Genomic DNA, 125000 nt, shown 5'->3' with positions numbered 1-125000 from the left:
TAATGATAAAAATGAAAAAGGTTCTTTGCGCACTGGAGATACGTTCACGCACTTTCGCATTGCAACGAAGTGGGCAGAAGAAGGTAGATGCTGGGTGAGCTGAGCTCTCACAGCGCCAGGCGTCGGTATTAGCGGCGGAAAGCAGTTATACTCGGAAAAAGGCGCGCAATACAAAATTGAACTTACGAACATTTTTCGACATAAACGCAATTTGCAGACATATTCGTATGTACCGTTGTTCGTAACTCGAATGTTCGTAAGTAGGGGAGCGTCTGTACTTAATGACCTATTAATTATTAAGCTAAAGAAAAGCTCCAAATTTCCCGTACTTTTATTGTGTTTTGTTGGAGAACTTGTTAAGACCCTGGCTGACGTCCCTTTCTAAGGGGACAACTCATGTACATACAAACCTTATACACTCACACGTCTGCTCAGTGAAACTGCCCAGGGCTATTGTTGGCTTTGATTGATGCGTAGACCGTGTTGTTTTACCTTGTTTTGTCACCGGACGTTTGGTCGCCGGACGTTTGGTCGCCGGTTGTTTGGGTCCGGGCGACCAAACGTCCGGCGACCAAACGCCCGGTCACGGTTCCTTAGACTTAGGAGATCAAACAGGCTGAACAGGCTTGTAGGGGTTATTTTCTAAAACTCTACAGTACCAACTAGTGGCAACAAAACCTCACTCTTTTGACTTAGGCATGTCCAGATCATTGCACGTTTCCCCCCCTGATTTTGAATCAGTGTGGTCACAAGAACTTTGTCATACTATATTTTGAAGCCCATGTCCACAGGTTGTGTTTGTTGCCATGGCGACCAAGTCTTCACTGTGAACAGGAAGTCGTTTTTTCTGGCTGGTAGGAAGCACGTACAGCCACAAAATTTTGCACAGTGACACAAATAGAATATTGTTTTGGGCTTGGTAGGTGGGCCTGGCCGCAGGGCTCACGGATGCCCCCTTCAATTTCATTCACAAGCTTCTATTTGCTGCGTCGGTTCGGACTTGCGCGGGACCATTCAGTACTGCTTACAGTCCTTTTTTTATTTTTATCTTATTCTTTTTCCATCTTTTTCTTTGTTTCAGGAGGAATGTTGATGACTTCACTGGACCCAGAGAGCGCAGTGATCTTGCTTTCATCAAATTCAACCTCTCAGCTGATATCCTTTTCCAATACCTTTATATGGAAATATTTTTCACCGACTTAATAAGTCAACACAAATGGCAGAATAATTTTCCTCAAAGTCCTCAGCAATTAGTGTAATTAGAATATTTCCCAACAAGCCTCTTAGCCACAACGGTATGTTTTAAAAAAATGAAATATTTCAAATGCAGCATTTTATTTAACAGACATCAGTCTCAAGATGTTTAATTAATCACAAAATAAATATGATCACCGATTAAACTTGGGTTATTAGGCAATTGTTGTAATTAACCTGTGAACTCCGGCCTAAGATTGACTACCTTATGAAAACAAAATGAGGCACACCATTTGTTTGTTCAATTTTGTTGGTTGTTTACAGGCAATGTTGGCAGACATATCCAGAATTCAGCCCGTGAGCCTCTTATTTTATTCAATGTATTATTTCAGTTTGTAATACTAAAAGTTAACAAAATGATAGATGGGTTTTCAACGTTTGAAAATTGATAAGACTCAGGGTGTGTATTGTATCTAAGTGTCTCACAAAAGTGAGCACATCCCTCTCATTTCTGCAATTTTCTTAAATTATATATTATTTCATGAAACAACACTGAAAAAATTACAGCATATAGTAGATTACTGGAATATGTCCTGTGGTCTGATGAAACCAAAGTACAGTAATACCTTGACATACGAGTGCCCTGTATTACGAGGAATTTGAGATACGAGTAAAATTCCGAGCAAATATTTACCTTGAGATACGAGACAAATTTTGAGATACGAGCATTTGAGACAGCCAGTTGGCCAGGCCGCGAGAGGCTCCTTATGATTTCGCCACACTGTTTCTCTTGCCGCATCTCACTCGTGCAAAGACCTCTACAACCTAACCTAATACAAAATTGAACTTACGAACATTTTTCGACATAAACGCAATTTGCAGACATGTTCGTATGTACCGTTGTTCATAAGTCGAATGTTCGTAAGTAGGGGAGCGTCTGTATTGTGAAGAAAAGGCGTATGATGACAATCAGGAAGTTCGCCCCGGAAGCCACGGTGGAATACATTAACCTCTTTGCCTTGGTTATTTCCCAAGAAACTTTAAATTTAGCGTAATTTAAGATTAACACTTTTGAGTGTGTATAGGAATCCAAGTTCATTTAAGTTAAATTAAAGTTTGTTACTCGATTAGTCTGTATCTCGAATTGCTCGTATGTGGGGCCACTCGTATGTCGAGGTGCCACTGTATATGTATGTATACAGTTGTGGTCAAAAGTTTACATACACTTGTGAAGAACATGTCATGGCTCTCTTGAGTTTCCAGTTATTTCTACAACTCTGATTTTTCTCTGATAGAGGGATTGGAACAGATACTTCTTTGTCACAAAAAACATTCATGAAGTTTGGTTCTTTTATGACTTTATTATGGGTGAACTGAAACAAGTGATCAAATCTGCTGAGTCAAAAATATACATACAGCAGCGCTAATATTTACATGTAACATGTCCCTTGGCCATTTTCACTTCAATTGGGCGCTTTTGGTAGCCATCCACAAGCTTCTGGCAAGCTTCTGGTTGAATCTTTGACCACTCCTCTTGACAGAATTGGTGCAGTTCAGTTAAATTTGATGGCTCTCTGACATGGACTTGTTTCTTCAGCATTGTCCACAAGTTCTCAATGGGGTTTAAGTCAGGACTTTGGGAAGGCCATTCGAAAACCTTAATTCTAGCCTGATTTAGCCATTCTATTACCACTTTTGATGTGTGTTTGGGGTCATTGTCCTGTTGGAAGACACAACTGTGCCAAAAGACCCAATCTTTGGGCTGATGACTTTAGGTCATCTTGAAGAATTTGAAGGTGCCACTGTATATGTATGTATACAGTTGTGGTCAAAAGTTTACATACACTTGTGAAGAACATGTCATGGCTCTCTTGAGTCTCCTTCATTATACCATTTACTCTCTGTAAAGCACCAGTTCCATTGGTAGCAAAACAGCCCCACAGCATAATACTACCACCACCGTGCTTGACAGTAGGTATGGTGTACTTGGGGTTAAAGGCCTCATCTTTTCTCCTCCAAACATATTGCTGGGCATTGTAGCCAAACAGCTCGATTTTTGTTTTGTCTGACCACAGAACTTTCCTCCAGAAGGTCTTATCTTGGTCCATGTGATCAGCAGCAAACTTCATTCGAGCCTTAAGGTGCCGCTTTTGGAGCAAGGGCTTCCTTCTTGCACGGCAGCCTCTCAGTCCATGGAGATGCAAAACACGCTTGACTGTGGACACTGACACCTGTGTTCCAGCAGCACACCTGTGTTCCAGCAGCTTCTAATTCTTGGTAGATCTGTTTTTTGGTGATTCTCGGTTGAATCTTCACCCTCCTGACCAATTTTCTCTCAGCAGCAGGTGATAGCTTGCGTTTTCTTCCTGATTGTGGCAATGACAAAACAGTGCCATGCACTTTATACTTACAAACAATTGTTTGCACTGTTGCTCTTGGGACCTGCAGCTGCTTTGAAATGGCTCCAAGTGACTTTCCTGACTTGTTCAAGTCAAGGACTCGCTTTTTCAGATCCATGCTGAGCTCCTTTGACTTTCCCCATTTTAGCGTTTGTGGGCGTTTGCATCCAATGAGCCCTATTTAAATGGCCTCAGAGAAGTCACCAGCTGTAGTCACTCATAATCACTCACAATAAGTTAAGAGGCCATGCTATGTAACTCATTTCACTGACACAACTTTCTAAGTCACCAAAATTGCTAATTCGTGTTGCTGTATGTATATTTTTGACCCAGCAGCTTTGATCACTTTTTCTGTTAACCCATAATAAAGTCATAAAAGAACCAAACTTCATGAATGTTTTTTGTGACAAAGAAGTATCTGTTCAAATCATTATCAGAGAAAAATCAGAGTTGTAGAAATAACTGGGAACTCAAGAGAGCCATGACATTATGTTCTTCACAAGTGTATGTAAACCAGGGGTCCCCAAACTTTTTCCTGTGAGGGCCACATAACCTTTCCCTTCTCTGATGGGGGGCCGGTGTCAGTTTGTATAAGAAAAAGTGTGACCATCGTAGTGGAGCTTAATTTTTTTTATTGTTTTCCAGAAAGCCACACATGACCAAATAACCCTTTCCAGGTTCTTTACAGAAAAAAAGTCAGGAAACAAATAATAACACTATTAATGAAATAAATAATAACTAAATAACCCTCTCTGAGTTTTTCACAGAAAAAACAGGAAATAAATAACACTATTTATGAAATAAATAATAACTAAATAACTCTCTGGGTTCTTCATAGAAAAAAAAGCCATGGAACATTAACTTTCTGTTGTGCCATGCACAATCTTAACAGATAAAAGTTCAGCTCAGTTGTTAGAGCAGAATCTCTCTCACGTCAACACTTTGCTGCACAGTGCTTGCTGGTCTGCTCGTAGCGGGGCGGTGAGACCCCTTTTTTCCAACTCCCGGTTCATGCGTCCCATTAGACCACGAGTTTCGCCCACCATGCTAGGAGCCCCGTCAGTCGTGATGCTAGCTAGCTTTGACCAGTCCAGGTCCAACTTCTCCATGGTTTGGCACACTTTGTCAAAAATATCCTCTCCCGTTGTAGTCCCTTTGAGACTTTGGAGGGCTGCCAGATCCTCGCATATCTCAAAGTTTGCGCTAACTCCACAAATAAAAATGTGCAGTTGCGCTGTGTGTTGCACGTCCGTGCTTTCATCCAGTGCTAATGAAAAAAAGTCAAATTCTTTCGTCTTCTGCTGCAGCTGGGCATATACATTACTCCCGATTTTTTTCAACGCGTCTGGTGATTGTACTTGCCGACAGACTTAAGGCATTAAATGCATCTTTCTTCTCGGGACACACCTCCTCCGCGACAGCATCCATATATTTCTTAACAAACTCTCCGTCAGTGAAAGGCTTACCGCTGCTTGCTATCAGTTTAGCAACTCGAAAGCTGGCCCGAACGGATGCCTGGTTCAGCTGAGCTTGGCGTACAAATGTATTCTGCTGAGATAGTAGTTCACTTTTTCGCTTTGAGTTTGTCTGCTCGTATTTGGCCTTGCAAGCTATCGTACTTGTCTTTGTGACGGGATTCATAGTGTCGGCGAAGATTGTATTCTTTGAATACCGCCACCGTCTCTTGACAGATGAGACAAACAGCCTTTTCTTTGCATTGAACAAAAAAATAATCGTTTGTCCACTCCAGGTTAAATACCCTGCATTCTGAATCAATTTTTCTCTTACCTAACTTTTTCGCCATTATTCCCTTCTCTCTTTGACAGGGCGGGGCCTAGGATTTTTTTGGGGGGGGGGGGGGGAAATTCTGGAATTTTTTTTTCCAAATAGGAAATAAATCCGATAGCATCTCTGGTATTGTTCAGAGGGCCGGGCCAAATGTGCTGACGGGCCGTAGTTTGGTGACCCCTGATGTAAACTTTTGACCACAACTGTACATATACATGTGTACATATACAGACGCTCCCCTACTTACGAACATTCAACTTACGAACAACGGTACATACGAACATGTCTGCAAATTGCGTTTATGTCGAAAAATGTTCGTAAGTTCGATTTTGTATTTTTTTCCGAGCAGTGCTTCTTTCCGCCGCTAATACCGACGCCTGGCGCTGTGAGGGCTCAGCTCACCCAGCATCTACCTTCTTCTTCGTTGCAATGCGGAAGTGCGTGAACGTATCTCCAGTGCCAAAGAACCTTTTTCATTTGTATCATTAAATATCTCGTGCATCCATTATTGAATATGGTTGGTAAAAAGCGAAATGCTTCTATTGAGGGAGTTGCAAGGAAGAGGCAAGCCATTTCATTTGAAACGAGTGGCAATAATAACGAAGCTTGATGCGCGTGAGAGTGGTGAGCGTTTCACGGGCATTGAATCGTTCGACCGTCAGTACCGTTTATAAACCGAAAGATCGAGCAGCAGGACCCAAATATTGAACGTTGCACAAAGTTTGCAAATCAATTGAATGATGCCATACAGTGCTACCGCATCATTTATGATGAAAAAAAGAAGAAAACTGTGCAATCGTCGTTAGATCGCTTCTTTCGGCCACTTTCTAATACATAAATCTCTCTCTCTATACAGTACTGTACATATTCTCTCCATTTTATTAAATGTTTTTTTCAGTACAAACCAATGCGTGTTACTTATACAAGCCTTAAACATACAAATGCACTTATATAAACCTTCAATATACTTATATAGGCCTTAAACATAAATTATAATACAAAATATAGCACTGAATCAACTTACAAACTAATTCAACTTATGAACAAGCGCTCGAACCTAACTCGTTCGTAAGTAGGGGAGCGTCTGTACATGTGTACATCTACATGTGGACATCTACATGTGTAGATGTATACATGTAGATGTACATGTGTACACGTGTACATGTACATAACTAGGATTGGTCTGGACTGGACTGGTAGATCGCGATCGACGTATTGAGCACAGGTATAGACCTAAAATATCTGAGGGAAGGAGATGAAAGAGGTTGTGATGAGCCTATATCTCCAAACCAATGTGAACACCTTTGTATTGTGCCTATCACTGTTGCAACGCAATATATTATTGTTTTACAGTCAAATGCAATTGTAGTATTTTCGACTGTATTATATTGGCTACCACTTTCCTATTCCTAACGTCTAGTTCTTATGGTAGAAGTAATCTCAATTCTGTAGGTGTCAAATTATTTTTCCAAAATTCTGTAGTTCTAAACTTTCTTTTTCCCTTGACTCGTATACATTTGCATCATATATTTGACTGGAATGTTAAACAGCTTTTTCTCTACTTGTCGGCTGAATACACAACAAAAAACAACGTAAGTTGCAAAAGCACATGCCCTTTTTAACTACTGGTTTGTCTTTAATATGATGAGGTTAATGCATGTACTATGTTCAAGAGGGCCATATGTAAGATTTGTGACTGAAAATGAAAGTCCACTCGGCATCAAAATAATTAGGAATACAACCTTTTAGCTGCCAGATAAGCGCTTCCCAATGGAGAATCAAGCTGCGTTATCATACACTATAATTCGCTCACAATAATAGTAGTCCAATCAGTCCAAAACGATTAAGCGTCGTTTTTAGGATATATTTGATTGCACATGTCAAACGGATTATATATAGTTCTCAGGAAAGCAACAAGACCCAACATTCATGATATACATACTCTTCAGACTGTGCAAGTAGGCAATTACCGTATTTTCACACCTATAGGGCGCACTTAAAATCTAAAATTTTCTCTAAAATGGTCGGTGCGTCTCGTCTGCGCACCAAATTCAATTTTTGTATGGCCCTGACTGCTTGAGTGACTGGTTTTATTTCTTGCCGGCACGCTACTTATTGTGATCAACCCAGCAGATGTTCACCCTAAAAATAGCCTCCCCACGCATTCCAAGCATTACGGTAAATCCATGCAAAACATCCCAGGGGAGTGGCAAGGCATTTGACTTCCGTGTGCTTGTGGCGCTATTAACCCACAAAAACACTCAATACTCAAAGAAACAGCATATTAGAGCTATACAGAGGAAATGCCTGACGTGAATGACAACACAATGCGGGTGTGAACGCTTGGAAAATGGACTTAAGCCATGGATCGAACACAATTTAACAGCTTTGCTAACAGATGGCCAACATTGTAGTTCGGGCAGGCAGTGTCGCACGAGTTACGTGCCGTTTTGGAATGAATTGTCGATGCCGATATAATAGCGACGAGAATTAAAGACTTGGGAGTACTGCATGTCGCGAGTTACAATGGATTGTGGATGACTGGGCTCAAGTGTCGGCCAGCACTTCGAGCTCTCACCAAAGCTGGAATCAAGTTCCCGGAAGACACATCTCTGACTGACAGTGGAGCCTAGCATGTTAAACGCTGAACTCTTTGTATCAGCATGTACGTTTTACCTCAATAAAGCATTATCGAACTTAGTTTTGCTTGTGCTGTCTTTAAAAAAACACGCTAGCATCTAGCATAACATATGCTAGCGCCTTATCGGATGAAGCGTCCAATGTATTGACAAAAAACAGAAAATATACCCGCAAATGAGACTGCGCCCTATCACACGGTGCGTTTTGTAGGTGTGAAAATACGGTAGTTAAAAAGGGTGTGTTTAAAAAAAAAAGAGGATGTTTTGTTTCTAGGACTTACCAAACTTTTGATTCATTCAGTCATTCATTTTCTGCACGACTTATCCTCCCTCACAAGGGTCACGGGGTGGTCCCTCCAAAGGTTTTCTATTGAGTTTAGTTCTGAGGACTGGCTAGTCTACGCTTTTTACTGAGCCACTTCTTGTTTTTCCTGGCTGTGTGGTTCAGGTCATTTTCATGTTGGAAGACCCAGTCACATCCCATCTTCAATGCTCTGACTGAGGGATGGAGGTTGTTCTCCAAAATCCCACAATACATGGTCCCGCTCATCCTTTCCTTAATACAGTGCAGCAGACCTGTCTCGTGCAGAAAAACACTGCCAAAGCATGATGCTATCTCCCCCATGCTTCGTAGTAGGGATGGCATACTTGAAATGATACTGATCATTCTTCTTACTCCAAACACGGTTAATGAAATTATGACCAAAATGTTCTATTTTGGTCTCATTTGACCACAAAACTTTTTTTTCTAAATAAATGAAAATCAAGTCTGCATTCCCCGTCTTTGCCTGTTTTCCTGCAATTGGGTCCTACCATGCTTCACGCTCCGAAAACTTCACAGTCCCCGCTCTTTTCAAGTCATTGACAAAGTCCTCTCGTGTAGTTCTAGGTTGATTCCCTCAACTCATCTGGCTCAACGCTCAACAAACCCAACACTCTCCATCCGGAGGAGCAGCGGCTCTACTCCAAGCCCCTCCCGGATGACCGAGCTTCTCACATTATCTCTGAGTGTCCGGACATCCTGCCGAGGAAACTGATTTGAGCTGCTTCTTGTTCTTTCGGTCACAACCTACAACTCGTGACCATAGATGAGGGTGGGAACGTAGATCGAATGGAAAGTAGAGAGCCTGCCTTTTGGCAGAGTCTGGAACACTGCTGACGCTCCACCGATCCGCCTGTCGATCTCCCATTCTATTCTCAACTCACTCGTGAACAAACCTCAAGATACTTAAATTCCTCCGTCAGGAATCAGGTCCTTCCCCAGGTGTTTCTAATTGTGTGAGGGCATGCCACCCTTTTCCAACTGAGGACCATGGTCTCAGATTTGAGTTGCTGATACTCATCCCAACCGCTTCACACTCGGTTGCGAATCGTTCCAGTCAGAGTTGGAGATCACGGCTTGATTAAGCTAACAGAACCACATCACCTGCAAAAACCGGAACTCTCAACGCCACGGCTGTGCCTAGATATTCTGTCCATAAAAGTGATGAATAATAATAATAATCGGACATAGGCCCTGTCGTCATTATCAACAACAAAAAGCCTACTTGTCATCACACCCAGAAACTGCGTATGACGAAATTGGTGGTGCTTCTCCATAAGCTGCGTTTACTCGGCAAAAGACCTAAATAAGTGATAGTTACGGACTTGTAATTTGGCATTCTACTGTTATGGATACAGGTCACTTACCTCTCACTGTCTTTCACTTACCTTCAGTCAGCTAGTAGGAGGCAGATCGCCACCCAAACATATTTTCATATTACCTCAGAAGGGAGTGTGTGTTGTGTTACCGCCAATTTAGAGTTCTGATGGATGTGGGGAAAAACTGTCCTTACAGACATAGGGCAGCCCTGGCAGAGTCCAACCCCCACTGGAAACGGATCCGACTTACTGCCGGCTACGTGGACCCCGCTTAACAGAGGTTCCGGAACCCCATACTCCCGAAGTACCCCCCACAAGACTCCCCGGTCTGCCAGTTCAAAGGCACTGTCCCCGATGTCCACGCGATGTGGCAGAGGCGTGTCAACCAAGACAGCCCCACAACATCCAGAGCCTTTAGAAACTCCGGGCAGATCTCATCCATCCCGGGGCCTTGCCACCGAGTAGCTTTTCAACCACCTCGATGACTTCAAACCCAGATATAATAGTCTAACCCAGAGTCCCCCGGGTTTCCTTCTTCATTGGAAGGCATGTCGGTGGAGTTGATGAGGTCTTCAAAGTATTCAGCCCACCGATTCACAACATCTTGAGTCGAGGTCAGCAGCGCCCCATCCCCATTATACACTGTGTTGATGGTGCACTGCTTCCCCCTCCTGAGACGTCGTATGGTGGACCAAAATTTTCTTGAAGCCACCTGGAAGTCCTTCTCCATGGCCTCACCAAACTCCTACCATGTCCGGGTTTTTGCCTCGGAGACGACCAGGGCCGTGTGGTGCTTGCCACCCAGTACCCGTCAGCTGCCTCCGGAGTCCCATGGGCCAAAAATTCCCGATAGGACTCACTTTTCAGCCTGACGGCATCCCTTACTGACGGTGTCCACCAGCGGGTTTTGGGGTTGCCGCCACGACAGGCACTGACCACATTGCGGCCGCAGTTCCGGTCTCCAGAAGGAGCGTGAAACATGGACTCAACGGACTGAATGTCCACCGCCTCATCCCGGACATGAGAGAAACTCTGTCGGAGGTGGGAATTGAAACTCCGCCTGGCGTTCCCAGCAGACCCTCACAAAACATTTGGGTCTTCCGCACGGGCATCTGTCCCCACCGTCGGAGCCAACTCACCACCAGGTGGTGATCGGTTGACAGCTCAGCCGCCCTCTCTTTATCTGAGTCTCCAAGACATGCGGCACCAGGTCCGATGACACGACCACAAAGTCGGTCATTAAACTGCGGTCTCCTGGTGCCAAATGCACATATGGACACCTTATGCTTGAACATGGTGTTCATTATTGTCAATCCACGACGAGCGCATAAATCTAACAATAGAACACTATTCATGTTCCAATCAGGGGCGCCGTTCTCGTTCTCTACCCTCTCGTCCACTGGGGTAAACCCCAACATACAGGCACCAAGCCTGGGGGCAAGAAGTACAGTGGTACCTCGAGATACGATCTTAATCCGTTCCGGGACTGAGCTCGTATGACAAGATTCTCGTAACTCGAGCGGAAGTTTCCCATTGAAATGAATGGGAAACAAATTAATTCGTTCCAACTCTCTGAAAAAAACACCAAAAACAGGATACGTATTGGATTGAAAAAAATGTTTTATTTCTTATAATTCGCCATATATTGACAAAGTAATAAATAACGAGTGGTTTGATAGTAATAATGTGTTTAATAGGAGTAAAATTAGACACATTTCGCGGAGGGTAGACACAGCGGCATACACGGAGACGGGGGGGGGCCTCCACGGCAACAATGCACTCGTAAACGAACAAACAAATTTAAATTAACTTGGATAACTATATACAGACACTCAACGTTTAATGTAACTTCAAACAAAACTAAATTCTAAATTTGTGTGTGTGTGTGTAAATGTGTGTGTGTGTGTAAATGTGTGTGTGTGTGTAAATGTGTGTGTGTGTGTAAATGTGTGTGTGTGTGTGTAAATGTGTGTGTGTGTGTGTGTAAATGTGTGTGTGTAAAGGTGTAAATGTGTGTGTGTAAATGTGTGTAAATGTGTGTGTGTGTGTGTAAATGTGTGTGTGTGTGTGTAAATGTGTGTGTGTAAATGTGTGTGTGTAAATGTGTGTGTGTGTGTGTATGTATATGCATCCATACGGTAGGTCTTAACACACAGCCATTTTATTGTTAAAGAGTCTGACAGCTGATGGGAGGAACGATCTGCGGAAGCGCTCCTTCCTGCAATGAGGGTGCAGCAGTCTATAGCTGAAAGAGCTTCAGAGAGACTCCACAGACTCATGCAGGGGGTGGGAGGTGCTGTCCATGATGGACATCCTCCTGGTCAGCATCCTCCGCTCTCCCACTTCCTCCACAGAGTCCAAAGGACAGCCCAGAACAGAGCTGGCCCTCCTGACCAGCTTATTCAGCCTGTTCCTGTCCCTCTCCGTGCTCCCGCATCCCCAACAGAGCACTGCATAAAACACTGTAGATGCCACCACAGTGTCGTAGAAAGTCCTCCACAGTGTCGTAGAAAGTCCTCCACAGTGTCCTGCGCACTCCAAAGAACTGTAGACTCCTCAGTAGGTATAGGTGGCTCTGGCCCCTTTTGTACAGGGCATCTATGTTTGTGGACCAGTCTAGTTTGTTGTTGAGGTGAACACCCAGGTACTTCAAATTCTCCACGATTTCAATGTCTGTACCCTGGATGTTCACCTGAGGGGTCTGTTGAGGATTCCTCCGAAAGTCGATGACCATTTCCTTTGTCTTACTGGTGTTGATGTAGAGGTGGTTTTGCCTACACCAGTCAACAAAGATCATCGACTTCCTCACTGACAGACCACAATATGTGAGACTCCAGGACTGTATGTCTGATGTGGTAGCTTGCAGCACGGGGGCCCCACAAGGCACAGTGCTCTCCCCACTCCTCTTCTCCCTCTACACATCGGATTTCCAACATAATACAGACACCTGCCACCTCCAGAAGTTCTCTGACGACACCGCTATTATTGGACGAGTGACGGACGGGAACGACCTGGAGTACAGGGGAGTCATCACAGCCTTTGTTGACTAGTGTAGGCAAAACCACCTCTACATCAACACCAGTAAGACAAAGGAAATGGTCATCGATTTTCGGAGGAATCCTCAACAGACAACTCAGGTGAACATCCAGGGTACAGACATTGAAATCGTGGAGAATTTTAAGTACCTGGGTGTTCACCTCAACAACAAACTAGACTGGTCCACAAACATAGATGCCCTGTACAAAAGGGGCCAGAGCCGCCTCTACCTACTGAGGAGTCTACGGTCCTTTGGAGTGTGCAGGACACTGCTGAGGACTTTCTACGACACTGTGGTGGCATCTACAGTGTTTTATGCAGTGCTCTATTGGGGATGCGGGAGCACGGAGAGGGACAGGAACAGGCTGAATAAGCTGGTCAGGAGGGGTAGCTCTGTTCTGGGCTGTCCTCTGGACTCTGTGGAGGAAGTGGGAGAGCGGAGAATGCTGACCAGGATGATGTCCATCATGGACAGCACCTCCCACCCCCTGCCTGAGTCTGTGGAGTCCCTCCGAAGCTCCTTTAGCAATAGACTGCGGCACCCTCATTGCAGGAAGGATGGCTTCCGCAGATCCTTCCTCCCATCAGCTGTCAGGCTCTTTAACAAAAAATGGCTGAGTGTTGAGACCTACCGTATGCATGCATGTATATTTATGTGTATGTATGTATATATGTGCTAAGCAACACGCTTATTTATTTATATATTTATTCATTAACTTACTTATTACCTATCTATTTATGTCTAAAATGCCTTTCCTATTCCTGCATCCTCACCCTCTTGCCACTATGACAACAAAATTTCCCGAATATGGGATGAATAAAGTTATCCAATCCAATCCAAAGGCTGTGATGACTCCCCTGTACTCTAGGTCGTTCCCGTCAGTCACTCGTCCAACAATAGCGGTGTCGTCAGAGAACTTCTGGAGGTGGCAGGTGTCTGTATTATGTTTGAAGTCTGATGTGTAGAGGGAGAAAAGGAGTGGGGAGAGCACTGTGCCCTGTGGGGCCCCCGTGCTGCAAGCTACCACATCAGACGTACAGTCTTGGAGTCTCACATATTGTGGTCTGTTAGTGAGGAAGTCGATGATCCATGCGGCTAGGTGGTTCCTTATTCCAGCCTCTTCCAGTTTCCCTCTCAGTGGAACCGGCTGAATGGTGTTGAACGTACTGGAGAGGTCAAAAAACATCATTCTCAGCGTGCTTCCTGTGTTCTCCAGGTGTGAAAAAGACCTGTGGATCAGGTAGGTGGTAGCATCTTCCACACCAATGCCTGGACGATAGGCGAACTGCAGAGGGTCCAGCTCTGCATTCATCATGGGGCTGAGGTGATTGAGGATGATCCTCTCCAATGTCTTGATCAGGTGAGAGGTTAATGCTACTGGCCTGAAGTGGTTTGGCTCCCTGGGGTTCGCAGTCTTTGGAACTAGGACAACACAGGAAGTTTTCCACAAAGTGGGGACCTTCTGCAGACTGAGGCTGAGGTTGAAAATATGCAGAATCACTTTGCCAAGCTGATCTGCACACTCTCAGTAGTCTGGAGCTGAGGCCGTCTGGACCAGTAGCCTTCCTTGCCTCGATTTTCTTTAGCTGTTTTATCACCTGATCGACAGTAATGCAGAGACCGGTGGAAGAGGAGGAGAACGAGAGGGGGAGTTGCTTCTGGTCTGGGGGGTCAGGGGAGTGGGGGCAGGTCTGAATCTGTTAAAGAACTGATTCAGTTCATTGGCCCACTCCCTGTCTCTGGACTCCGGGTCTCTCTCACTGTTGCCTCCATGGGCCGAAATTGTTCTCAAGCTCCTCCAGACCTCTTTGGTGTTGCCTCTCTGGAGTTGGTTCTCCAGCTTCCTCCTGTAGATGGTCTTTCTCTCCTTATCTCTTTCTTCAGCTCCTTCTGGACCATTTTCAGACTCTCTTTCTCCCCAGACCTAAAAGCCCTCTTGTTCTTGTTCAGGAGGGCCCTTAGATCCGTGGTGACCCATGGCTTATTGTTGGAGAAACAACGGACCTTCTTGGAGGGTACAATGTTCTCAACACAGAAGTTAATATAAGCTGTGATGCAGTGGGTCAAGCTGTCAATGTCTCTCCCATGTGAATTGCACAGCACTTCCCAGTCAGTGGTCTCAAAACAGTCCCTCAGTACCATGCTGGTCTCCTCGGTCCCTCTTTGTATGATCCTCGTGGTAGGTTTTATTTTCCTCACCATAGGGATGTAGGTGGGGATCAAATGAACCAGGTTGTGTTGATAAAATGGGCGCACGTACGGTGAATGTTCGCACCACAGGAAAGGAAATCATCCTTTACTGTATTTCTCGCCTGCCTGGCTAATGGCCAGAAACTTCCACCCACGGTTATTTTCAAGAGAAAGACTTTGCCAAAAGAAAACTTTCCAGCCGGCGTCGTCATCAAAGCTAACTCGAAGGGATGGATGGATGAAGAAAAGTGAGTGGTTGAGAGAAATGTATGTGAAGAGACCGGGTGGCTTTTTTCACACATTCCCTATTGATTTACGACTCCATGCCCTCACATATCACCGATGATGTCAAAAACAAGTGAAGCATACTAATTCAGTGCTCGCCGTCATTCCGGGTGGATTGACAAAAGAACTCCAGCCGCTAGATATTGGTGTCAACAGAGCTTTCAAAGCTCGACTGCGAACTGCGTGGGGGCAGTGGATGAACAGAAGGCGAGCATACGTTCGCCAAGACTGGCTGTACATCTTATTTCTTGCACCTCTTTCTAAGGTTTCTCCTCTTCAATCAACATTTTAATCAAAGTATTCTTCTGAACGATGTGTTGAAATACCCATTTCCTTCAGGCTTTTCCGGATAAATTCATGTTCAACAGTCCCTGGCTACCTCCCTAAAATTATTTTATAAATTTGAGGCTAATGAATAATTTAAGGGGACTGTAAATTGTCATAAAAACTAAATAATGAAAACTGGGAAAGAAATTATAAACCTCTCAGTGGTTATATCAACTTTGTCTATTACTGTTTCGCAATGAAAATGTAACTTTACTGGATCCATTTAAAAAATGATTGTGCTGGTGTGTTATACAATTCTCCAATTACTAATCATAATTTTTGTGTGCATGTGGTATGTCAGGCTTTAAACCAGGTAGTGCTCTGGGATAAGATTGTCCTTCGAGGTGAAAACAACAAACTGAACCTCAGAGAGACAAAATCAAAATACTTCTTCTTCGATGATGGGAACGGTCTCAGGTACGGTTGACAAAGTAATCTCTTTGTGGACATTTCACTGATCTCTGTAGGTCTCTCACAATAGTAAATTTTAGTGGGCAATTTATTGTGTGAAAATGATTGCGGATGTGGTATTGTAAAAATATATCTAAACCAATTTAACCACTAATGTGACAGGTTATTCTCACAAACCACCCATTCAAATGCAAATAAATAAAATGCACAAACTATATTTAAAATAATGAAAAAATAGTCTTTAAAAAAATCAATCCAACACATTAAAAATCTAGTTTAGCGTTAAATATGGAACAGGTGAAAACCCTAATATCATTTTTGTTCTGTGCTTATTAGAGCCCATCAAAAGTATCATACGATCCAAAATGACTGTCATCTTGTCCTGACAATTATGCATGGTACCAAGTTTGAAGCCAAATTAGTCTTTTTTCTTAAATGGCGATCACTTGAAAGCTATCTACGTGTAGAATCCGAAATAAGTGTGAGTAAGTGCAGACATCCGCATTTCTGATGAACATAATGTGATCTTATTTTGAAATGTCCAACTGTAATGTGCGCTCGCCAATAACTGTGAGCTGTGCAGCCGGTTCATAAAGTGGACTATTGTCGAATATTGAGGCGCCTGTTAGTCTAGATAACACCTACTGTGGCAGATAGCAACGTGTTCGTGAGCCAGGGTAAGGCTGGCCTTAAAGACATTGCCGAAACGATGACGTTAGGTTCACCAATAGATACGCTTTAAGATAAGGAAGACATCGGAGGCATATTCTGCTTTATCTTGCAAGAGAGAATCGATCCTGAGTCGCCTTCGTCCCAGATCATTCTAAAGAATCGAATCCTCTCCTGCCCATTTTATTGCATTAGAGTCAAAACAATTAAGGTCATCTATTCAAAACAATTAAGGTCAGAAATCAAAACAATTGCATAAGAGTTAAAACAAGCAAGCATCCATTTTAAAACAATTGCGAGTCTTTTCGGAGGTCAATTCGGTATTGCCACCTGGTGCGGAAATCCAAGTCAAAACAATTAAGAATCCTTCCCGGATCTTCAGTGTGAGCTTGTGACCGTGTGAGAAGTCAAGGTTACAAAACAATCCTCCCAGATCCGTGTGAGAGGTCGAGTTTTCAAAACAATTTTGATAAGTCCAGACGGATAGAGACCTTTTCCTTTGTTTATCACGGTTGCAAGCAGATGTACTAAAAATGACTTTTTTAATGTTACTAAGCTTCATTGCAAGCATATATATATATATATATATATATATATATATATATATATATATATATATAGAGAGAGAGAGAGATCGAGAGAGAGATCGAGAGAGAGATCGAGAGAGAGATCGAGAGAGAGATCGAGAGAGAGATCGAGAGAGAGATCGAGAGAGAGATCGAGAGAGAGATCGAGAGAGAGATCGAGAGAGAGATCGAGAGAGAGATCGAGAGAGAGATCGAGAGAGAGATCGAGAGAGAGATCGAGAGAGAGATCGAGAGAGAGATCGAGAGAGAGATCGAGAGAGAGATCGAGAGAGAGACAGATCGAGAGAGAGACAGATCGAGAGAGAGATCGAGAGAGAAAGATCGAGAGAGAGAGAGAGATCGAGAGGGAGAGAGATCGAGAGGGAGAGAGATCGAGAGGGAGAGAGATCGAGAGAGATCGAGAGGGGGAGAGATCGAGAGAGAGCTCGAGATCGAGAGAGAGCTAGAGAGAGAGCTAGAGAGAGATCGAGAGAGAGCTAGAGAGAGATCGAGAGAGAGCTAGAGAGAGATCGAGAGAGAGATCGAGAGAGAGATCGAGAGAGAGAGCGAGAGGGAGAGCGAGAGGGAGAGCGAGAGAGAGAGAGCGAGAGAGGGAGCTAAACAGAGAGCTAGAGAGATCGAGAGAGAGCTAGAGAGAGATTGAGGGAGAGCTAGAGAGAGATCGAGAGAGAGCTAGAGAGAGATCGAGAGAGCTAGAGAGAGATCGAGAGAGCTAGAGAGAGATCGAGAGAGAGAGATCGAGAGAGAGAGATCGAGAGAGAGAGAAATCGAGAGAGAGAGAGATCGAGAGAGAGAGATCGAGAGAGAGAGATCGAGAGAGATCGAGGGATCGAGAGAGCGATCAAGAGAGAGATCGAGAGAGGGATCGAGAGAGAGAGATAGATCAAGAGAGAGAGATCGAGAGAGAGATAGATCAAGAGAGAGATAGATCGAGAGAGAGAGATAGATCGAGAGAGAGAGATAGATCGAGAGAGAGAGATAGATCGAGAGAGAGAGATAGATCGAGAGAGAGAGATAGATCGAGAGAGAGAGATAGATCGAGAGAGAGAGATAGATCGAGAGAGAGAGATAGATCGAGAGAGAGATCGAGAGAGATCGAGAGAGATCGAAAGAGAGAGAGAGCGAGAGAGAGAGATCGAGAGAGATCAAAAGAGAGAGAGAGCGAGAGATCGAAAGAGAGAGCGAGAGAGAGAGCGAGAGAGAGAGAGATCGAGAGAGATCAAAAGAGAGAGAGAGCGAGAGATCGAAAGAGAGAGCGAGAGAGAGAGCGAGAGAGATCGAGAGAGAGAGAGATCGAGAGAGCGTGAGAGAGCTAGAGAGAGAGAGAGAGCTAGAGAGAGAGCGTGAGAGAGCTAGAGAGAGCTCGAGAGCGAGCTAGAGAGAGATCGAGAGAGAGATCGAGAGAGATCGAGAGAGAGCTAGAGAGAGATCGAGAGTGATCGAGAGCGAGCTAGAGAGAGCTAGAGAGAGATCGAGAGAGAGATCGAGAGAGAGAGATCGAGAGAGAGATCGAGAGAGCGAGAGAGAGTGCGAGAGAGATCGTGAGAGAGATCGAGAGAGAGATCGAGAGAGAGTGTGAGAGAGAGAGTGAGAGAGCTAGAGAGAGCTAGAGAGAGCTAGAGAGATCGAGAGAGCTAGAGAGAGATCGAGGGAGAGCTAGAGAGAGATCAAGAGAGAGCTAGAGAGAGATCGAGAGAGAGCTAGAGAGAGATCGAGAGAGAGATTGAGAGAGATCGAGATCGAGAGAGATCGAGAGCGAGAGATCGAGAGATCGAGGGATCGAGAGAGAGAGAGATCGAGAGAGAGATCGAGAGAGAAAGAGATCAAAAGAGAGAGATCGAGAGAGAGAGAGATAGATCTAGATATATGTATATATTTATGTGTATATATGTATATATATGTATATACATATATGTATATATATGTATGTATATACATGTGTATATATGTATATATATGTGTATATATGTGTATATATGTGTATATATATATGTATATATATATATATATATATATATATATATATATATATATATATATATATATGTATATATATATATATATATATATATATATATATATATATATATATATATATATATATATATATATATATATATATATATATATATATATATATATGTATAATGATTATATTTTGAGCACATTTATAATAGTACCCAAAATAACTCCAACATTCCCCTTTGGTGATTATTCTTAAGATTTTCCCTTCAAAGTAACACATTTGTACTTCCTATTAACACCATGAATATGGAGGTGAAAATTGGGAATCAGGGGGGCGGCTTATATGCGAGAAATTGCTTATATGCGAGGGTGGCTTATATGCAAGTAAATACGGTAATTTAAATTTGTGAGTTAGCAAATTTGTTGACTTTATTTTCACACTTAACACTGGCTCGAAAACTTACATTATTTTTCAAGTCTAAACCTTATGATTAGGAAATATTTACCTTATCTGATAGAAACAATTATACCAGTTTCTTAACCTCTGACTCGTGCAAGTGTATGAGTTAGTTATTCATTATCCATCTCTTAAGTAATTCAGCAATCAAGTCTTTATATTATTAACTCGATTATAACCTTTTAATGTATCAAGTTTAATTTCTCAAATTAATTTGTTATCTAGTTCACATTGCGAAGAGAATAATGGCAATTTGTATGGTCTACCAAATAAAATTTGTTGGAAATTTCAACCCATTTAAAGCAACATCTACAATAAATAGACAATACTTCTCACTGTCATTTGATTTGATAATATCCACACGCAGTCTTTAAAATTGATATATTTTGGGGGGATTGACCACGCACGCCTTGGTCATGAATTGCCCTGGGGATTATGTGGAGCATTGATCAAACAATCCCTTCCAAAATTTTTGTTTAGAAAACAAACTAACCCAAAAGTTGTTTAGTGGGGCTGCATTTAGCCCAACACCCCCCGTGTTGAGACACGAAACTTCCCACAAGTCAATATAGTATCCCACACAAGAAAGCTTGTCTACAAATTTGGCTTCTCCCTCAGTGCTCCCAAAATCCCTGTTTCGCAGAGCAACTTATTTGTTCATCCACACCTTTCAAATTTGGACCTTGCTGCTCCATTTCATTAAACTTTAATATGATAAAATATTTCTGCCATAATCTGTTGCTGCCATCCCTGCAAAGGGCTTATTGGCAATTTCAGAGATGTTTTACCTACCTATCTACCTTGATATCTGATCGAATGATTATCTCTGTGGCCAGCCAATCAAAAACACAAGAAGCCGGACATCCATTCACGCTCACACTCAGAGCCAGGGGTAATTTAGAGTATTCAACCAGCCTAGCATGCATAATTTTAGTTTGTGGGAGGAAACTAACCCACTTTGCTGTCCTATCAGCCAAATCATTCCTGAAGGAAATAGATAATGAATATATTATGTGTGCGCCGCACATTTACAAATATAAATTTGTTTTGGAAGTCGAACTGCAGCCATTAGTCGCAACAGTAAGTCAGCAAGAGGACTGCCATACCAGTGGCTGTGATTAACCTTTTGTTTGCCAATAATGCAGTAATGGGCAAAATTGTGACATTGAAAACACACCCACTCACACATTTTAAGTGTTTGCATAAATTTTAACCTCCTTGTTTTGCATTAAGTTGTACACCTCGGTTAATGCTATCAGTTTAGCTGTTTGTGCATAGAAATGAGGTGGTAATAACTATGCTTCTAAAGCTTTAGTATTAGTATATAGGTCAATATATTGTACCCCATTCGATCAAGTTTTGCCCATTCTATTAATTCTTGGATAACCCGTCTACATAAAGAATTTTGCATTACTCAGAGATTGATGTTTCATAATTTGGAAGTGCTAATGATGACCATATTCCAGCAATTGTTTTATGCCATGAAAGGCCTGCTCAATTTCGAGAGTCTAGTGCAAAATAGAACTCATTTCCAAATCCCACCCGAATTTTTTTTTCGAAATGGGAGCCACACTCCCCAAGTAATCTTGAACCCATGCACCACCACAGTTTGTCAAACCCCCGAAAACGACAAATATAATCTGTTAGTTAGAGGTTTTGAAGCTTCTTTGGATGGTCAATTTCCCACTTTTTAAGATTGTCCTTGCCAATCGTTAGATTTCTACTATAACATTTATCTGATTAAACCCTGTAATTGCACTGTCAAGCCTGATAGTTTTAAGCCTAACTTCTCTCAATTTGTTTGCCTTTAAAGCTATAGAAAGCAAACTCATCTAGTTGACATTAATTGTTTAATTCTTATCCAATCTGTAAATATCCTAATAGTCATCAATATGACGCATGACAAAGCATATTCCACCCGCCCAGGACAGAAGAGGGAATGTCTTCCGTGCACTGAAAACACTCCATTTCTCCCAAGGCCAAGGGAAATTATACCTGTTTTAAAATTTTAAAATTTATCCAAACCAGCCAGCTACTTTTACCTAATTGTTTGAATAAATCCCATTCCTGCATTGTTATTTAATGTTTGATATCATTAAAAGCCAAGTACTTCTTAATGATTTAAGATCTAATTTGCAAATCATCCTCATATTGTTGACCTACCCAAGGACAGCGAAATGACTGGCTGACCGAGTCGTCTCACCCCCACCAAGGGGACGGACGATGTTTACATAAGATAGGAGACATACTGCATAGCTCGTTGTTACAACTATTAAAACCAAGAATAAGCAAATTAGTGAATCATTAATGAAAAAGATTAAAAGTTAATCTAATGTTGTTTAGAATGCTTAATTTTATATTTATTAGATGTTTGTGTATATGTTTGTGTGCTCTCTGTCTGTTGCCTAACGTTAGCTTCCTGACACTTGTGCACCTGCGCTTCAACACAAATAGATTTTGCATGTTTATTATTCATTTTAATGACATATTAAATAAATTTATGATAATTTTTCTCTCATTCTTGTGCGTCTTCACATCTTTCCTACAAAATTGGGACTCGTTGATCTTTTGATTTTAAAGGGTTTAGTTGGTAGTTTTGTGAGGACCGTAGAACAAATTAGAGAATTTACATATAAGCACTATTACTTGCGAAATTTTCAACTTACGAAAAAAATTCTGAAACCTATTCATTTTGGAAGTAGACATACGACCGTACATATAAAACACTGAAATTATTTGTTTACAATTGTTTTTTCCTCATGTTAGGCAGACAGGTCAACAGATCACAACCCACTACAAACAATACAAATGCAACAGGCATAAAACATCGTGCTTTAAACGAGCTATGATTGGTTTACCAACATAAAATTGGCACAAAAAAGACTTAATTTACTGGGGGAAAAAGTAACCCAAGAAACCTTTCAAATCCGTTAGTTGATTCACCTGAACCTCAACCCATATTTTCAAACTGTAAAGTTTACTAGACCATACAACTAAGCCAATGCAATTTATCCTGCTGGCCTCCAGTATCACACAGTTATGAGAGATTCCAGAAATGCACCTCACCGGTTTCAACTATTCCAAGTAAAAAATATTTTCACTGCAATTTTAATTGTTATGGATCTCGTGTTTTTATAATTGATTTCTGAATGCTTTTTACACGATTCAAGTATTTATTTTGTGTGAAGAAATGCTGACAGCCAGACTTTAACATTTATGGTTATTTTTATTGTTATATCGGGCATTTAGTAATGGGGCTTTACAGGAGAAAGCCAGAGGAGCCAGACCCATTGTTACTGTGGCATGTGCTACTGCAATACTCCAGCATTGCAAGCTTTGTCAAACACTCACATCGTCATTTGAAAAAAAAAAGGAGATTGCGCCTTGGTTAACACATTACTGTCCTCTTCTGGCAACAGACACTTAGAGCCAGTGGCTATGGCAAATGGCTTTTTGTTGAGGGCTTATTGTTTTGTTGTTGTTCGCAATTTTGTTTGTCTATAAAACCTGACACTTGATAAATTATATGGGTGATATCTATCAACCAGGGCCAACAAGAACATCACGCTGACGCTGTCATGGAATGTCATTCCCAACGCTGGAATCCTGCCGCTTGTAGTTGGGAATGGTGGCATCAGTCTACCCTTTCCTGATAAATATGAGTCACCCAAAAGCTACTAGTGTTATTCAAATTGCGCAGCTTAGAAATCACAGCTAATGTACCTAGTGGGTTTTTACTAGATAAATAAATCGTTTTCTCATAATTTGATAACCATTTTATGTTAACTTGAATGAAAATAGGGGGGAATTGTTTGACATTAATTAACTCATTCACAGACTGAGCTTTGATGTTAGAAACATTTTAAAACTAAATGTAGCAGTTGTTTTTCCACTGTATTCCATTTGATTTGATCATGTGCTATCAGCAGCAATTATGACATGGCATCATCCTCAAACAATTGAATTAAAGGACAATTTACTTTAAACATACCAGAAGACTGCTTGTTTATTGCAATGTTGATTGGTGTATGAATGTGTGCGTAATTTAGATCTGTGTCAAAGCTTCGACTTGTGTGCCGGGTAAACAGAAAAAATCCAGGCGAAGAGTGTTTCGGAGCGTGATTTGAATCTGAAAATTAATCTGAATTGGTCAATCCAGGGTATACCCTCGTACTGAGCTGGGATAGGCTCTAGCACCTCAAAGACCCTCGTGAGACTAAGTGTCTAGTAAAATGACTTTATAGACAAATAACACTCAGCAAACAGGAAACAAAATGTTTCCGATATAATGAACAGCCAAACAAAAACAGAATTCTTTAAATTTGGGAATCTTTATTATATCATGACTATACACACCGAACCACCGCCTATTGACTGTTCTGCGTAAATACATTTGTCTGATTTGAACACCCACTTGCATTTTCAGTGAATTCTTTCTATATTTTAACTAGCAAGAAAAAAAAGCAAGAACAAAATCATTTTCGTCCAATTCACCTTCATAATCATCAATGCACTGACCAGTAGGCTGTGTAATAAGTGGATACAATTCTTGCAATTCTGAGGATATAAGTCAACTTAACAGAGAGCGGAAGCAGGGGATAAGACAACGCCCACACAATTTCAAAGTAGTAGCAAAATCAGCTATTGAGATCACCACAGAGAAGGCCAATTCTTCACACTTGCCAAAGGTCTTATCCCACCAGTCTGTCCAGGGGGACAATTCAACTCCAGAATGCCTGTTCGTTTATGGTTCGGGGTCTGCAGGCCTTCAATTCAATTCCCACAGTGCTCCCAAATTCCCGTTTCGCAGAGCAGCTTATTTGTTCATCCACACCTTAAGTTTCAAATTTGGACCTTGCTGCTGCATTTCATTAAACTTGAATATGACAAAATATTTCTGCCATAATACCCCCCCCCCCTCCGTCCCCGTTACAGATAACATTCATTTAGGAATAACAAGGGCATGTACTGCCCCCCGCTGGACATATTTCTAAATACAAATACGTATTACAATGTGCTGCCAAAATTTTATATTTTTTATTTTATGCTGTAATTTATCAAAGCTGGGGATTGATGTCTTACATTGAGAAAAAACAACACTAGAAGACTTATGTGAAATTCTAAGTGCCTTGGACAGACTAGAGGGCTTAGAGAACAATACCTGAAAATGCCATGGAACACACTTACTTCTAGTTTAATTTTAAATAATTTCCCATTATTTTAGGAAATAAATGTTCAAAATGATTTGCTGAGAACCTTAATTCAAAGATTAATCTCAACGTTTTCTATTCTGGTGTAAATTTTCTGGAGTAGGATTTCTGGATTTACAATTTCATTACAGTAGTACTTACTGTTACTACTACTACTTTATTTTCTCTATTTCTTCTGTCACGTACTGTTCTGCGTGATCTCCAAATGGCTGCTACTTTAAACGCAAGGATAAAATTCATTTCTATGGGAAACGTTCATTTGAGTTACGAGTAAATCGACATGCGAGCTCAGTCCCGGAACGAATTAAGCTCTTATCTCGAGGTACCACTGTATAGTGATAATGGAACTCATTTTGTAAACAATTGAAAAATATAGGACAGATGGGGATACAAATTGATCTTCAAACTCACAAATGATCATGTGTGAAATTTACTCTGAGTGTATGGGTTTCGGGAACAGATTCTTACTTTACCATCTACATGTGTTTTTCAATCATAATAACTGAACGTATTGAAGCGATGTGTCTGTATGATAGAATATGTTGGGAAAACAGACACTACTGTGGTTAAAGGGAAATCCAAAACAACTATAGATGATACGTTTTTGGCTATAACAGGCATTTCACAAACGGGAAATAACTGGTTATTGTTAATGGAAGGTACAGCGAAAACTCAAAATTTTAGTTGCATAACTTGAGACCTCTTTTACGTGATTCCGGCACAGATCACATCTGAATGTGTAAAGCAGGGGTCCCCAAACTTTTTCCTGTGAGGGCCACATAACTTTTCCCTTCTCTGATGGGGGGCCGGTGTCAGTTTGTAACAGAAAAAGTGTGACGATCGTAGGGGAGCTTAATTTTTTTTTATTCTTTTCCAGAAAGCCACACATAACCAAATAACTCTTTCCAGGTTCTTTACAGAAAAAAAGTCAGGACACATATAATAACACTAGTAATGAAATAAATAATAACTAAATAACCCTCTCTGAGTTCTTCACAGAAAAAACAGGAAATAAATAACACTATTTATGAAATAAATAATAACTAAATATTTCTCTCTGGGTTCTTCATTGAAAAAAAAGCCATGGAACAATAACTTTCTGTTGTGCCATGCACAATCTTCTCCCTTTGCTCTGAAGTTTATGCACGACACCACAACCGTCATTACAGAATCCCACGTCAACATTTTGCAGCACAGTGCTTGCTGGTGAATTTGGCAGTGGACTCGTAGCGGGGCGGTGAGACCCCTTTTTTCCAACTCCCGGTTCATGCGTCCCATTATTAGACCGCGAGTTTCGGCCACCATGCTAGGAGCCCCGTCAGTCGTGATGCTAGCTAGCTTTGACCAGTCCAGGTCCAACTTCTCCATGGTTTGGCACACTTTGTCAAAAATATCCTCTCCCGTTGTAGTCCCTTTGAGACTTTGGAGGGCTGCCTAACCCTAACCCTACCCCACACCTCCTCCGCGACAGTATCCATACATTTCTTAACAAACTCTCCGTCAGTGAAAGGCTTATCGCTGCTTGCTATCAATTTAGCAACCCAAAAGCTGGCCCGAACGGATGCCTGGTTCTGCTGAGATAGTAATAATAACAATAATAATAATAATCGGACATAGGCCATGTCGTCATTACCACAACACAAAAAGCCTACTTGTCATCACACGCAGAAACTGCGTGTGACGAAATTGATGGTGCTTCTCCATAAGCTACGTTTAATCGGCAAAAGACCTAAATAAGTGTAAGTTACGGACTTGTAATTTGACATTCCGCTGTTGTGGATACAGGTCGCTTACCTCTCGATTACCGCACCCTGTCTGCCACTTACCTTCCTTCAAGTCAGCTAGTAGGAGGCAGATCACCAACCAAACATCTATTCATATGCCGCAGAAGGGAATGTGTGTATGTTAGCGCGAGTTTAGATGTCTGATGGATGTGGGGAAAAAACTGTCCTTAAGCCTATTTGTCCGAGCTTTGTGGGACCTATAGCGTCTGCCAGAGGGCAGCAGCTGGAACAGATTGTGACCAGGGTGGTAAGGGTCCCCTATGATGTGCTTGGCTCTGCTGAGGTAACGCGGGCTGGCAATGTCTTCAAGTGAGGGCAGAGAGCAGCCGACAATCCTCTGGGCAGTGTTAATCACTTTCTGCATGGCCTTTTTGTCTGCCGCCGTGCTTCCAGCGTACCACACCGTGATGCCGTACGCCAGGATGCTCTCTACAGTGGTTCTATAGAAGGTTCTCAGAAGATTGGAGCCCAAGTTGTTCTTCCTGAGCACCCTGAGGAAATGGAGTCGTGTCTGAGCCTTCTTCACCACTGCCGTGGTGTTTGTAGACCATGAGAGCTTGTCCGTGACGTGGACCCCCAGGAATTTAAAGGACTGGACCCTGTCTACACATACTCCATTTATGAGGAGTGGGGCCAGATCTGTGCCGTGTTTGCGAAAGTCCAAGATTATTTCTTTAGTTTTCGTGGTGTTCAGTGTGAGATTGTTCACCGAGCACCACGAAGACAAATTGTTGACCTCATCTCTGTAAGCCGACTCATCCCCTCCTGAGATGAGTCCGACCACAGTGGTGTCGTCAGCGAATTTGATGATGGCGTTAGACTGGTGGGTGGGTGCACAGTCGTAGGTGTACAGGGAGTACAGAAGAGGACTCAGTACACAGCCTTGAGGGGAGCCAGTGCTTAGTGTAATGGAGGAAGAGAGGTGGGGACCAAGTCTAACAGTCTGTGGGCGGTTGGTCAAGAAGTCCTTTATCCAGCAGCAGATTGAAGAGGATAGTCCAAGGTGGGAGAGTTTGTCAGTCAGAATGTCCGGTTTTATGGTATTGAAGGCTGAGCTGTAGTCAATGAAGAGCATCCTCACGTAGTTCCCAGGGTGTTCCAGATGGCTCAGTGCTGTATGAAGAGCAATGGCAATAGCATCATCAGTGGACCTGTTTGCCCTATAAGCAAACTGGTGAGGGTCAATTGAGGGAGAGATTGTATTCCTGATATGGCGGGCTACCAACTTTTCAAAGCACTTCATGATCACAGGCGTGAGGGCAACAGGCCTATAATCATTCATGCTGCCAATGGTTGGCTTTTTGGGGACAGGGATGATGGTGGCAGATTTCAGACAAGATGGAATGATGGATAGTTGCAGGGAACAATTGAAAATATTTGTGAAGACTCCAGCCAGCTGGTCAGCACAGGCTTTGAGCACCTTCCCAGGTACTCCGTCAGGGCCCGCAGCCTTCCTGGTGTTCACAGACCGCATTACCAGTCTCACTTCCTGTTCCCGGAACGTCAGTGTATTGCTGCAGGGTGGTGGTGGGGGTGTTGAGACTGGGCCTGATTTGTCAGTCTCAAAGCGGGCAAAGAAACGGTTCAAATTCTCCGCTAGTGAGGCATCTGCATTAACAGACATAGTATTGTTGTTGTAGTTGGTAATATGTCGTATTCCTTGCCACATCTTTTTCGCTTTGAGAGTTTGTCTGCTCGTATTTGGCCTTGCAAGCTATCGTACTTGTCTTTGTGACGGGATTCATAGTGTCGGCAAAGATTGTATTCTTTGAATACCACCACCGTCTCTTGACAAATGAGACAAACAGCCTTTTCTTTGCATTGAACAAAAAAATAATCGTTTGTCCACTCCAGGTTAAATACCCTGCATTCTGAATCAATTTTTCTCTCACCTAACTTTTTCGCCATTATTCCGTTCTCAAACAGGTTGCAGTTTTTATATGCTTGAATAGTCCGCGATGGTCCCAGGGCTCCGCCCTCACCTGCGATCGTCCAGATGTCTCGGTAACACTGCTCGTGCATGCAACGGTGGACGTGCCCGCCTGCATCAAAGGGAAACACTCTCCCCGCGCGTGTCACCAAAGAAGCAATGCGAAGCCCCGCTTCACTGGGATGATTTGTGGGCTCAGCAGGGGTGCAATGAACCAAACACAAGATTAAAACGTCCCAGTCTTCAAGGCCAAATAGGAAAAAAAATCAGATAGTGTCTCTGGTATTGTTCAGAGGGCCGGTCCAAATGTGCCGGCGGGCTGCATCCAAAAAAAAAAAAAAAAAAACATCCGATAGCGTCTCTGGTATTGTTCAGAGGGCCGGTCCAAATGTGCCGGCGGGCCGTAGTTTGGTGACCCCTGGTGTAAAGGAAGTTATGACGAAGCAAGACCCGAGTACTGCATGTAAAAAATGAGATGGAATCTATCCTGTTAAAAAAAGCAGTGAAAGACAAACCAATATTTTCTACTGATGTTGTTTTTGCTAACTTGTTTTAGTCTTACAGGAACAGGTCTGAATTTGGGGATGCTAAATCTAACATACATTCATCTGAGCTTTCGCGACATGCCTCATGGAAGGATGGCGATCTGGAAATTATACTGAACAAGGCTTTATTGCCATATAAGAACAATTGAGCTCCACCTCACTAATGGCCTTTCAAATGCGAATAGCGGTTGACATGCTTCTGGCGGATTAAGGAGGCGTGAGTGCAATGTTCGGAGATCAATGTTGCACCTTCATATCCAACAACACGTCACCAGATGGGTCGCTCACGAGGGCCATTGAGGGATTGCAGACCCTAAACGCCAGAATAAAGCATAATTCCGGGGTGAACACCTCGATGTGGCCGGCATGATGGAGTGAGATGTTCGGCAAGTATAAAGATTTGGCTTTTTATGCGATGGTTTCAATAGCTATTTTTATAGCCATACTGACTGTGTGGATGTGTGACCATGATGATGAGGATGAGTTTAACCATGTTCTTTCCGTTCCAGACCTGGTCTATGAGTAAGGTGATACGGATACGTACTACTCCCCTCTGAGTGTAACTACGTTTGTTTTCATGAGAATGAATTAATAAAATAAAGCTGTAAGGAAGTTTTATTAAGGTAATGGAATGAGCAAATTGTACGATAAACCGCAGGGAACTGTTGAGTTTATTATCATTATATGTATCACTTAGTGTTATCGTACATTTGCTACCATATATGGATGTTTTAACAGAGCTGAAGTACGCATACAGCATCCTTTCACTTGCGATGAACTCTTTGTGAAGACAACGAACTCTGAGTGACTTCCAACAACTCCTGAGAGGCTGTAGAAGGGAGATCAACGTTCTGGGAGGCCATCTTGAATTGAGAAGCGATTTCGGCAAATGATGTAATTCGAGGATTGTTTACGCCAAAAAGACCGAGACTGTTTAATGGAAACCAGATGCTCTGATAGAGGCTTTGCGTAAACACACATTATGATTCTATAATTGACACACCTATTCTTATTCTTTCACAATAAAAAAGCGACACAGACCTCAAGGATTTGGAAGAAAAAAGGAAGACAGCAACGCTGTTCCTTACCCTCACCAGAGCAAGAGAGTTTGCGTCATCTTTTCTTATGCTATCACAAAATGTCAAATTGGAAAACTTAACGCTCTTTGTGTCTCTGTCTCTAGCTCTGTCTCGCTGTCTCTCCCTGTCTGTCTTTCTCTCTGTCTCTCTTGCTGTTTCACTCTTTCTCTCTCTCGCCGTCTCTGGGTCTTTTTTCCCGACACTAAGTCGCACTTGAGTATAAGTCGTTACAGTCATATTCGGAGGGCCGAAACGGCAAACACACACAAGCCGAACATTGTTTTCTGTTTATTATGAGTGTCCGTTGTGTAAGGCCAGGCGAAAGTACAAAGGGGAGAAGCGTAGAGGAGTTGTCTTGTGTAGCATGGAGGTCAATACATGAACACGTCACATTTTGGAGGAGTTTTATTTGATTAAATCCAAAACAAAAAACAGACGTCATAGAAAATGTTCATATTGTAGGACCAATAAAACAATGTGATGTCTTGCTCGCCGCCTGCTCAGGCATCCGCTGCCTCATGGGGCCATTTTAAAGAGATACACTGGTCACAAAAATTAAACGAACACTTAAACAAATAATGCCATGTCTTTAAATGGAAATAAAAGCTTTCAGCCTACAGAGGGTTCAATTGTGTAGACACCCTAAAATCAGAGTGAAATGACAGGCTACTCCATTTTTTTCAAAAACTTAATTTCATCAACTCAAAATGCTTTTCAGTATCTTTTGTGGCCCCAACGTCATCGCATACTCCTAATGATAAATCGGATGGTGTCTTGTGGCATTTTCTCCTAGATCTGTGTGAAGGCATACATGAGCTGTTGTACGTACAGTCTGAGGAGCAAATTGGTGGCACATCAGGGACCGAAATATAATTAAAAAATAAAAGTAAAATCAGACTTAGGCTTGTCATCATCATTGACTAGACAAATGCCTAATTGTCATCATACCCAGCTGCGTATGACGAAATTGAAAGCGCTTCTCACAGTTGAAATGCCCCACAGTTGTTCTATTGTTTCAATTCCTTCATTCTCCAGGTACTGCCTGCATACTCTTGCCAAGAGGTCCATTGTCGTGCATTAGGAGGCAGAGTCAGAGAAACATTTCCAAGGCAGGAGATTGCCTGTGCGTCCCAACATGGATATGCCTCCCAAGACCATCACTGACCCACCACCAAACCTGTCATGTTGAACGACGTTGCAGGAAGCATAACCTTCTTGTCTTTTCCAGGTTATTTCACGTCAATCACAGGTGCTCAGGGTGAAGCTGATCTCGTCTGTGAAAAGTACATGTAGCTAGTGGCGGACTTGCCAATTCTGGTGTTCTTGAGAAAATGCCAGTCGAGATCCATGGTGCTCAGCAGAGGGCACAGGCCCCACTACAGAACTGAAAGCCACCTTCATGAAGTCTGTTCCTAATTGTTTGGTGGACTACTGTTAATGTGATCCACAATGCCATTCACACTAGTGGCCCTGTGGAGGTCAATACATGAAAGCAGTGCTCAGCCTGTTCCCCCTTGCACAAAGGAGAAGGTATCGGTTCTGCTGATGGGTTGAGGACCTTCTACTGCCCTGTCCAGCTCTCCGAGGGAAACCATCGGTCCCCTGAAATTTCCTCCATGTTCTGGAGATTTTGCTGGGAAACACACTAAACCTTCTTGCTGCAGCATGTGTGAATGTGTCATACATACTAAGTTGGAAAACCTATACAACTTCTGCAGTGTTAGGGAAAAGCCTCACACTGCCCGTTGAGCTCATTGCTGAAGACAAAGCTAGCCAAAAAAGATCAAGAGTTAGAAACTTGAAATAAGCTCCAAATGTAAAGGAATCTTGTTTTAAGGATTTTTTGTTTTACTTTTGCCACTGTAGTGCACCTGTTGTTAATTCCGTTAACACCAATACAGCTGAAAGTGATTAACGATGCCCTTAACTGCCTCATCAACCAGAATATCATCAGACATGTTTAAGTGATTTCATCCTAGGCCCAATAAGAAAAGTGTTCCTTTCATTTTTGTGAGCAGTGTATTTTACAGCATAAACCTCTATGGGATATATTTTACTCCTTGGTCCTCTCCGTGTTTAGTTAGTGTCGAAGATATTGTAATAAATCAGGTACTATTTTCGAAGTTGTTTTCATTTACTGTCCATAAACGTACCGTGGGAGTGGGAAGAGGGAGGGAGGAAGAAGAGACATGCAGAAGAGTTGGACAGAAGTTTTCAAATCAAAAGCCTTTATTGTCATCATACACAGCTGCGTATAACAAAATTGGTGGTGCTACTCCACAAAGTGTGTTTTCCCAGTAAAGGTATTGTCGTTGTTCGCGTCGGACAGAAGCCATGTTGTTTTCGAATTCCAAATGATTAAAAATCAAACAAAGCTGCCAACTCCCAATGTTACAATATATTTTATAGCAACACCTGTTGGTCTTCTCTGCGCTCAGTTAGTGTCCATCTATCATTCTGTTCGGATCGTTTCACGGAGTATTCATTGTGAATTGTCTTTTTTGTGATTGTATCAAACCCTACAATACTTCACAAGAGGGCTGTTATTATAAGGCTGTTACTACCCACATGGAAATGGAGAATGACGACAATCGTCAGGTAGGTGCAAGTTCTCGAAGACATTAGGAAGACATTTTCCATTGCTTTTAGTAAGACAGCAGAGATGGTTGGTACATATAAGACTTTCGTCTTTGTGGAAGCTACTTTGGCCATTTGGGTAGCTGACTGCCGCTCGTGGTTACTCAAATATAGTGGCATTCTCGTAATCCATCTACTGCTATAGTTTAGGTATGACTACAATTTTATGTCAAACCCTTCCCAGTTGTTTTTATAAGTTAGAGGTGATTCTACGGGTTCACCGTGGCGCCCCACTGAAGGGATAAGCCAAAAGTTCCCCCACTGGCAAAGTTGAAATGATCAACACAGGCCTAGACCGCCCTCTTGTGGTTCAGTGTAAAAATAACATGACATTATGATATTGTGTGAATAATTTCACACGTAAGTCACACCGGAGTTTAAGTTACACCCCCTGGAACTATATTTAAAAATAAATAAACTGCAACTTACCTTATGACAATACGATAATTACTATTGACAATACTTTGACATTTGAAATCCCTAATTTCATTAATCCAATGTCAGAAGTGAATTAAATTATTGAGCATCTATATAAAAACTGTGTCAAATGTAAGTAAATAAGAGGGTGTATAGGAATAGAGCTTTTTTTCTCAGAAAAGAGTCAATGACCACTGATTTCTGTAGTTTTAACTAGTGGTGTGGCAGGCCATCAATACAGTAATATCTTAATAGCTTAATGCGTTCCGGGACTGAGCTTTTATGTCAATTTACTCGTATGTATCTCAATTTTTTTCCCATAGGAATGAACTAAATACAAATTAATATGTTCCCACCCTCCATAAAAACACCCAAAAACAGGATATTACAAGGAAGAAACATCTTTTTATTTGTTCTAATTCACTACCTACTCACAAAGTAACAAATACTTATCTAGACGTTATGATCTTTAATACTAAAATGTGACATTCTTCAGTACAGACAGATGGTCGTGTCTTAACGCGGACGAGAGAAAACGCACAGGAGAGACTTAACAGCAACGCGCCCGTAACATAAACTTCACATTTAACTGAAATGAACTTAGATTACTATACAGACGCTCCCCGACTTACGAACGAGTGAGGTTCCGAGCCATTGTTCATAAGTTGAATTTGTTTGTAAGTTGATTCAGTGCTATATTTTGTATTATAATTTATGTTTAAGGCCTATATAAGTATATTGAAGGTTTATATAAGTGCATTTGTATGTTTAAGGCTTGTATAAGTAACACGCATTGGTTTGTACTGAAAAAAACATTTGTACAGTACTGTATAGAGAGAGAGAGATTTATGTATTAGAAACTGGCCGAAAGAAGCGATCTAACGACGATTGCAGTTTTCTTCTTTTTTTCATCATAAATGATGCGGTAGCACTGTATGGCATCATTCAATTGATTTGCAAACTTTGTGCAACGTTCAATATTTGGGTCCTGCTGCTCGATCTTTCTGTTTATAAATGGTACTGACGGTTGAACGATTCAAGTTGTATGCCCGTGAAACGCTCACCACTCTCACGTGCATCAAGCTTCGTTATTATTGCCACTCGTTTCAAATGAAATGGCTTGCCTCTTCCTTGCAACTCCCTCAATAGAAGCCTTTCTCTTTTTACCAACCATATTCAATAATGGATGGACGAGATATTTAATGATACAAATGAAAAAGGTTCTTTGCACACTGGAGATACGTTCACGCACTTCCGCATTGCAACGAAGAAGAAGGTAGATGCCGGGTGAGCTGAGCCCTCACAGCGCCAGGCGTCGGTATTAGCGGCGGAAAGAAGCACTACTCGGAAAAAAATACAAAATCGAACTTACGAACATTTTTCGACATAAACGCAATTTGCAGACATGTTCGTATGTACCGTTGTTCGTAAGTCGTATGTTCGTAAGTAGGGGAGCGTCTGTACACTTAAAAATACTGTAATTACTCGCATATAAGCCGCCAGTGCCTATAAGCCGCACCTTTAAAATTGCCTTAAAATAGTTAAATTTTACCAATTCTCGCGTATAAACCGCCCCCTGATTCTCAATTTACACCTCCATATTTATGGTTTTAATAGGGAGTACTAATGTGGAATTGATAGGTTCACCAATAGGCATTGCCAAATACACGCACAAATAAAGAGAAAAGACAATCAGAACAGAACCGGTCATGCCAAGTCCCTGGTCCATTCTGGCTTCACACGATTAACTTCAAGGACCCTAGTTACAATGGACGTCTCAACTCTCAAGGGAGGGGTGGGAAAAAGAAGTGAGATGGCAATATGGTCAAAACAAATGAAGGTCTGAAAGCCATGTGCAGCTCAAGGTGTTTTGGTGTTTAGTCTAACTAAGGTTCTCAGGAGCAAAGCATTTACTTAGTTTCAAGCAACCATACAATATGAAACTAAGTTTAATAGAGAAGCAAACCATATTCTTCATTGCAAGCAAAAATATAATAATCTTAAATTAATAATCCTAACATCTATCTTGATAAGAACCCGATGCTTTTTAATGACATAAATTATAATTTTCTTAACAGAAGTTTAAGATGTGTTGGCCAAATTGCTTCTAATGTCGAAATATCTCGATTTTTTTCCGATGGTTCATAATACTGCAATAGTTGTCACTTTCGAACAAGAAATAAAAAGAAAAAAAAATCAAAGTGTAACTTTGCATTTCCTTTCTGTGTTTCGAAAGGGCGTGCTGTTTGCACATAGACAAATTAAAAAAGGAAGTAACGTAAGCACAATCAGGAAATAGCCCATAGCGCTCTAAGTAGTGTTCACCAAGTCACTGGGTGCAATAGCATACACATTACGTAGGTATCAAAGTTTATACTTTAACGATTGACTGCAAGACTTTCTATCAGCCTTAACTATTGGGATGGGCTGACATGGTATACGCTACGATCAGCGCACGTTTAACTACGGTAAGATGGCGACGCCCCGGGCGAGCAATACAGACACAAGCGTACTCACGTCTGGCCAGTCTGAGCACGTTTAACTAAGGTCAAATGGCCGTGCTCCGAGCGAGCAGTGACATGAAAGTGAGTTTTTTTCTCATTTTATGCAAGATACGGTTTATTTTTTTCCTTTAATTATATTCATAGACGTAAAAATACATTTTGTTTAGCGTTTTATGTTTATTTTCTTTATTTTGAAATAAATGACCATATAGGCCGGATTGTCTTGCGTCATGACGTCGTCATGTCATCATCGCCAATTTAGTTTCGTGCATGTCGTGTTTTTATGCGCATAGAAGCCGTACCCTCAATTCATTCGTAATTTTTTTTGTCTGACAAAAGCGGCTTATATGCGAGTAAATATGGTAAATTTTAATCTTACATTACACGAACTTTAAACTTTCTTGTGCGATAACCGAGGCAAAGATATTAATGTATTCCACCGTGGCTTTTGTGGCGGAACTTCCTGATTCTCCATGCCTCAACCCTGAGTGTTGGTTTCGCTGGTGTCTTTTCTGATGATTGCTTTCAAGTCCATGTAGATTCCGCTGGCTTTTTTGCAGGTTCACGCTATATCCGGAGAAAAAAATGCAACCAGTACAGCCCGGTGCTCGTAGATATCTTTACGTGAGGGAGATGCAGCGAGAAAGGCAGAGTGATGCTGTTCTCATAAGCAGCCTACTGCATACTCGGCCACCCGGACGGCTGCATCGGGAACCATCTGGTATACTCGTATCTCAAATTTGTCTTGTATCTGAAGGCAAAAATTTGCTTGGAATTTTCCTCGAATCTCAAATTTCTCATGTTGGGATACTCGTATGTCAAGTTACAGTGGTACCTTGAGATACGAGCTTAATGCGTTCTGGGACTGAGCTTGTATGCCGATTTACTCGTATCTCAAATCAATGTTTCCCATAGAAATGAAATAAGTAGAAATTAATTTGTTCCCACCTTCTGAAAAAAACACCAAAAACAGGATATTACAATGGGAAAACATTTCTATTGGTTGTAATTCAGCATCTACTCAGAGTAACAAATTACTAGTGCTTATGATGTTTATTAATAAAATTAAAATTACGTGGGAGTTCGCGGATGGGGGGGGTGGAGAGTCACTTGACGGATGCGCTCGTAACGTAACAAACTTTAAATTTAACTTAAATTAACTTAGATTCCTATACACCCACACTTTAAAAAAAGTTTTAATCTTATGATACCTGAACAAAGAGGTTAATGTATTCTACTGTGGCGAACTTCCTGCTTCTCCAAACGTATTGACGAGCCAGCTCAGTCACGGGAATACTACATGTTTTTCGATTATTTCGTGCTTAATATCGATTGTCATCATACGCCTTTTCTTCGCACTACCCTTCATTGCACCGCCTTGCTTTGGATCCATTGTTTCCCTTAATTCTGCAGACCAATGCAAAAAAAAAAAATGAATATAATGCAACGCTCCGCCCAGTGCTCATAGAGATCTTTGCACGAGGGAGATGGGGCGAGAGAGACAGTGCGGTAAAATCATAAGTAGCCTCTCGCGGCCTGGCCAATTGGCTCTCTCATATGTTCGTATCTCAAAATGTGTCTTGTATCTCAAGGTAAATATTTGCTCGGAATTTTACCCATATCTCAAATTCCTTGTATGTCAAGGTATTACTGTATAGTAATATTACTGTACAATTGTTAAATGTTAAATGGTATACATTCTTCCCAATTACGTGAGATGTCATGTTTTCTAATGAATCAAAACTGTTTATGATATTCAAGCATAAGTACTCATAGGATGATAAAACCTTAGTAATTTATCTTGAACCTCAATGCATATACCACCTCAGTATCATTCTTTTTGACTAGGTTCTGTCGTTTTGGAATTTAGCCCAAAGAACGTCTGCGCTAATTGGATTTTGTTGTCCACAGTGCCCTATGGTGACTTGACAGGCTTTAGTAATGTCTTCATTGCTTGGGTGGGTAGAAGTTTGCTGAGGGCACACCAAACCTGGGAAGGGATTGATAATTGAATAGAAACAAAGGTGTCAGCTTTGAAAAATATTAGTACATTAGATAACATTTGAAACAATATGCAAAATGCATGGTTGTAGTTGGATAGCATGGTAATCATACATTCTAAAATGAACATCATTTTTGTAACTATAAAAAAAAGATGGCAAACGGTTAGAATTTACTCTTAACATTGAACAGCAGATCCTTGTGCTTCTTTTCGTAATACTTTAATCCTTCACCACTTCACAGCTTCAGTACATCACAGTTTTTTTAATATTATGTATAAAATAAATGTTCATAAAAATGTCAAAATTCCCGCTGAAGCTCCCAAGCGGAAGACTGGAGATGAAAAATGGCGATAGTCACGGGAGCATTTCTTCTTCGGCGCTGGAATTGGTGGCAATTTCACCGTAGAAGAAGAATGACGCGCCGGATAATACAAACAGCCGAGAAGGACGTCCTCTTGCCTTTGCCTGTTTTCTTTGGATCACATTTCGCATTGTGCACAGAGACTACGCCAAGCCTATTCCCGCATTGTTTGGATTTTGAATCGCCGTTGAAAATGCCTCCTAAGCATCATGCGTCATCTAAGGCAGCTGTCCCCAATAACCAGTCTATGGACCGGTACCTGTCCGCGAGCCAACTGATGCCGGTCCGTCAGAAATAAATATTACCGTTTTCAATTTCACCATCCCACTTGAAATGAGAAAAGTTGTTACAATATTTGCTATTATGCTTGGGGCTTGGTTTTTCCCCCCCGTTGACGTCCGTGCACCCCCCCCCCCCCCCCCCCCCCCCCCCACCTCCACGCTTTTGTCTTAAGTTGTCGCCTTACCCGCACGCCGGTCCACGAGAAAATATGAAGGGCTACCGGTTCGCGGTGAGAAAAAGGTTGGGGACCGCTGATCTGAGGCATCATAAATGAATCTACTGTGTGTGGCATAATGAAAGAAGCGAACATTCGGAAAACGGCAGCGATATATTTTTGCAAGGACACCAAGCGATTGGTAACCACTAGGAATAAAATAAAAATCCTCATTGTGAATGGAGAATGCCCTATCGGTCTGGATCTCGGACTGTACGGAGAAGATACCTCTGGATACCAACATGATTAGAAGCAAAGCAAAGACATTTTACGATAGCTTAGCCCCTGATGAAGACACTGAGGATGAACCCACCAGTGCCGCTCGTGAGCCTCATGGTTTTATTGCAAGCAAGGGCTGGCTTGACAATTTTAAGAAGAGGTATGGTCTACAAAGTGTTTTGCTGTATGGGGAACCCTCGGCAGAACAAGAGGGAGCGAAATGGTACATTTACATAATTGAAGAGAATGTTAATCTTCCGGAGCAAGTTTTAACATGGATGGAACGAGGGATTACTGTAATGTGAAATCACTACCAGAGCTGCCAACCTCCGTCAAGCCCATTTCAGGAGTACCCTTGTCCCATTTCCGGAGTATTTCCGTAGTGAATGCGATTCACGCAAAATTGATACAAAATGTAAAAAAATAAAAATAACGCAGGACAATTTAAATCAAACTGTTATTATCATGTTTTTACATTAATTGAAAGTGTTTTTGCAAACTATTGAAAAAGTTTATAATGAAAATAAGTTTATCTTTGTGTTTGGGTCCTTCTACATGCGTTTAACAGTAAGTAATTCCAACATGTGTCCCGCTGAAGTCGCACTTGCATGTTGTGCAATGTGCAAATGTCAGTCCTTTTGGAGACAGCTTCAACATGCGATATGAACCAATAAACCTCTGCGAGTGGCTGGGTTTCTTATTAGAAATTTCATCCAAATTGCCATCCATTTTGCACTTAACCCGAGCAGGCATATTGATAAGACTTTTAGCCTTAATAATACTTTCTTCCCTTGTGAACTAAAATGAAAATGTAAATGTTAAAGTGATATAGGCTACCTTTGTAATCGATTCTGAATCGATTGCCACGCTGAAGTCGCACAAGACTAATCATTCGTCAGAACTTGTAACGTGGATGATTCACAATGCACTGGTGTTACCAAATTCTTCCGGTTTACTGTGCAGTTGAATCAAGATGGCAGAAGCCGTAGCGATGGTGTGAATTTTGAGGCATTTAAATAGGAAATTTTTGGAGATAGATGTTTTAAAAAAAAGTGAAATTTTTGGGGGATTTCCAGAGTTTAGGGAGGTTGTCAGGAGTCCCAGAGTTTGCGTTGCATTTCTGGAGAAACTCCTGAAATTCCGGAGTAGTTGGCAGCCCTGTACTACAAATTTGCATACCTTTTGTTCTAGAGGGTAGATGGAAACTGTTCATGAGTTTGGATGGATTGTTGCAACTTCTCCTCTTTGGCCCTTCTGCTGTGGCAGAGCTGTGATGGAACAAAGGTAATTACTGACACTTGAAGCAAGTTTCATTGAAGAAAGTTTCATTGAACAAAGAAGCCTCAGGCATAGCGCAACACAAGGACAAGAGGAAGGAGCCCACAGAGGTATGGCGTAGAGACTGCCAGGAAAAGGTGGTTTAATATGTTATACAATATCTACATTTTAAGACTATTTTTTTATCGGTGAATAGGTAGTAGTCTGCTTGTTCCCAGTGTAATTTGAAAAAAAGGAGAATGTGTGTTGTAAACAATTCATTTTCCACACTGCTTTTCCTCACACTCCTCTTGGGGGTAGCTGGAACCAATCTCAGCTAACAGCAGGCAGTAGGCGGGGAACACCCTGAATTGGCTGTCAGTCAATTGCAAAAACAAACAGTTGTGGTTGCTTCATGTTTGAACCATAATTCAGGCATGTTAAACTTTACAAGAATAAGAATAATAATGTATTGGTAGCTAGATGCACTGATTTCAGTCAGAGGAATAATACATTTATTGTGACAGTGTGAAAACACAAATTTGGCTTTTTGGAATTGCTGTTACGCAGTACGGGATGAACAGCCAAGCAGAAACATGGCGATTACAATGTGGGGATTAGAACGGAAACATGAAGCGGTGAATATTTCAGGTATTTTGGTGGAAATATACTTGAGTGAAGATGAGTGATTTCAATGACCCAAGTTTGGCCAATCTATTAGAATGGACGTCCAACTCGGATGACGAGATAAATATCATTTGACAATGAAGAAGATGAGGACACTGCCTTCAAGGTATGGAATATTGGGAGGTGTTGTGAATACGATGCAGTAAGGAATAGGGTTTTTAGCCCTGATGAAAAGGACTGAAATACATTTTTTTGACGTATGCGTGTCATGTGAAATACATGCTGACAGTAATAGATGTCATTACCATTTTCCATAGCCGAGGGTGAAGGCGGCATAAGTCATTTCCCCAGTACACATGATACCACTATTTTACAGATGAGTGTTTGCTGAACTTGTTGACAATGCTGAAGAAACAAGTCCATGTCAGAAAGCCATCAAATTTATTTGAACTGCACCTATTCTGTCAAAAGGAGTGGTCAAAGATTCAACCAGAAGCTTGCCAGAAGCTTGTGAGGCTACCAAAAGCGCCTAATTGAAGTGAAAATAGCCAAGGGACATGTTACCAAATATTAGCGCTGCTGTATGTATATTATTGACCCAGCAGATTTGATCACTTTTTTCTGTTCACCCATAAGTCATAAAAGAACCAAACTTCATGAATGTTTTTTTGTGACAAAGAAGTATCTGTTCCAATCACTCTATCAGAGAAAAATCAGAGTTGTAGAAATAACTGGAAACTCAAGAGAGCCATGGCCTTATGTTCTTCACAAGTGTATGTAAACTTTTGACCACAACTGTATCTAAGACTGTCTGTATGTATTTCTCAATAAGAACGACAAGTAACAGCGACCCCAATGTTTTTGTCCAAGGAAAAACAATCAATGTAGTCCAAGAATTTAAATACCTAGGAATCACTCATGAGTCTCAACTAGCCTTCAAACGACAGATAAAAAACACTAAATAAAATTCAATTCAATTTGTCCAACTTTATGCTAATTAGAAACAATCAACACCTGAGTCATCAAAATTATATTTTAACACAATGATCATAGACATGACTTACTGCCTAACAAGTTGTTCATTGCCTGCAAAACAACACTAAAACCAATTGAAATCATTTATTAGCAAGCTTTGAAAGTATTGGACAGAAAGCAAAAAACGAACCACCACTGTCAGATATTAAAAAAAAAACAAATGCCTGAACTGGAACAATACTGTTAAATGTGCAGATACCACCTTAGTCTACAAAATCTTCCAACACAAAGCCTCTCCCCACTGCAAGATTTTGTACAAAAAAATTCCAACACATCAACAAGGGTTGGCTCTAGAGGTGACTGTGTAGTTTCCTTCAAAGCGGACTTTCAGCCAAAGCACATTCTATGTCCACCGAAGGAACAGTTTAGCTATATATATTATTGGATCATTTTCTTTGTATATCATGTTTGCCACAATGTCCACGATAAGAGTTTATAATTACAGTTTTCCAAATACAGTAATACCTTGACATACGAGTGCCCCAATATACGAGAAATTTGAGATAGGGGTAAAATTGAGATAACTGAAATACGAGAAACTGAGATACGAGACAAATTTTGCGTTATGAGCATACGAGACAGCCAGGTGGCCGAGACGAGAGAGGCTGCTTATGATAACAGCGCAAGGTTTTTCCTCGCCGCATCTCCCCCCGTGTGAAGGTATCTACGAGCACTGGGCGCAGTGTTGCATTTTTCCTCGTTTTTTTGCGTTAGCCAGTGCAGAATTAAGGGGAAAACAATGAGTCCAAAGCAATCAGATGCAATGAAGGGTAACCCGAAGAAAAGTCGTATGATGACAATCAATAATAAGCACGGAATAATAAAAAAAACATGAGTGGTGCACACGGGATGGAGCTGGCTCGCCAACATGATAGGAGTAAAAAAGTGCACTATCCTGAGGCAGAAGGACGGTACTAAGGATATGAAGCCTTCCAAAGGACTAACGATAATTTCCAAGCTGCGCAGTGACATTCATGACGAGATGGAGCCTTCTTTTACTATGGATAAAAGATAAACAGCGCTTTTAACCATCAAAAACACTCTTAATACTCAAAGAAACAGAACATTAGAGCTATACAGAGGAAATGCCTGACGTGAAGGACAACAGACGTGTGTACGTTTTGAAAATGGATTGAAGCCATGGATTGAACACAATTGCCGGATGGCCAACAAAGATGGACGGGCAGGCAACGTCGCACGAGTTACATGACAATTTGGAATGGATTGTCGATGCCGATATAATATTAGGGAGAATCAGCGTGGTGTAAGGCTTGGGAGTGATGCACGTCGGGAGCTACAATGGATTGTGGATGACTGGGCCAGCACTTATGTTCGAGCTTTTGACAAAGCTGGCATCAAGTTCCCAGAATCCACAACTCTGACTGACAGTGAGATGGAGCATAGCATGTTGAATGCCGAACTCTTTATATCACATACAGAAGATGAGGAGTTTGATGGTTATGTAGATGTTTAACTGTTTCAACTTCTATTAACATTTGTACCTTTTACCTCAATAAAGAACTATCAAACTTAGTTTTGCTCGTGCTGCCTTTAAAAAAAACACACGAGCGGCTAGCGTAACATACGCTAGCCTACTGTCATGCTAGCGCCCTTTCCGCAGAGGCACCTTTTGTATAGACAAAAAACTGAAAACATACCCGCAACTGAGACTGTGCCCTTCCAGCAGTGCGTTTTTTATAGGTGTGAAAATACAGTAGTTCATTTCTATGGGAAAAGTTGATTTGAGATACGAGTAAATCGGCATATGAGCTCAGTCCCGGAACGCATCTGTCATGCTAGCGCGCTATCCGCAGAGGCACCTTTTGTATAGACAAAAAACAGAAAACATACCCGCAACGGAGACTGTGCCCTTCCAGCAGTGCGTTTTATAGGTGTGAAAATACAGTAGTTCATTTCTATGGGAAAAGTTGATTTGAGATACGAGTAAATCGGCATATGAGCTCAGTCCCGGAACGCATTAAGCTCGTATCTCAAGGTATTACTGTCTAAAGTTGAATGTTGTTTTATTTATTTATTCAGAATTTTTAATAGCTTTGTAAGGTACCTCTTAATTTTTTGTCTTCTTTTGAACTTTACCAGAACTGAATTTTGGCTCATTTTGTGGTTCTGCTACACTATGTTTATCCAAACTGATTTGATATTATTATGAATTATTTGCTGTAAAGATTAACTTCAATGTTTGTGTTATATTCAAAAGATATTTTCCCACCAAAATGTTGGATGCTTCATGCTTGCAGATGAAAGTCATTGCTTCTATCTGAGGCAGAGTCTTCACAACAATGTGGGAAAAACAGGAGGTAGCTGTGGGTGGTTGGTGTATAAACAATTGAGCTGTGTTCTGGCAGTTGTATAACTTTTCCTGACCTGCCTAAAGATCCTGTTTTATGGTTCGAAGGGAAGTGTCATATCTTTAGAATCTCTATCTCAACATTTGTCCAAGTTAAGACCCATTAGTATTTGATTTCAAACCAGTCATGTTCCTTGTAATTGAAACCCACCCACTTGTATTCAAATTAATGCCCATTTTGGGCAGAGGCAATGAAGGCTTTAAGAAATTGAGTCAGAACTGGAATCTCGGCTTTTCTCGAGCCAATAAAGAAAACTGGCCATGGAAGCTTCAATAATGTCTTGCCTATATTTTTGTTAACACTTGTCTCACCAAATCTTTCAGAAATACGAAAAGAACATTTCACAATATGCATGTAACTAGGTAAATTGACCATGCAATTGGTATTGGAAGTCAACTGTAAATTTTTATTTTTGATGTTGAAGTGGATAATGAGTAAAATTTTAATTACTTTATTATTTATATCTAACCATTAGTAAAAATTGTGAAAAGTTCTTATTTTATATGATGGACAAACTGCAGTGGCAATTTATTGTTAAATTCTTGCATTCAAGCTGCTATACTGGGGTATTTTTTTTGTTTTCAACCACAAGTTTTAATATGCAACACAATGTAAATTAATAAATGACAATTTAGATTTGTTGGTTAGCATGCATTTTTATAGTTGTGTCGATTAATGGTCTAAGGAGTGCAGTGATGTAGCCAGGCTTAATATACTAATCCTGACTAATTTCAATTACATTAAGAAATATAAAGTCATCGATAATAATTTTATTTCTGAATGTTAATTAATGTGAATGTAACCATACAATGATTTGATGACAGTTTTGATTATTATATTTTTAGCTAATTTGTGTATTTAAAAAAAATTCAAGCATAACTAAGTATTGTGGAATTATGTCAAATACATACAATTATACATTATATAAAGATTCCACGACCAATGTTCGAAACTAGTTGCGTAAGGACCAGTAAATCTTGAAGAAAGCCTCTGTTTATCTGAATAAGAGTCAGGCTGACCTGCCAAAAAGATGTGTTTTTGCCAATATCTCCTGTCTAATTCAGAACGTTTCGGAGTCCATTTTGTTCCAGCTCCGATAAAATTAATGACCAAAACAGAATACTAGTTAATATACATAATTTTGACTACGCATTTGGATTTTCACAAATTAAAATTATGTACAGTATTAGCCTGGATAAAAGACAATGCATTAAAATAAGACTGAAAAAGAGACAATAGTTCACATATGGTAATTGGTATTGAGTTCCTGGTATGTGAGGCACGAACAGAGAAGGTGCTTTGTCTAAACGCACTCTTTCTGAAGGGAACTACATAGTCACCTGTAGAACCAACTCTTGTTGATCTGTTGGAATTTTTTTTTTTTTTTTTTTACAAATTCTTGCAGTAGAGGATGAGCTTTGTGATGGAAGATTTTGTAAACCAAGATGGTATCAGCACATTTAACAGTATGGTCCCAGTTCAGGGGGTTGTGTTTCTTTTAATAGGGTGGAAACAGGTACTTGGATGATTCGCCTAAAGACGTTTTGCCGACGGACGTTTGACAGACGGACAGGTCGCCGAATGGACGTTTTTCGCCGAAACGGGATTCGCACGCTCGCCCCGCCCCCGGATCGTGTGTGTACAAGTTTTTCAACCTCGGCCCGCGGGCCATATACGGCCCGTTAGGATTTTTAATCCGGCCCGCCGAGTAGGTAAATCATATCCCTACGGTCATCGGAGGGGTCTCTCCCCGGGAACAGTGCTGGGAGACAACAGTTGGAACCTTCACGAGGTGTCTCCCGAGAGGCCGCCCGCCGCGGCCTGCGAATCCAACACAACCACCCAGAGTTGCCACCCAGGAACATGGCGCCCTATGTTTTTCATCCAGCCGGAGATGTCCGCCCTGCCCCACACCTCCGGTTACTCCTCCTAAGGGCAGGCGACGTCGAGGAGAACCCGGGACCTACCTGCCCGGGATGCTCTAAGACGATCCATCGTGACTTCACCCCACTGGTCTGCAACGCTTGCCGACGAAATTTCCACAGGACCTGTAGCGGCCTGACCCGAACCCAAATCCCACCGCTCTTGCTCTGGACTACCTCGCTCCCAAACTAATGCAAACTGGCTATGCCCGACCTGCTCACCAACCCCGACACAACAATCCTCCACACACCAAACAGCCATAACAACACACCAACCTATAAACGCAAACTGTCCCACCTGTAATAATAAATTAATCGTTTCACGCTCTCCCCTGACATGTAGATCCTGCAAACGTGGATTCCACCTCAAATGTGCCCCTGAAACCAGACACGCTTTAACCATACTTCGCAGGAACAATAACTGGTGCTGCCAGAGCTGTCTGAACCTGAAACCCTCCCACCCTCAACAACCCACAGATAGGATTGCCGATCTACCGGAGGCACGGAAAGCCGGTCTCACCATCCTTCAATGGAACTGTGACTACCTGGCGACCAAGACTACCGAACTGAAAGAGGTGACGGCACGTCTAAAAATTGACATCCTCCTCCTCCAGGAAACAAAACTGGGACTCGAAGACCCGACGCCTCAGCTCGACGGTTATAACGTGATTCGCCAAGACCATGAGGGCTCAGGCACAAAACAGCGACGAGGCGGGGGTCTCCTTGTCTACCTGAGATGCGGCATCCCCTACTCCATCCTTCCAGCGTCCCCATCAGGCCCCCTCGAACTCCAGCATATCCACATTCCCATCGCCCGCAGGCGGCACCTCTCACTGGTCAACGCCTACATCCCCCCGGCGACATCGGATTATTGTCCTGCCCCCCAAGATTTCTCCTGGTTAAACTCGCTCCCCACGGAGCATGGCCTGATCTGCGGGGATTTCAACGCGCACCACCCGACCTGGGATATACTTGCCAAGACAGATCCCAGGGGTAACGCCCTCACCTCTACGCTTAGCAAAACAATGGAAAGGCTCACCGTGAACCGTCTCGCCTGGTGGCTGGAAGATAAACAGCTTCTCAGCCACTGGCAAGCCGGTTTTCGAAAGGGAAGAAGCACGACGGACCAGGCCCTGCGACTGTCGCAGTTCATCTCTGATGGCTTCCAGTCGACTCAACGGCAACGCACGCTTGCAACATTCTTTGACTTCAGCAAGGCATTCGACCAGGTATGGAGAACAGGTCTCTTACAAAAAATGGCAGACCTGGGGGTCCCCTACCGCTTCATCAGATGGATCGCCAACTGGCTCACAAATCGCACAGCCAGGGTCAGGATCAACAATACCATCGGCAGGAGCAGAACCTTCAAAGAAGGGCTCCCCCAAGGCTCGGTCCGGTCACCCCTCTTATTCATCATCTACATTAATGACCTCCTCGACAAGTTCAACGACTCCACCCTGGTCAGCGCCTATGCAGACGATCTGGCTCTTGCTTGTCGGGGTAGGAACAAAGAGGAGGTGGAAAGCAGACTTCAAGCGGAGGTTGAAAAAGTCTGGAGGTGGAGTTCCGAGGCACACCTAAACCTTAACACCACCAAGTGTGAGGCGTCATTTTTTAGCCTGGACTCAGCTGAGGCCAAATGGCAACCAAAGATCTTAATAAATGGCGCCACCCTCAAGCATAACCCCACCCCCACTTTTCTTGGCGTATCTTTTGACCGACAACTCACGTTTGCAGAGCAAGCGAAAAAAGTCCGCCAAACCATGTCCAAAAGAACGAACCTCCTCCGCAAACTCAGTGGCACATCCTGGGGTTGGCAACCCAACGACCTTAGAACGGTGTATTTTGCCACCCAGAGAAGTCTTGCGGAGTACGCAGCACCGGCATGGGCCCCCTGGCTGGCCCAAACTCACCTCAAATCCCTTGAAACCGCCCAACTGCAAGCAGCCCGCGCCATAACCCACCACCTCAGGTCTACCCCCACCGAAGCAGTCCTACATGAGGCACATCTCACACCCCTCTCATCCCGCCTCAAGTTACAAGCACTTCTTAAGGCGGATGCCTGGAACCAGCTGCCTCCCTCTGATCCCCGACACCGCCTCCTCCATGAAAACGTTAAAATGCGTTTGCAAAAGAAGCCAGACTGGCGATCATCGACCCTTCCCCGTCTTACCGCTCTCGAACTCCATACCCCTTGCACATACTCTTCACATCCCTGCCCACCCTGGCTATTACCCCCCCCCCATCCAAACCGCCTTTACCGCAGTCTCTAAACACATGCCGACCATCACCCAAAGAGATAAGGCAGAAGAGCTCATCAGAAGCATGGGTAAACCGGACCTACAGATCTTCACAGATGGATCCACCAAAGAAGGCACTGCGGACGGTGGTGCAGGTTTTGTCGTCATTAAGGAGACTGCAATCATCCACCAATGGCATGGTGCCACTGGCAGCCGCAGCAGCTCCTACCACTCTGAAAAAGTGGCACTGACCGAGGCACTCTCCTGGCTGAGGGAAACAGCAGACTGGCAGACATCAATTATCCTCAGTGACTGCAAATCGCTGGTCCAAGCTATGGGAAACCCCCATACGCAAGACCCCGCCATTCGGAGACTTCAGGGTGACATCGCCCTTTTCCCTCCGCCTAAGCGACTGCAGCTACTGTGGATCCCGGGCCACTGCAACATATGCGGAAACGACCTGGCTGATGCCCTAGCTAAACTTGGCTCGTTAGATGACCAAACCAATACCCCCCCGGACGCAGCCACAAGACGTGCCATCATCCAACGTGAAGATCGCTCCCCCCCCTCTCCCACCCCCGCCTTTTGCAGACCTACACTACAAAAGTCACAGAGGAAGAACTTGCCCTATCGAAAGGAGACCGCACAGACCTGATTCGTTTCCGCAGTGGACAACACCCCCTGCTCCGCCGTTGGCTCCACCTTGTGGGGAAATCCGACTCGGATCGCTGCCGCCTGTGCGACGAGGAAACAGAGTCGTCTGAACACTTATGGCTCCGCTGTCCGGCCTTAATGACCGAACGCTACCATCGCAGCTTGGGCAACTCCCTGGATGAACTTATCCGTGTTCCAGTGGCAGCTCTAGCGCTGCTGAGGGTAATCCTCAGGCGCCTGAGGTGAAAAAGAAGAAGAAGAAGGAACAGTGCTTCGTGGGCGGATTTTAATGACACATGCTGAGTTTCATTATCGAGCTCCATATATTTCCCGAGTTTGAGCACTTTAAAAATCGGCGGGGGTTCCCCCCGAGCCTATCTGAGAATAGTGCACCGTGAGCGGACTGGGTTGGACGACGCCCTGCTGAATTTCTGCAGCTCCAGAAATTTTTCAAATTTGAGCCCCACACACATCGGAGGGGTTTTTCACCCAGCACAGTGCTCTGTGGGCGGACAGGGGTGACACATGCCCCGCTGGAATCCTGAGCACCATAATTTTTTTCTAAGCGTGAGCACCACACACATCGGAGGTTTTTTTTTTTCCCGAGCGTATCCAAGGATAGTGACACATGAGCGGATTGGGTTGGCTGATGCCCTGCTGAAATCCTGAGCTCCAGACATTTTTCTAAGTGTGAGCACCACACACATCAACGATGTTTTCCCCATGGCCTATCCGAGGATAGCGACACATGGGGGGATATGGGTTGCTGAAGCCCCGCTGAAGTCTCGAGCTCCAGATTTTTTTTCAAAGTATGAGCACCACACACATCAACTGTGTTTTCCCCAGTGCCTATCCGACATTTGATGTCGCAAATACAAATACTAGTATTTGTATTTAATCATTAAACGCTGTTTTCGGCTGGATTTGACCGAATTTGAGAGCATTTTGAGCCGATGGCGAATGGACGTATATAGACGTTTTTTTGCCTTATCGCGACATTTTACCGGGAAATTCACTTCCCTGGGCTCGTTTCTAATGTCCAAAGAGCTCCAGTATTTGTATTTAATCATTAAATGCTGTTTTAAGATGGATTTGACCTGATTGCTGTCATTTCACGGCTCGGTTCTGCTACATCTGCCCGCCCAAGAGTGCTTATTCCCGGGCTGACATGCCCGCCCAAGAGTGCTTATTCTCGGGCCGACATGCCCACCCAAGAGTGCTTATTCCCGGGCCGACATGCCCGCCCAAGAGTGCTTATTCCCGAATTTGCTCAAATGTAAAAAATTTCTGGAGCTGCAGAAATTCAGCGGGGCGTCGTCCAACCCAGTCTACTTACGGTGCACTATTCTCGGATAGGCTCGGGGGGAACCCCCGCCGATTTTTAAAGTGCTCAAACTCGGGAAATATATGGAGCTTGATAATGAAACTCAGCATGTGTCATTAAAATCCGCCCACGAAGCACTGTTCCCGGGAGAAACCCCTCCGATGACCGTAGGGATAGGATTTACCTACTCGGCGGGCCGGATTAAAAATCCTAACGGGCCGTATAGGGCCCGCGGGCCGAGGTTGAAAAACTTGTACACACACGATCCGGGGGCGGGGCGAGCGCGCGAATCCCGTTTCGGCGAAACCTCCGTTCGGTGGAACGTCCATTCGGCGACCTGTCCGTCAGTCAAACGTCCGTCGGCGAAACGTCCGTCGGCGAAACGTCTTTAGGCGAATCATCCGGTCACGGTGGCAACATCATGCTTTGGGGCTGTTTTTCTGCAAAGGAACCAGGACGACTGATCTGTGTAAAGGAAAGAATGAATGGGGCCATGTATCCAGAGATTTTGAGTGAAAATCTCCTTCCATCAGCAAGGAAATTGAAGATGAGACTTGGCTCGGTCTTACAGCATGACAATGATCTCAAACACACAGCCAGGGCAACGAAGGAGTCGCTTCGTAAGAAGCATTCCAAGGTCCTGGAGTGGCCCAGCTCGTGACCGGACGATTCGCCGAAAGACGTTTCGCGGACGGACGTTTGGCCGACGGACAGTTCGCCAAACGGACGTTTCACCGAAATGTGATTCGCGCGCTCGCCCCGCCCCCGGATCGTGTGTGTACATGTTTTTCAACCTCGGCCCGTTACAGATAACATTCATTTAGGAATAAAAAGGGCATGTACTGCCCCCCGCTGGACATATTTCTAAATACAAGTACATACTACAATGTGCTGCCAATTTTTTATATTTTTTATTTTATCCTTGCGTTTAAAGTAGTAGCCATTTGGAGATCACGCAGAACAGTACGTGACAGAAGAAATAGAGAAAATAAAGTAGTAGTAACAGTAAGTACTACTACAATCCGGGGGCGGGGCGAGCGCGCAAATCCCGTTTCGGCGAATCGTCCGAGTACCGGCCCAGCCAGTCTCCGGATCTCAACCCCATAGAAAATCTGTGGAGGGAGTTGAAAGTCCGTGTTGCCCAACGACAGTTCCCCAAAACATCACTGCTCTAGAGGAGATCTGCATGGAAGAATGGGCCAAAATACCAGCAACAGTGTGTGAAAAGCTTGTGAAGAGTTACAGAAAACGTTTGGCCTCCGTTATTGCCAAGAAATGGTACATAAAGTATTGAGATGAACTTTTGGTATTGACCAAATACTTATTTTTCCACCATGATTTGCAGCAAATAAATTCTTTAAAAATCAAACAATGTGATTTTCTGTTTTTTTCACATTCTGTCTCTCATGGTTGATTTACCCATGTTGACAATTACAGGCCTCTCGAAGGATAACATGCACAATCGGTGGTTGACTAAATACTTATTTGCCCCACTGTAAGTGTGTTTTCATATGTATTTCTACAAGTATTACAGTACAGTAAATACAGCGCTTGCCACTGTGGCAGCGGGGGTCTCTGAAGCAAAAAACGGATATGGGAGGAGTTGGGTGAGGCCATGGAGAATGACTTACGGACGTTTTCAAAGAAAATTTGGTCCAACATCTGACATCTCAGAGGGGAAAGCAGTGCACCATCAACACTGCGTATAGTGGGGATGGAGCACTGCTGACCCCGACTTGGGATGTTGTGAGTCGGTGGGCTGAATACTTTGAAGACCTTTTCAACTCTACCGTCACATTTTTCAATGAGGAAGCAGAGCCTTGGGACTCGGAGGCCTGATTCTCCGATCTCTGGCGTCTAAGTCACAGAGGTGGTTAAAAAGCTTTGCGGTGGCAAGGCTCCGGGGGTAGACTTCGCGTAGACATCAAGGGCAGTGCCTCTGGATTGGCAGGTCAGGTAAGTGGTTCCATTTCTTAAAAAGGGAAACGAAGGGTGTGTTCCAATTATAGGGGAATTTCACTCATGAGCCTCCACGGAAAGGTCAATTCGGGGCTACTGGAGAGGAGGGTCAACCAAGAAGTCAAATTTCAGATTCAGGGGGAGCAGTATGGTTTTCCTCCTGGCCGTGGAACAGTGGACCAGGTCTATACTCTCAGCAGGGTTCTCGGGGGTGGTCATGGGACTTCACCGAACCAGTCTACATGTGTTTAGAGGAATTGGAGAAGGCATTTATTCGTGTCCCACTGGAGATGTTGTGGGGGTACTCCCGGAATATAGGGTAACGGAACCCCTGATAAATGGGGTCTGGTCCCTGTATAACCAGTGACAAAGTATGATCCGCGTAGCCAACATTAAGTAGGATCAGTTTCCAGTCAGGGCTGGACTCTGTCAAGGCTCCCCTATGTAACTGATTTTGTTCAGAACTTATGTCGGCACAGCCATGCCGTTGAAAGGGTCCGGATCGGTGGCCTCGGGATTGCATTGCTGCTTAGAGTTTCCACTAAATAAAACATTCTATTTTGGGAGCCGCCCTTCCATGACAAACAGTCATACTTTTGCCACATCCGAAATGGTTACAAACACTCAGCTGCTGGGAAAACACCCTCCCAGTAACACAATGAATTTTTTTCGGTGTTGCAAACTGCACACTGCCACTGCTAGTGTGGAAAGGTCTTTAAACAGAAGAAAATATCAGGACCTTTTTGAGTTTTTAGAATTCAATCAAGCTTACCATTCTCTTTTCAATGAAGCAGATAAGGAATTCGTCTATGTCAATGAGTCCCTCTAAAAAGGTTTCGGCTATCCCTTCAGAGTCCTCCTCTGCTTGGTGCGCAGCAACCTTTAACCGAGTCTGCAGGGTGCTAACTCTACGACTCTACAGCACAAGAGAACAATAAATTAGTTTCCTTGCTTAGTTCGGTAATGCAAAAAATAAATTGATTAATGTAAAAATCACTGAATAGTATAATAATTTATTAAATAATCCATCCATTAAGCCACATTGAGGTTTACCTCACTAAGATCATGCTGTCTCTGTATCTTTGTTTCAAAGACAGACTTCAGTTGAGTCAACTGTTCAAACTACAAAAAGAATGCAAAATGGCGATGATTGGTGCATTTTCATTTTGACTTAATACTTTTGAATAATTGTACACCTTAAAAATAACATCTTGTCTTTTTCCTTCCAGGCGTGGCTCCATCATCAGGTTTCTCTCTGAAAAAGAAAAAAAATCAAAAATAAGTTTTCAAGTTTGTCAATTCAATTAGGCTTCCATTTATTTCATGACTAAGCATAGCGGCAGAGCTGCCAACCTCCGTCGACCCCATTTCAGGAGTACCCTTGTCTAATTTCTGGAGTGAATGTGATTCATGCAAAATCGATATAAAAAGTAAGGAAAATTAAGCATAGGAAGATTTTAATCAAAAGTTTTTACTTTAGTTGAAAGTGTTTTTGTAAATTATTGAAAAAGTACAGCATAATGAAAATAAGTTTATCTTTGTATTTGGGTCCTTCTACGGGAGTTTTACAGTCAGTAATTCCACAGCGTGTCACGCTGTGGTCGCACATGCATGTTCTGCAATGTGCAAATGTCGGTCCTTTTGGAGACGGTGTCAACATGTGATATTTCGTCGAATAAGAAACAATAAAGTTCTGTGAGTGGCTGGATTTCTTAAAAGTTACATCCAAATTGCGATCCATTTTGCGCTTATTCCGACGAGGCATATTGATAAGACTTAACAGTGCTGTGTACGCCTACTTCCTTTAGAACAACCCTGGAAATGATAGGATTGGTTTGAAGACAAAAGACTGGTGGTTTAGTTAGCCTTAATAATACTTACTTCCCTTATGAAAAAAACGCAAATGAAAATGTTAAAGTGATAAAGGCTACCTATGCAATCGATTACAAATTGATTGCCACGCTGAACTTGTAACTCGGATGATTCACAATGCCGTCGTGTTACCGAATTCTTCCGGTTTACAGTGCAGTTGAATCAAGATGGTCGAAGCCATAGTGATGGTGTGAATTTCGAGGCATTTAAATTGGTAATTTGGTACTTTCCCGAGATGGATGCTTCTTAAAAAAATGGGTGAATTTTTTGGGGGATTTCCAGAGTTTTGGGAGGTTGTCCGGAGTCCCGGAGTTTGCGTTGCATTTCCGGAGAAACTCCTGAAATTCAGGAGTAGTTGGCAGCCCTGATAGCATTTATGATTCTAAGTGGAACGTACTTGCCATTTCCACAATGTTAGTGACTAGCTCCTCCTTATCACTCGAGACTATTTTCAGTTGGGGCAGCGTCACAAAGAATCTCAGTAAATCATCCTCTTTTTCTGACATGTCAGACAGTTGAGTCAGACTGAAGGTACCACAGAGTATGTGATGATAAAAAAGGAAGGATATGCAAGACGAACAATTAAATTAGTTTTGAACACGATTTATAAATGTTGACAATTAAAAATTGATTACTTCAATTCAGACAGCTCAGAAAAAGACGCAGGAATCTCAGGCATCTTATACATTTGTCCATTTAACCCAGCCTGAAAAGAAAAGTGAGAATGAATTACCAATTAAATATTTAAGTGAAAGTCAGCCTCTTAACGGGGCCATTAAGAATGGTTACCTATTGTAACCTCTCCTACTAGTTTGAATAGTTTAATTTACCTTTGATTTACCTTGTCTAACAGCCAAATCACACATACCGTATTTACTCACATATAAGCCACCCGCGAGTATATGCCGCTCCCTTAAAATTGCCGAATTTGACAATTTCTCTGGTATAAGCCGCACCCGAGATTCCCAATTTTCTCATCTCATTTTCTGAACCGCCTTATCCTCATTAGGGTCGCAGGGGGTGCTGGAGCCAATCCCAGCTGTCAGAGGCGGGAGGATACCCTGAACCGGTGACCAGCCGGTCGCAGAGCACAAAATTTGTTCGGAATTTTCCTAATATTTCAAATTTCTTGTATGTTGGGACACTTGGATGTCAAGGTATTACTGTATTGCAGTCAGGTGCTTCTTGTTTCAGCACCAACCTCATTGGTTAAACTGTCTCTGTTCGAACAAAAACCTGCATCCACGGCGGCCCTCAAGGACCCCTGGAATAGATCCGCTGAAGATGCAATAACCACTGGCCTCCAGGTTGCACAGAGCTCCTTGAGAAAAGGGGGAGCTATGTCAGAATGCTCTTCATCGACTACAGATCAGCCTTTAATACAATACTGGACATTTTCAACCCCAAGTTGGCTGACCTGGGGCCCCCACACCCCACTTGCTTCTGGATTAAGGATTTTCTGGTCAACCGACTTCAGCACGTGAAGCTGGGTTGCCACCTCTCATCTGCCCGTACGCTCAGCACCGGCTCGCCCCAAGGCTGTGTGCTGAGTTCACTACTTTACTCGGTCTACACACATGACTGCAGACCCATGCACCCTGAACATCATTGTGAAATTTGCAGATGATACAACGGTGGGGATGATCACGGAGTGGAACGAGACGAGGTCCTTAGAGTCAGTGAGTGATTCCCCTCAAGAACTTGGCACTGAACCTTTCCATAACTAGGGAACTCATCTGCATATCTCTGCTGACCTTTCTGGGGCAGCAAACACCATAGCACTGGTCAAGATGCATAGCAGAGGTTATATTTCCTGATTGTAATCAGTAAGGAGCAACTCATCACCAACCTGCTGGTGACCATTGAGCCATTGAGCTATTGAGAGCGAGCTGTGTCAGTGTGGCACTCCAGCTGTACAGAAGCAGACAAGAAAATAGTGCAGAGGGTGATCAACACAGTTCAAAAGATTATCAGCTGCTCTATAGAGCCTGAACCCTGCATTCTTCCCCATCTAGTCGTCCCGAAGCAGGGATTTAGCAAACTATCATGTGGAGCATGACCAAAACGTTGGCCGCGCGAGTGTCCCTGAACTGGAACGCGCCTCCACGGAGAATCCTGTCCACCATCTACCACTTCCGGTGCTTAGGAAGGGCAAAGAGCATTCCAAAAGACAGTACACCTCCCGGCTTCTACATACCTCTTCAACCTTCTGCCGTCTGGCAGGCACTATAGGACCATGACAGCCAAAACAAACAGACTCAGGACTGTTTCTTCCCAAGTGCTGTAACCATACTCACTTTTGCACTTGAATGTAAAAAAGGATGTTTTTTAAGTCAGATGCTCCCACCCATTGCTTCGTGCCACACCCTGGCATCGTTTAGCGACCCCCCCCTCTTTAGCGGCGCCACCCGATTTGAAAAACATTGCCTTAACCCATCTGTTTTATTGTTTTATGTTTTTGTAATTTTGTGAGTGAGTAATCAGATCCTTCACCACTTCATGTCTTCAACATTCACGGCTTCACGCCATCGCGGCATTTTATATTACGTATACAAATAAAAAATGTTCATCAAAATGTCAAAATTCCCGCTGAAACACGCAAGCGGAAGACACTTTCTTGTCTTCGGCCTGCCACAGAGAAAAATGGCGGAAGACGGGACCATCACTCAATTCAGCTCCAGAGGCGAAAAATAGCGGGTTCTGGGCGGAGACTGTTGCTCTTATTCGAAAATAGAGCTCTTTGAGCAGACGGGTGAGCCTAGGTGAGGGTGGATTTTTAAAGAAATGTGAGCCCCGGGTGACCTTATGCCGGACACTGTCGCCCTTATCAGAAAATAGAGCCCTGTGAGCAGACAGGACAGCTGGTTGCCTCGGGATAGCAGAGCTGAGGGTGGAATTTTCAAAGAAATGTTTCAAAGTACAAGCAACGAGCGATGTCACGGCGGGCCATGTCACGGCGGGCGACATCACGGCGAACGTCGTTGGTCTTATCCGAAAATACAGCTCTTTGGGCGGGTTAAAAGAGCTGGACGGCGCAGAAGAGCAAAGTGGAAGCTTAATTTCCCCCAAAACGGTCACGGCAATAAAGATAAAGGACGTGGTCTTGGTACTTCGATAAATCAGCAAGAAAATGTCTCACAGTTTGAAACAAAGTGTCGCTGAGATTGATGACAACATGGTCATAGCCATCAAATATGGCAATCGACTTTAACCAGGGGTGGTGAACATGCAGGTATTTAATTCTCATATTTTGTATATACTCAGGATAAGATGCATTCCATGTGTTTGTTGAGGTTGGACACTTACCTTGAAATGAACACATTGTTGTTTTGTAAAGGGAAGAAAGTGTTATGGTGAGTAATATGGTTTTAATTTTGTGTTTGTGTGTGTGTTTTGGCAGGTCACTGCATGGTGTGGCTCGGCGCCTCTCACCGTGGGCAACTCCAGAGTGGAAAAATGTCCAACCCCCATCGAGAGGAGTGGTACCGGAACCCAAGCTGTGCGTAGAGGTGAGCTCGACTAAGTTGAGCCGGAATTTCTCAACCTCACGCACTAACTCAGGCTCTTTCCGAACCAGAAAGGTGACATTTCACGTCCCAAGAACCAGGTTCTGCAGCCGGGGATCGAACCTCTAAGGATCTCTCCTTTGGCTGCTGCCCAACTTTCTGCACTCTTTGGCGCCTCTCACTGGTCATTAGCCCATGTCAAGGGGAACCCAAATCGTCTCTTCGGGCTCTGCCCGGCCCCATGGTTGGTCCACCTGTGTGGAATTTGCATGTTCTACCCGGGCCTGCGTGGGATTTCTCCGGGCACTCCGGTTTCCTCCCACATTCAAAAGACATGCATGGTATAATAATAATAATAATAATCGGACATAGGCCCTGTCGTCATTATCACAACACAAAAGCCTACTTGTCATCACACGCAGAAACTGCGTGTGACGAAATTGATGGTGCTTCTCCATAAGCTATGTTTAATCGGCAAAAGACCTAAATAAGTGTAAGTTACGGACTTGTAATTTGTCATTCCGCTGTTGTGGATACAGGTCGCTTACCTCTCGCTTACCTCTCACTGTCTTCCACTTACCTTACTTCAGTCAGCTAGTAGGAGGCAGATCACCAACCAAACATCTGTTCATATACCGCAGAAGGGAATGTGTGTTATGTTAGCGCGAGTTTAGATTTCTGATGGATGTGGGGAAAAAACTGTCCTTAAGCCTATTTGTCCGTGCTTTGTAGGCTGATTGGACAGTCTAAATTGCCCCTAGGTATGGGTGTGATTGTGAAAGGTTCTCAATCTGCTTGTGCCCCGCGATCGGCTGGCCACCTATACAGGGTTCTCCCCCGCCTCTGGCTCAAAGTCAGCTGGAATACGCTCCAGCACCCCCCGTAACCCTAGAGGATAAAGCAGTTCAAAAAATGAAATGAGATGAGGAGGAAACCGAAACAGCTCGAGAAAACCCAAGCAGGTACAGGGAGAACATGCAAACACCACGCAGAAAAGCCGAAGCCAGGGACTGAACCGTTGATCTCAGAACTGAGGGAAATGTGATAACCACTCTACCATCGTGCTCAATAAACAACTCGAATGTTTGAGGAGTTAGATTACATTATATTATTTAAATATTTTTGATGTTTTTTAGTGCCGTTTAAAACAGCATAGTATTTTTTATTTGTCCAAATAGTAAAACGCCAGCCTGCCATTGCAATTTTCCTGCAGGATGATTAACAAAAAGTATTTTGCCAGGACACACATCTTTTCCTGGGGAGAATGTTGCCAAGAAATTGCATATAATAAGCTGTCTCTACTACATGGCTTGAATATAAAATCGTTTCTATTCTGTTGATACGTTTGTAGCATATCCATGTAAATGCACCCTAAATAAACATCTTGGTCTGTTACGTACCTCTAAGTCTCCAACAGGGACAGGTAACAACAGGTCAGTAATGAGCCCATAAGTGTCTAGTTGTCGATGGGACACATGGACAGCTTCAACACCAGGGTGAAGCCCTGGTCCTACTCCAGATGGAAATGGTGCGAGAGGTGGCGTCTTACTTTGCCCAACATGGTAAAGACCATAGTGGTAACTTGGAGGTGGAAAAGGGGGGATGCCCAGTGGCTTGTACATACTGCTGTTGGTTAAAGTGAATACCATTGTTATTCATATTTTCAACATGAGAAATGTATTTAAAAAAATATTATATATACCCTCTTTCCCAATTGGGATTGTCAGTTCATTGAATACAGTGGTCCATCTAGCGAAACAAAATTAATTCGGTTCCAGAATTTGTTTCATAACTTGGATGTTTCGTACATTTGTTCCTCAAAAAACTACCAACTCAGCCTTTAAAAATTATCAGTGTCCCAATTTTTTATGAAAAATGTGAGAAACACAAAATGAGAGAAAATATTTTAAAAATTATTAATATTTTAAAATGAATAGCAGGCATGCACAAAAACTTTTCTATTTGTGCAGGTGCATGAGAGTAAGGAGAAAGCTAACAAAACAACTTAGCATCAAATAACTGCTTGTTCAGAAGCACTGCCCCGATCCCGGTGTCAGAGGCATGTGTCTTTAACACACAGAGAGAATGAAGGTTCATTGGACGCCTATGACAGTTGATGGCACCAGCTGATGTGTTAAATGAGTGCTCTTATTTCTCCCAGAGAGAATGAAGGTTCATTGGACACCTATGACAGTCGATGGCAGCAGCTGATGTGTTAAATGAGTGCTCTTATTTCTCCCAGAGAGAATGAAGGTTCATTGGACGCCTATGACAGTCGATGGCAGGGGCTGATGTGTTAAATGAGTGCTCTTATTTCTCCCAGAGAGAATGAAGGTTCATTGGACGCCTATGACAGTTGATGGCAGCAGCTGATGTGTTAAATGAGTGCTCTTATTTCTCCCAGAGAGAATGAAGGTTTATTGGACGCCTATGACAGTCGATGGCAGCAGCTGATGTGTTAAATGAGTGCTCTTATTTCTCCCAGAGAGAATGAAGGTTCATTGGACGCCTATGACAGTCAATGGCAGCAGCCGATGTGTTAAATGAGTGCTCTTATTGATATTTTGATATTAGATATTTAGATCGTTTCAACAGTATTTAGATCGTTTCAACAGTATTTAGAGTCTAAATACTGTTGAAACGATCTAAATACTGTCTAACTAAAAGTATACTAATACTTTTATTTGTTTGATAAAAATGACCATCTAATCTAAAGTATTTCAACATTGCAAGTTCTCCCAGAGAGAATGAAGGCTCATTGGACTGCTTCAATAAAAACACCATCTGCTATTTAATAAATTGACAGTAGATGGCAGCAGCCGATCAGGCGACCAAAAGACCGGCGACAAAAAAGACCGGCGACAAAAAAGACCGGCGACCCAAAAGACGACGACCAAACTTTCGGGCGACCTAAAGACCGCGACCAAAAGACCGGTGACCAAAAGACCGGCGACCAATCGACCGTGTACCACTCAAAGCCTGTGCTGACCAGCTGTCTGGGGTTTTCACAAAGATTTTCAATTGTTCCCTGCAACAATCCATCATCCCATCCTGCGTGAAATCTGCCACCATTATCTCTGTCCCTAAAAAGCCAATCATTGATGGCCTGAATGATTATACGCCTGTTGCACTCACGCCTGTGATCATGAAGTGCTTTGAAAAGTTGGTCGCCCGCCACATCAGGGATACAATCCCTCCCTCAGTTGACCCTCACCAGTTTGCTTATAGAGCAAACAGGTCCACTGAGGACGCCATCGCCGTAGCTCTACACACAGCACTCAGCCACCTGGAGCACCATGGGAACTATGTGAGGATGCTTTTCATTGACTATAGCTCAGCCTTCAACACCATAATTCCAGACATTCTGGCTGACAAACTCTCCCATCTTGGACTATCCTCTTCCATCTGCTGATGGATTAAGAATTTAACAAACCTTCCACAAACTGTTAGACTTGGTCCCCACCTCTCTTCCTCCATTACACTGAGCACTGGCTCCCCTCAAGGCTGTGTACTTAGTCCTCTTCTATACTCCCTGTACACATACCCACCACTCTAACTCCATCATCAAATTTTCCAATGATACCACTGTGGTCGGACTCATCTCAGGGGGGATGAGTCTGCTTACAGAGATGTAGTCAACAAAATGTATTTGTGGTGTTTAGTGAACAATCTCACACTAAACACCACGAAAACTAAAGAAATAATCCTGGACTTTCGCAAACGCAGCACAGATCTGGCCCACCTCCTCATAAATGGAGTATGCGTAGACAGGGTCCAGTCCTTAAAATTCCTGGGGGTCCACATCACGGACAAGCTCTCCTGGTTTACCAACACCACGGCAGTGGTGAAGAAGGCACAGGTCACAGTCTGCAGAAGTTCCCCATCTTGTGGAAGACTTCCTGTGTGTGGTTCCAGTTTGTTTCCATTTTCCAGTTTCCATTTACTTGGATTTGCTTTGTACTTTTTGCTTTTGCTTTGTTGTTCTGCGGCCTTTGCGACTGTACTGTCTAACTTATAACTATGCCTTTTCTTGCTACTGTCACAATGAAATTTCCCGAATACGGGATGAATAAAGTTATCCAATCCAATCAACACCGCCCAGAAGATCATCGGTTGCTCTCTGCCCTCACTGGCAGAGGGCTAAGAACATTGTTAGGGACCCATACCACCCTGGTCCGTGACCGGATGATTCGCCTAAAGACGTTTCGCCGACAGACGTTTGACAGACGAGCAGGTCGCCGAATGGACGTTCCGCCGAACGTTCATTCGGCCGAACGGAGGTTTAACCGAAACGGGATTCGCGCGCTCGCCCCGCCCCCGGATCATGTGTGTACAAGTTTTTCAACCTCGACCCCCGGGCCATATATTGCCCGTTAGGATTTTTAATCCGGCCCGCCGCCGGCGTTGTCCAAATTATAGTAAAAATCAATGATTCATTTCCCTTTGCCGCTCATCACTCTCAATTTATTAGTCTACCGTCAATGGCAGCCCGGGAATAAGCACTCTTGGGCGGGCATGTCAGCCCGGGAATTAAGCACTCTTGGCGGGCAGATGTAGCAGAACCGTGAAATGACAGCAATCGGGTCAAATCCCTCCTAAAACAGCATTTAATGATTAAATACAAATACTGGAGCTTTTTGGACATTAGAACCGAGCCCAGGGAAGTGAATTCCTCGGTAAAATGTCGCGATGATGTCGTGATAAGGCAAAAAACGTTTATAAACGTCCATTCGCCAAACGGCTCAAAATGCGTTTAATGATTAAATACAAATACTAGTATTGTATATGCAAATACTAGTATTTGTATTTAATCATTAAACGCTGTTTTCGGCTGGATTTGACCGAATTTGAGAGCATTTTGAGCCGTTTGGCGAATTTTTACTATAATTTGGACAACGCCGGCGGCGGACCGGATTAAAAATCCTAACGGGACGTATATGGACCGCGGGCCGAGGTTGAAAAACCTGTACACACACGATCCGGGGGCGGGGCAAGCGCGCGAATCCCGTTTCGGCGAAACCTCCGTTCGGCGGAACGTTCATTCGGCGACCTGTCCGTCTGTCAAACGTCCGTCGGCGAAACATCTTTAGGCGAATCATCCGAGTACCACCCTGGTCACAACCTGTTCCAGCTGCCGCCCTCTGGCAGACGCTACAGGTCTCACAAAGCACGGACAACTAGACTTAGGGACAGTTTTTGTTCCCCACAGCCATCAGGGCTCCGAACTTGCATTAGCACGACACACAATCCCTTCTTTGTAATAACTTCGGGGTGCAAAAACAATGTGCAATATCTTAGATTGTGCAATATTTTAAAATTTACCTTGCCAGGATGTGACTTTTTATATTTTTAAATTACTTATTTATGTTTCTACTGGGAAAACGCACTTTGTGGAGTAGCACCACCTATTTCGTTATAGGCAGCTGTGTATGATGACAATAAAGGCTTTTGATTTGATTCATTGTTCCCACAATTGGTAAAGGCTCTAAAGGAGGGGTCTCAAACTCGCGGCCCGCGGGCCAACTGCGGCCCCCGGGACAATAATTTGCGGCCCCCGTCTTAATATGAAAGATTAATGTTCGTGCGGCCCGCAAGATTGATAGAATGGCACTTGTTGTGTTCGGAGCTGAATGAACCAATCACGGTGAGGTATACGGCTCTGGAGGGCGGGACATCTGCCGGGCTGTCCAGTGCCTCGCTCACTCACTCATTCATTCCTCCAATCAGCTGGGCGGAGGAGAAGCCGTGAAGCAGATCACTCCGCTCGGCGCGCACAGTCCTCCGCTGCTCTCAGCATAGAACTGAATGAGGCGCTATGATCTGTGATCCAGCCTGTGTCTGTAGCCATTTCCGCGAGTGAAACTGAAACTTAACAGTAAGTGCGTTAACATGACACTTGAGAAATTCAGAGAACTGCCGTAATCCAATACGATCGGAGAGCGAAAGTGCACATGCGCCACAGACCCGCACGACTGTTAAAGGGTTAAGTTTAAGTTCAACCTGAGACTCATTCCAAGTGGAAACACATATTACAGAGCCCCAGAGATGTCTGATGGGGAGTGCAATATTTCTTTGTTGAGCACAGGGGCACCCCGACGTGTCTCATTTGCACTGAAAAAGTTGCGGTGCACAAAGAATACAACTTGAAACGTCATTATACTACGAGACATGCTGAGGAGTACGAAAAATACCAGGGAGATGAGAGAGCCAACCAGGTTGCCAGTCTTAAAACACGTCTTCTGAGGCAACAGGATTGCTTCAAGAAGGCTACCAAAGACAGTAATGCAGCAGTCGAAGATAGCTACGCCGTTTGTGAGTTGATTGCTAAAGCAGGAAAGCCATTCACAGAAGGTGAATTTATCAAAAAGTGCATATTACAGGCTGCACATATTGTCTGTCCAGAAAAGAAAAGTCAGTTCAACCACATCAGCCTTTCTGCCAACACCGTGGCAGAGCGCATTTCTGACCTGTCAAGTGACATTTATGATCAACTGTGTGAGAAAGCACAATGTTTCAGTGTATATTCAGTGGCTCTTGATGAGACCACAGACATCACAGACACTGCCCAGCTCACAATATATGTCCGTGGTGTTGGTGACAATTTTGAAGTGATGGAGGAGTTGCTCACAGTAATTCCAATGCATGGCAGACCACCGCTAAAGCTTTGTTGGAATAACAACTGATGGAGCCCCATCAATGACAGGGAGGAAGAATGGACTGGTAGAACTTGTTCAAAAAAACTGGAAGAGGAGGTTGTGGAGGAGGCCATAGCTCTGCACTACATTATCCATCAGCAGGCCCTTTGCAGCAGATGCCTGAAGTTTGACAATGTGATGTCTGTCGTTGTGAAATGCATCACCCAAATCAGATCCAGGGGCTTAAGGCACAGAAGGTTCCATGCTTTTTTAGAAGAAATTGAGTCAGAATATGGGGATGTGCTCTACTTGACTGAGGTTTATTTCATTATTTTTTGTTAAAAAATAAAGATATTTGATAACGTTGGAATGTTTTATCAGCGCTTTTCTTGTGGAAATCCTGATGCGGCCCAGTCTCACCCAGACTCTGCCTCTTGCAGCCCCCAGATAAATTGAGTTTGAGACCCCTGCTCTAAAGGAACCTTGGGTGGACATCTAATTGCAGTTTTCTGACATACTGGACATGATTTACAGAAGTCGGCAATATCCTTGGCCATGTTCGGCCAATAGAAATGGCGGCAAACTCTGGCAATTGTCTTTTGACGGCCTAAATGACCGGCCTAGGGGACTGTGTGACTTAAGTCAAGGACTAGCTTCCTACCTTCCTTTGGCACCACTATCCTTGGTTCTGTCCCACCTTTGCATAACACCCCATTCTTAACAATGAACCCATTCCCCAACTTGCCAGCACCACCACCACCTGGCTGACCTATGGCCTGGGTTTGCTGAAAGAGAGGACCAATGATGGGTGGGGTCTTGTTCTGCATCTCACTTATAGTTTGAGGAATGCTAGGAGGCTGCTCAAAACATTCTGGACTAGATTCCTTTTGACTCAGAACAACTCCAAACTGGAACCTATTCTGCCTATTCTGCTTTCTAGACTTCCTCACCTTACTTGGGTGCACCTCAATATCTGTATCATGAAAAGGCATGGAAGCAATTTCTTGTTGCTAAGCCATTCCTGGAGTTACCACATTGCAATCATCTTTAGCAGGAACTAGATCTGACAAAATGGGTAAGTCCTGACCTAGAAGCATTTGATAAGGCAGGTCACCCACCTCCAGTAAATACATCTGGCCCTGAAATTTGACATGAGTGGTTGGATAGGTCTTCTCTTCACCACGCACACAGTACAGATGGGTCATGGCTGAATAGTTCCTCTTACCTATGGGGATCATGTCAGCTGAAAGCAAGGACTGGGTACTGCCTGTATCAACTAGTGCACTGACCCTCCTCCCATTGAACAGCACTGGGACATAGGAGAATTACTGGGCTCCTGAGGAGGTAGGGTCTAAGTTGAAAGCAGACAGCGGCTGTGTTGTCAGGGTTATTTGGACATTTTGGCTTTATATGACCTTCCTGGCCGCATTGAATACACACGGGCTCCGGACTTAACAATAGGCCTCTGCTTTACCGGGCCATCTTTGCCCTCACCACCAGTCTTCCTAAATAGGGGTCTGCTTGCCCCTTTTGCACCCTTCCACTGGGCATAGGTCCATGACTGGGTCTTTCGGCGGGCAGACACAACGACATCGGCCAGAGGAGCTGAGTGAACAGCCGAGGAGGGATTCCGTTCGCTGATCCACACCTGGAGCTCTAGAGAAACAAGTCGAAGGAATTGTTCCAGGAGGACTGGACAGAGGCTGAGACAGGGTTGGAAGCCAAATAAGGGACCAGTTTGGTCCTCGCTGCAGGAGACCGAACTGATGTTGGATGGCTATCCACTGTCGTGTAAACTCTTACTGCATCTGAGCCCTATGCTCCTTTTGTTGTGCCGTATGAGCCCGGAACATCTCCTTCAAATCCTGGAAAAAGGTGTCCTCAGCAACTTGGCTTGGCTCTGAGCCCTTTTCTTCCCCCATTGCACCTTGAACAGGCTGAGCATCTGACTGTAGCTTTGATCCCATGGCATCTATTCTTCAAAGCAGGGTAACCGGCCAATAGCTGATGGTGACAAAACTGTCACTGGGGGAAAAATATCTGCTCCAAAGGAAAAAGCAAAAACTATTCCATGCTACCCTCTAAAGCAGTGGTCTCAAACCGGTCCTCAAAGTGGGTGCAGGTTTTCATTCCAACTCAACAAGAGGATACCTTTTGCAATTGTAATCAGTTGATTGCAGCCAGGTGCTACTTATTTTAGAAGACACCTGATTGGTTAAAATGTCGGCACTGGATCGGTGGGAACAAAAACCAGGACCCACTGCGGCCCTCGGCGGAATCGGTTTGAGACACCTGCTCTAAAGGCTATGCCACTTCTGACACCAGTTGTGATAGCTCTCCGAGCGGGTTTCACCAAAAATTGTGGGTGTGGCCAAAAAAACGGGGAGGTTTGTAAAGCCAGCATAGTTTTATTGTGCAGACGTCTGCATTGTTGCACTTAGAGAAAAGAAAATGTCGACTAACTCATTCACAAAATACAGGGATACATAAAGCATGTGGCCAGCACATAAAACACAAAGGGCACACCAAACAATCAATTTCTGCCATAACCGTCACAGCGCAAAATAAAATGGGTGAAAAATTAGATGCGAAAGAAATCATAAATCGTTAATGAAAAAGATTAAAAGTTCAATGTAATATTTTGAATTCTTTATCTTATGTTTATTAAATGTGTCTGCTTGTGTTCGTGTGCTCTCTCTTGCCTAACGTTAGCTTCCTGAGACTCGTGCAGCTGCGCTTCAACACGAATAGATTTAACATGTTAATTATTCATTTTAATGCCTTATTAAATAATTTTATGATAATTTTCTCTCACTTTTGTATGTCTTCATATCTTTCCAACAAAATTGGGACACTTGGATCATTTTTAAAGGGTTTATAGTTGGTAGCTTTGTGAGGACCGTGGAACGAATTTGAGAATTTACATAAAGTACGGCTCTTCTTACGAAATGTTCAACTTACGGTGTGTATGTGTGAGAGCGTGCGTGCGTACGTGTATACATATATGAAACACGTTGACGTCACGACGCCATTGCGTCGTGACTTCATCGTGTCATGGCATCCTCAACTTGTAGTTTGGTGCATGTTGTTTTTATGCGCCTATAAGCCGTACTCTCGATTAAGTCATTTTTTGCACCGAAAAAAGTGGCTTATATGCGAGTAAATATAGTACATGTATACATATACATAGAAGGGAACCAATGAAACATTTTAGCAAAAACGGAAAGCCCTGTTCATTGTAAACATGACCTTTCTGTATCAAAGCTACTGTCAGTTGTTCTCAGTGTGCAATATATAGAAGTAGATCAAACTCACTATGGAAATCCAGACTGGCCAGTGGACAACAGGGTAGGAGGACTCTTCCAGAACTCATCAAGCAGACTCTGAATGACCTTACCTAGGTCTGAATGCATCCCAAACTACAACACAATAGGAAAGTAGTAGGTTCAGCATGAGGTAATGTAGTGTAGTAGTGTTTAGAGTCCATCTTTATTTCATAAAGCAGTACAATTTTGTGCTACTACTTATTGTCAAATCAACCCAAATGCAAAAAAATAATTCATTCATTTTCTCCAGGATAGCAGAGGTTCTCGACGGAGAGAAGGATTCACTCTCACGTTCATACCTAGGGGCAATTTAGAGTGTACAGCTGCCTAGAATGCGGTTTTAGGGATGTGAGGGAAACCGGAGCACCAGGAAAAAACCCTGCAGGCAAACGTGGAAACTCCACACAGGAAGCTTAGAACGAACTGGGGTTTGAACCCTCGCCGCTAAAGCCGGGAGCAGAATTCACACTCCCAGAAACCCCTGAAACCTAAACAACAATGACAGCAACTTTGAAAAAAAAAAAGTATTTTTCTTAATATTGTATTTAAGTGTCAATTACATTGAAGGTTACATAATATAGACGAGTGACTAATATTAAAACAAAGAATATAGAGCAAAGTCATTTTATAATTTCACATTGGTGGCCCGGCGACCTCACAGTTCGGGGGTCCTGGGTTCAAATCCAGGTGAGTCCACCTGTGTGGAGTTTACATGTTCTCCCCGGTCCCGTAGGTTTCCTAGGGGTACTCCGCGGTTTCCTCCCACATTCCATAAACATCCATGGTAGACTGATTGGAGACTCTAAATTGCCCCTGGGTCAGGGTCTGAGTATGCATGGTTGTCCGTCTCCTTCTGCCCTGCGATCGGCTGGCCACTATTCAGGGTGTCCCCCGCCTCTGGCCCGGAGTAGGTTGGGATAGGCTCCAGCACCCCCAGCGACTCTAATGAGGATAAAGCGGTTCAGAAAATGAGATGAATGCATAAATAATTTCCTTCATATATATATATACAGTGGTACCTCGTCACACGACCGCTCGTCATACAACATTCTCGTCTTACGACGGAAATTTCGATCGAATAATTCGCCCGTCATGCGATCAAAATTTCGTGATGCGACCAAGTCAGGTGGCCATGGCACTGTCTTTTTTGCATATCTTTCGTGTATAACAATATTTACGAGCACCGGATGAGTTATTCAGACCAGGAAACGCACAACGCGCATGCGCGGGGAAAAGAGGGCTTTCTGGGTAATGAAGTATACTCGTGCACACAACGCCGACAGGCAATGGCACTCTTTCTCAGAATAAAACTTTACCCACAATGAATATGTGGGTAAGCTCAGCTGCTGCATTTCCTGTTATTTTTATCTAATACGAGGAGTATTATATTACTTCTCGTTCGCTGCTCATAAGAACATCAGGGGCACTGGCTCGCAACAGCATTCCCGGTAGCAACTCTATCATAGGCGCCGTTCGAGGGGATGCGAACACAGATGCTACAAGCTAAAAGGGAGCCGGTAGCCAGCGCCCCCGAAGCTCCCATGAGCAGCAGAGCAATCGCTGATAAAAGACTGCTGCTCGTTGGCTGCTCATAATAAAATCAGGGGCACTGGCTCGCAACAGCATCCCTGGTAGCAACTCTATCATAGGCGCCGTTCGAGGGGATGCGAACACAGATGCTACAAGCTAAAAGGGAGCCGGTAGCCAGCGCCCCCGAAGCTCCCATGAGCAGCGGAGCGATCGCTGATAAAACACTGCTGCTCGTTGGCAAGTGGTCGTGCGTTATCCGATAGTGAGGACATTTGTGTGCATCATTTTCGGAGTATTTTGAAGGGAATAGTACAACAGCAAACAGCCCATCGATAGCGAACGTGAGGGTGGAGTGTTTGTTCTGTTTACGAGTGCGTTGTGTGGGGGAAAAAAACGAAGCCCCCGCCCCTTTTGTGCCTCTCTCCCCTCGGCGAAATCCGCCCAATTTTAGTTAGATTAAACACATTTTATTTCTATTAAACCACTAGTTATGTGTTACTTTGTTAATAGATGGGGAGTTAGAAGAAATAAAACATTTTTTCCAATCCAATATCTTGTTTTTGGTGTTTTTTCAGAGGGCTGGAACGAATTTTTTTTTTCCATTCATTTCAATGGGAAACGTCCGCTCGAGTTACGAGAACCTCGTCATACGATCTCAGTCTCGGAACGGATTACGATCGTATGTCGAGGTACCACTGTATATTTATATATATATAATATAATGTGTGTGCGTGTGTGCGTGTGTGCGTGTGTGCGTGTGTGCGTGTAGGCGTGTAGGCATGTATGCATGCATATATATATATATATATATATATATATATATATATATATATATAAATATATATATATATATAAATAAATAGTTCATAGTCTAGCTTTGAATGCTCAGTTGACGCCAATCTAGCGGCTGGAGTTCTTTCGGAATGACGGCGAGCACCAAATTAGTGTGCTCCCCGTCATACTGGGTGTATTGACAAAAGAACTACATATCCCAGCATGAACCGCGCACGGGGGAAAATGAAGTCGCAGGCTGCTTACCGTAGTTGCAAGACCTGTAGAGGATGGTGTACCCTATCGACTGATTTATTTTATTTTATTGTGATAACAATTTTAATATATATATATATATATATAATATGGATCAATATTGAGCCGCAACAGCTCTCGCAACTACGGCAAGCAGCCCCCGACTCTATTTTCCCCGTAGAAAAAGTAGTGCGCAGTGACTGCTGGTATATATAGTTCTTTTGTCAACCAATTGACAGCGGCCGTCATTTACTAGGGTGGATTTACAAAAGAACTCCTGCCGCTAGATGTTGGCGTCGCAACTACGGCAAGTAGCCCCGACTCTATTTCCGGTGCGCGGTGAATGCTGAGATATATAAAACTGTGTTTCATTTCGGTTGAGCTCGATCTAGCACATTCATTCTATGTTCGCCGTCATTCCCAGTGGAAGTCTCAACTGTGGTCCGAGCTTTCAGGAAGGCAGAGATTACTGACTCGATTAATGACGACTTTGGTGAGACGGAGACGTGCGTGTTAGATGCCGCATTCGCCCACCTGTTCAACATGAGTTATTATGCTATTGCTGTGTCACGAAAATACTAATACTTTAACCTCGGAGAAATTTAAAAAAAACTGTTGTTTATTCATTTTGGGAGTTAATGGAGTTGTCAGAAAGCTGATTTGTAATCTATTAAAAAAGTTTGGCTGACCTATCTCACTGTTTTGTTGACATTCCCTTTAGCAAGGCACCATCTAGTGGATGCATAACGTAACCCCAGCCTCTACTGTAGACCCGTATAATGCGCAGTGTAATGCGGAGCGGTGCGCCTTACAATGCGCCTTATATATGTGGAATTTTTTTTTAAATGTGTCATTGTCGGCTGCTCTCTGCCCTCACTGGAAGACATTGCCAGCCCTCGTTACCTCAGCAGAGCCAGGAACATCATAGGGGACCCTTACCACCCTGGTTACAATCTGTTCCACCTGCTGCCCTCTGGCAGACGCTATAGGTCCCACAAAGCACGGACAAATAGGCTTAAGGACAGTTTTTCCCCATATCCATCAGAACTCTAAATTTGCGGTAACATAACACACATTCCCTTCTGAGGTAATATGAAAAGATGTTTGGGTGGTGATCTGCCTCCTACTAGCTGACTGAAGGTAAGTGAAAGACAGTGAGAGGTAAGCGACCTGTATCCATAACAGCAGAATGCCAAATTACAAGTCCGTAACTATCACTTACTTAGGTCTTTTGCCGAGTAAACGCAGCTTATGGAGAAGCACCACCAATTTCGTCACACGCAGTTTCTGGGTGTGATGACAAGTAGGCTTTTTTTGTTGTTGATAATGACGACAGGGCCTATGTCCGGTTATTATTATCATTGAGGGTGCGCCTTATAATGCCTTATAGTCGTGAAAATACGGTATAGATTATTAGATATTAATACATGAGTCTTTTTGTAGGTTTATAGTTGCAATATTCAATAATACAGACGCTCCCCTACTTACGAACATTCAACTTACGAACAACGGTACATACGAACATGTCTGCAAATTGCGTTTAAGTCCAAAAATGATCGCAAGTCCAATTTTGTATTTCGCGCCTTTTTCGGAGTAGTACTTCTTTCCGCCGCTAATACCGACGCCTGGCGCTGTGAGAGCTCAGCTCACCCAGCATCTACCTTCTTCTTCGTTGCAATGCGGAAGTGCGTGAATGTATCTCCAGTGTGCAAAGCGCTTTTTTCATTTGTATCATTAAATATCTCATGCATCCAATATTGAATATGGTTGGTAAAAAGCTAAAGGCTTCTATTGAGGGAGTTGCAAGGAAGAGGCAAGCCATTTCATTTGAAACGAGTGGCAATAATAACGAAGCTTGATGCGCGTGAAAGTGGTGAGCGTTTCACGGGCATTGAATCGTTCGACCGTCAGTACCATTTATAAACAGAAAGATCGAGCAGCAGGACCCAAATATTGAACGTTGCACAAAGTTTGCAAATCAATTGAATGATGCCATACAGTGCTACCGCATCATTTATGATGAAAAAAAGAAGAAAACTGTGCAATCGTCATTAGGTCGCTTCTTTTGGCCAGTTTCTAATACATAAATCTCTCTCTCTCTCTCTCTACAGTACTGTACATATTCTCTCCATTTTATTAAATGTTTTTTTTTTCAGTACAAACCAATGCGTGTTACTTATACAAGCCTTAAACATACAAATGCACTTATATAGACCTTCAATATACTTATATCGGCCTTAAACATAAATTATAATACAAAATATAGCACTGAATCAACTTACAAACAAATTCAACTTATGAACAATTGCTCGGAACCAATTGCGTTCGTAAGTAGGGGAGCGTCTGTATATACTTTTTGATGATTAGACTTGTGTACTTGGCGAAGAAAGCATGTAAAGCAGGGGTCTGAGGTGGTGAGGGCAAAGATGGCCCGGTAAAGCAGAGGCCTATTGTTAAGTCCGGAGCCCGTGTGTATTCAATGCGGCCAGGAAGGTCATATAAAGCCAAAATGTCCAAATAACCCTGACAACACAGCCGCTGTCTGCTTTCAACTTAGACCCTACCTCCTCAGGAGCCCAGTAATTCTCCTATGTCCCAGTGCTGTTCAATGGGAGGAGGGTCAGTGCACTAGTTGATACAGGCAGTACCCAGTCCTTGCTTTCAGCTGACATGATCCCCATAGGTAAGAGGAACTATTCAGCCATGACCCATCTGTACTGTGTGCGTGGTGAAGAGAAGACCTATCCAACCACTCATGTCAAATTTCAGGGCCAGATGTATTTACTGGAGGTGGGTGACCTGCCTTATCAAATGCTTCTAGGTCAGGACTTACCCATTTTGTCAGATCTAGTTCCTGCTAAAGATGATTGCAATGTGGTAACTCCAGGAATGGCTTAGCAACAAGAAATTGCTTCCATGCCTTTTCATGATACAGATATTGAGGTGCACCCAAGTAAGGTGAGGAAGTCTAGAAAGCAGAATAGGCAGAATAGGTTCCAGTTTGGAGTTGTTCTGAGTCAAAAGGAATCTAGTCCAGAATGTTTTGAGCAGCCTCCTAGCATTCCTCAAACTATAAGTGAGATGCAGAACAAGACCCCACCCATCATTGGTCCTCTCTTTCAGCAAACCCAGGCCATAGGTCAGCCAGGTGGTGGTGGTGCTGGCAAGTTGGGGAATGGGTTCATTGTTAAGAATGGGGTGTTATGCAAAGGTGGGACAGAACCAAGGATAGTGGTGCCAAAGGAAGGTAGGAAGCTAGTCCTTGACTTAAGTCACACAGTCCCCTAGGCCGGTCATTTAGGCCGTCAAAAGACAATTGCCAGAGTTTGCCGCCATTTCTATTGGCCGAACATGGCCAAGGATATTGCCGACTTCTGTAAATCATGTCCAGTATGTCAGAAAACTGCAATTAGATGTCCACCCAAGGTTCCTTTAGAGCAGGGGTCTCAAACTCAATTTATCTGGGGGCTGCAAGAGGCAGAGTCTGGGTGAGACTGGGCCGCATCAGGATTTCCACAAGAAAAGCGCTGATAAAACATTCCAACGTTATCAAATATCTTTATTTTTTAACAAAAAAAATGAATTAGATAAATTAACTTAAAGATGAATAAAAAATAAATAAATCAGTAATAAAAAAATAATAATAATAATGAGCATACAGTAGATATACACTGGCTGGCTAAGTAGAGAAAACTAATTATTTTTATTCCGTTTCAAATGTCTGTATTAACAGCTCTTTAACCTTTAACTTTCTGAACTTGAATGGAACATTGAACATGAAATATTCTGAACACGGCTTCTCTTGCCTACTTGTTCCTGCTAGAGACCTGGCAGCGCTTCTTCTCACATAGCTGAGTCACATTTGGCTTGAGGGAGGAAGCAGTGGAGACCCTCAGTAGAGCTTGAAGATGCTCATCAGTAAGTCTGGACCTGTACTTGGACTTATTGAAGTTCAAGGTGGAGAAGAGCTTCTCACACAAGTATGTGCTCCCAAAAAGGCACATGGTCCGCTTGAACATTCAGGAAAGTTCAGGGAAGCTGGGGGTCAACTCTCTCAAAAATTGCCCAAGCTTGTCTGCTTCTCCATCTCACCTCCCTGAACTTGGCTTTGAGTGCAGAGTTGCACTGCAGGTCAATGAGGTCCATTTGAAGCTCAGGAGGGGCATCTTGCACATCAAAGGAGAAGGGGTCCGCACAAATTTGAAATGTGGCTTTGTGTGTCTTGAAGTCTGCAAATCTGTGATCAAATTCCTCCTGTAGCTTCGAAATGGCCTCAACATACTTCTCACCACTGAATGGTGTGCCTACATCCACGAGAGCCTTGCATGCTGGGAAATGGCAAAGGTTTGTCTGAGAGAGCTGGGCTTTGCATAACACGAGTTTAGTGCAGAATGCTCTCACGTTGTCATAGGCAGCACTGACAAGTTGCCCCTGGCCTTGTAGCTTCTTGTTCAGTACATTAAGCTCATGTGTGATATCAACAAGAAAAGGTAAGTCCATGAGCCATTTGGGATCACTCAGCACAGGAACAGCAACCCCGTCTATCTCCATGAAGTCTTTTACTTCTGCTCTCAACTCAAAAAATCTCTTCAACACGTTTCCCCTGCTGAGCCAACGTACCTCAGTGAAGTAGAGCACATCCCCATATTCTGACTCCATTTCCTCTAAAAAAGCACGGAACCTTCTGTGCTTTAAACCCCTAGATCTGATTTGGTTGATGCATTTCACACGACAGACATCACATTGTCAAACTTCAGGCATCTGCTGCAAGGGCCTGCTGATGGATAATGCAGAGCCATGGCCTCCTCCACACCCTCCTCTTCCAGTTTTTTTTGAACAAGTGCTACCAGTCCATTCTTCCTCCCTGTCATTGATGGGGCTCCATCGGTTGTTATTCCAACAAAGCTCTTCCATGGCAAACCGGCATTCTCAATGGCATCACACAGCTGGCGAAATATTTCCTTAGCGGTGGTCTGGCCATGCATTGGAATTACTGTGAGCAACTCCTCCATTACTTCAAAATTGTCATCAACACCACGGACATATATTGCGAGTTGGGCAGTGTCTGTGATGTCTGTGGTCTCATCAAGAGCCACTGAATATACACTGAAACATTGTGCTTTCTCACACAGTTGATCATAAATGTCACTTGACAGGTGAGAAATGCGCTCTGCCACGGTGTTGGCAGAAAGGCTGATGTGGTTGAACTGACTTTTCTTTTCTGGACAGACAATATGTGCAGCCTGTAATATGCACTTTTTGATAAATTCTCCTTCTGTGAATGGCTTTCCTGCTTTAGCAATCAACTCACAAACGGCGTAGCTAGCTTCGACTGCTGCATTACTGTCTTTGGTAGCCTTCTTGAAGAAATCCTGTTGCCTCAGAAGACGTGTTTTAAGACTGGCAACCTGGTTGGCTCTCTCATCTCCCTGGTATTTTTCGTACTCCTCAGCATGTCTCGTAGTATAATGACGTTTCAAATTGTATTCCTTGTGCACCGCAACTTTTTCAGTGCAAATGAGACACGTCGAGGTGCCCCTGTGTTCAACAAAGAAATATTGCACTCCCCGCTTTTCTTGAAACTGTCCGTGCCCATCACCGACCTTTCTCTTCACGGCAGGCTTTGAAAGAGACATCTCTGGGGCTCTGGAATATGTTTCCACTTGGAATGAGTCTCGGGTTGAATTTTAACTTTCAGTCGTGCGGGTCTGTGGCTCATGCGCCCTTTCGCTCAACGATCGTATTGGATTACGGCAGTTCTCCGAATTTCTCAAGTGTCATGTTAACGCACTTACTGTTAAGTTTCAGTTTCACTCGCGGAGATGGCTACAGACACTGACACAGGCTGGATCACGGATCATAGCGCCTCATTCAGTTCTATGCTGAGAGCAGCGGAGGAGTGTGCGCGCCGAGCGGAGTGATCGGCTTCACAGCTTCTCCTCCTCCCAGCTGATTGGAGGAATGAATGAGTGAGTGAGGCACTGGACAGCCCAGCCGATGTCCCGCCCTCCAGAGCCGTATACCTCACCGTGATTGGTTCATTCAGCTCCGAACACAACAAGTGTCATTCATATCAATCTTGCGGGCCGCACGAACATTAATCTTTCATATTAAGACGGGGGCCGCAAATTATCGTCCCGAGGGCCGCAGTTGGCCCGCGGGCCGCGAGTTTGAGACCCATGATGTAAAGCATGTAGGTGGTAGTGATAATAGGGGTGACCCTATTTCGCAATTTTTCGATGATCGCGGCCATGTCTGGTCTACATTACACCACGATAATCGAGGGATTACTGTAACATCTTCTGGGTAGAGAGGGAAATAAGAGAATGTCTGAATATTACCTGCGCTGTTGAGGTTCAGTCAATCATGTTTGCTCTCAATGTGTATTAAGTCCATTCATTTTTTTCAAGATGGCGCCGTCAGGCGGCAGCCAGTGGCAATAGCTCTGTCTGCTCTTATTAGTTTTGTGTTTTTCAGCCTTTCTATCTTTTTTGTTACATTTTAATATTTCTTAATACATTCCTTTTTACTTTAATGTTTTTACAACTTTCTTTGTTTGGTTTCTTTCTGCTAGTTCTTTTTTGGAACCATTCAGCCATGCCTCCGCTGTCATACACATGGGATCAGCTGTGAACAATACGCAGCAGAAAGAGCAACACCTTGATGCCGCTGGAAATTCGGAGCTGGACAAAAGTGCCGGGAGAAGAAGCGACGCTTCAGACCAATCATTCCATATATTATCATGGGGAAAGTGAGAACCCTCCCCAATAAGATGGAAGAGCTGTCTGCGCTTTCCAGGCCGGAGACGGAGTATCTGAAGTGTTGTACTCTTATGCTGTTGATTCTTCAGCTTCAGACTACTGAGGGACAGTGCGGATAAGCTTGGAAGAGTGATTCTGCATATTTTCAACCTCGGTCTCCGTCTCCAGAAGATCCCCACCTTGTGGAGGACTTCCTGTGTGTGGTTCCACTTTTATCTAACTCTACAATGTCTTTTTCTTGTGTCTGTATCCGTTTTTGCTACTGCAACCTAGATGACGCTGCTCAAGTGGCAGCCGGTAGCGGTAGCTCTGTCCGCTCTTGCTTCTTTTGTGATTTTCCTGCTTTTCTATCTTTTTTAATTGCATTTTAATATTTCTTAATGCTTCCCAAATAATTTGCCTTTTACTTTGTGCTTTTTGCTTTGTTGTTTTGCAACCTTTGCGACTCGACCCCACCCAGTCACGTGGCTTTGTCTGTGCTTGGATTGGATTGGATTGGATAACTTTATTCATCCCATATTCGGGAAATTTCATTGTGACAGTAGCAAGAAAAGGCATAGTTATAAGTTAGACGGTACAGTCGTAACGGCCGCAGAAGCAAAAAGTACAAAGCAAATCAAAGTAAATGGGATCATTAAGAATCACCAAATCAAATCATTAAGACAGAAAAGCAGCAAAAACAAAAAAACGAGCAAGCGTGGACGGAGCTACCGCCACCGGCTGTCACTTGAACTTGCTACTGCAACCAAGGAAATTTCCCGAATATGGGATAAAATAAAGTTCCAATCCAATAAGTAGAGACAGATAAAGAGGACAACTGGGAAACTTCACTTTGACCTTTTCGTGGGTATATATCATAATCGCTCATTTTGGCTGCGTTATAATTCTTTCGCTTTCGTGCTGTGTACGCCACTCTACCCGCAAAATGATTGGCTGGACCTCACCATGTTCGTCTACTGAACGTTGGTCAGGAACTAGTATTGACATCGCATCAATGCCATTGTTCTTTTTGCTGTTCGGGTGGTGTACTTGCATCTTAAACTTATCGACTTTTATCGAACATTAATATTTCTGTTGACAAAAATTATATGACGATAGCAAGCTTTATAGTTTTATCGTCGAGGCATACTTACATTAGTGATGAGGGGGCTTGTGATCGAAGTGCCATTTTTGCTGTCGATGAGATGGTGACCGACAGGAGGATATATGCTAACCACTGGCTTCTCCTGAGGGAACTGAGGAGGCAGAAGACTGAAAGAAGTTGACAGCCTTAGCTTGAACTGAGATTTATAGATCTATGTATTTAACACTGAAGGATTACTTGGGTTTAAGTTAAAATTAGTCAAGATAAATGTTTGAAGTCAGACAAATACAGTGGTACTTAAGCTACAGTGGTACATCTAGCTACGAAATATTCATATTACCGAAGGTCAGGGAAACCTTTTTTTGCAAGATACGAAAACCGCCTAAATTACACAACACCAAACAAAATATGAAAAATTCATTCATTAATTTTCTGAACTGCTTTATCCTCACAAGGGTCGTGGGGGAGCCAACCTCAGCTGATTTCGGGCACGAGGAAGGGGACACCCCGAATTGGTGGCCAGCCAAACGCAGGGCACAAGGAGACAAAAAAAAGCATTCATGCTCAAACTCATAGATAGGGGCAATTTAGAGGGTCCAAATAAACTAAAAAACTAAATTTAGAGGGTCCAACTAAACCAGGCCCCCAGAACTGAGGCCGACACGCTAACCACTCATCCGCCGGGCCACCCATATGAAAAATTAATATTTAATAAAACGTGTATACAAAGAAACTTACTGTATCAGTTTTTTTTGGTCGTTCTAGAGTTACTTTTCCATCGGCTATGTCACAACATCTCCCATTAGCAAACCGAAGCTGTGTCTCCATGACGGTGGAACTGAGATTAGCACGATGTAGACAATGAGAGCTAGCTTGTGCAGGGTAGCGGCTATCGGCTCTGACATTGGAACATGAAGCCAGCCCAGTCCAAAACCGTCACGCTCACACGGCCGCCAGCACCAAAGGCCCACTTTGTGGGCACTTTTTGGGACAATAGCTGATCTCCGCTTGGCCACCGGTGAGTTTTTGATTCGTGTGCCTTCGTTCGTCACAATGTTCTTTCCTGAGTGTACATAACATTATTTGAGGTTGTGGGTTTGTGCGTGTGTACATATGTCTACTCAGTTAAACATATCTAAGACTGTCTGCATGTTAATATGTACTGTCCCTTTATTAAATAAATCAAACTCAAACTCACAATTCCACCACAGTGAATTTTTTTATAGGGTTTATGAGGTATTAAAGATTGTGGAGCAAATTACAATATGTTCACACCAAAAGGGCACACAACTATAAAATTTCCTCTAAAATGAACGCTGCACCCAATCAGTCGGTGTGCGTTGTGTATGCACTAAATACTAAATTCTGCATGGCCTTGACTGACTGGTTTCACTTTTTAATGTGGTCAACCCAGCGGATCTTTGTGTTCTCTTCGTCAAATGAGCAGACCCTAAAAGTGTCGTACCTACGTACTGCAAGCACTACGGTAAGCAACCCAGATGAGTGGAGATTCAGTTGACTTCCGTGTGCCTGTAGTGCTTTTAAACCTCAAAATAATCTCAGTAGTCAAATAAACAAAACTAGATACAGTAATACCTTGACATAAGAGTGCCCGACATACGAGGAATTTGAGAGACTAGTAAAATTCCGAGATAATATTTACCTTGAGATACGAGAACAAATTTTGAAATACGAGCATACGAGACAGCGAAGGTGGCCGCAAGAGGCTGCTTATGATTTCAGCGCCTCGTGCAAAGATCTCTACGAACAATGGGCGGAGCGCTTTTTTTGCGTCAGTCAGTGCAGAATTAAGGGAAATAGAATGGGTCCAAAGCAAGACAGTGCAATGAAGGGTAGTGCAAAGAAAAGGTGTATGATGACAATCGATATTAAGCACGAAATAATCGAAAAGCATGAGTAGTGTACGCGTGACTGAGCTGGCTCGCCAATACGTATGGCGAAGCAGGAAGTTCGCCTTGAAAGCCGTGGTGGAATACATTAACCTCTTTGCCTTGGTTATTGCACAAGGTTTATATTTAGTTCAACGTAAGATCAAAACTTTTTAAAAGTGTGTTTGTATAGGAATCTAAGTTCATTTCAGTTAAATTTAAAGTTTGTTATGTTATGAGCGCATCCGTCAAGTCTCTCTCTCTCATCCGCGAACTCCCCATTCTATTGAATAATGCCTCATTTTATTATTAAACATCATAACCACTAGTTATTTGTTACTCTGTTAGTAGATGGTGAATTACAACTAATAAAAGTATGTTTTTCCATTGTAATATCCTTTTTTGGTGTTTTTTTTCCAGAGAGTGGGAACGAATAAATTTGTATTTAATTCATTTCTATGGGAAACCTTGATTTAAGATACGAGTAACTTGACATACGAGCTCAGTCCCAGAACGCATTAAGCTTGTATCTCAAGGTATGACTGTAGCTATTTAGAGGAACGGGCTGACATGAATGACAACAGGATGCAGGTGTGAAAGCTTGGAAGATGGACTCAAGCCATGGATCGAACGCGAAAGAGCAGCTGGGTGAAGCAACATTGCCAATGGCTAGGGAGCAATGGATCTCGGATGGCAAACATAATGCAAAAACTGGCAGGTAGCAGCTCATGAGTACCATGATGAGTTGGAATGCATTGTGGATGCCTGGGCTAAAAGTACGGAAATTTCATTCACAATTGAGACAGCGCCCTTTTAGTTGGTGCGCCCTATAGGTGTGAAGATAAGGTATGCTAATTCAATGTAAAATATGATTCTACTGATAAAAATCCAAGTTACAAAACCACCTACAACCACTTAATTTTCAAAAACAGAGGTACCACTGTATAGTCTACTTAAACTAACAGCAGAAAATATGGGTTTTCAAGTTTTCACTGAATACAACATGCAAACATTCAGATTTCGATGTGGAAAAAGTATGTGAACCTTTGGTAACTCGTAGACCGCCCTGACCCCACAACCCATGCCAGTTAAAGCTTCAACCAAATGCTTCCTGTGGTTGCAGAACAGACAAGTAGTACAAGAGGTAGAATTTAGAACCATTTTTTGTCATGGAATGGTTTCAGTGCGGCAATTTTTCAGTTATTTCTGATGTGAATTGCTCTTGAGGTCATGCCACAGCATCTCAAACCACTGTCAGAACTTTGAGCAGGTCTCTTCAGAAAACAAATTGTCAAAGCCATACAGTAATCCCTCAAATGTCCCAGACAGATCATCGAAAACCTGCGAAGTCGGATTTCCCCTATCGCTACCGTACTGCGTGTTTTCGTGCCAATTTAAAAATACATGTACACAAGTTGTTGAATGTTAAATGTATACGCATATTAAAAGACTGATGTATTCATATAATCTATATATAATACATTTGTAAATGCTTGTACTTGTAATGAAAGTAGATCCTCTCCAATCCCCCCCAAAAATGCACAGGTTATTGGGAGCTTTAGCCCATGTCAGGTGATGCTTCTTTGTCAGATTCGTGGTCAATGGAATTTTCAGGTGCCATAGGGGCAGCAGGAGGATCTTCTGCGAGAGGTTTTCTGTGCACAAAGTGGTGATGGGGAGTTGTGACCAATGTTTCATTTTTGTACAAATATGCTTTTGTACAAAGAAATGACACTGTCTAGACGATTGCCAAATGTGATGGCTCTGACAGTGTTGTCATCAAGCTCCTGGCCCCTTTGTTGCAAAGTGTGAGCCATATTCAAGATCTCCCGCACATTTCTTAAAGTAAGACCACGTTCTTCACCCTCGTCGTTGTCCGGTGCCTCTTCTTCCTCACTCTGCGATTGTATAATTTCAATGAGGTCCTTATCAGTTGGGGAGGTTGACTCTCGAGCAGTGTGTTGACGTTCTCTGCCGTAATGTCTGAGAAGTCTTCATTGGCTACCAACCGAGCATTATCTACAGGTGAGTGATGAATCTCCTCAGGCATTGTCAAGTTCTTCTCTACTTCCTTCAAATTTTGCCCCAAACTTGAAAAGGGGCCCCGATCTTTTCACAGCAGGAACAACTCAAATTCTTCCATTTTACAATTTTATTGAAGTTTTTGGTGATAGGAAGGAACAACTCAAATTCTTCCATTTTACAATTTTATTGAAGTTTTTGGTGATAGGAAATGAATTAGCTGGTGGTAAGAAAGAATTAGCTGTTGCTGAAAGGATTAGGTTGAAAACCTTGAAAAGGGGGGAAGAAAGTAGCATGTGACATCATTCAAGTTAAAGGAAAGCACAAAGAATGCAACTTATGGTTGTACTTATATTTGATCCTACCAGTTGCGTATTATCGGGCTTGAAGGGTATCTCTGGTTCCTTGGTTGCTTGTCTTGTCTTTCAAGGCTGGCCTACTGATCTTATATACTGGCTTATGACCTATGACCTCAGGCAGGAGGCAGGAAGCGAGATGAGTTTGGTTTGATTGGGTTTTTTCTGCCCCCTGTTGGTCGGGAGGGCAGACGTATTTTCTGCATAGTTGACTTGACAGGCATAAATCCCTCAAAGTCCTTGTTGATTGTTTTGGGCCACAATTTTTTTCCAGCTCAAAATAATTGTCTTTTCCTTCATATCCCTAAATACATTCTGGATGTTTGTCAGGAATGTGGCACTATAGTATGGGCGCCAATGCTCTTGATGCTGCTGTTCTGGTTGGCCTCATCAATTGATAAGATGTGGCCCCTGCATTGTGTATCTTGTTTAGGGGGCCAAGGAGGCACAAAAAAACCTGGCCCATAGGTTGAATAAGGGAAGTGGTGTGGGGGGACAAGAACTCCACTTGAACCCCTTCAAAATGGAGACCGCATGTCCCCCTCACAGCCCATTAGGAGGAGGAACTTGAAGGGCAGCCAAATGCAGCGAGATAAAGCTTCGGGTTTGGGATGAAACAGATTAAGAACCAGTCATTTGTGAGGGCTTTCATGAACCAGAATTTCCTGTTGCTCACCCCTCGCCATTTTGATTCATCTTTGATTAGGAATGTCCGGGAAGGCATCCTCTTCCCAAAAAGGCCAGTAACATCCATGTTATCCATGTTGCTCTGGAAGATAACCATGCTTCTTCAATTATGTTACGGAACTTTTCGTCGACGTACCGTTTCGCTGGCTCGTTTTCATTAGAACACAATAATTGTCATCACTCATGAATTGCATGTATTCTTGTTTAATTTTTTATATGTTGTATATCCAGCACATTGTTCCCATAAGGTGGGGAATTTTCCAAATCTTAAGCTAATACTCTATGATTCTTCTTCACCCCATTGAGTATTCTGCACAGTGTTCTCTCACAAATCTTTACAAGACCAGTCCTTGGCAGAGCAGAAAAAGTGCTAAACGTTCTTAATTTGTAGACAGTCTATCTTACTCTGGTCAAATGGACATCAATCTGCTTAGGCTACATGTACCAATTTCAATTTCTTTGCCCATATGCGACTATTATCTGACATTTTGATGCAGGGGCAATGAGTATGCAAACATGTCTTTCACTGAGAGCAAATCAAGAGTGGAATGGTGTCCAACCCAATCCTACAAGGAGAGGTACCAGAGCCAAAGCTGTGCGTGGAGATGTGCCTGACTAAGTCTGAACTTCTCAACCACACACACTTGCACGGACTCCTTCTGGAACACAGAGGTGAGATTCCACATCCCAAGAGCCAGCTTCTGCAGCCAGAAATCAGACCGCCAAGTACCGTTCCTTTGGCTGACACCCAACTTCCTATGGTGGTGAGAACAAGGGAGGGAAAACCGACATTGCCTCTAGGCTTAAGCCCAGCTTGGCCCCGTGGGTGCAGGCCCGACGACCAGACGCTTGCCATCCCATCTCCAGACAGGATATTAAAGTCCTATTTATTTATTTCACTGTTGGGACTTTGTTGATTGGATGCTGAGGAACTATGGCAAATGAAGTCAGGTCTACTGTGTAAATAAGATACAGGGTCTACTAATTACAAATGCTTCTACAGACCAAATTTTCAGGTCACAAAACACTTTGATATGCAAATTACTGTACCAAGATACGTAAAGTTGCTCAACTTACGAAGGACCAAGCGAAGTTCAAGTACAGATTTAGCAGCGTTTATAAGAGTTGATCTTGAGTGCCCTCTGGACTTAGCAGGCAAGACAGCCTCACTTGCCACTCACCTCACTCGCAACATCCACGCAGGATAGCCTCATTGACACCTACCGTAATTACTCGAATATAACACGCATATTTTTGCTATATAATTAATTCCAATAGTTGGGGGTGCGTGTTATAATCAATAACTAAAATAAATTACAAATTTTCGATCGAAAAAAGCATTGTCAAACTCACTTTGACGCACGGACATTGTGCAATTTCCAACTTTGAATTCAAAATACACGCATATTAAAGATCGTCAAGCCTCACAAACATCACAATCCTGCATTAATAAGCTGGCAAGTAGAATACTACATTGTAGTGTAGTACGTACTTGTATTTAGAAATATGTCCAGCGGGGGGCAGTACATTCCCTTGTTACATGTGATAGTCTTTTCCATTGTGCATATCTTCAAATCATTTATTTATTCAATTTGTATGTTCCTTTTCTTGTTTGAGAATGACAATAGATATTTGAATTAAAACATGGTATTGTCAATTGAAATGTAGTCAATGTTCAAGGAAGTCTAAAAGGTATTGCAACATAACATGTCTACATGATATGTTTGTCCACTCTGTGTATCATCTATTGCCCTAAAATTCAAACGCATAACTCCACCAACTGGACGACACTCGACACGCTCGTACCTGAAGATTTCTCTATCCGGTTTTGAACAAAACAATCGTGAAACGAAGAAAAAAAGGTAAGATTTCTGATTTTCGTCAGCGGGAAATTTTAGGTGCGCACTATATTCGAGTACTGCGTTTTTCGAGATTTTTTTGGCCCAAAATTACCTGCGTGTTATTTTCGAGTGCGCGTTATATTCGAGTAATTACGGTATTTACATATTTTTTATTTTTAAATTATCGTGCCGTAGTTGTTTTTTGGCCTCCCGTTCACAGTGGCTCTATGAATGTGCAAGGTTAGCACGCTGTAGAGCAAGGTTAGCACGCTGTAGAAACCAGACAGTTTAGCAGAGGAGCCATCCCGTCAAATAGTAATTAATGAGGCAAGGTATGACACTCTGGCGGTCAGGTCCTGATTATACCGCTCATTGTTCGTTTTCTCAGTGCCTAACATAACATGAAGTAGTGGGTTTATTATTAATATTTCTCTATTTTGAAATAAATGACCATATCGGCCGCATTGCCTTGCGTCATGGCGCTATGGCGTTGTCAACTTGCAGTTTCGCACGTCGACTTTTTATGCGCATGTAAGCCGATTCAGTCATCATTTTTTTGTCCGACAAAAGTGGCTTATATGCAAGTAAATACGGTAGTTGAAGATCACAGCATATTTCGAAACTAATTAAAGTAGAAACCCAAATAATCCCTAAGTGTTCACATACGTATTGATTCTGTATAGATAGATACAATTCTGCATAGTAATATCATTTATGGATAGTTTTAATAATTCTTTGACTATAATAACAGTGTTAAAGTAACATTTCAACCATATGAGACTAAAAAGTGAACTCACATGTTAAAAGTGATAGTGGACTTGTTGACTGTAAATGGGATCCTGTATTCCACATCTTTCTGGATTTCTGCTATGCTGTGTTTGGAGACAGAAATCAAATCAAGTTGTGAAACAATCAATGCTGCGATGCCTATCAAATCACTTCATGTTCCACTTATGAGAAATTTTGTTCCCGTATAATTGGAACACACTCTCTGGTTCAACTTTTTTAAAAGGGTAAGCACCACCCTGGTCTGCCAATTCAGAGGCACTGTCCTCATTGTCAGAGCTGCCAACTTCCGTCGACCCCATTTGAGGAGTAGCCTTGTCCCATTTACGGAATTTTCTGGAGTGAATCCGATTCATGCAAAATCGAGATAAAATGTAATTTTTTTTTAACCTAGGACAATTTAAATCAAACTATTATCATGTTTTTATATTAATTGAAATATTGTGTTTTTGCAAACGATTGCAAAAAGTATAAGTATAGCAAATAAGTTTATCTTTGTATATGGGTGCGTTTTAGTCAGTAATTCCACCAAGTGTCACGCTGAAGTCGTACGTGCATGTGGTGCAATGTGCAAAAGTCGGTACTTTTGGAGACGGCTTCAACTTGTGATATTTCGTCGAATAAGAAATAATAAACTTCTGCAAGTCTCGGTGTTTCTTATTAGAAGTTTCATCCAAATTACCATTCATTTTGTGGTTATCCCAAGCAGGCATATAATAAGACTTGCCAGTGCTGTGTAGTACACCTACTTGCTTTAGAACAGGGGTCTCGAACTCAATTTACCTGGGGGCCGCTAGAGGCCGAGTCTGGGTGAGACTGGGCCGCATCAGGATTTCCACAAGAAAAGCACTGATAAAACATTCCAACGTTATCAAATATCTTTATTTTTTAACAAAAAATAATGAATTAAATAAATTAACTTAAAGATGAATAAAAAATAAATAAATCAGTAATACAAAACCAAATAATACTAATGAGCATACAGTAGATATACACTGGCTGGCTAAGTAGAGAAAATGAATTATTTTTATTCCATTTCAAATGTCTGTATTAACAGCTCTTTAACCTTTAACTTTCTGAACTTGAATGGAACATTGAACATGAAATATTCTGAACACGGCTTCTCTTGCCTACTCCTTGCTGCTAGAGACCTGGCAGCGCTTCTTCTCACATAGTCACATTTGGCTTGAGGGAGGAAGCAGTGGAGACCCTCAGTAGAGCTTGAAGATGCTCATCAGTAAGTCTGGACCTGTACTTGGACTTATTGAAGTTCAAGGTGGAGAAGAGCTTCTCACACAAGTATGTGCTCCCAAAAAGGCACATGGTCCGCTTGAACCTTCGGGAAAGTTCAGAGAAGCTGGGGGTCAACTCTCTCAAAAATTGCCCAAGCTTGTCTGCTTCTCCACTCACCTCCCTGAACTTGGCTTTGAGTGCAGAGTTGCACTGCAGGTCAATGAGCTCCATTTGAAGCTCAGGAGGGGCATCTTGCACATCAAAGGAGAAGGGGTCCGCAAAAATTTGAAATGTGGCTTTGTGTGTCTTGAAGTCTGCAAATCTGTGATCAAATTCCTCCTGTAGCTTCGAAATGGCCTCAACATACTTCTCACCACTGAATGGTTTGCCTGCATCCACGAGAGCCTTGCATGCTGGGAAATGGCAAAGGTTTGTCTGAGAGAGCTGGGCTTTCCATAACACAAGTTTAGTGCAGAATGCTCTCACGTTGTCATAGGCAGCACTGACAAGTTGCCCCTGGCCTTGTAGCTTCTTGTTCAGTACATTAAGCTCATGTGTGATATCAACAAGAAAAGCCAAGTCCATGAGCCATTTGGGATCACTTAGCACAGGATCAATCAACTCACAAACGGCGTAGCTAGCTTTGACTGCTGCATTACTGTCTTTGGTAGCCTTCTTGAAGAAATCCTGTTGCCTCAGAAGACGTGTTTTAAGACTGGCAACCTGGTTGGCTCTCTCATCTCCCTGGTATTTTTCGTACTCCTCAGCATGTCTCGTAGTACAATTACGTTTCAAATTGTATTCCTTGTGCACCACAACTTATTCAGTGTAAATGGGACACGTCGGGGTGCCCCTGTGTTCAACAAAGAAATATTGCACTCCCCACTTTTCTTGAAACTGTCTGTGCTCATCACCGACCTTTCTCTTCACGGCAGGCTTTGAAAGAGACATCTCTGGGGCTCTGTAATATGTTTTTCCACTTGGAATGAGTCTCGGGTTGATCTTTCACATTCAGTCGCGCGGGTTTGAGGCGCATGTGCACTTTCGCTCTCCGTTTCAATCGCGGAGATGGCTACAGACACTGACACAGGCTGGATCACGGATCATAGCGCCTCATTCAGTTCTATGCTGAGAGCAGCGGAGGTGTGCGCGCCGAGCGGAGTGATCGGCCTCACGGCTTCTCCTCCGCCCAGCTGATTGGAGGAATGAATGAGTGAGTGAGCGAGGCACTGGACAGCCCGGCCGATGTCCCGCCCTCCAGAGCCGTATACCTCACCGTGATTGGTTCATTCAGCTCCGAACCAAAGTTCCCTCTAAGTTTTTGTTGGTCTGAGCAGAAAGACAACCTCCCTGAGCGCACTGAGTACCAGTGTGAGCGACATCATCGGTACTCGGATGATTCGCCTAAAGACGTTTCGCCGACGGACGTTTGACAGACCGGCAGGTCGCCGAATGGACGTTCCACCGAACGTTCATTCGGCCGAACGGAGGTTTCGCCGAAACGGGATTCGAACGCTCGCCTTGCCGGATCGTGTGTGTACAAGTTTTTCAACCTCGGCCCGCGGGCCATATACGGCCCGTTAGGATTTTTAATCCGGCCCGCCGCCGGTGTTGTCCAAATTATAGTAAAAATCAATGTTCGTCTACCATCAATGGCAGCCCGGGAATAAGCACTCTTGGGCGGGCATGGCAGTCCGGGAATAAGCACTCTTGGGCAGGCAGATGTAGCAGAACCGAGCCGTAAAATGACAGCAATCGGGTCAAATCCATCCTAAAACAGCATTTAATGATTAAATACAAATACTGGATGATATCGCGATGGAGGCAAAAAAACGTCTATAGACGTCCATTCGCCAAACGGCTCAAAATGCTCTCAAATTCGGTCAAATCCAGCTGAAAACAGCGTTTAATGATTAAATACAAATACTAGTATTTGTATTTAATCATTAAACTAACAAATACTAGTACGACCTGTCCGTCTGTCAAACGTCCGTCGGCGAAACGTCTTTAGGCGAATCATCCGGTCACGACATCATCATTGCTCGCTATGGGCACACCAGTATCACACCTGCCACAAGCAGGTGCATGTCAATGTTCCCTCTAATTTTTCATGTAAAACATGCTGTAAAACACGAAAAACATGAGTGGACAGAGCTACTGCCATTGGCTGCCACTTAAACGGCGCCATCATGGGGAAAGGGGTTAAAAAAAAAAAATAAAATAAAATAAAAGATTTTTTTTTTTACTGCGCGCCATATGATTGCTACTGCGCAGAGAAGACGAGAGTAGTGCCCAATTGCGCACGCGCGCAGCTTAGAGGGAACATTGCTCCGAACACAAGTGTCATTCATATCAATTTTGCGGGTCGCACGAACATTAATCTTTCATATTAAGACGGGGGCCGCAAATTATCGTCCCGAGGGCCGCAGTTGGCCCGCGGGCCGCAAGTTTGAGACCCCTGCTTTAGAACAACCCCGGAAATTATAGGATGTTTCAAAACAAAAAACTGGTGGTTTCGTCAGCCTTAATAATAATTACTTCTTTTATGAAAAAGACAAAAACGAAGATGATAAACCGATAGAGGCTATCTATGCAATCGATTGCCACACTGATATCGCACAGGACGAATCATTTGTCAGAACTTGTAACTCGGATGATTTACAATGGACTCGTGTTACCGAATTCATCCGGTTTACAGTGCAGTTGTATCAAATGCGGAAGCCATAAATTAGTTGGAACTTTGGTACTTTTCCAAAATGGTTGCTTCAAAAAAGAATTAAGTGATAGTTTTTTTGGATTCCGGAGTTTAGGGAGGTTGCCAGGGGTCCCGAGTTTGCATTACTTGTCCGGGTAAACTCCGGAAATTCCGGAGAAGTTGGCAGCTCAGCAACGTCTATGTGATGTTGCATTGGCGTGTCTGCCATAACAACCCGACACTATCCTTCCTCAACAGAAGGCATGTTGGTGGAATTGAGTATCTGGCCCACCAATTCACAACATCCCGAGTCAAGGTCAGCAGCGCCCCATCCCCACTATACAACGTGTTGATGGTGCACTGCTTTTCCCTCCTGAGACGTTGGCTGGTCGACCAAAATATCCTTGAAGCCGTCTGGAAGTCATTCTACATGGGCCGCATGGCCAGACCGTACCAACACCAAACTCTGGAGTTCGACAAGTTAAAAAGGCCCGATAGGACTCCTTATCCAAACTGATAGCATCCCTTACCGTCGGTGTCTACCAGCAGGTTCTGAGATTCTTGCCAGGATAGGCACCAGGCTGGAGCTCAAGTTAGCCGCCTCAGAGATAGAGGAGCAGAACATTGTCCAGTAGGACTCAATCTCCCACGCCTATCCCCGGACAATGAGAGAAGCTGTCGGAAGTGAAAGTCCTGACAGGCGTTCCCAGCAGACCCTCACAAAACGTTTGTCTCTGCCGGGCTGGACCGGCATCTTCTGCTACCATTGGAGACAACTCACCACCAGTTGGTGTCGGTTGACACCCTTGCCCGAGTGTCCAAGACATGCGACCGAAAGTCCAATGTCAGGACTACAAAGTCAAACATTGAACTGAAGCTCAGCGCTAACTGCACATAAGGACACACTTTTGCTTGAAAATAGTGTTCATCAGACAATTCACAGTGAAAACATTGGTCCAACAAGAGACCACTACTCAGCTTTTGTTCAGGGGGGGCCGTTCTTCCCAATCACGCTCATCGAGGTCTCATTGTCATTGCCCACGTGAGTACTGTCCCCTAGCAGAACAATAATAATAATAATCGGACATAGGCCCTGTCGTCGTCATCATCAACAACAAAAAGCCTACTTGTCATCACACCCAGAAACTGCGTATGACGAAATTGGTGGTGATTCTCCATAAGCTGCGTTTACTCGGCAAAAGACCTAAATAAGTGATAGTTACGGACTTGTAATTTGGCATTCTGCTGTTATGGATACAGGTCACTTACCTCTCACTGTCTTTCACTTACTCACTTAGGGAGTTTCCAGAAGGATAACTCTCCAGCACCCCTTCCAAGGACTCCAAAATGGACGGGTCCTCTGAGCTGCTGTTTGGTGTGTAAGCACTAGCTCGGGGTCCTTCCCCAGCCGATAAGTGACATTCCACATACAGTGGGGCAAATAAGTATTTAGTCAACCACCAACTGTGCAAGTTATCCTACTTGAAAAGATTAGAGGCCAGTAATTGTCAACATGGGTAAACCTCAACCATGAGACAGAATGTGGAAAAAAACCAGAAAAATCACATTGTTTGATTTTTAAAGAATTTATTTGCAAATCATGGTGGAAAATAAGTATTGGGTAATAACGGAGGCCAACCGTTTTCTGTAACTCTTGACAAACTTTTCACACACTTGCTGGTATTTTGGCCCATTTCTCCATGCTGATCTCCTCTAGAGCAGCGATGTTTTAGGGCTGGCGTTGGGCAACACAGACTTTCAACTCCCTCCACAGATTTTCTATGGGGTAGAGATCTGGAGACTGGCTAGGCTACTCCAGGACCTTGAAATGCTTCTTACAAAGCCACTCCTATGTTGCCCTGGCTTTGTGTTTGTCATGCTGAAAGACCCAGCCACATCTCATCTTCAATGTCCTTGCTGATGGAAGATTTTCACTCAAAATCTCTCCATACATGGCCCCATTGATTCTTTCCTTTACACAGATCAGTCGTCCTGGTCCCTTTGCAGAAAAACAGCCCCAAAGCATGATGTTTCCACCCCCATGCTTCACAGTGGGTATGGTGTTCTTCGGATGCAATTCAGTATTCTTTCTCCTCCAAACACGAGAACCTGTGTTTCTACCAAAAAGTTCTATTTTGGTTTCATCTGACCATAACGCATTCTCCCAGTCCTCTTCTGGATCATCCAAATGCTCTCTAGCGTACCGCAGATGGGCCTGGATGTGTATTGGCTGGTACTCGGACGTTTGGTCGCCGGACGTTTGGTCGCCCGGACGTTTGGTCGCCCGGACGTTTGGTCGCCCGGACGTTTGGTCGCCCGGACGTTTGGTCGCCCGGACTTTTGGTAGAACGGACGTTTGGTAGAACAGGTTCAAATTATGACAGAGAGGGAGTTTAGAGTTTAATATCTTAATACTGTTGAAACCAGCTCTCAAAATTATATTCATGAGTGTAATATCTAAATATCTACTGTTGAAACCAGCTCTCAAAATTATATTCATGAGAGAGTTTAATATCTAAATATCTAATATCAAAATATCAATAAGAGCACTCATTTAACAGATCGGCTGCTGCCATTGACTATCAGAGGCGTCCAATGAACCTGAATTCTCTCTGGGAGAACTTGCAATGTTGAAATACCGTATTTTCACGCCTATTTGGCGCATCGTTTCTTACGCCGCAGTGTCAGTAACGAGTGCTATTTCTGTATTTTGGACACACAAAGCACGCACCATTTCATTAGACGCATATATATTATATATTTCATATGGATTAAGATCGAAACGCAATAGCGCTGGCTACCGGAAGCAGCTTATTTCCGGGTTCCGGTGCGCAGTGACTGCTGGGAAATATAGTTCTTGGGCGCTACACCCACACGCTAAAAACACGCTTTGAAAAGGCAACGGAAGCAAAACTGAGTTCGGTAGTGCTTTATTTGGACATTTTACAATTTACTCAAGTCATCATCACCTTCAAATCCCTCAAACTCCTCATCTTCTGTGTCAGAAATAAACAATTGCCCGAACGAGCCTTCCAAATAGTCGGGTGCCCCCCTCTCTTCATTTTCAGAGTCACCGTAATTTCCATGTGGCTCCTTAGAAATTATGCCGGCTTTGGCAAAAGCTCGAACAACTGTGCAAGCAGACACGTTCGCCCAGGCGGCAACGATCCATTGACAAATCGTAGCGTAAGAAGCCCGGCGCTGCCTGCCACTTTCTGTGAAGCTGTGTTCGCCAGCGATCATCCACTGCTCCCACGGCACTCGTAACTTTGATTTGAAAGCCCGGTTGATGCCGATGTCCAGCGGCTGTAATTCTTTGGTCAAGCCTCCGGGAATGACGGCAAAGTCTGAGTTCATTTTCATGATCTGGTTTTTAACCGTTACTGTGAGATGAGCACGCATGGAGTCGGAAATCAAAACAGACGGCGAGCCGTCATATACGTCACGAGCGCTGCCGAGACTGGTTACGTGACGTATACTCAGAGCTTGCCGTCATTCCCGGAGGCTTGACCAAAGAATTACAGCCGCTGGACATCGGCATCAACCGGGCTTTCAAATCAAAGTTACGAGCGGCGTGGGAGCAGTGGATGATCGCTGGCGAACACAGCTTCACGAAAAGTGGCAGGCAGCACCGGGCTTCTTACGCTACGATTTGTCAATGGATCGTTGCCGCCTGGGCGAACGTGTCTGCTTGCACGGTTGTTCGAGCTTTTGCCAAAGCCGGCATAATTTCTAAGGAGCCACATGGAAATTACGGTGACCCTGATAACGAAGAGAGGGGGGGACCCGGCTATTTGGAAGGCTCGTTTGGGTAATTGTTTAATTCTGACACAGAAGATGAAGAGTTTGAGGGATTTGAAGGTGATGACTTGAGTAAATTGTAAAATGTCTAAATAAAGTACAACCGAACTCAGTTTTGCTTCCATTGCCTTTTTAAAACATGTTTTTAGCATGTGGGTGTAGCGAGGAAGAACTATATTTCCCAGCAGTCACTGCGCACCGGAACCCGGAAATAAACTGCTTCCGGTAGCCAGCGCTATCGCCAGCCGCTCGGCGCCCCCGCGAGCGCTCCCGCTCGGCGCCGCTTGGTGGCGCTCGGCGCTCACAAAGGGCGCTCTGCATTATAAGGCGCCCTGTCTATTTTGGAGAATTTTTTTGACTTTTTTTGACTTTTATGCGCGCCTTATAGGCGTGAAAATACGGTACTTTAGATCACGTCTCAAACTGATTCCACCGAGGGCCGCAGTGGGTCCTTGTTCCAACCGATCCAGTGCCCACATTTTAACCAATCAGGTGTCTTCTAAAATAAGTAGCACCTGACTTTAATTAACTGATTACACTTGCAAAAGGTATCCTCTTGTTGAGTTGGAATGAAAACCTGCACCCACTGCGGCCCTTTGAGGACCGGTTTGACACCCCTGCTTTAGATGGTCATTTTTATCAAAGAAATAAAAGTCTTAGTATACTTTTAGCCTGGAACTTTGACATTAAAATAAAAGGCAATACGTAAAATTAATTTATTAAAAAGAAGACAAAGCAAATTCACAGATGGTGTTTTTATTGAAGCAGTAAAACTTACAAATTCTGTACAAAAATTACAAATACAAACTTTTACAGATGGGAGTTTTTATTAAAAAACCGTAAAACTTACAAATTATATGCAATGGCTTGCAGGTACTCTACATTGTTCGCGAATCGATCCGGGTTTTCACAGTCCTCCGAGAGCTTTTTAACCACTCATTAACAGCTGCGTATTTCTTTTTGGTGTGTCTGGGCATAATACCGCATGAAGCCTGTTGTATTGTTATTTCCCAGTCATTCTGCTCTAATTGGAGTTTGTGTATAAGACGACATAAATTTGGATGGGCGACTGACATTCTACGTTGAAATGTGCGGTGCCAACCTTCAGCTGAATTATTTGTGCGTGGTATTCCCAGCAATGTCTTTTCTCTCAGAATATAATATTGAGAGCTGGTTTCAACAGTATTTAGATATTAAACTCTCCCTCATGAATATAATTTTGAGAGCTGGTTTGAATCACATGAATATAATTTTGAGAGCTGGTTTCAACAGTAGAAAGTTAGATATTAAACTCTCTCATGAATCACATGAATATAATTTAGAGAGCTGGTTTCAACAGTAGAGATTTAGATATTAAACTCTCTCTCATGAATCACATGAATATAATTTTGAGAGCTGGTTTCAACAGTAGAGATTTAGATATTAAACTCTCTCTCATGAATCACATGAATATAATTTTGAGAGCTGGTTTCAACAGTATTTAGATATTAAACTCTCTCTCATGAATATAATTTTGAGAGCTGGTTTCAACAGTAGATATTTAGATATTAAACTCTCTCTCTCATGAATCACATGAATATCATTTTGAGAGCTGGTTTCAACAGTAGATATTAAGATATTAAACTCTCTCTCATGAATCACATGAATATAATTTTGAGAGCTGGTTTCAACAGTAGATATTAAGATATTAAACTCTCTCTCATGAAAATAATTTTGAGAGCTGGTTTCAACAGTAGCTATTTAGATATTAAACTCTCGCTCATGAATCACATGAATAAAATTTTGAGAGCTGGTTTCAACAGTATTTAGATGTTAAACTCTCTCATGAATATAATTTTGAGAGCTGGTTTCAACAGCAGATATTTAGATATTAAACTCTCTCTCTCTGTCATAATACAGTATTTAGATATTAAACTCAATACAGTATTTAGATATTAAACTCAATACAGTATTTAGATATTAAACTCAATACAGTATTTAGATATTAAACTCTCCCTCTCTCTGTCATAATTTGAACCTTTTCTACCAAAAGTCCGGGCGACTAAACGTCCGGGCGACCAAACGTCCGGGCGACCAAACGTCCGGGCGACCAAACGTCCGGGCGACCAAACGTCCGGGCGACCAAACGTCCGGGCGACCAAACGTCCGGGCGACCAAACGTCCGGGCGACCAAACGTCCGGGCGACCAAACGTCCGGGCGACCAAACGTCCGGGCGACCAAACGTCCGGGCGACCAAACGTCCGGGCGACCAAACGTCCGGGCGACCAAACGTCCGGGCGACCAAACGTCCGGGCGACCAAACGTCCGGGCGACCAAACGTCCGGGCGACCAAACGTCCGGCGACCAAACGTCCGGCGACCAAACGTCCGGTCACAGTACTGGCTTCAGCAGGGGGACACGTCTGGCAATGCAGGATTTGAGTCCCTGGCGGCGCATTGTGTTACTGATAGTAGCCTTTGTTACCGTGGTCCCAGCTCTATGTCGGTCATTCACTAGGTCCCCCCGTGTGGTTCTGGGATTTTTGCTCACCGTTCTTGTTATCATTTTGACGCCACGGGGTGAGATCTTGCATGGAGCCCCAGATCGAGGGAGATTATCAGTGGTCTTGTATGTCTTTCATTTTCTAATAATTGCTCCTACAGTTGATTTCTTTCGTTTTACCTATTGCAGATTCAGTCTTCCCAGCCTGGTGAAGGTCTACAATTTTGTCTCTGGTGTCCTTCGATAGCTCTTTGGTCTTGGCCATAGTGGAGTTTGGAGTGTGAGAGACTGAGGTTGTGGACAGGTGTCTTTTATACTGATGAGTTAAAACAGATGCTATTAATACAGGTAACGAGTGGCGACCTCGTTAGAAGAAGGTAGACCTCTTTGACAGCTAGAAATCTTGCTTTTTTGTAGGTGACCTAATACTTATTCTCCACTCTAATTTGGAAATAAATTCTTTAAAAATCAAACAATGTGATCTTCTGTTTTTTTCCACATTGTCTCTCGTGGTTGAGGTTTACCCATGTTGACAATTACAGGGCTCTCTAATCTTTTCAAGTAGGAGAACTTGCACAATTGGTGGTTGACTAAATACTTATTTACCCCACTGTATCCCAAGAGCCAGTTTTTGCAGCTGAGATCAGACCACCGAGGACCCTTGTTTTGTTGTTGCTGCCACCCAACTGTATTCACATCTGACCTCTTTGGCCACTAAAACAATTGATTAGCCCATAAAAAAGGGGAACCCACGCAGCCTCTTTGGGCTATCAAATCACAACAAATGTAATATGAGGATCTAAAAACATTAAGAAGGATCCTGAGTCATAAAAATTTGAATCACAATTCATTGTGAACTAGGCCTTGAGCCCCACTGGTACATACTAAACCATTGCCTTAACCCGAGGCCTTAAACTAGAATCTTCAAACCAGGCTTAATGACCTTCAGCTGGCCATCTTATTCCATCGCTATACGCTACTTGCAAAAAAGCCCTCGTCATCTGCACCCCACAATGGAGGCTCAAAGAGGCTTCCTGACGTTTAGGTCTTCATCTGTTTTGACTTTTATGAATGTGTTTTGGTACACATGTACTAGGCTTAAGACTCAACTCACATGCATGCACATATAAACACACTCAGATATCTCAATTGTGTAATCCATCACTCCCTTTAGAGCAGGGGTCGGGAACCTTTTTGGCGAAGAGAGCCATAAACAATTCATATTTTCAAACATTATTCCTTGGGAGCCATACTCATAATTTAAAAGTAAAAATACATGAAAATGTGCATTTATTAATAATTTCACCACTTTGAAAGTAAAAAAAGTATCTGAATTATTTTAAGAATATTTTTTTACTGTTGCTAATCAATGAGTATCAATGAGCGTAAGCATGCAGAAGAGTATAATGAAGAAAAAATATGATTAAAAAGGCGCTAGAAATAGTGTCGGCGCCACAGTGTGACGCTCTCATTGGTGTGTTTGGGGCTTAGGTGGTCTCTCACCAGCGGTTCCCATATTTTACCACACAGGTTAGCAGAGAGCCATATACACCCATCAAAAGAGCCACATATGGCTCCCGAGCCATAGGTTCCCTACCCCTGCTTTAGAGTTTACACTGTCCATGTAATTAGGGCGACCGACTGTAATAAAGGGAGAAAAAAGAAGTGTAAGGTCAGAACGGAGTTGGGGATCTGTCCCCACCGGTCGTTTGTGTGTATGTTTTTGTGAATGTCTAATGTCAAACTTGAAAGCATGTTAAAGGTACTTTGGTCAAGTTTAAAACTGATGCCATGTTCTTTTCATGTTGTTTTTGACACAAAACAGGTTGTTTTCTCTTTGTCATTTGGTCGAGTCACAACCTGTAAACATTCTAATGCCAATAAGTGCTGAAAACACAGTGGTGCTAAGAGCTGCTGAAATGTTTACTTTTCGATTAGTTCGCACCTCCAGGGCTACTCAGTCCTTTTCTTTAACTTGCAAAAAGACGAGTGTCTTCTTTCTGCAAACAGCTTTTAATGAAATATAAAAACAAAATCCACACACCAAAATGCTAAGTGTGTGAGTTTGGAAAACATTGACAAAGTAAGTAAGTATCAAATTGAACTATGTGTCCAGTGTAAAAAAATATAATTATGTCAATTTTCTTCATCAAATGAGTCCAGACTACCGTATTTGCGAGTGTATGTTCTGTTTTGTGTCAATACATAGGGCACTTCGGGCGAAAATTGCAAATCCAGAAATCCTACTCCAGAAAAGTTACACCAGCATAGAAAACGTTGAGATTAATCTTTGAATTAAGAATCTTAGCAAATCATTTTGAATATATATTTCCTAAAATAATGGGAAATTATTTAAAATTAAACTAGAAGTAAAAATGTGTTCCATGGCATTTTCAGGTATTGTTCTCTAAGCCTTTAAACGCAATGATAAAATAAAAAATATAAAAAATTGGCAGCACATTGTAGTACGTACTTGTATTTAGAAATATGTCCAGGGGGGGGCAGTACATGCCCTTGTTATTCCTAAATGAATGTTATCTGTAACAGGCCGTATATGGCCCGCGGGCCGAGGTTGAAAAACATGTACACACACGATGCGGGGGCGGGGCGAGCGCGCGAATCCCGTTTCGGCGAAACGTCCGTTCGGCGAACTGTCCGTCGGCTAAACGTCCGTCGGCCAAACGTCTTTCAGCGAATCGTCCGGTCACGTATGCTAGCGAGTTGTTTTTATCGTTTTTCTTTTACTATGCTAACGTACGCTATACTAGCTGTGCTCGTGTATGTTATGCTAGCGGTACTCGAACGAGTCGCCGAAAGACGTCTCGCCGACGGACGTTTGGCCGACGGACAGTTCGCTGAACGGACGTTTCGCCGAAACGGGATTCGCGCGCTCGCCCCACCCCCGGATCGTGTGTGTACATGTTTTTCACCCTCGGCCCGCGGGCCATATACGGCCCGTTACAGATAACATTCATTTAGGAATAACAAGGGCATGTACTGCCCCCCACTGGACATATTTCTAAATACAAGTATGTACTACAATAGGCTGCCAATTTTGTATATTTTTTATTTTATCCTTGCGTTTAAAATAGTAGCCATTTGGAGATCACGCAGAACAGTACGTGACAGATGAAATAGAGAAAATAAAGTAGTAGTAACAGTAAGTACTACTGTAATGAAATTGTAAATCCAGAAATCCTACTCCAGAAAAGTTACACCAGCATAGAAAGCGTTGAGATTAATCTTTGAATTAAGGTTCTCAGCAAATCATTTTGAATATATATTTTCTAAAATAATGGGAAATTATTTAAAATTAAACTAGAAGTAAAAATGTGACAAAAATATCCTCTCCTGCTGTAGTCCCTTTGAGACTTTGGAGGGCTGCCAGATCCTCGCATTTCTCAAAGTTTGCGCTAACTCCACGAATAAAATAGAGCAGTTGCGCTGTGTCTTGCACGTCCGTGCTTTCATCCAGTGCTAATGAAAAAAAGTCAAATTCTTTCGTCTTCTGCTGCAGCTGGGCATATACATTACTCCCGATTTCTTCAACGCGTCTGGTGATTGTACTCGCCGACAGACTTACAGCATTAAATGCATCTTTCTTCTCGGGACACACCTCCTCCGCGACAGCATCCATACATTTCTTAACAAACTCTCCGTCAGTGAAAGGCTTACCGCTGCTTGCTATCAGTTTAGCAACTCGAAAGCTGGCCCGAACGGATGCCTGGTTCAGCTGAGCTTGCCGTACAAATGTATTCTGCAGAGATAGTAGTTCACTTTTTCACTTTGAGTTTGTCTTCTCGTATTTGGCCTTGCAAGCTATCGTACTTGACTTTGTGACGGGATTCATAGTGTCGGCGAAGATTGTATTCTTTGAATACCGCCACCGTCTCTAGACAGATGAGACAAACAGCCTTTTCTTTGCATTGAACAAAAAATAATCGTTTGTCCACTCCAGGTTAAATACCCTGCATTCTGAATCAATTTTTCTCTTACCTAACTTTTTCGCCATTATTCCGTTCTCTCTTTGACAGGGCGGGGCCTAGGATATTTTTTTGGGGAAAAAAAAAAATCTGGATTTTTTTTTTATTTTTCCAAATAGGAAATAAATCCGATAGCATCTCTGGTATTGTTCAGAGGGCCGGGCCAAATGTGCTGACGGCCCGTATCCAGCCCGCAGGCCGTAGTTTGGTGACCCCTGCTCTAAGCCCTCTAGTCTGTCCAAGGCACTTAGAATTTCACATAAGTCTTCTAGTGTTGTTTTTTCTCAGTGTCAGACATCAATCCCCAGCTTTGATAAATTACATTGCGTGTCCAAATAGCTACTACTTTAAACGCAATGATAAAATAAAAATAATAAAAAAATGGCAGCACATTGTAGTATGTACTTGTATTTAGAAATATGTCCAGCGGGGGGCAGTACATGCCCTTGTTATTCCTAAATGAATGTTATCTGTAATGGGCTGTATATGGCCCGCGGGCCGAGGTTGAAAAACATGTACAGACACGATCCGGGGGCGGGGCGAGCGCGCGAAACATCCGTTCGGCGAACTGTCCGTCGGCCAAACGTACGTCGGCCAAACGTCTTTCAGCGAATCGTCCGGTCACGTATGCTAGCGAGTTTTTTTTCGTTTTTCTTTTACTATGCTAACGTACGCTATACTAGCTATGCTCGTGTATGTTATGCTAGCGGTACTCGGACAATTCGCTGAAAGACGTCTCGCCGACTGACGTTTGGCCGACGGACAGTTCGCCGAACGGACGTTTCGCCGAAACGGGATTTGCGCGCTCGCCCCGCCCCCGCATCGTGTGTGTACATGTTTTTCATCCTCGGCCCGTGGGCCATATACGGCCCGTTACAGATAACATTCATTTAGGAATAACAAGGGCATGTACTGCCCCCCACTGGACATATTTCTAACAAGTATGTACTACAATAGGCTGCCAATTTTGTATATTTTTTATTTTATGCTAGTGTTTAAAGTAGTAGCCATTTGGAGATCACGCAGAACAGTACGTGACAGAAGAAATAGAGAAATTAAAGTAGTAGTAACAGTAAGTACTACTGTAATGAAATTGTAAATCCAGAAATCCTACTCCAGAAAAGTTACACCAGCATAGAAAACGTTGAGATTAATCTTTGAATTAAGGTTCTCAGCAAATTATTTTGAATATATATTTTCTAAAATAATGGGAAATTATTTAAAATTAAACTAGAAGTAAAAATGTGTTCCATGGCATTTTCAGGTATTCTCTAAGCCCTCTAGTCTGTCCAAGGCACTTAGAATTTCACATAAGTCTTCTAGTGTTGTTTTTTCTCAGTGTCAGACATCAATCCCCAGCTTTGATAAATTACATTGCGTGTCCAAATAGCTACTACTTTAAACGCAAGGATAAAATAAAAAATGTAAAAAATTGGCAGCACATTGTAGTACGTACTTGTATTTAGAAATATGTCCAGCGGGGGGCAGTACATGCCCTTCTTATTCCTAAATGAATGTTATCTGTAACGGGCTGTATATGGCCCGCGGGCCAAGGTTGAAAAACATGTACACACACGATCCAGGAGCGGGGCGAGCGCGCGAATCCCGTTTCGGCGAAATGTCCGTTCGGCGATCTGTCCGTCGGCCAAACGTCGGTCGGCCAAACGTCTTTCGGCAAATCATCCGGTCACGTATGATAGAAAGTTGTTTTTATCGTTTTTCTTTTTTAAAGACAGCCTCCCTTTGGAGGTGTTCCGGACACATCCCACCGGGAGGAGGCCACGGGGCCGACCTCGGACACGCTGGGGAGACTGCGTCTCTCGGCTGGCCCGTGAACGCCTTGGGATCCTCCCGGAAGAGCTGGATGAAGTGGCTGGGGAGAGGGAAGTCTGGGCTTCCCTGTTGAAGCTGCTGCCCCCGCAACCTGACTTCGGATAAAGCGGAAGATGAGATAAGGGAGAGACAAAAACATGTTTACTTTTGTGCTGTCACTTAATTTTTTTTAAGCGCCCATTTTGGAAGAGTACCAAAGTTCCAATTTAAATGCTTAAAAATGAAGACCATCGCTACGGCTTCCACATCTTTGTTCCGCATTTGATTCAACAGCACTTTAAACCGGATGAATTCGGTAACACAAGTGCATTGTGAATCTTCCGGGTTACAAGTTCCGATAAATGATTTGTCTTGTGCAACTTCAATCGATTCGGAATTGATTGCATAGCCTCTATCGCTTTAACATTTTCGTTTTCATTTTTTTCATAAGGGAAGCAAGTATTATTATTAAGGCTGACTAAACCACGTCTTTTGATTTGAAACAAATCCTATCATTTCCAGAGTTGTTCTAAAGGAAGTAGGAGTACTACACAGCACTGGTAAGTCTTATCAATATGCCTGCTTGGGATAAGCACAAAATGGATGGCAATTTGCATGGAAATTCTAATAAGAAACCCAGACACTCGCAGATGTTTATTGGTTCCTATTCAATGAAATATTCCATGTTTAAGGCGGCTTCAAAAGGACCGAAATTTGCACAACATGTAAGTGCGACTTCAGCGTGACGCATGATGGAGTTACTGACTGTAAAATGCACGTAGAAGGACACAAACACCAAGATACACTTATTTTCATTATGCTGTACTTTTTCAATAGTTTGCAAAAACACAATATTTCAATTAATGTAAGTACATGATAATAACAGTTGTATTTAAATTGTCCTACGTTATTGTTTTTTTACATTTTATATCGATTTTGGGTGAATCGGATTCACTTCGGACAAACTACGGAAAGGGACAAGGGTAATCCTGAAATGGGGTTGACAGAGGTTGGAAGCTCTGCAAGTGTAATCAGTTGGTTGCATTCACGTCTTGCTTGTTTCAGCAGAAACCCCGGTGCCTCTATGTTTGATCTATCCAAACAAAAAGCTGCACCCACAGTGGCCTTTGAGGACCAGTTTGGACACCCAATCAGTATTTCCTAAAAGTGACGCACAAAATGAAATTCAAACATTTTACATTAAATGTAACTATTAATAAAAAGGTGGCAATTAATGAAAAATCCACCCTAGTATGAAACGTGTGCCATGCAATGATCACAAGATGTGGAAGGTCAGCTACAACACATCATTTTAAGTAGAACGTGTTATAGTCTAAAAAAAACAGTTCCCAACTGGATAATCAAACAAAATGTGCTACCAGAAAGTGTTTGTAAAGACAAGATGACCACCTGGTCATCAAAGAAACCAAATATGGTTAATGAAGTGATTTTGACCTGACAAATGTAGACATTTCTAATCGAGCAGCATTGTTTGTTGCTCTTCAGTGAACGTTGGCCCGTTTTTCTACTCAGGCGTACTGTGCAAAGCTACAATTTTAGCAGACCAATGTGCTGTAGAGTAAATGTCACATAGCTTTCGGGATGTTGTGAAGGTAGACGTTTACACCAGTATCCAAAACCCTTAAGTATGATTTTACCTAGGATGAGCAGCTTGAAGGGTTTCAATCTGCCGCTGTCTTTGTTGTTGAAGATTGTTGAGTGGAGCTTGAGGTCCCGAACCCTTTGAGGCGGGGAAAAGCCAGTTCATTCTTTTGACACAAATGATAACTGAATTAGAAAATAAAATAGAATCTAAAGGAGTGACGCAAACTAAGCTGAAGAATCGAACACCATAGGCTAAGTGGAGCTTCGTGTTGCTAACCCCTTAGCTAGGAATGACGTTGTCGACTCTCTTTGTCCGCGTGTACGCGTTTGTAGCTAAATTAGAATCAGACAGCAGTGTGTTGTGTCGGATTAAATGTACCCCGTCGGGCTTTTTCGTGTAATGACTGTTCTTTTGGTCAGTAATGAAATATAAGCGAGACAATTCGAGCAACAGAAAAACAACATTTGACGCCAAGTCACTTTCCTATGTAAACATTGGTACTGAGCAAGTCTGGTGTGTGTACACTATCTCCTCAGGGCCCTGCGCCTTCTGATGACGTCACAGCAACGGTCGATTTTTGTTTGTTTTTATGTACAGTAATCCCTCGAATTTCGCGGATAATGTAGACTAGACATGACCTCAATATCTCGACGTAGAAAGACCCCGATTATTGCTACCATAACATATGTTATCGCACCTATACAAAAACACAAGTACATTATCAAGAAGTGTATTTTTTAAATCTCATTTGTCATCTCATTTTATTCCACTTTATCCAAAGTCGGGTCGCAGGGGCAGCAGCTTCAGCAGGGAAGCCCAGACTTCCCTCTCCCCAGCAACTTCATCCAGCTCTTCCGGGAGTATCCCAAAGAGTTCCCGGGCCATCCAGGAGACATAGTCTCCCCAGCGTGTCCGAGGTCGGCCCAGTGGCCTCCTCTCGGTGGGACGTGCCCGGAACACCTCCCGAGGGAGGCGTCCAGGGGGAATCCTGATCAGATGCCCGAACCAACTCATCTGGTTCCTCTCGATAAGGAGGAGCAGCGGCCCTATTCCGAGCCCCTCCCGGATGACCAAGCTTCTCACTTTATCTCTAAGGGAGAGTCCGGACATCCTGCGGAGTAAACTCATTTCAGCCGCTTGTATCCGGGATCTCATTCTTTCGGTCACGACCCACAGCTCGTGACCATAGATGAGGGTGGGAACGTAGACCGACCGGTAAATGGAGAGCTTCGCCTTTTGGCTCAGCTCCTTCCTCACCACGACGGACCGGTGCAGAGTCCGCATCACTGCACCGATCCGCCTGTCGATCTCCCACTCCAAGAGAGACGGACACTTGGTCGACGGACAGTTCGTCGACTGGACGTTTCATCGAACGGACGTTTGGTCGACGGACAATTCGTCGCCGGATTTGCTCGCTCTCAAAATTATAATCATGAGAGACAGAGTGAGAGAGAGAGAGAGTTTACTGTTGAAAGCGATCAACCAGGTAATCTCTCGCTCTCAAAATTATAATCATGAGAGAGAGAGTTTGTCATTGATTGCCTTGACAATATCAGAGCATTAATATCTAAATATCTAATTTCAAAATTATCAATAAGTTGTGTATTACTGGCGTTGTGTGTACATGTTTTTCAAACTACGTCTTTTTAATCCGGCCCGCCGACGTTGTTCAAATTACAGTGGTACCTCGACCTACGATCAGCTCGTGGTACGACATGCTCGTGGTACGACGAAAATTTCGATCGAATAATTCGCCCGCGATATGATCAAAATTTCGAGATGCGACCAAGCCAGGTGGCCATGACATGAGAGGCTGTTTATCATTGTAGCGCACTGTCTTTTTTTGGCCACATCTCTTTCGTGTATAACAGATATCTACGAGCACTGAACGATTTATTCAGCCGAGTTTCGACCAGGAAACGCACAACACGCATGCACGGGCAAAAAGAGGGCTTTCTGGGTAATGAAGTATACTCGTGCACACAACACCGCCCAATTTTAGTTATATTAAACACATTTTATTACTATTAAACCACTAGTTATGTGTTACTTTGTTAATAGATGGCGAATTAGAAGAAATAAAACATTTTTTCCAATCCAATATCCTGTTTTTGGTGTTTTTTCAGAGGGTTGGAACGAATTAAATTGTTTTTTAGTTCATTTCAATGGGAAACGTCCGCTCGAGTTACGAAAAGCTCGACATACGATCTCAGTCCCGGAACGGATTGAGATCGTATGTCGAGGTACCACTGTATAGTAAAAATCAATTACCTCATTCATTTCCCTTTGCCCTGCAATACCCTCGTTTCCCCGATAGATGACGCACTAGTCTAGACCTTTGTTGGAGTGTAACTTGGAGAACAACATGCCGCTCATGACTCTCAATTTAAAGACTGCTTTTTTCTTACATTTCAATCCCCAGGTTTGATAAATTACATTGGGTGTCCAAATGCTCCTGGCCCGCCCCTCTGTCAAATTTTAGTATCCATTCTGGCCCGCAAGTCAAAAAGTTTGCCCACCCCTGGTATAGACAAACCTGCCTCTTTTATACTATTATTGTCCCAAATTAAACACATTATAAATAAGCTGCCATTGACGGCGGTAGATGTCCGATTCATGTTGACTGAGGTGCAGATGCTATTTCTGTTATTAGCGCTCCATCTAGTGGATATATAATGCAACAGTCAACATGAATCAGACGTCTACCGCCGTCAATGGCAGCCGGACGTCCGGGTACCGATCTTGCTATGGGATAATGATTTTTTTTATAGCAAAAAGAAAAATCCAGAGATGACCAGGAGTGAAAAACATTGTACTATTTTGAAGTGGTGTTCATTGAGCCTTATTTAACTCAGATTAATCTCTGGAAGAAACTCAAGTTTGCTCATATAAAATTGGTAAACACTGAATAAATTGAATAACTTGGTTAAAAGTCACAATGAATGACTTCCTGTATTGTTTTTTTAATTTTGTTTTCTTCTATAAAAATAAGAGAGACAATTCTATTTCCCAGAGTTGTACCTGTAATAGAATTACAGACTACTTTAGAGGGATAACCTGCATGGTTGATGGCTGCCAAATAAGTGTAAGAGTGCTCTATAATCGTTAGACGTCCGATTCATGTTGACGGTGAGGATTTTTCTTTATGCTATAAAAAAACTCATTATCCCATAGCAAGATCGGTACCCGGACGTCCGGCTGCTATTGACGGCGGTAGACGTCCGAAAAATGCTCACCAATGCGGAGGAAGCCCCTTTGCATTGTCCTTGTGAAAAACTTGTGCAAGATCATGATAACAGTCCGGTACCGTGGCCGGATCTGGGGAGTTTGGCCTTGGATGAGGCCTTATGGGTACATGGGCCGACTGGAGACACTTGGTGTGGCAGGCCGGACTCCAGGCTGTCACCTTGGGGCTTGACCAGTCGATGACTGGATTGTGTTCCCTGAGCCAAGGGAAGCCAGGCACTATGGGGCTCTCATCTGCCCCGCAGTCGACCAGTGCGGCGGTCTCGTGCATATGGCCGTTCCAGGAGAGAAAGGCCGGCAGGGGAAGACGATGGTGGGATCCCCCAGTGATGAGACTCACCAACACCTCCCTCTCTCTTTTTGAGCACTCCTTAACTGCTCGTACGGGACACACACGTTCGAGACGACCGCTCTTGCTGCAGTAAAGCACAAGACCGAGCGAAGACCCACGAGATCGTTTCTCCTCAGAAAGCCTACAGCGACCCAGTTGCATGGGCTCTGATGTCATCTTGGGGGGCGGGGTTACCACAGCTGGAGGAGACCTCAGCAATGGCCCCTGTAGCTCGCATGTGGGATCTACATGCGAGCTTTCACAAAACAGTCTTTGGCGTTCTCAGAACCGACCGTATATTTTTATGGCCATACTCACGAGCGCATTGAGGGGGCTGGACTCGTCTTGGCATGCAAACTCGTCCTTCAGTGACTTACTTAGGGCACCAAGAAATACTTCCTGGAGGGAAACATCGTTGACCATTTTCTCAGGGGTGAGGGTCCGGAACTTGGCTGAATATTCTGCTATGGTTTGGATGTCCTGGCGGAGAGAAATCAAGCGCCTCGCTGCGTCCCTGCCGTGGACTGGGTGATCAGATTATTTTCGCATTTCTGCTGTGAAGTCGGCATACGAAGAAACAATATTTGAACCTCTCTCCCACTTGGCGCTGGCCCAGGACAGAGCTTCACCGCAAAGACAGCCAATGAGATAGGCGATAATTGCTCAGTCCATGCAGAATGTGAGGCTCTGCTGGTCAAACACCAGGCTTCACTGGACGAGGAAAGCCTGACATGCGCCAAGGTCGCCATAATGCCGGGAGGGAAGTGGGTGGTGCACCGCGACTATGGGTTCGCTGAGCAGCGGCGACGGGGTTAGCGTGTGAGCTGGCGAGAGACTGAGTGACTAACTGAGTTAGTGACTGACTGAGTGATTGACTGACTGACTGACTGACTGACTGAGTTAGTGACTGACTGAGTGAGTGACTGAGTGACTAAGTGAGTGATTAAGTAAGTAACGGAGTGACTAACGGAGCGATTGACTGAGTGAGTGATTAAGTGAGTAACGGAGTGACTAACGGAGCGATTGACTGAGTGAGTGATTAAGTGACTGAATGACGGCCTGAGTGACTTTGTGACTGAGTGAGTGACGGAATCAGTGACTGAATTTGTGACTGACTGACTGACTGTCAACTGCTGACTGAGTGACTGACTGATTGAGTGTCTTAGTGAATGCCTGTTTGAATGAGTGACTGACTGAGTTAGTTACTGAGTGACCTGACTGAGTGAATGACTAAATTACTGACAGAGAGATTGAGTGACTAAGTGAGTGAGTGACTGAGTGACTGACTGATTGACTGAGTGTCTTAGTGAATGCCTGTTTGAATGAGTGACTGACTGAGTGACCTGACTGAGTGAATGACTGAATTACTGACAAAGAGACTGAGTGACTAAGTGAGTGACTGACTGAGTGACGGAGTGAGTGACTGACTGAGTGACGGAGTGAGTGACTGACTGAGTGACTCAGTGAGTGAATGAGTTACTGACTAAATCACTGAGTGACTGAGTGACTGAACGAGTCAGTGACTGAGTGAGTAACTGAGAGACTGAGTGACTGAATGAGTCAGTGACTGAGTGACTAACTGATTTACGGACTGAGAGACTGAGTGACTGAATGAGACAGTGACTGAGTGACTGACTGATTTACGGACTGAGTGACTGACTGATTTACGGACTGAGTGACTGACTGATTTACGGACTGAGTGACTGAATGTGTGAATGACTAAGTAACTGACTGATTTACGGACTGAGTGAATGCCTGTATGAATGAGTGAACGACTGAATTACTGACAGAGAGACTGAGTGACTGAGTGAGTGAGTGGCTGAGTGAGTCAGTCAATCAATCAGTGAGTGAGTCACTCAGTAAGTAAGGGAGTGAAAGACAGTCAGCGAGTGAGTAAGTGAGTGAGGGAGTGAGGGAGTGCGATTGAGTCAGTTAGTCAATCAATCAGTGAGCGAGTAAGTCAGTGAGTGAGTCACTCAGTAAGTAAGGGAGTGAAAGAATGAGTAAGTGAGGAAGGGAGTGAGTGAGTTACTCAGTTAGTAAGGGAGTGTGACACAGTCAGTGAGTGAGTGAGTGAGTGAGTAAGTCAGTCAGTCAGGCATTCAGTCAGTCAGTCAATCAATCAATCAGTGAGTGAGTCAGTGAGTGAGGGAGCGAGGGAGTTAGTGAGTCAGTCAGTCAGTCAGTCAATCAATCAGTGAGGGAGTTAGTGAGGGAGTTAGTGAGGGAGTTAGTGAGGGAGTTAGTGAGGTAGTTAGTGAGGGAGTTACTGAGGGAGTTAGTGAGGGAGTTAGTGAGGGAGTTAGTTGATAGATCTGAAAATACAACTTCAGGAACAGGTTAAGAAAGAGTGAGATCAATTTAAAGGAAATAGGTTTATTACCGGACTGCACGATGGGGAGAGAGCTCGAACAGCTGTGAACCGCTCACAGTCTGTTTTCCTTGCAACTCTCTCTCCGAATGAACAGTGGGTCAGTCTTTATATAGGAAAACAGGGTAATATTTCTAAGACAGCGATGTAGGAAAAAGTTTATGTAAACAAAACTTTAGGCTGATACAGTTAGATATTTGCAGGGCTAAGTTGTATGCAAACACGATATTTTTATAGCTCACACAAACTGCCGCAGCCTATCTTTCATTGCGCGATGCGAACAAACAATTGCAAACCGAGTTTTCCACATAGCACAATACAAGCAAACAAATGCAAGGCCAGCTAGTTGGCCTATCTTACATTCCACGATCTTAACAAACAAATGTCAAGCCAGTTTGGCCTGTCTATCTTACATTTGAGCAGTTGACTCAGTCAGTCAATCAATCAGTGAGTCAGTAAGTCAATGAGTGAGTCACTCAGTAAGTAAGGGAGTGAAAGACACAGTCAGCGAATGAGTTAGTGAGTAAGGGAGTGAGTGAGTTACTCAGTAAGTAAGGGAGTGAGTGACACAGTCAGTGAGTGAGTAAGTGAGTGAGTGAGTGAGTGAGTAAGTCAGTCAGTAAGTCAGTTAATCAATCAGTGAGTGAGTCAGTGAGTGAGTGAGGGAGTTAGTGAGGGAGTTAGTGAGGGAGTTATTGAGGGAGTTAGTGAGGGAGTTAGTGAGGGAGTTAGTGAGGGAGTTAGTGTCGGAGTTAGTGAGGGAGTTAGTGAGGGAGTTAGTGAGGGAGTTAGTGAGGGAGTTAGTGAGGGAGTTAGTGAGGGGGTTAGTGGGGGAGTTAGTGAGGGAGTTAGTGAGGGAGTTAGTGAGGGAGTTAGTGAGGTAGTTAGTGAGGTAGTTAGTGAGGGAGTTAGTGAGGGAGTTAGTGAGTCAGTCAATCAATCAGTGAGTGAGTGAATGAGTGATTGAGAGATAAAGTAAGTGAGTGCGTGAGTGAGTTAGTGAGGGAGTTAGTGAGGGAGTTAGTGAGGGAGTAAGTGAGGGAGTCAGTGAGGGAGTCAGTGAGGGAGTTAGTGAGGGAGTTAGTGAGGGAGTTAGTGAGGGAGTTAGTGAGGGAGTTAGTGAGGGAGTTAGTGAGGGAGTTAGTGAGGGAGTTAGTGAGGGAGTTAGTGAGGGAGTTAGTGAGGGAGTTAGTTAGGGAGTTATTGAGGGAGTTAGTGAGGGAGTTAGTGAGGGAGTTAGTGACCAGTGAGTGAGTGAGTGAATGAGTGAATGAGAGATTGAGTGAGTCAGTCAGTCAGAGTGAATGAGTGATTGGGAGATTGAGTACATGAGTGAGTGATTCAGTCAGTCAGTTAATCAATCAGTGAGTGAGTCAGTGAGTGAGTCATTGAATGAGTTAGTGAGGGAGTTAGTGAGTCAGTCAATCAATCAGTGAGTGAGTGAGTGAATGGATGAGTGAGTGAGTGAGTGATTGAGTGAATGAGTTAGTGAGGGAGTTAGTGTCGGAGTTAGTGAGGGAGTTAGTGAGAGAGTTAGTGAGGGAGTTAGTGAGGGAGTCGGTGAGGGAGTCAGTGAGGGAGTCAGTGAGGGAGTTAGTGAGGGAGTTAGTGAGGGAGTTAGTGAGGGAGTTAGTGAGGGAGTTATTGAGGGAGTTAGTGAGGGAGTTAGTGAGTGAGTTAGTGAGGGAGTTAGTGTCGGAGTTAGTGAGGGAGTTAGTGTCGGAGTTAGTGAGGGAGTTAGTGAGGGAGTTAGTGAGGGAGTTAGTGAGGGAGTTAGTGAGGGTGTTAGTGAGGGAGTTAGTGAGGGAGTTAGTGAGGGAGTTATTGAGGGAGTAAGTGAGGGAGTTAGTGTCGGAGTTAGTGAGGGAGTTAGTGAGGGAGTTAGTGAGGGAGTTAGTGAGGGAGCTAGTGAGGGAGTTAGTGAGGTAGTTAGTGAGGTAGTTAGTGAAGGAGTTAGTGAGGGAGTTAGTGAGTCAGTTAATCAATCAGTGAGTGAGTGATTGAGTGAATGAGTTAGTGAGGGAGTTAGTGAGGGAGTTAGTGAGGGAGTTAGTGAGGGAGTTAGTGAGGGAGTTATTGAGGGAGTTAGTGAGGGAGTTATTGAGGGAGTTATTGAGGGAGTTAGTGAGGGAGTTATTGAGGGAGTTAGTGAGGGAGTTAGTGAGGGAGTTAGTGAGGGAGTTAGTGAGGGAGTTAGTGAGGGAGTTAGTGAGGGAGTTAGTGAGGGAGTTAGTGAGGGAGTTAGTGAGGGAGTTAGTGAGGGAGTTATTGAGGGAGTTAGTGAGGGAGTTAGTGAGGAAGTTAGTGAGGGAGTTAGTGAGGGAGTTAGTGAGGGAGTTAGTGTCGGAGTTAGTGAGGGAGTTAGTGAGGGAGTTAGTGAGGGAGTTAGTGAGAGAGTTAGTGAGGGAGTTAGTGAGGGAGTTAGTGAGGGAGTCAGTGAGGGAGTTAGTGAGGGAGTCAGTGAGGGAGTTAGTGAGGGAGTTAGTGAGGGAGATAGTGAGGGAGTTAGTGAGGGAGTTAGTGAGGGAGTTAGTGAGGGAGTTAGTGAGGGAGTTAGTGAGGGAGTTAGTGAGGGAGTTATTGAGGGAGTTAGTGAGGGAGTTAGTGAGGGAGTTAGTGAGGGAGTTAGTGTCGGAGTTAGTGAGGGAGTTAGTGAGGGAGTTAGTGAGGGAGTTAGTGAGGGAGTTATTGAGGGAGTTAGTGAGGGAGTTAGTGAGGGAGTTATTGAGGGAGTTAGTGAGGGAGTTAGTGAGTGAGTTAGTGAGGGAGTTACTGTCGGAGTTAGTGAGGGAGTTAGTGTCGGAGTTAGTGAGGGAGTTAGTGAGGGAGTTAGTGAGGGAGTTAGTGAGGGAGTTAGTGAGGGTGTTAGTGAGGGAGTTAGTGAGGGAGTTAGTGAGGGAGTTATTGAGGGAGTAAGTGAGGGAGTTAGTGTCGGAGTTAGTGAGGGAGTTAGTGAGGGAGTTAGTGAGGGAGTTAGTGAGGGAGCTAGTGAGGGAGTTAGTGAGGTAGTTAGTGAGGTAGTTAGTGAGGGAGTTAGTGAGGGAGTTAGTGAGTCAGTTAATCAATCAGTGAGTGAGTGAGTGAATGGATGAGTGAGTGAGTGATTGAGTGAATGAGTTAGTGAGGGAGTTAGTGAGGGAGTTAGTGAGGGAGTTAGTGAGGGAGTTATTGAGGGAGTTAGTGAGGGAGTTATTGAGGGAGTTAGTGAGGGAGTTATTGAGGGAGTTAGTGAGGGAGTTAGTGAGGGAGTTAGTGAGGGAGTTAGTGTTGGAGTTAGTGAGGGAGTTAGTGAGGGAGTTAGTGAGGGAGTTAGTGAGGGAGTTAGTGAGGGAGTTAGTGAGGGAGTTAGTGAGGGAGTTAGTGAGGGAGTTAGTGAGGGAGTTAGTGTTGGAGTTAGTGAGGGAGTTAGTGAGGGAGTTAGTGAGGGAGTTAGTGAGAGAGTTAGTGAGGGAGTTAGTGAGGGAGTTAGTGAGGGAGTCAGTGAGGGAGTTAGTGAGGGAGTCAGTGAGGGAGTTAGTGAGGGAGTTATTGAGGGAGATAGTGAGGGAGTTAGTGAGGGAGTTAGTGAGGGAGTTAGTGAGGGAGTTAGTGAGGGAGTTAGTGAGGGAGTTAGTGAGGGAGTTATTGAGGGAGTTAGTGAGGGAGTTAGTGAGGGAGTTAGTGAGGGAGTTAGTGTCGGAGTTAGTGAGGGAGTTAGTGAGGGAGTTAGTGAGGGAGTTAGTGAGGGAGTTAGTGAGGGAGTTAGTGAGGGGGTTAGTGGGGGAGTTAGTGAGGGAGTTAGTGAGGTAGTTAGTGAGGTAGTTAGTGAGGGAGTTAGTGAGGGAGTTAGTGAGTCAGTCAATCAATCAGTGAGTGAGTGAGTGAGTGAATGAGTGATTGAGAGATAAAGTAAGTGAGTGCGTGAGTGAGTAAGTGAGGGAGTTAGTGAGGGAGTTAGTGAGGGAGTAAGTGAGGGAGTCAGTGAGGGAGTCAGTGAGGGAGTTAGTGAGGGAGTTAGTGAGGGAGTTAGTGAGGGAGTTAGTGAGGGAGTTAGTGAGGGAGTTAGTGAGGGAGTTAGTGAGGGAGTTAGTGAGGGAGTTAGTGAGGGAGTTAGTGAGGGAGTTAGTGAGGGAGTTAGTTAGGGAGTTATTGAGGGAGATAAAGAGGGAGTTAGTGAGGGAGTTAGTGTCGGAGTTAGTGAGGGAGTTAGTGAGGGAGTTAGTGAGGGAGTTAGTGAGGGAGTTAGTGAGGGAGTTAGTGAGGGAGTTAGTGAGGGAGCTAGTGTGGGAGTTAGTGAGGTAGTTAGTGAGGGAGTTAGTGAGGGAGTTTGTGAGTCAGTCAATCAATCAGTGAGTGAGTGAGTGAATGAGTGATTGAGAGATAAAGTAATTGAGTGAGTGAGTGAGTGAGTCAGTCAGTCAGTCAGTCAGTCAGTCAGTCAGTTAATCAACCAGTGAGTGAGTCAGTGAGTGATTCAGTGAGTGAGTCAGTGAATTAGTTAGTGAGGGAGTTAGTGAGTCAGTCAATCAATCAGTGAGTGAGTGAGTAAATGGATGAGTGAGTGAGTGCGTGATTGAGTGAATGAGTTAGTGAGGGAGTTAGTGTCGGAGTAAGTGAGGGAGTTAGTGAGAGAGTTAGTGAGGGAGTCAGTGAGGGAGTCAGTGAGGGAGTCAGTGAGGGAGTCAGTGAGGGAGTTAGTGAGGGAGTTAGTGAGGGAGTTAGTGAGGGAGTTAGTGAGGGAGTTAGTGAGGGGGTTAGTGAGGGAATTATTGAGGGAGTTAGTGAGGGAGTTAGTGAGGGAGTTAGTGAGGGAGTTATTGAGGGAGTTAGTGAGGGAGTTACTGAGGGAGTTAGTGAGGGAGTTAGTGTCGGAGTTAGTGAGGGAGTTAGTGAGGGAGTTAGTGAGGGAGTTAGTGAGGGAGTTAGTGAGGGAGTAAGTGAGGGAGTTAGTGAGGGAGTTAGTGAGGGAGTTAGTGAGGGAGTTAGTGAGGGAGTTAGTGAGGGAGTTAGTGAGGGAGTTAGTGAGGGAGTTAGTGTCGGAGTTAGTGAGGGAGTTAGTGAGGGAGTTAGTGAGGGAGTTAGTGAGGGAGTTAGTGAGGGAGTTAGTGAGGGAGTTAGTGAGGGAGTTAGTGAGGAAGTTAGTGAGGGAGTTAGTGAGGGAGTTAGTGAGGGAGTTAGTGAGGGAGTTAGTGAGGGAGTCAGTGAGGGAGTCAGTGAGGGAGTCAGTGAGGGAGTCAGTGAGGGAGTCAGTGAGGGAGTCAGTGAGGGAGTTAGTGAGGGAGTTAGTGAGGGAGTTAGTGAGGGAGTTAGTGAGGGAGTTAGTGAGGGAGTTAGTGAGGGAGTTAGTGAGGGAGTTAGTGAGGGAGTTAGTGAGGGAGTTAGTGAGGGAGTTAGTGAGGGATTTAGTGAGGGATTTAGTGAGGGAGTTAGTTCAGAGAGTTAGTGAGGGAGTTAGTAAGGGAGTTAGTGAGGGAGTTAGTGAGGGAGTTAGTGAGGGAGTTAGTGAGGGGAGTTAGTGAGGTAGTTAGTGAGGGAGTTAGTGAGGGAGTTAGTGAGGTAGTTAGTGAGGGAGTTAGTGAGGGAGTTAGTGAGGGAGTTAGTGAGGGAGTTAGTGAGGGAGTTAGTGAGGGAGTTAGTGAGGGAGTTAGTGAGGGAGTTAGTGAGTCAGTCAATCAATCAGTGAGTGAGTGAGTGAATGAGTGATTGAGAGATTAAGTAAGTGAGTGAGTGTGTGAGTCAGTCAGTCAGTCAGTTAATCAATCAGTGAGTTAGTCAGTGAGTGAAAGAGTGAATGAGTTAGTGAGGGAGTTAGTGAGTCAGTCAATCAATCAGTGAGTGAGTGAGTGAATGGATGAGTGAGTGAGTGAGTGAGGGAGGGAGTGAGGGAGGGAGTGAATGAGTTAGTGAGGGCTGTATTGAGTCAGTCAATCAATCAGTGAGTGAGTGAATGGATGAGTGACTGAGTGAGAGAGTTAGTGAGTTAGTTATTGAGTGAGTGAGTTACTCAGTGAGTGAAGGAGTGAGTGACACAGTCAGTGAGTGAGTGGATGAGTGACACAGACAGTGAGTGAGAGGGTGAGGGCTATTATCTCTTGATTTGTATCTAGGTTTATCTTGAACCCTTTTATATTTATGTTCTTGGTTTGTATCCGCAGGTGTGTTTCATTGGCCGAAGCAATGTGGGAAAGTCATCTCTTATTAAATGTCTATTTTCACTGAGTCCTCGTGTGGATGTCAGAATCTCCAAAACACCTGTGAGTATTCATAAAAAAATAAGCTGTGTGTGGATTAGTGTGTTTGTCCGTTAACATCAGACAAAATGGAGACAACACCGTACATCCAATTTGAATGTGGTTTTGAACAAACAATTGCAAATGTACAGCTCTACGATGTTACCGGGCTCGATTTTTGAATTCGGACCACAGTTTTTAAAATGATCGATTTTTCCACTTCCAATAAGGAATGTTGGGGGGCTTTATGGCCCAGGGGCAATTGTGCAAACATGGCTTGGTATCTGGCCAATTTTGTTTGGCATCAACCTCACTACAAAGACCCTGTGAGGACATAAGTAAAGACACCATGAGAAACTGCCGCCGCGGCTACTTTGAAAGTGGAGAGACTTTGTCGCTACACTCAGTCATCGTAAAAAGACAACACGGAATCTGTGAAGAAAAGGCGGCTCTGTACAATCCCTCCCTCAGTTGACCCTCACCAGTTTGCCTATAGAGCAAATAGGTCCACTGAGGACGTGATCGCCGTAGCTCTACACACAGCACTGAGCCACCTGTAACACCATGGGAATTACGTGAGGATGCTTTTCATTGACTATAGCTCAGCCTTCAACACTATAAAACTGGACATTCTGACTGACAAACTCTCCCACCTTGGACTACCCTCTTCCATCTGCTGCTGGATAAAGAACTTAACCAACCGACCACAAACTGTTAGACTTTGTCCCCACCTCTCTTCCTCCATTACACTGAGCACTGGCTCCCCTCAAGGCTGTGTACTCAGTCCTCTTCTGTACTCCCTATACACATACAACTGTACACCATCCAAGTCTAACTTCATCATCAAATTTGCCGATGACACCACTGTGGTCGGACTCATCTCAGGAGGGGATGAGTCGGCCTACAGACATGAGGTCAACAAACTGTCTTCATGGTGCTCGGTGAACAATCTCACAGTGAACACCACAAAAACTAAAGAAATAATCCTGGACTTTCGCAAACACAGCACAGATCTGGCCCCACCTCATAAATGGAGTATGTGTAGACAGGGTCCATGTCAAAGCTGGATTGCCTCGACAATAATCTTCATACAGAGGAAGCAGCAAAACACGTGGTAGTTTTTGACTCCCGGCCGGTGGAGGTTATCTGGAAGGGAGGCCTCATCTCGACCGCTCTCAAAATGGCCGCTGCCCGCTCCGCTTCCTTTGTTCTTGGCTAGCCCCCACCCATCCTAAGAAGGGGGGAGCGGACGGACAGAGCTAGCGTCCACGTCAAGGTCCCCCAACCAGATACGCCGTCCGCTCGGTCGGTGATGGTATTTAATAGAAGTTAGGCGGGGACAAACTTTAGGCGGGAACACGAAAGGGGTGTGTTATATACAAAGTGATGACAGGCCTTGACCTGTAGGTGTCAGTAAAAATTCTATTCTAGTGACTTTAAATTCATAAGAGTGTAGAAGGGTGCAAGATTAAATATAAGAATACAATTCATATTTCACATTTCCCCCCTGTTGTGACTTGAAAGAATTTTCATTAAACATATCAATTTGTATCCCTCCCCTCCAGGTTCTAGAATACAAATATCATTGACAGTTACTCAACAGGGTATGGAAAATAACAAAATCACATGTCAAGGCAGAGGCGAGAAATGATGTATTCAGTGGTAAAAAATCCTCTACGTCCCTCTTAATGAGCGAACCCAATTTTTAAATCAAGACAAGTACATTTGCATAGAGGACTCGTCACACGCTTTGAAAGAATGCGAGAATCTCCAGTATGGCTTTTAAATCATCTGCTATACCCTGTAGGGCCTTGACAGTTTGGTTAATGAACACTCATGTAACAGCTCAATGTCTTTACACGGAGCACAACTTTATCCACCCCAAGTTGGGGAAGTAGTGACAGTACGATTTTTCTGGGGGGGGGTGGACCACAACTTTTGGTCCCCAGGAACATCATCGCCCCAGATTGAATCACGTGGTTTGAATTGCACTGATTTTGCACTGATTTTGATCTCTTACTGTTATGTTCACTCTCCTTAAAAGGAATACATCTTAGACCATCTGCACCACTGCAGATTTAAATGTGACGCCTCGACCCAGTGAATTCAGGATGTCAGGATCTGTGGAAATGGGTATACAGCTACACACATAACAACTTTCATCCGCAACAATCAGTTTTTTCTGGAACACCATGAAATTATACCACACATCTTCTTCATAGTAGTTCTCCAGATTGTTCTTTCCATACCACTTCACTCTCCTCTGTGATAGGAGTATGTCACCATCTTGTTTTCCAGCTTGAGTCTCTGTGGGTGGGGCGTTCAGACACGCCCAGGTTGTCACTGACAGTGCAGTCACTGACAGTCCAGTAACTGTGATGTAGGTGGCAACAGCTTTCACTGTGGCTTCTGTATAGAGGTGCAAAGTCTATGGGAGGTCAGGGTTAAGAGAGGGGTGCTCGTGGCAGGTGAGTAGACGTCAGATGAGTTTTTCACGGACAAGGGTTTTGACACCGTCCGACTTACAGTCTACTCAAGAGTCACCTGTGTCTCGAACTACCTTGACCTGAGGTTGGTGAATCGACTTTGACTTTTCAGTGATCTTTGCTGCTGTGGAGGTTGATGAGTTGGGCTACGAATGGGTCTTCCCATCGTGGAGAGAACCAGGACTTCCTTTTATGACTCGGATCAGGATCCAGTCACCTGGCTTCACCACCTCCTGCAAGATAGACAAAAGGATCACGGCAGCTTACATGTTCTTTGGATAAGTTTCTCTCCTTCCTTAGTCTCTCGTCATGGTTCATCTTCCCATAGAGGAAGTTGGAATGGTCTTCCATGAACTATCTCAAAAAGGTGTTAATCCCGAGCTAGTTGGTACTATCTTCATATACGTTTTGGCCAGTGTTAGGCATTTTGGCCATGGCTTATTTATCTCCCCCATGGTTTTCTTAAGCCTTGGTTTTATCATACCATTTGTTCGCTCTACTTAGGTGTTTTGCCATGTTTTGCACTATGCAGTTTGCAAAATGAGCTCCATTGTCACTCCAGATGATTCTGGAGATCCCATGTTCTTTACAGATCAATAAAATCCATGTGTATAATTTCAAATGGGTAGGTACCTTTTGGACGTTGTCCTGGTTTGGACCTGAGGTTGCCTTGCACATTATATCTGTAACAAATTAAACAGTTCCTACAAAAAAAATTAAAGTAGGTATTTCGATGTCCATCATATCATCCTTCCTGTTGAGACATTTGTGGCTCAATTTTGGAATAAATTTTTGGTAGGCACGGTAGGCCTTTAGCTGTGTACAGTTCGTCTGCAGACTGTTCTGTGTCTTCATGTATCCATGCATCTTTTCCTTCTGTGGTGCAATGTTTTGCGTATCAATTAATACCGTTTTTGAGATCGACTCAGTTTTTGTTGTTGTGTATGCTGTGCAGTAAGTGTTTGCGCTGCTGCTTTAGCTGCTGTGTTCTGTCGTTGTCTTCAACACGTGCTTAACATTTGCTTACAGCTATTTGGTTCGGCTTAATACCCCAATGAATAAAAATCGCAACAATCTTACTTATTCCATCACTATAGTTTGTGAAAATTTAAATGCCTTATCAGTCAAAATCAAATATGCTAGCTGGTATTCTATTATGATCACTGCTTCCTTGTTAAGATCAATAACCCTATTTTTTTCCCTTTCCTGTAATTACACAAATTAACTCATCATACTAAAAATAGGAAAAATACAAAAAGCAAACCAGGCTGCTTTCTCCTCAGGAAAACAGCTTTCCCGTTCTCTGCAACAGTTAAATTCACATCAATTAATATCCAGAAACAAAATGCACACATTTATAATTCTGAATATAATTGAACCCACTAAATTGTAATCACTCCTTGTTTGTCAAGGTTAATATTTTAGCATAATTGTATCCTTTAAAGCAATTAAAACTCATTACTTATAAAATGCATACTAATCAAGTCCCAATTCCTTCAATAATGTGTATCGCGTTGCATATTAAACTCAGTTGTTTGAAATTCAAAATATCCCAATCTAGTAGTCTTTTTATCAAATGTAACATTCCATTGTCTTTGGAGTTTGTCAATCATCTCCTATAAAACTTTCTTAATCAATATTTTTCAATAGTCAGGCATAAAATTAAAATCTAGTTACATTTCTATCCATTGTATTTTCTCTTTTCTCTCAAATTGTTTACTTTAAAAATCTGTAAGAAGATCTAGTCTCAATTGTTTACTTTAACTATCTGTAAGAAGGTTTAGTCTCAATTGAAACGCTTTCCTTTTTTATATGGAGACAATAAAACCAATATAAAAAGTTCCTTATGGCTTACAGCAGGGGTCACCAAACTACGGCCCGCGGGCCGGATATGGCCCGCCGGCACATTTGGACCGGCCCTCTGAACAATACCAGAGACGCTATCGGAATTTTTTTTTTTTTGTTTTTTTTTTTTGGGATGCGGCCCGCCGGCACATTTGGACCGGCCCTCTGAACAATACCAGAGACGCTATCAGATTTTTTTTCCTATTTGGCCTTGAAGACTGGGACGTTTTAATCTTGTGTTTGGTTCATTGCACCCCTGCTGAGCCCACAAATCATTCCAGTGAAGCGGGGCTTCGCATTGCTTCTTTGGTGACACGCGCGGGGAGTGTTTCCCTTTGATGCATGCGGGCACGTCCACCGTTGCATGCACGAGCAGTGTTACCGAGACATCTGGACGATCGCAGGTGAGGGCGGAGCCCTGGGACCATCGCGGACTATTCAAGCTAATTAAAACTGCAACCTGTTTGAGAACGGAATAATGGCGAAAAAGTTAGGTGAGAGAAAAATTGATTCAGAATGCAGGGTATTTAACCTGGAGTGGACAAACGATTATTTTTTTGTTCAATGCAAAGAAAAGGCTGTTTGTCTCATTTGTCAAGAGACGGTGGCGGTATTCAAAGAATACAATCTTTGCCGACACTATGAATCCCGTCACAAAGACAAGTACGATAGATTGCAAGGCCAAATACGAGCAGACAAACTCTCAAAGCGAAAAAGTGGACTACTATCTCAGCAGAACCAGGCATCCGTTCGGGCCAGCTTTTGGGTTGCTAAATTGATAGCAAGCAGCGGTAAGCCTTTCACTGACGGAGAGTTTTTTAAGAAATGTATGGATACTGTCGCGGAGGAGGTGTCCCGAGAAGAAAGATGCATTTAATGCCGTAAGTCTGTCGGTGAGTACAATGACCAGACGTGTTGAAGAAATCGTGAGTAATGTATATGCCCAGCTGCAGCAGAAGACGAAATAATTTGACTTTTTTTCATTAGCACTGGATGAAAGCACGGACGTGCAAGACACAGCGCAACTGCTCATTTTTATTCGTGGAGTTAGCGCAAACTTTGAGATTTGCGAGGATCTGGCAGCCCTCCAAAGTCTCAAAGGGACTACAACGGGAGAGGATATTTTTGACAAAGTGTGCCAAACCATGCAGAAGTTGGACCTGGACTGGTCAAAGCTAGCTAGCATCACGACTGAGGGGGCTCCTAGCATGGTGGCCGAAACTCGCGGTCTAATAATGGGACGCATGAACCGGGAGTTCGAAAAAAGGGGTCTCACCGCCCCGGTACGAGTCCACTGCCAAATTCACCACCAAGCACTGTGCTGCAAAATGTTGACGTGGGATTCTGTAATGATGGTTGTGGTGTCGTGCATAAACTTCAGAGCAAAGGGAGAAGATTGTGCATGGCACAACAGAAAGTTAATGTTCCATGGCTTTTTTTCTATGAAGAACCCAGAGAGAGTTATTTAGTTATTATTTATTTCATAAATAGTGTTATTTATTTCCAGTTTTTTCTGTGAAGAACTCAGAGAGGGTTATTTAGTTCTTATTTATTTCATTAATAGTGTTATTATATGTTTCCTGACTTTTTTTCTGTAAAGAACCTGGAAAGGGTTATTTAGTTATGTGTGGCTTTCTGGAAAACAATAAAAAAAAATTAAGCTCCCCTACGATCGTCACACTTTTTCTGTTGCAAACTGACACCTGCCCCCCATCAGAGAAGGGAAAAGTTATGTGGCCCTCACAAGAAAAAGTTTGGGGACCCCTGGCTTACAGCATTGCTCCCCGAGCAATAATCTTTCCAATTAATATTGGAGTGCTTGTCATTTCGTCTGATTACGTCAAAAAGTTTATCTTACCTGTCTCCTCATACGTTTCAACTGAGAGAACCTTCTTACAGTGCACAAGATGGATCCACTATTTTCATGTCTGCTGGTTGGTCAGCAACACTTGCACGAACACTCTCATCCTGGGTTGCTCTCCATGTTTCCTGTTGAGGAACACGATCTCCCTCTGCCAACCCAAAATTAATGTGTTTCTTTAAAGTTTTTTCTTTTATGCAGATATATGATTAGCTTCATCCTCCAGTTCCAATCGTGTAGTGAATAATGGTGTTTGGTATGGTCTACTAAATAGGATGTCCATATTTTGTTGTCCGGTTGACCTCGTTATGTAGGCGCAATGATTTCATAACGAAATATGGAACCTTTTGTCAATTCCGTCAATTATTTTGTTAACACAATTTGGTGCTCCTAAATTTTGCATAGCAGATTTGTTTCTCCACTTCAATTTTCACATTTGGAGTACTGCTGCTTTTTTCAAAATTTCCTTGGACGAAATTTTTTTCCATAATTTGTCGTTGCCATCCCTGGAACGGGCTTTTTGGCAAATTCCGAAATCGATTCCAATTTGCTAAATCATTTTCCACTTTGATACCTAACCGATTGATCATATCTCGTTGGTCGGCCAATCAAAAACACAAAAAGACAAACAAACAACCATTCATGCTCACACTCATTTTCAGACATCAGTGGTCTGCAATTTTTTTTATCACTGGTGAAGAGCGCCATCCCCAGTCCTGGTGCTTCTTGGCAGCTAACCACCTTTCGCTGTGTCATGGCAAGTCATTCTAAAAGGAAATAGGTCAATGTTGTTTGGTTGGCATCAATTGTTTGATTCTTAGGCGATCCGTGATATTCTAATCGTTATTAATATGACTCACACTAAAGCATATTTCATCTGTTGATGGGCAAAACAATGAAATATCATCCATGCACTGATGACATCTCATGATGTTTATTGCATCTCAGGGAAATTATGCCTATCCTAAATTAATTATTTTATCTAAACTTGTCAGGTACAATTTACCTAATACTTTGGATAATTCTTAATACTTAAGTCTAAATCGCAATTCACTCTCTTTTTGCTAAAATAGCTAAATTGCACTTGTTGAATTGCTATTCTGCTCCAAGACTGTGTTTATTTAATATAAGAGCCATTTTTTGTAGCTCACTCTTACCACAATTAAAATTTAGAGAAACTAACCTTCTACTTAGCAAATTTCTTAATCATTGCCTAATGATAAATTTCAGTTTTTATTATAGGACCCATAATTTGTCACCAATATGTTACATTGTCAATTTTCTGTCTCCAACTCTCTTCCCCTCTTTCTATTACTGTCTCTGCTCCTCCTTGTCTCATCGTGTGGAATGTCAGATGTAACCTGAGATTTCTTGCATTCCAGCCCTCCCCCCCTCGTGCTCCTGGCTTGCGAGTGGAGCCTGGTACGGTCTGTCTCCGGAACGGGGGGCTGAGGAGGGGGCCAGTGTTTCTTCATGGGGTCTAATATCAATCAAAGCTGTCATACTTGTTTTTTGTTCAGCTTGTTTAATTTTCTTAATAATGTTTTGCATATGCCTTAATTAGGCCTGGACAATCCAAACTTGAATATCTTGAAGCTCTCTACATACCTTCTCCTTTTTTCCATTTTCAATAGCTTTCTCCACTTGCAATTTCCACTTTATGGCCTGTAATGGCTCTTCCAACAGTCTCCCATCCCACTCCTTATTCTTCCTCCACTTTTCCATATAAGTGCAATTATCAGGAGAATGTTTAAGCATAAACTTCATGTCAGTTGGGACTTCTTTGCTGCTTTTCAATCCCATTTTTGGAAACTTTTCTTTTGTTTGAAGATTTTTGTATTTCTTAAAAATAATTATATTTGCATATTCTGCTATTCCCGTAACGCATTTATGACTTTTTATTTACGGCAGTGTTTGCTCACCTTCTCTAGGGACGTCCCGTTTGATTTACTATCTTATTTACCCGCCTAAGTAGTCGTTTATACTCTTGTTTTGCGCGGCAAACGTTGTGATTTATGAGCGTGTCACTAGTGCTCTGGTTTGAATTTCTCCTTATGAAGATTACTTGCAAGTTTTATAGTTATTATTCTATATATTTTTTTCTTTATATTGAGCTCTTTCATTCTCTTGGCACAGTATAACAATATTTTTCATCTATATTTTTAACACAACCCTCGAAGTCCCTTGGCGGGGAGGTGCGACCTCCTCCTATGTCTGCTTTTCAGGCAGATAGGCCAACACACAGCCTTTTATCCTGCTGTATACTTTTATACATCAATCCGACACACCGAGAGAAGCCTCCCCGACACACAGGGTAGAGTATACGCAAGTTTTTTTTACTCCGACAAATGGAGCATTTCCCTTCCTCGTAGGGAAACGGGGCCTTATGCTGGGTTGGATTCTACAAATTAATTTTAAAAAGTGCCTTACCGTTTTTTGGTGCCTCCTCTGTACGAAAGGATAATTCGTAATCTGTTCCCGGGCCAGCAGGCCAGATCGCCCTCTCTCAAGGCTGGAGTAGCCGACGTCAAGCCATCCATCCTTCTGTCGATCTGCCGTGGCCGGAAAGCAGAGAAGAATCCCGGGTTTCGGCACCAAAATGTCAAAGCTGGATTGCCTCGACAATAATCTTCATACAGAGGAAACAGCAAAACACGTGGTAGTTTTTGACTCCCGGCCGGTGGAGGTTATCTGGAAGGGAGGCCTCATCTTGACCGCTCTCAAAATGGCCGCTGCCCGCTCCGCTTCCTTTGTTCTTGGCTAGCCCCCACCCATCCTAAGAAGGGGGGAGCGGACGGACAGCGCTAGCGTCCACGTCGAGGTCCCCCAACCAGATACGCCGTCCGCTCGGTCGGTGATGGTATTTAATAGAAGTTAGGCGGGGAAAAACTTTAGGCGGGAACACGAAAGGGGTGTGTTATATACAAAGTGATGACAGGCCTTGACCTGTAGGTGTCAGTAAAAATTCTATTCTAGTGACTTTAAATTCATAAGAGTGCAGAAGGGTGCAAGATTAAATATAAGAATACAATTCATATTTCACAGTCCAGTCCTTTAAAATCCTGGGGTCCACGTCACGGATAAACTCTCCTGGTCTACAAACACCACGGCAGTAGTGAAGAAGGCCCAGAAACGACTCCATTTCCTCAGGGTACTCAGGAGGAACAACTTGGACACCAACCTTCTGGTAAGCTTCTATAGAACCACTGTGGAGAGCATCCTGGCATATAGCATCACAGTGTGGTATGCTGGAAGCATGGCAGCAGACAAAAAGGCCATGCAGAAAGTGATTAACACTGCCCAAAAGATCGTCGGCTGCTCTCTGCCCTCACTGGAAGACATTGCCAGCCCTCGTTACCTCAGGAGAGCCAGGAACATCATCGGGGACCCATACCACCCTGATCACAATCTGTTCCAGCTGCTGCCCTCTGGTAGACGCTATAGGTCCAACAAAGTACGGACAAATAGGCTTAAGGACAGTTTTTTTCCCACATCCATCAGAACTCTAAACTTGCGGTAACAAAACACACAATCCCTTCTGTGTAATAACTTCGGGG

At 43.4% G+C, this 125000-nt stretch overlaps 2 protein-coding genes across 3 annotated transcripts in view; one reads left to right on the top strand and one right to left on the bottom strand.

Moving 5' to 3' along the window:
- Positions 1 to 23579, top strand: part of spcs3 (signal peptidase complex subunit 3) — a 59356-nt gene extending 35777 nt beyond the window's left edge. The window contains exons 2-5 of the mRNA XM_077605149.1: positions 1082 to 1157; positions 6899 to 6973; positions 15802 to 15917; positions 23138 to 23579. Of these exons, the coding sequence (XP_077461275.1) occupies positions 1082 to 1157; positions 6899 to 6973; positions 15802 to 15917; positions 23138 to 23270 (400 nt within the window). The 3' untranslated portion in view covers positions 23271 to 23579. The remainder of the gene's footprint in view (positions 1 to 1081; positions 1158 to 6898; positions 6974 to 15801; positions 15918 to 23137) is intronic.
- A 9997-nt stretch (positions 23580 to 33576) lies between these two features.
- vps37a (VPS37A subunit of ESCRT-I) lies at positions 33577 to 103635 on the bottom strand. 2 transcript variants are annotated; one of them, XM_077606337.1, is made up of 12 exons: positions 103147 to 103635; positions 85494 to 85568; positions 77951 to 78068; positions 67490 to 67593; positions 58940 to 59165; positions 54669 to 54739; positions 54431 to 54558; positions 53358 to 53416; positions 53215 to 53283; positions 52934 to 53077; positions 39954 to 40042; positions 33577 to 37685 (listed from the first exon to the last, which is right to left on the bottom strand). In XM_077606337.1, the coding sequence occupies exons 1-11, from the start codon at positions 103254 to 103256 to the stop codon at positions 39962 to 39964; spliced, it is 1185 nt and encodes a 394-aa protein (XP_077462463.1). In that variant the 5' UTR covers positions 103257 to 103635; the 3' UTR covers positions 33577 to 37685; positions 39954 to 39961. The 2 variants fall into 2 exon arrangements, with proteins under 2 accessions (XP_077462463.1, XP_077462464.1); XM_077606338.1 differs by having other exon boundaries at positions 58940 to 59162.
- Positions 103636 to 125000: the final 21365 nt, after the last annotated feature.

Source organism: Stigmatopora argus, chromosome 7 (assembly GCF_051989625.1).
Source record: "Stigmatopora argus isolate UIUO_Sarg chromosome 7, RoL_Sarg_1.0, whole genome shotgun sequence".
Lineage (NCBI taxonomy): Eukaryota > Metazoa > Chordata > Actinopteri > Syngnathiformes > Syngnathidae > Stigmatopora > Stigmatopora argus.
The sequence above is the reverse complement of the archived record's forward strand: the minus strand, read 5'-3'. Positions and strand labels throughout refer to the sequence as shown.

Coding starts and splice junctions, on each gene's coding strand:
- vps37a (XM_077606337.1), bottom strand. CDS start 103,256: ATGAACTGGCTTTTCCCCGCCTCAAAGGGTTCGGGACCTCAAGCTCCA. Junction 67,594..77,950: donor CAAGCCCCCTCATCACTAAT/GTAAGTATGCCT, acceptor ATTGTGTTGTAG/TTTGGGATGCATTCAGACCT. Junction 54,559..54,668: donor TCTGAGCTGTCTGAATTGAA/GTAATCAATTTT, acceptor TGGTACCTTCAG/TCTGACTCAACTGTCTGACA.